The 143,253-nt window shown below is 45.8% G+C and overlaps 2 protein-coding genes across 5 annotated transcripts; one reads left to right on the top strand and one right to left on the bottom strand.

Moving 5' to 3' along the window:
• Positions 1 to 5,005: 5,005 nt before the first annotated feature.
• On the bottom strand, positions 5,006 to 34,297 carry GNA13 (G protein subunit alpha 13). The gene is made up of 4 exons (XM_009563896.2): positions 33,901 to 34,297; positions 31,227 to 31,453; positions 14,268 to 14,318; positions 5,006 to 9,992 (listed from the first exon to the last, which is right to left on the bottom strand). Exons 1-4 carry the CDS (start codon positions 34,181 to 34,183, stop codon positions 9,420 to 9,422), a joined length of 1,134 nt encoding a protein of 377 aa, XP_009562191.2. The 5' UTR covers positions 34,184 to 34,297; the 3' UTR covers positions 5,006 to 9,419.
• Positions 34,298 to 41,482: 7,185 nt separating this feature from the next.
• On the top strand, positions 41,483 to 125,414 carry RGS9 (regulator of G protein signaling 9). 4 transcript variants are annotated; one of them, XM_054083130.1, is made up of 20 exons: positions 41,483 to 41,641; positions 47,546 to 47,642; positions 50,052 to 50,102; positions 50,273 to 50,379; positions 51,119 to 51,170; positions 52,215 to 52,273; positions 52,668 to 52,744; positions 54,514 to 54,595; positions 54,994 to 55,056; positions 60,993 to 61,022; positions 61,698 to 61,759; positions 63,990 to 64,103; positions 65,019 to 65,134; positions 66,036 to 66,123; positions 66,446 to 66,584; positions 67,590 to 67,675; positions 69,038 to 69,155; positions 73,340 to 73,722; positions 75,275 to 75,363; positions 75,465 to 77,263. In XM_054083130.1, exons 1-20 carry the CDS (start codon positions 41,579 to 41,581, stop codon positions 75,476 to 75,478), a joined length of 1,890 nt encoding a protein of 629 aa, XP_053939105.1. In that variant the 5' UTR covers positions 41,483 to 41,578; the 3' UTR covers positions 75,479 to 77,263. The 4 variants fall into 4 exon arrangements, with proteins under 4 accessions (XP_053939105.1, XP_053939107.1, XP_053939104.1 ...); XM_054083132.1 differs by lacking the exons at positions 75,275 to 75,363; positions 75,465 to 77,263 and adding an exon at positions 125,390 to 125,414; XM_054083129.1 differs by having other exon boundaries at positions 75,275 to 77,266.
• Positions 125,415 to 143,253: the final 17,839 nt, after the last annotated feature.

Below are 143,253 nucleotides of genomic sequence, written 5' to 3'. Positions count from 1 at the left end.
GTGTTAGCTCCAAGAAACGTTCCCTAAACGTGGTTAGCGATTCTCATCCAAGAGAGAGCAGCTCCCTGCCTGCCTGGGGAATCGCTGACCTCCACTGCCCAGAACAGCCACAGCAGTAAGAGAAGGTGCCAGACTGTTTTCCTTCTCTGCTCTCCTGACTTTGGCATCGTCACAGACATTTGTCTTGCTGCAAGTAAATGAGACAGGGTATGGAGACATGGAGTGGGAAGCCTGGCTCCAGCGAAACGGCTGGCTGTCTTCCAAATGCTTTCATATTCAATCCCTGCTTCTGTGAAGAGGGAAAACGAAACACTTTACCTTGCTAGCCTCTCCGAGAGAAGCGACTTTTGGCAATTATTTGCATATTAAATATCTAAATACTCTTCATGCATCTATTCTGCTGGTTCGGGCACCCGGGGTTGCCTTTTTGAGGGAAGAAATCTCAATGCAATGTCAATCATGCTTTGGCACAACAAGGAAACAGCCACGGTGACTTGTTTGGACACATAAAAATATTCCCTTATCCCAGTGGCATCCCCAGAGAACAGGTAATAGAGATGATGGTGCACTGCTTTATTACAAGTGCAATGAAAGGTGACGCTTAACTGGAAACAAGAGGAGGATTTAGGATTTGCTACATGCTGGGAAAAAAAGTATTTAGTAATATTTCTCCCTGAGTATTGCAGAGGTGAGAGAAGAAAGAGCAGAAAGGTTTCTTGCACTGCGCAGAGATGTAAAGCCATCAGCAGGGAGAGACATGGGGAGAAGAGGAGGAAGGAGAGCTGCTGTGGCTTTGGCTGCAGAGCTAGCAGAGTCATCGCAGGCTGGTGTCCCCTTCCCAGGCAGCAGCCAGGCTTGCGGAGCACAGCGGATGATAAACTGAAAAACTCTGAGGTTGGTTTCGTTGAGGTTTTATAAAGGGCATCTCAGGTTTAGATCATGCAGGAATTCCCTGAGCGGTTGGTTCCATGGCTCTGCACCACAGCCAGCTCGGGCACCGGATCCATCGCCTGGCACTTTGCTGGGCACGGGCTGCATCACCTCTCCTTTTCTCTGGAGTTTCTTCAGCGGGAATGGGAGAGAGGGGGAAGGAGAGTCCTCTTGGGTCTTCTGCGTGAATAAAAGAGGAAGTTTTCCCCTTAATTCTAGACAATTTTTAGCAAATGCTAGACATGATGTAAGAAGGCTCTTGCTGCTGCTTGCTCAACTTGTTCCCTTGCAGATCCTGATGTTAGTAACTCTTTGAAAATGCTGGTTTCACTGAAGTTTTTTAGTTTGCTTCCTTTTTCTTCAGGGAAAAAGAGAGGCTACAGCAGGAAATGGTCATCAATTCACAGCTGCTCCCACCATTAGACTTTAGATTAATGTGAGAGGATCCTTCCAGTACTTAAAGGGAACTTAAAGGAAAGCTGGGGAGGGGTCTTTATGAGGCAGTGCTGGGACAGGAGGAAGGGGGACGGTTTTAAGCTGAAAGAGGAGAGATTTAAATGAGATACTCGGAAGAAATTTTTTCCTGTAAGGATGGCCAAGGTTGCCCAGAGAAGTTGCAGCTGCCCCATCCCTGGAGGTGTTCAAGGCCAGGTTGGATGGGGCTTTGAGCCCCTGATCCAGCAGCAGGTGTCCCTGCCCATGGCGGGGAGATTGGAACTGGAAGGGCTTTGAGGTCCCTTCCAACTCAAACCATTCTGTGATCTAGCTCATACAGCAAAAGTGCAAAACAGAACAAGTGCCCAGGCAACCACACAGACATCTGTATCATTTATAGACATTGCCTTTTCTTTCTGTAACAGCTGAAAACAAAGAACACCACCCAGGCAAAGCCTGTGGGTATGCAGAGAACTCAAAGCTCAGCCCCACGTCAGGGCTGGTGATCACACTTACTAATTGTGGAAGTGCTCACTGCGGAACAGCCCCGCGCGGTGAGCTGCTGCAGATGATTATTCACGGTTCATGTCATCCCACAAACGGTGTTTGCATGGCAAACGGTCAACATGGAAACAGCCATTCACTGTCAGCACAGAAGGCCCTCTGGGGGAGTCTTAACATTAAAATACATGCCCACCTCCTATTTTTTTTTTTTTTAGTATTTTCCACTACTGCTTCTCCTTTGAATTTGATAAAGGAGTGGTTTTCTGCTACGTAAGAGAAGTTGACTTTGTATTCCAGGCTACAGGCAGAGAGAACACAGGACAGAACCTGCAACGTGGCTGAAGATCATCCAAGGTTTGGCCTGGTGCTGCATAGGGGAAAGAAATGGAATCAGGCAGGGATTTTGGCTGCTGTCAATGGGAAGCAGGCAGGGAACAGGGTCAGCGCCTTCTGTAGGCACTGCGTTCAATATTGGAATAGAGAGTAGGGAAAACTCACTTTGCTGGTTGCATAGGGCCTGCTAAGTCCTAAATTAATAAAAAACAGTCTGCACTGATTAGCGTCATCTTACCAGGTCACCACATTTCAAACCATCCAAGCAGAGAAATGAGATTTATTCACTTACTGCACCTGCTGACAAACATGTTCCTACCTAATTCTCCAGTGCCCGACAGCCCTCGCTGCTGGAGGAACTGCGAACACGCAACTTGTGCTTCCAGCCAGGGGCGGGGAGGACACAGGCTTTAAATATTAACCTTTGTACTAAGTCACAAGCACTAAAGTGCATCTCTGCTCACAACGGCCCATCCCAAATCCAAGTTTGTCAGATCAAGTGCTCAGCAATTAATCAAACTCTTGGCCTCCTCCAGGGAGGGAAGCAGAGGCAGTAGCTTGCCTGCGTGCAGGGGCGGGACTCCATCTCCCGTCTCAGTGTGCATCTCATCGCTGCTGGATGTTTCGATTCCTTATCTTTGAGTCCTCTGCAGCTTGCTCACCATGCCAGGGCGTCAGGACCGACTGCCACGGCGCTCTTCACAGGCCAGAGCAGGACTGGCTCAGTGACCTTCCAGGAGCTCCTCTTAGGAGCGACAGGGAGCAAGAATCCCAGAGCCCATCAGTTGCTGATGATGGAAGTTGCACTCCAGCAGGAACAAATATCTTGCCTCTCATTTTAAAGTGTGCATAAAAGCACTTTATTCTAAAACAAATAAATGCCATACTAATCGAAGTCAAGCACAAATAAAACAGTATTGCAGAACTCTTATCTATCTGGACCCTTCTTATTAATTTAGTCTGGTAATTCACATTTACATCCAGTGAAAACTTTTCAGCTTATGTGGCAAACACAACAGAGCAGCGTATTAGGTGGAATGGCCAGAAGTAACTCAATGCTATCACCTTTTTGCTGTTTCAGAGACAAAACCAGCAGGGTCTGGGCCAGCACAGTCCCCTGTCCCGTTTCCGTGCGTGTTGCCCAAAGAGTCCCCTGCTCACTGGCAGCTGCTCCTCCAGCACTTTGCCCTTCTCTGCAGCTTCAGTCAGGCCAGTTCCCTGCAGGAACAGGACTATAAAGGTCAGCTCTGAACCCCGCTCCCGCTGCCGGGGAAGCTCTTGCAGCAAAGCTCCGCTCCATTTTCACTGCCTTATGTCAGTTATTGTGTAATCACCAAGTTGCTCGAACAGGAAGGAAGAGGCTCAAAGACCCAGCCTACAGCCAGCAGTACATGCAATGAGGCGTTTTCTAAATCAAGGGCTTTGTGAAAGTGAACAAACTTCCACTTTCTCACATAAATCCTGCAACACGCTCCATCCCTGCCCCTTCCCTTCGGCTCTCCCACCGCTGCCAGCCTCCAGGCGCATCAGGGCAGTGAGGTTTCCAGCCCTGCAGGTTACTGCACCACCACAAACCTATTTCTAATGAGAGCCTTACTCAACAAGAGCTTAACAAAAAGTCTCTGCAAACCCTGATGCAATTGCCCTCGTAACGCTGGGCTCAGAAAACCCCACCATGGTCCTTCAAGATGAGTTCTCCATGTCGGTAGTTCTCCTCTGGTGGCTGACTGCACTTCAGGAAATCAGACAAGGAAAAAAAGCTTTCATAAACCCCAAGGAGACCAGTTTTCAAAGTCAGAGCAACATCATAGAATAGTTTGGGTTGGAAGGGACCTCAAAGATCATCCAGTTCCAATCCCTTTGCCATGGGCAGGGACACCTCCCACTGGCTTAGGCTGCCCAAGGCCCATCCAACCTGGCCTGGAACACCTCCAGGGATGGGGCAGCCACAGCTTCCCTGGGCAACCTGGGCCAGTGTCTCACCACTCTCATGGGGAAGAAATTCTTCCTAATGTCCAGTCTAAACATCACAAATGGTTCATTTGATAGAACTGCTCCAGTGCAAAAAAGTGGTCAAGGAATGAGGTGACCTGGCATCAAAACTGCACCGTGGAGCAGAGTTAAGTTTCAGAGCATCGGACAGGCTTTTCACTCTGAATTCCAGTGTGTGGAGGTGGCTTCTTCCCACAGTGCCCTATGTGCACAACGCAGAGGACAGGGGGGAGCGCAGGTTCCTGCTGCCCCACAGCAACACTCACATATGCCAGGAATTCTTACAGTTTCTGTATTCCAATTATCAGGACAAATACTAATGTATTAACTCTATAAACAAACAGGACTTGGTCTGCATATTTTCAGAGATTCAGTATCCGCAGCACGCCAGCCAAACCCAGGGGCTGCTGCGGAAAAAGCAGCATCTCAGGCCTGAAAAAACTAACACGGAGAAATCACTGTTCTGTTGCGATATTGCAGCCGGCTGCAAAGCAGCCAGCGATGCATTTCTAGAGGAGGCAGAGGCTGGTACACTTAGAACAGCTTAAAAATAATAAATCTACCACTGCAGTGCTGAGATACATAATTGATAGAGGCTTACGCTACACCACACGCAAATGCCATCAATATTTTAAATACAGAGCACCAAACTGGTTGTCAAATGCAAGTCAGCAATTTCCTTTGCCCCTCTACTGGACAGAAAGCAATCAGGCTGAACACGAACCTGGATGAACCTCAGCCAGCCAACACACACCTCAGCTGCTGCCTCCCTGCATTATTAATCTGAGAAAAGAATCTCATAATACCACTGTGAGGCTGTATATGTTTATTCATCGTCAGTAATTTTTGTACACAAGGCAAATATTAATAGCTGAAAGGCAACACTTTTGGAGAGTATGTACAGAGCAATGTACAAGCGAGTGTAAGAGGTTTTAAACTATTAATCGATTTAACCGTTTTATAAAAAGGAAGTGATGCTTTTTCTTCCGGGACCTCCCTTAGAAATAATTTATTGCCAATCTTCAACTAAAGCAAGGAGGAAAAAAAAAATTTACAATAAAAAGTAGTCCCTGGAAAGTTTATAAAAAGTTAAACATATAAAATTGTAAGCCACAAACATTTATACAAAGCTAATACAAATCTTGGTTTCGTTAAAGATCTATGAGGTTGTTACAAAATATATTTTTACATAAAGGCTTCACGTAAGGTAAGCTCTCACTGCTACTGAAAGCGCAGGAAAGCGGTTTTAAATAGTCTGCAATTCAACTTATTTTCAAGTACAATGCAAAGAAATTGCAAAATGGCACTGTATTGCAATGCTGTGTAATTAAAAAACACTATGTTAATGGTACCATCAAACAGACAAGACCTGTAAAGTCAGCTTGTGAACAATTCAGTATGACATGAAACCTGATCATTCTGAAACAGGAAATATTGTTGGAAAATAAATCTTCTGCAACTGTCCTTAAAGAGCAATAACCAGAGAAGGCTTCCGATGGCAGTGGACATGTTCAACATGCACAGTGCTCAGCCGCTAAGCAGGGAGTTACTCCCAAACACAGCGATCAAGTGATCTGGGACTGATCATTAATACTATTCTTAGCCAAGTGCCACCAAGCGTGGAACGCCCACCTGATCTGAACAATATGCTACAGTAATTCTGATGGGCAAAATTTAAAGCTACTTCCTAGACAAACAAGTCCCATATACAGCCTGTGGGATCCATGAGCCCACCTGAACTTTTTTTAAGAGCAGGTATTCTAGAGAAAGCTTAAGTTTTACACAAACCCATGGCTTACACTCCCACATACAATATAAAAACAAAGTAAAATTGTTAAAGCCCTGATGAACAGCCACAGTTTTCAGGTATCGGTCAAAGGCCTTTAACACACTGCAGCAGGGAACAGTTGCTAAAACACCGATTTCACCTTCAAGTACAGGAGGGCCGTACAAGACAGTGGTACATCTCCACATGGTCAGGGATCGTGTTAACAGAGCTCACTCCATCAAACAGAACTAAGGAAGTTTGGGGAAATGTGATTTTCTTCCTGCTTTCCCACCTTCACTAGAAATGCATCCTGACAACCTACCACAGACTGGTTTATGTAAAGAAGCCTCACTCTTAGTAGCCAACTGTGACTCATTTGATCGCTCCCAGATAAAAATCAGTCTGTTCAAAACACCAACCCTCCAGCTCTTGTACCAAAATTATATCCTGCTATAATGAAATAATATTTAGAAACAAATCTAAAAAGCAATACAACAGTTCAGGCTGTGCTCCTTTCCAGGGAGCTAACGAAGAGTAAGCGTGAAGATGGAAAAACCCAACGCTGCTTCGATTTGTTTACCCAGCGTATTAACTTAGGAACCATGTAAACAGTTACATCAAGGTGAGTTGCCTCACCCCCTCTCAAGAAGTGGGAGTGGGAAACCGGAGTGATTTGACTCACTCATTTCATTAAAAGAATTCATTTCTGCCTGAGATTCCTATAGTGCTTTTCTACCAGGGCCTGTTGTGTCACAAGTGACCCAGCGCTGCGGGGCCCACCCTGCCATCGCACAGGCTCTGGTGTTCACAGGGAAAGCGATCTGAAAGGATTAAAAACACGTCTTTTGATACAGGAGAGAAGCCTGCTGAATGTTCTTCCCACCTTAGTTAACATCAGAAGTGCCCGGCGCCATGTCCTTAAACTAACATCAGGTTTGAGGATCTTTAGTAAATTTTAACAGGTTCCTTAACACAAAATTCATCAATATTTTACATAAACAAATTTGTTTAGACAAATTCCTGGTGATCCTCGTGTTATCCTCTATCCAGTCTTTACTCTTTTCTGCAATTGTCTAGTCTGACATCCTGCAAAACACATACTACAGTCCCTCTCCAAATGAATTCTTTTAATCAGAGCAGAGATGAGTCTCTTTCAAAGAAGAAACTTGTTCAGACAACTGTCAGCAAAGGAGAAAACCAAAGCTATTCCTCCTCTTGTTGACTACCAAGGGCATGGATTTGCTAAACTTCTGCTTTCCAACAGCGGACTCTGTTCAAGACAGAGCTTTGTTTTCTGCTTGTGTAGCACTTGTAGCTCAACCCAATCAACCTGTCATCCTTCTCCAGAGAGGAAAACTGAAAACTTCTGGGGTCCCATTACAGGCACGTTGTCCAATCCTTTAAATAGCCTCACTAGCCTTTCCTGAGGTCTCTAGTTCATTGAATTGCTCACATATGACCCAAACACAAACCAGAAGTAATCATATCCACGTCCAGTAAGGAAGCAAAATCTACATTTAATATCTCCATCTAAATATTACATTAATCCTTCCAAGATCAGCGTTGCACACAGACTTTATGTTTATGTTTAGATTATGCACTGTGACTCCTCCCAAACTCTTTCCAGAATTCTTTCCTCCTAAAATAGTGCCTTATCGCAGCAATCGCAGACTAATTTATAACTAACTCATTGGATGATATAAAAAAATAGAGGTCTTTCAAAGCACCTAACTAAATAAAAATACACTATTCCCCTTCTACTGACAGGAGAACGAGGTACAGAGATGTTAATACAACTTACAATCACAGTAAGTAAAAGGCTAAGTTCAGAAGATGGGCAGCTTTCCTATGTCCTAGCAGGGACGCTGCTCCAAGCAGCGAGAACATCAGATCACACCGCTTGCCACGTGCACGGTATGTTAATAAAAATTAATTTAAGGAAGTATTGGCCAGCATCACGATCCACAGGAATTGCCCACTTCCACAGGGCAAAGTGGCAAGCTGAACTGCCTGCAGGACACTACAGTCTGGGGGGAACTTGGTAACGGTCCTACTTTTTAAAACACAAACTCACAAGCTCCCTCGTGTTTTGCAGAATGCCGTGTGGCCTACGAGAATCTCTGGGCAAGTAGTATTTTTTTTTCTCCTAATCACATGGCGACTGTAACAACCCCTTTCCCCCGCCCCACCCCGCAAAAAAAAATATATAATAAAGAAACCACAAAAGAAAAGAAATTGCAATGGAACTTTTGGTAACATAATCTTAGTCACAAGTAGCACTCAGGAGTGTGCTGTGCAACATATATGGCTCAAGTACACTTAGGATTGCTAGACCCAATTGGAAAGTCTCAGAAAGAACCTCATCAGCTGAAGCACGTCCTGCTGTGACATGTTGTTCTTTCCCCCCGAAAAAAGACATTCATCTTCATGGTGTCAGCTACACAAGGCCTCTGCTGGGAACACACATGCTCACGTAAGGCCACTGAAAATGCCGTAGGAGGACAGAATACAAGGAGGCACTTAGGTTTGCAAGTACTTCTATCCGTCACCGAACGCTTACTGATTAAGATGAGGCATAGTGTAAGACGTCATGAAGAAAGAAAAAATAAACCAGTGCTATATTAAAGCGCCTCAAGAACAGGCAAGGTACCTACACATAACATCTGGTTAGTGAAGATAAGAAATACCAGTTTAGCTTACTCCCCCCTCCCCACATCGGAATTTCAGGAGGACCGTATCATAGTGCTCTGTGCTTTGCCATGGCTCTAAGACGTACGCACAACGCAATCAAGTGAAACCGTGTCCTGTGCTACTCACTAATTCCTCGTCCCTGGGCTTCTGCCTGCGTCAGTACTTCCTGCCAGGTACGTCTGAAGCCCCCAAACTCAGTATTTTTAAAGCATCTCCTCATTAAACTCCACACAAAGATTTATACTTCAACAGGAGGCACGCTACACCCAGGAATCCCAGCTTCAAACAGGTGATTCCAGCAACATGGGAATTCCTAACCAACAATAGACCTGAGAAAACATAAGTCAGCTATGGTATCACAGTCTTCATAATGAAGTCAGATGTGAGAAGTTTCTTCCCCCCCATCCCTTAAATTACTGCCACAGTCTAACAATTGCAACAATTTCACTGAAGTTTGGACCTAAAATTCTGAAGGTGGAATGAATATTCCAGGATAACATACATGTTTGTAAAAGGTCAGATTTATCACTTTACAGGTAACTTAGACATAGGTCTGCTATAAAATTACAACTTGAGTCAACTTGAAGCTACACTGGAAGAGATTAAGCCTGAATTTCTGCAGAAATTGGCAATAATGTGTTCAGCAGCAGCTTTTAGCCACATATCAAGAAGTCTGACAGGATCTGGATTTCTCTATTCCTGCTGTAAACTTCTAGTTAAAAAAGACAACACACAAGTTACTCAAATAAAAATGTCTTTTTGCACATCACTGTAACATCAGCTGCTTGAGGTTGTCATGAAGGATGGTATCTTTAACGTCGCGGAAAACTAGCCGGATGTTTTCTGTATTAATAGCAGTGGTGAAGTGGTGGTAGAGGGGCTTCTGCTGCTGGTCCCGGCGTTTAGTACGAAAACAATCCACCAGGAATTTTTGGACATCCGTTAAGCAGTGGGGATCCCCTTGAAACTCTGGAAAATAGTCTTTGATGCTCACTTTTTGTACTTTTTCCTCAAGCAAGTCCGTCTTGTTTAAGAAGAGAATGATTGAGACATTACTGAAAACCCGGTTATTGACTATCGTTTCAAAAATGTTCAGGGATTCCGTAAGGCGATTCGTTTGCCGATCCTCCATAAGCACTTGGTCAAATTCACTTGAGGAAACAAGGAAGAGTATCGATGTGACGCTGTCGAAGCATTCAAACCAACGTTTCCGTTCTGACCTTTGGCCACCTACATCAACCATTTTGAAAGGAACATTTTTTATTTCAAAGTCGTACTCGTGAATCCCTTTTGTGGGCCTTCGTGCCAGCAGTATGTCTTGCTGTGAGGGAAGATAGTCCTAAAAAAAGAAAGGAGAGTTTGTCTATTAGGATACAAGTCACAGCTGACTTGCAAGAGAAGAGCTTGCAGACGAACAGCATGATGTTTTGCATAAACATGCACGTATATATATTTATATGCTAATGCTGAGGCATTTTCAAAAGCTCTAGAGTCCAAAGCAGGAAACACACCCAATATTAAACCAGAACATCTACCTCAGAGAACTGAAGCTCTCCATTTCCCACGTGACAAGGACCCATAAACAACCCGCGAGGTGTAACATCAGTCCCTAATACTGGTTTCCCACATTCTGGATCACTTTATGATCCATTCATCCTCTTCCCACGCAGCTGGGAAACACACTGGCGGCCAACACTGCAATGCAGCAAACAGTGTCTAAAAGAGGTTTCTGATTCAGTAACCACAGCAGTATCCTATTCTAACCCTGGGTGCTCAGGTCTTCCCATATTCTTGTGCATTCTATACGACTGCTGTTTGAAGAAAGAGCTGCTCCACCACGTAATTTAAAAATCAATTATTCCGTAAAAGCCAAGCCTGCTGTGTTTGTGCCATGGATCTTCTGCATCCAGCTGTCTCAGTCCAAAAACACCCCTTCTATTGCTGTGTACCACACCTGTGAGCTCACACAGCCCACTTTTGTCCAAAACACGCTGTACAATTAGAAAAGAAGAAACAGGCAGCTGAGGACAGCAGTCCCTTCCAGCAGTGCAGCCTCAGAGGGCACCCAAGAGAGCTGCACCCTCAAGTTCTCCAGCCCACCTTTCCCCCCAGGATTAAAGAGGCAGGATAAGTGGGTTTTCACTGTTCTTTTACTGTTAAATGAACAGTCATCATCAACGGATGCAGATGCTAACAGGAAGAGGATTTCTTATTAGTCAGCTTTCAACAGCATGAAATTCAAGACTCGTAGTGGGGATTTGCTCATTCTCAGAATTACACTTTTGCATATGGTCCAAGTCCTTCTGCTATTTAAGAAGCGCATCTGCAACAGACAGCTGGCTGACGCTGAAGTTTAGAGCTTTGTTGTTCACTTGTTATGGAAACTCTTCCTCACATTTTTCCAGTGTTTCTCACAACATCAGAGAACATTTTAAGTCTCAGAGTTTGAATTTTCGTGTCCTCTTAATGAATGATCTACAATCTGCCTTTGACATGCCAATTACCAGACTTGCAGATTTCATCAAGACGTGTAGGACAACGGCCCAGAAACTCTGATTCAACTGAAAAGCTGGAGCAGGGAGAACAAACACACAACTGCATTGTACTTCAAATACTGATATTCCAACTTAAAGGGAGCTGGGCAAGTTTGATCCACAGTCTTTAAGAGAGGAGTTTTAAAAATCATGAAACAAGTGTAAAGTTCCAAAAGCTCAAGGACCACTCTGCTTTACTGTGCAAGCTCAAAAGTGAAACTAGCTAGACAGAGACTTCTGTCTGAGCTCCTGGGTCCCTTTATTCGAGCTGCCTGTGAATAAGGCACTACTTTAATCGTGGCACAAATTACAAAGCCCCTCTCTGAAGCACAGGCTCCCCACCCTGCATTTTTTACTACAGTACTACTACACAACCAAAACTCAGAGCACTGACACCTGCAGAAAAGTTAACCTGCCAAAGCATCACATTCCCTCCAAACTGAGCAACAGGAGAGTGCTTCCACCCCTTGTCTGATTAAAAGAAGCATCTTTAGAGAGTAATAAGATTTTTCTCTTTATTTTTACATTTATTTTGGGTCTTTTCTACCAAAAATTGTTAGAGAGGGAGAACAGAGGAATGGAGCGATGACTGCACCAAATGTCGAGCATGTGCAGGGATTTTGAATAAAGTTGACTTTAAGCATTTAGGCAGGAGAACATTGCAGGTTCAACACTTATTCTATATTCTAAACAGAAACAGATAACCTTGTGTTATTCAGGAAGTTAGTCTGAAGTTCTTAGAACAAAACCAGAATGCCTTAGGGAAAGCTCAGGAGTGATCAAAATTATTAAAGTAAGTAAATAAATAAAATAATGCAACAGGCAAAGCCATATATAACTTCAATATTGAAGCACAAACACAAAGCAAACTCTTCTGGGAGGTGGCCCGTAATGTTTATTCAAGTAAAGCTTTCAAGAACAAGGAGCTTATCCGTAGAATTCCTTGCAAAGTCCCTCTTGAGTATTATTACTCATTTGAAATTCCTTCCACGCTCACAACCACAAATAAAATCCTTTCAGGTTCTACAGACATGGAAGATCTACCAGGTTTTATACCAGATAACGGCTACTCTGATGCAACAGTCTCCAAATGAGTGCACTCCAAGTCAAGTGCTTGGTATGCAGCCATCATTTGGCTACAGGAAACTAAATACAACTCCCAAGTAAAAACCTGGGTGATTTCTTATCTTTTGGGTTGGGGGTGGTGGTATTGTTTTTTCTGTTTTACTTTCTGTGCGGCTCTTCCCAAAGATATATATCAATATTGACCCAGTACCTGTGCTTTCCTCCTGAATTATCTCCTTCCTAAAATTCACAAGAGCCTGTTTTTACCTACAGGGCTTCTTTTGGTATTCTGGTAGCTCTTTTGGCTATCCCACCACTGTTTGCCTAGTTAAAACTAGAATTTACGTCATGAAAAAGATCCAATCACAACATGGAAAGCAATGTCATTCCAGGAGATATTTTGAATACATACAGTCTGCACTGGCAGTTGAAATAACAAACAGATGCAAGGAATCCAGCTGATCCCACGTGCCTATCCCAGCCAGCTCCTCTTATTTTGCTGATCTGATTAAATCTGAACATTAAGTTCTTTTTCCCCCATACACTGTTATCAGCTGCCTTTTGGCAAGAGGCACATGAATCACAGGTCTATCTGTTTATAAGCAATTAAGTTCCAGGCCAGCCCACTTGTATCAGACAACAGATAAGAACAGTAAAATACTTCTATTAATACATTTTGGGGAAATAATCACTGGGCAAATCTTGCAAACACAGATAAGATCAAACCAAAAGAACCTATCCGTCTTTCAGTCGATAAAAAAGATGTAGCTAGCACTTTGTCCACAAAGACCTAACATTTTCTGTGACAGCAAGTTTGAAGAGTCCCTCTGTATCTCAACACCATTCGTGCAACTTTAAACTAGAAACACTAAATTCAGAGCTCAGTGTTCCCACACCAACATCAGACCCTCAGGATGCGTGTATATAAAATCCCCGTGACTTCAAGCTGCTCCCTTTAGTCAAAGAATGGACCAAGGTTTCTAGTAAAGAACTTTGAAAAGAAGCTGCAAAAATCTTTACCTAAATGTGGAAGAAACTATGTGGAAGAAAAACCCAAACAACCTTTTGAAACTAAAGTGGAAATGGATTCAAAGGCCATGAGAAATCCACGATTAACAGAAAGTTTAGCAGTTCATTAAAGTGAGGGTGGTTCTCCTATTGCCTTATAACTCAAGACCAAATGAAAGTTCAGAGAGCAAGTGCTGAGTTCTCAAGTGAGAGATCTGGGAAGCCTGTGCATTCTGCAAGATCATCAGCAGTGCACCAGTCAGAAAAAAGACAATTGAAAGCAGAAAAACAGTCTGGCTTAAAATTAGATTTATATCTTTTAAAAAGAAAAAGAAAAAATGAAATTAAGCATGAGGTAACAGGATTCAATTGAAGTGGTTTGGATTCCTTCATCAATTGTTAGCCATCAGCTGGAAATGACCATGGAGAAACTGCCTCCCCGTGGAGTCCAAGCCACCACTCCATTTTAAAAGCAAGTTTTTTCCACATGGTATTTCTGCAACACACAACTAATGAACAGACAACTTCATTATTCAAGCAGTAACCAACATTCCTATCAAAAAGTATTCTAGAGAAGCTTTAGCTTTCCCCTAGAGAAAACAAATTTTATTCTGTACCAAGTTTGTTTATTTTAAAGTAGGTACTGCAGAAAGGTACCACTGACCTCTGCACTGATTTAACTCAGTGTTCCTAACTGGATATGCAAGCCTCAAACCAGTCATTTTTGGTTATCAATTAGTGTGGAAGTGGTACTTTGACAATATTCCTACTGGACAAGCATGTGTAACTTGTTTTTTGTTCAATTTCTACAGCTTTATTTCCAGAAAGTCACTTGGCCCTTGCATTGCTCTCTGTTTTGACATGTCAGTGATTAACTGCTGAGATAAAGGGGCAAAGTTAACTTAAGATAAATTTATTTGAGCAGACACTAATTACATTTCATTTGTTTAAAACCCAGAGATCACAAAGACTACTTAAAATTCAAGACTAAAAAAGAAAGAACTTACTTGTTCTCCAAGTTTATCCAAGTTGTCCAAGAAATACTTCACAGATTCCCCCTAAAAACAAAGCAAACAATTATTTAAACACGTGGCACACTTGATCCCAATAGCTTGCATTCTGAAGACCGATTAATTAACTGAAATCTATATTTAAGAAAGCTGTAATCACTACCATTTTTAAGTGGCTCTCTTAAGAACACAAGTGACATTTTAATTTTATTCCAGTTAATATTTAAGCTTAAAAGCACAAGGAGGCACATATATAATTGTTGTAGTTCAACTCTTTCCAGGTTTAGAATTGCTAAATATATCCTATAGTGTTATCCACAGGGATTATCAACGAAGCTAGTACACCTTCCCTATGAAAAGATATATTCAATTATTCGAACCCTTTGAAGCGTTTGCACATACAGGCATTCAGGTACAAGGATTAATCACTGGAGATAGGTTAATTTATAACAGCATTGCCATACGATCCCATTCATACAGGTACTTCCCCTGAGCACCACACGTGACCAGCAAAACAGACGGTGAGAAACACCAACAGATGAAGCATTTTACTAAACTTTCCTATTAGAGGCCAAGTTGGACAAGAACTCCTTACTCTGGGACTAAGGAACAGAGCTCCACACTGCCAGCCTGTCTGACAACACATTTACCATGCTGGCTACATTTCAGATTCAAGCCTTGCAAGTCATACATGCAGTTTTTAATCCCTCCAGTAATGCAGAATGAAAGATTTTTTATTGTAAGCCTGAACTACAGTTAAGCCCCCAGAACTGGGTGCTGGGATTAAGGAAGAACTGTTACAAGGACGGTGCCAAACCCAAGTTCACTCACAATAGGTAAGAAACAGATTGTATTTATCGTGAAGAAAAGCATTCTCCGCATCATGACAGAAGCAGAAACACGCTTCCTTTTGAAAGCTCTTGATTACCAAGCTGTAACCTACTTTATAGTAAATACAGAAAATAAACCATCTGTGCTTTCACTCTGCATATGGAAAAGCAGGGATTCTGAATGAATTTTCTTGATGAGAAATTCATGAGGCATCCAAGACTAGAGTGGCTACATCGAGACCAGACAAGTGAATTAGGATAGCAGTTACACCCTGATAATGATTTCCCCTCACTTGAATTTGAACTCTGCAAACTTATCTACGAAGACTATCAAACCTCAATATTAAAGTGTGTCATCTAAGCACCAGTAAAGTAGGATAGGGTAAATAACAGTCCAAAAAGGGTTCTGGCAGACATATAAGCCAGGTTCCCTGGCAAGTTTTCCAGGTACTAAAAAAAATTATGGAGTACAAGAGGATACCGCACCTTTAAGTGTGCAGTTTGAACATCAACTTTTAATTAGGCAAGACTGGAACTCTGGTTGAAACATGCCTTGTGCTCGACACACCTGCAGGGAAAGAGTCCAACTCTTGGCTTAACATCACCAATGTTCTCTAGGGTGACAAACTGCAGCACTAACATCAACTATTTTAAAGTCTGGTGGCACACAGCAGCAACTGCTTGCAATCATAGCCATATTTTATACCTACATCTTTTTCAGCACTTCAGAAATCCATTCCAGCCTCAATCTTGTAAGGAGAAAAGCATTCCTATTTCACAGAAAATAAAAATACACAACCTTGATGCACAAATCCATCAAGCTTCCCAAGCAGGGACACAGGATGAGAATTGAGACCTTCTAAGTACTAAGACCACTGTCTGTAGCTAACATTAAGACAAAATAAACTTTAAGGTCAGACTGGCAAGTCTCCCTTCTCAACAGGACTGGGTACAAGGCAGTGAAGTTGCAGGGTCATTAAGTGGAGATATTTATTCTGGAATACGTGGGTCTCAGAGGCAGTATGTATGCATGCACAATATTTTAATCTTAGACAGCTCTTTTTTATACTACTTACAGCAATGCCTATTCCCTAAAGAAGCATTAACTCTGCAGTACCGGAATGCATGACTTACTACCTTGCCTTTAAGTCCTGAGGCTTACTGCTACTAAAGTGGATTGAGCAGTTGGAGCAGAGGAGTAAGCCACAGCCCGTAAAGGTCACAAAAAAGCCTCAGAAGCAGCTTCCCAAAAGAGGGGATTTCCCAAAAAGAGAATGCAAAATATATTGGCCTGCAGCAACAGCAATGCTCCAGAGCCACATATCCAACAGCAACGTAACCAGCAGGAAACACACCGAGAAGACTGCCTGGCTCTCTGGGCTGTCATGTATCAAAGTCAACAGCAGACAAGTATCAAGACAGCCATCCTGAAACTCAAAGAGACTGAACTATAAATGGGATCAGTTACAAGCATAATACAGTTCATAAAGCAGTGACATACACGTTTCCCTCCTCCAATCTTCAGCTCAGTCACTGGGTTCTTCCCTTATGAAAATCTACTCAGACAACTAATACAACACACCAAGCAAGCACCGATGTGACTCAACTCTGCATTTAAAGAGAGAATTTGTTCAACCATTTGCTTTTATCAGTTTGCATGGCATAAAGAACTTAACAACAGCTTCAAATTCGTCATCTGTTCTCCTATCACATTCCAGACTCCTCTCCATATCACAGAGCTGCCAGCCAGTGCCTTGATGAGTGGTAATTTTCTATCTGATCTGGACATCTTTGTATCAGCAGGCTAAGCTCTGCTAACTACAAACTACCCATTGTTATCACAATGCACTGCATCTGTAGGACTGCAGAGTTTTGACCCATTTTAAACAAGCTCGAAAAGGCAGCATTACAAAGCAGCCGAGCAGGACCTCCGATCCCTTTCCAGAGGGCTGAACCTACGTATTTCTTGCAATACTGAAACGAAACTCACTGAAAAACCTACCACACAACAAGAGAAGCCTTAATGCCAGCAATTGTTAAAACTGAGTAAGACACAATCCTGTAGGACAACTCCACAGACACCTTCTGTGTCAGGCTACTCTTTTTGATACCAGATACAGAACCAGATCTCACTCTGTAAACTGATGACGAGGGCTATATTTAAATGGCTGTATTCAATACACAGTTGTCACATTCTATCATTTCCCTTCAGACCAACTGTAAACTCTCTGGTTTAGCCGAGATGACTAGAAAAATAGAAACTGGCTTTCCCCATTCTGCCCCACTGACTTCGGTGTGGCTCACCGTGTCTAGCCCTGCCACGTGGCTGCTGCAGGACTCAGCGTGCTGCTGAGGTGCCACAAAGGAGCCACAGCACGGATGAAATCAAGAGGAGACTGAGAAACTGCAAGATCTGCTCCAATTGAAAAACTCTGTAGCTCTCCACTACATACCTTTTGTCTCCCACTCATGTTCTCTGACCACATATGACGGAAATTTAAATTAAAGAACTAGTTAAAAAAAAAAAGTGATGTGAAGGTCTTAAATTAGTCACTAATGAAATTACAGTGTTTTTTTTAAATGCAGGTAAAGCCTTTAAAGTAATTTTTACAGTTGAGCAGTTCTGAGCTGCAAACTTCTGAAGTGTGGTTGAAGCTCACCAACGAGCTGTTATGCTGCAGGAACCATTCCATTGAGCCATACTTGCCCACTGCCCGCTTCCTTCTACTTAACTTAAAAGCACAAGCCCAAAGGTGCCAACAGAAGTGACAAAGTCAAATGCAGGCTTGAGCACCTTTCTCACACGCATGCTGACATACTGCAATAAAGCAAACTTCTCAAACACACTTCAACACAACAGAATGAATGGCCTACAAAGTGGCTTCAAAGATCTTCAGTACGAGGTGACTGTGCTTTTGCTCATTACAGTATCAAAATAAATCCCATGAGAAAATCAGATTTTAAGCAATCATTCTGATTGCCTGTAGACGATGTCCTTTTTTGTTCAGATGGAGCACACTCATCTCAGCTGCAGCCCTTCAGCCTCCTCCTGATGCAGAAATGCATGTAAACCACAGGAAGTTGACTGTTAAATAACTTTATTCATAACTGTCAAGTATTCCATTTTCAGAAAGGTTTGATTTAAACCAGCTTGAGTGCCTCCTGGAGCCTTGAGATCCTTAGTGAAGAAAGCCAAGCCAAGGCATTTCATCATGAACATACAAGGGATTTACAAGAAAGCACAACTAAATCCTATTCCTATCAAGTACTTCATGTTTCCCTTACAATGCTGCATTTATTTTAACTAGTCTTGCCCATGCCTGTAGAATGCATGTAGAATACCTCTATTTTTATGTAACGCACGCTTTCTACAAAGACAGGGTCACAGCACCTATCAGTCATTTACCTGCAAGACAACAGTGTATTATAGCTGTTCCTGTGGTCTTCTTAAGTAAACCAGATTAGTTATCTTTTATAAACAAAACATGGCACAGAGCAAGATCACCAACCGAAGTGTTGCTAGTTAGTGCCTAAAGCAAAGCAACCACAAACATAGTTTTGGGGAGGAAAAAAGAAAAAAGCCGACATGAAACACACAACAGATGAACACATCTCTCAAACCCAGGAAGTGGCACCAATTTATTTAGTTTCCATGAAAACGATGTCAGCAATCTAAATATGATTTGTTGAAACCTTAGCACAGCCAAATAGCTTTTTAGCTGCACGAGGGGAACACAGACACTACATTTTTTCCAACAGCGATCACTTAAAAAGAGAGAGAGAGAAAAAGCATCAAATCAAGATTTAGTCATCACAAGGTTTAATGAAACATGCAATTTATCAAACCATCTAAGTCTGGCTGCAAGTTCAGTGGAACATACTGAACTGACAAGATTTAGTAAATATCTGAAAGAATAACTCAGATATTTAAAGAAAGGAGGAGATATAACTTAGTAACTCTAGATCAAAATTATAGGAACCACTAAGCATTTTCTCTTCCTGACTTGACTTGAATTTCTGGGAAAAGAAAAACAAAGACTTCCCATTTTATTTAATAAAAACCCCACAAAACCACAAACAAATAAAAACAACAACAAAAAAAGCTTTTAAGAAAGCCTAGTTTAGACTAAGAACAGGTATACACAATGTTTTTGGGCTGGCATGTACATGCCTGAATTGACATGCAAACCAAACCAAACTATCCATAAGATGGGAAAAGCAGCTTGAAGGAAGAAACATGATGGTGGAATAACCAGAGCCTTAATATTCTGCATCTTACAACACTCTAGTAGCCCTTGCACCATACACTTCATTACATGTAGTATTTTTCTGTTACTGGCTTAATCTAGATAAATCCACATCAGAGGATTTTGACAGAGAATCCAGAGAAGATAATCTCTAACCTTTATTTTCTTGACACCCTGCCCCAAGCTGATTTGAAAACAGACTGACTGCAAGTCAATACTACCGCTACTGATGTTTCACCAGATGTCTTCTGAAATTTCAGCAATAAGCACAGAGATAATTAATGGAGAATTATTTTAGTCAAATCAATGCAGATTTCCTAGTGGGAAAGGTATTAGAGAGCAGCTCAACCACCTCCCCCTCCACACCAATCAGGGATGTCTGTAACATTGCACAAAAGAAGCAGATGATGCACATGATACGTTTATGCCATGAATGCACCTTGCCCTGATTGTACTACTGAGCTCAAATCCACAATTGTCTTGTTTGTCAGACCAGTGGAAGCTGAACTAAATCTTGTGTCGAGACATTAAATTGGTTTGGTTTCTTTTACTGGTCTCAGACTTGACAGTAAATTAAAATAATCTTGGTTCCTTCACAACTTTCAAGTTTCTACAAATTAACTTCTCTCACCAGTCACTGTTCTCAGTGCTTTCTAATGAGAATTCCAATTTCAAACATGTCCCAGACAACAGAATAGGACACAACTTGTATACATGCATACCTGTAACTTTATCCAAGGAACTGTATTTTAAAACCAGATATATTCCTTATTTTATAACAGGAGTTCAGCAACTTGCTTGAAGTCTCCTAAGGTGAGGGGAAGCAAGTTGTTTCCCAATTGCACTCCTACGTGCTAATGCTTGATACAGTGCTCTCTGTTTAAGCAGCAATTTTATTTGCAGTGTTTTGGGAGTTTACAATAAGCATAGATAATAACTAATTTTTAATGACTGTGCTAAAGGCAACAGTATATTTACTTACCAAACTGCAAGTCTGGGTCAAAATATTTGAGACTGTGCTAACACAAAACACACACATTTCCTGGAGAGAAGTACGTTTCCTTTCTTTGAGTGTTAATTGTGGCCACAGTTATGTTAAAACCAGCATAAACTGGCACTCCCACCAAAGCAAATCAGTCCCCATTTATGCCCACACTGGCATTACTGCAGCCACATGCAGAGCAGCCAAGTGCTCCATGCGAAACCAACTCCAGCCTGCCCGAGGAGGAACAGCAAACTGCTTCAGAACAGCACTGCTGCCAGGGAAAGCATTAACAGACCAGCCTTAAAAGGCCTAAAGTAGCTACCATATATCCAGATCAGACATTTCAGGATCTCCTAGCTTCCCTCCCTCCAGCTCAACCATTTGAGTAGTCATTAACATCTGATACGCCCATTTTCAAAGATAAATTTTATCTTATTGGGATTAATTGCTGCTTCTCTGTAAGACTGGAGCGTTTCAGACATAGGCTACATTTACGCATGCAGGGGTACAAAAAAATCCTGCTTTCCACCAATACACGCACCAAATGCGTCACAGCTCATCCCACCTCTGTGAGCACTCCCCTATTTCCTCTTTTTGGCACTTCCTGCATGCAGTTCAAGTCATATTTGACTTTTGTCGGAGCAATCAGAACTGCATCACACAGTGTAGAAGTGAAACCTGCCTTACGTTCAGGTCACACATGCTGATTATCTGTCCCCAAAAAAAGGAAAGGTTGAAATCCTGACTCACAGAAGTAATGTTCTGCAAAATCTTTTGGTAGCAGAGCAGAATTTGTATTCATAACAATCAGACCATATTGGGCGGAGAAAGCTCAACAGCATGAAGCTAGAAAGGCACTGAGAAAGGAAGGAGTCACACTGAGTTTATTTCATGACTGACATTTTCCATCTTGCATAATGGCATTAACAAAGAAAGGTGAATGGGTTTAAGAAGGGTTTTAACCCAATAATATCTCTTTAATCTATTATCCCCTATTTACCATGTAATCCAATTAATCCACCATTCTCAAAACGTGGATAACAAATGAAGGCAGACAGAGCACGCCAACCTGAGCTCTTGCACCACAACCACCCAGCACCACCTGCCATCTGCTGGGTACCCAGGAGCATCTGCTCCAGCTGCCGTACGCAAGCAGTTGGGAGTGAAAGAGGAGAGGAAAGCCAAGCTGTGTGCAAGACAGTCCAGAACCAAACAGTCCACGTAAGGGCTCAGCATCAGCTGTTTCTTCTTCTTGCACTGAACTCAATTTTGCACTACCCTTCAAAGTGTGTCATTACTTAGATAATTCAATCTCTGATTTTCCCCGATCAGTACAGCCTTTCCACTGTTTCAGATATAAATGCAATCTGAACTAACCAAATGAAGACAGGATCAAGTGCTAGGCAGAACTTAATGTCCATGCTAGTAGACTACAAAGTAAACTGTTTCAGTTTTGAATTACTTTCCTAAGAGGCAAGAAATCCAATTTCATTTTTCTTAGCTGGGTATCCCTTCCCTCTCCTGAAAAAATTGATGCAATTGCCAGGTTCTTAATAAAACTTGCTTAAACAGATGAAAACTCATTACAGCTTTTAGGCACGAAATACCATTCCATTTAAGACTACAAAACTACAATTTCTTCCATTCAAGGCACTCTGTTATTATACTTCCAACTAATTCTGAAAGACTACTTGGAAACCTACTTGCTTATATTCTCTAAGCAGCTGGGCATTTTAAGAAACTGAACAGCTTTGAGTGATAGGAAGTGATGTTTCGTTTGTACAACATAAGAGCAAAACCCAAGAGTCTGTTGAGATTCCTTCCCACAACTGAAAACCTGATAAATACGTCATATTTATCCCCACATCTCTTTTTCCTTAGAATTGCCAATGCTTCCAAATATGAAGCAAACTCAAGTCTACAGCAGCACCTTCTAGGGATCAGAGCCAGTTTAGGAAATGCAATAAATGGCACATGGGACACAACACATGCAGAACCAGAGCATCTGACAAAGATGTTTCTGTGTGCCAGGACCTGAATAGAAATTAGTCCACGCAAGCAAATTGGGATAAGCTGTCCACAAGATCAGGTGCACTTTCTTTCTTCAAACATCTACCGTCTCCCTCAGTAAGGATTTACGATCCAAATTTTTCTCCCAGAAAGTTTACTTTAGGAAAGACAGATACTTTGCAAAAGATTTTCAAATTTCATTGATGAAAAATCTTCCCAGTCATGGTGCACACGCTGACCTAGAAATCATATGAATATATGCACTGACCAAGACGAAACACCCACCTCCCAATTACTATTTACACTCTGGGAAGCATCTGTATAAACTTCAGATGTTTTCCACACAAAACAGACTGGAACCAGACTGTAAACATTTGCTCTTCTTTCAGTGCACTGACCCACTGGCTCCATGACTTCATGTGTTTGCAACTCAAACTGCATTTAATCTAATGCTCAAGCAGTAGCGAGTTTGCAAATCTGCCATCCATCATTTAGAGCTTTACTTGCTTCCAAGTTGTACAAGACTGGCAAAGGCTCCCAAAACCATGACAAATATTTGGCATGTGGAAACGCATCCGTACTAAAACTGGCCGTAAAGAACTTTAAGATACTTGAAAAGACCACTATTGCATACTCTGTAAACTAAATCGCAGCATTTCAGAAGCAAAACTGTACACTAGAAACTGATGCATGCACTGAAGTATCACTAGGATTCAGTTTTAAAGTACATTTGGTTTCTATTTCAGCCTCATGAGAAATCCAGATGACCAAACACTATTTAGTTCCTTCCTCTGCCTCAATTAGCAGAATCCATTTCAATTAAGTTCTTCTGGTATTTCTTTTTGCAAACAGTGACATGCTAATGTACCAGCTCTTTTTACAGGCTGTCTGACAAGATTCAGTGATAACTCACTACACTTTGTGAAAGATCATGGTATTCCATTAAGTGAATGTTAATATTTTTAAAAATGAGTAAAAGCTGTGTCTAAAGCAGAGATAGTAACAGTGAAGTACGCAAGACCCCAAGACAGCAGCAGCATCCAAGAGGCTGCAGACATTCCACTGGCTTGTAAAATTTTATATTAGAAGTTAACTGAAAAATAGAAAATCTGGAAATTAACCACTAGAGCAACAATGCAACTGTTTGCTAGTAAAAACAGCTAACGGTTCCAGTACTACTGGCATGTAAAATTTTAGAAGATCACTCTTCACCAAATTTTACACACTGTTTTGTGTCCATATTTTGAATCACAGATGGTGTCGGTGAACAGTGCTTCCTCGCCTGGAAATTCTGCATCCTCTTTATTTGGTCACCAGCAGGTGATCAAACACCGTCGTGTGCCCAGAGAGAAGCGCTTCCAGGCAGTCTGCCGAGACTCCCGTCCATTTGGTTAAAATGATTTCTCTGGCACCACTAACCAAAGGAAAAAGATACAGAAACTCACGTGTGATTACACATTCCTGTACCTCTCCTCCATAAAAATTATCTGAGGTCTTTTCAGTTCCTTAGTTAAGTCATCAAAGAGGAGCATGATATTCCAGTTATTCTAACTAAGGAGACTATGAAGCACTGGGAAAGACTGTGATGGACAAGAGCGCAGCATGCTACAGTGAATTAAGGGGTCTAGAAGTCAGCTTGCTGCCTATTATCTAGTCCAATAATTTTCTTTTCTGAAATAGCTGTAGTTGTTAGTTATTGTGATGACAAACAATACAGACTGTTTTCTATATTTAAAGTTCCTTGACTTTTCCAGCTGTATTACCTGATATTTATTGTCAATGCAGACACGCAAGTGGAGACAATATTCTCTGGCTGGTGAGAGAGTATTAATAATTTTCTTTAGTCACCATTTAAACTTGCTCTGTGAAACTACTTTGGTTGTAGAATATAAGGGTGAACTCTCAGTCTCCAGGATTATTCAGATATTTTTATTTGGATTAAATACATTTATTGTTCGAAGCTACTAGGTTAACTAATATTGTGTTCTATTTATTCACCTTAAGATATTTTAACCAAAGGCTTCATACTCCAGAGCACTACAGAACACTCGCAATCGGCCAGACTCCATCAGCACTGCCAGTGATGGAGCTTGCTGCTCTGCACAAGGGCAGGCTCTGCACCTTCTGAACTTCTCAAGTGGTCTGTGCTAACTCCAGATACCTGCAAAAAAAGTGTCAGTAGACCCAACTTTGTTATGGACACTGCCTTGCTTTTCTCCATGAAACACGAGTATAGTTATTTTATTGGTCACCTTATCTGCACTCGTGTTCTCACATTTTTAAACAACTTTCTCCGCTACCACAAGCTGAAGCTTCCTAACACTTTGCTGGTTCTGCATAAGAGGTGCAGCATGAACACAGAACTTTTAAATAGCTTTTATCATGCACTGAAGTTTAGGTCAACAAAGACAATAAAACCAGCCACTCAAACACAACCCAAGTATAATATGTACTGAGTGAGAGCAGACTTAGCTAGCCTCTAAGGCTGAAGTCTTGTTTCAGTAAGCCTAAATTAGGGAACAGCAGCACAAATCAACACTGCCCTTGGCATTGCACTATAAACCTAAAGGATCCCATATTTACATATGAAAAAGATCACTCCATATTCTTTGCCTCCGGTGCAAAATTCATTTCACCTACATAGATGGAAGATCACGCCTGCATTCACACCACATGTTTTGCCAGCATGGAGACATGCTGACAGCTATGGAAACTGGGACTTTGTAGTGTAGATTCATCTTATATTTAGTAAGTAATTTCTGAATAGACAGAGAACGGTGTAGCCATTGCGACATTTAAATTCTGTGAAGTAATGTAATGAGACAGTTCTACAGGTAGCAACACGTTGGACCTTGCAGCCAGCAAGGGAATGGGCTCTGGATGAATGTTTGTACCAAGGTCTCATGTTACACCAAAAGCAGCAGAAGCAGCAAAAGCTCATCTAACACGTTTGCACCTATTTAAAAGGATCTGCTGAGAACAGGTTCACATATTCAAGATGTGTGAAAGGCTGAGAAAGTCTGTTCCTCTGAAATCTTTAGAGGTTGTTGGCATGCACAGCATAGTCAGAGGGGCACTTATATTTTATCTTGATTTAACCAAGGCTCAGTTACAGAAAAACAGATTTTTGCAAAAAGCAGGTCACCTTTTAGTCCTCTACAACAGAACATTTTGGAGACAAAGGCACACGATTATCAACATGATATAGCTTGTTCAAGGCAGAGCACATCACCGTGCTCCCACAATGTACTGTGAAAGCCTGCATTTTAAAAGCAGCAACTCCCCATAAACAGATAACCAAATCCACTTCAAATTAGTATTTTCATCCTCAGAAGTTGCACTGAACCTCCACAGAAAAGATAAACTTATGCAAGCTAAGTGTGGTGCACAAGACTGAAAAGCTGCTAACATTCTTGGTTGGAAGACAACTTGTCATGCTTCTATCTGGCACTGGTATGCTGGGCTAACATACCCACAGCAAGACAGCTCCCACTGAAAAGACCCCTCAATCCACAGCCACATCCCTGCTTAAAAATAATTGTAACAAAATGGAAGAATTTAAGAAAGAAAAATAGTAACATTCAGAAAAAATCGTGGCAAAGATTTTCTTCAGCAAAACCAGACCAGCTTGCTCTGCAACACTGATCAGCAATACAAGACCACTCCTCTCCAAATACTCCAGTATTTTACTGCTAACAAGACAAGTCAGCAGGCAGGAAAAGAAGAATAGTGGAAAGGGAAGAAGGCAGTCCCAGAAATAGCTTTTCAAGGCACAGTGACGCACATAGGCTGAAACAGAAATCCTAACCCCAGTCTGGAAAATGATAAAAAAAAAAAAGGCACTTTGTGCAAAATCGGTATCAGATCACCTGAAGATCCTTCATCTCAATTAAAATAGTACAGTCAATTCCCCTTACCAAAGCAGTACTACACATACTGAAGGGTTTCTGGCCACAAACCAACAAGAAGGAAACTCAAGCCTTCTTACTGTTTGACTCTAGTGTTAATCCCTATATGGAGCCTTATTACCACAAACTCAAAGCCAGCATTATCTTGTCACTGGGGAAAAAAAAAAAAGCAAATCCTCAAGAACTCCGAGTCCTTTCTGAGGATTTTTAAGTATAAATTTCTAAAGCACTTTTCTTTCCATAGTTACAGCAACAGTCTTTGATAAATCCTCACACAAAGACGAAAAGATGGTGAGAAGCTCTAACCTTTGCAAGGCTCTAAGGACTCAGGTTCACTGCACACATACCATCCCGTGAATTGGTGTTTGGCAGATCTATTAACTGGGGAAAGAGGGGAAAATATTTCATATTTCAACACATACAAAGCCACAGCTGTTCTGTTTTCCCCACAAAAATCTAAGCACTATTCAGTGTAATTACAACATTGTATTGAAAATCAAGTAACTCTGAATTATACGATTAAGTGCCCAAAGAATCAACGCATATGTTTACAGAAACACTGAATGATTTGATCTCAAATCTGTAATTGAGAAGGTTCTTCTATCAGTCTGAGAAACTTTCTGCCAGCAGTTTAGCAATCAAGCATGTCCCAGAAGAAGCACCACCTACACACTCCAAGCAGAGTGGGACAACTGAACACCCAAACCCATAACCAAGACATCTGGGAAAGGGAGGGATGAAAGTCATCTCCACGTGTCGCCTATGCACCTGAAAGATTTCACTAATACTTTGCAGTGGTCATTCAAGGACTCGTTATTTCCAGTAGAGCTAATTTAATGCTCTTGTGTGTACGACAGCTCCACCTGTATTCCAGACAGAATCCAGAAAAGCCCAAGCAGAATCAGATAAAATACAAACTTCCAGTATCTGAACAACACTCTCCAAAAATACTACTCTGCAACACAAAAATACTAGAGAAGCTGCAGCAAAGCTAGCAGTGGAACTTCAAGCTGAACACGCCTTTTCCTGTCTTCCATAATCTGATCTAGCACTTGCAGACATGTCACAGAAGTAAACAGGAGGTAACTGCAGATCCAATCATCCTTACTGCATCATCTCTGTCTGCGCCTCTATGCAAATGCAGACAGAAGAAAGTGTCATCACTGCCCCTGCGCACTGCAGGCTTGTGCCCATCAACATTCAGTGTAATTTCCAAGAACGGCAAAAGCTCTCTCTCCAAAGATGAGGAATTGCTGATAGCAAACATCCAAATCCACCCAAAAGTTATCTTGAAATAGAACAAACTTTCAAAACATTCAAAACTTATCATGCACCTGAGCTACACGGCTCTCATCCCACTTTTTCACTCTCAGAGAACTGGCAGACTCTTGGACGCTGCTTCAAAATGCTTTCCTGTTAACAACTGTAGCAGCAAACTCAAGACAGGCAAGTTTGCAGCAAATGCACGGAAGCAAGAGGCAGTGTTCAACTGTGCTCTGACACAGGCATGTTTTCCTCGGGTTACCAGCACCAGCACTTGGACGCGCCTCAGCTGCCAGTGCCTCAAAGCAAATCTCCATGAGAACAGCAAACCTCTACCACCACACAATTGAATAGCTCATGAATATAAATAAAAAAGCTAGGAAATGCCTAGTTAAATCGGTTTGTGTGTTGCAGAATTAAGATAATGGGTGTGTTTGCCCAAGTCATTTCAGGAGCTTTTTACCGGAAATCTTGCAATGAGAAAGCTGAAACGTTAATTACATGTCAGAAAGTGTTAGGCTAGCTCTGTAACTAATCCACCTTAGCCTCTGACTAGAGGCCACAGCAGAAATACAGTCTGTAGATGGAGAGAAAGCTTGAGGACGACGAGATTCCCAAGTGTAAATTACAGGAACTAACTAACCAGCAGAGACGAAACAGACCTCCGTTAACCATGTCAGTGGAACAATTACCTGAATGAATGGTTTGTAATAAAATACGAGGGATTATAACATTAACCACCTGAGAAGTACTGAAGTGGTATATACTGTACTAAGCTGTAATTAGCTCTTTCCAGTTTTAACGCACAACACAAGGGTGAATGAATTAATTTTCATAAATGCTGTTAGTGGCCAGAAAGCCCCTATTTTTATACCAATGAAAATAAATCCTATTGTCTATCCCCATGATCAATTCAGTTAACAAAATTAGGAAGGACGCTCCAGTACACTAGGCATGGAAATGCTGATTTCCAATTCCATTAGAATACAACCAACTTCTGTTTTTCCCCCCTCCTCCTACACTGCTATAAAAAGACCACATGGTTTCGTTAGGCCCCTAGCACCATCTCTGGCATTGCAAGTGAAAGATGGAGAACAACGAATAAAGCAACAGCTCTATGGTCTCTCACAAATGTATATATATCTTTAAGTTTTAACCATGTACACATAGAAATTTTAATCTTAAAACCTCTTTCTCTGTACTTTCTACCTGTCCAAGCTACAAATGCCTTCTAGAACTACATACTCTTGCTTCCTTTTCTCCAGGATTTCTATGTAAACATTGACATTTTTCACTGCTTACCCACCACAGCTCTGTTCTTCAGTTTCACATGTACCTTTGTGCCAAAGTGTCCTACTCCCATGACAAACAAGACTTTCCCAGCATTCCTACCCGTGCTCTCTTAATAGGAACCATGTTTTTCAGTGCTGTGTCAAACTCAGTCCAGTGAAAAAACTTACTCAACAGTCAAGAAAGAAGTATATATAGCCAAAAAAGCACTCTTCTACCATGTCCAGTCCCATCATCTTACACTTTTATTGTCACTTTTCTCTCTCTTATGCATCCAATGACTACCAACCTCTCTCCTTTCATTACATGTTTTTTGCCACAAGCAGTTGAACTGGAAGCAGAATAGCATTTTTCTCTTATTCTGCATTCTACAATGCAAACAATTTTCAGTCTTGAACCCTTACTTCGAGAATCAGTACTCAACACAACTGAGCTGTCTGCGTCTCTTCCAACTACCCCGTGCTCTACCTCCAGATCCTGTCACTCCCTCCTTAACCATTTGTGTCATCCTTCCATATCATGGCACATAACAAAACTTTGAACACTCTTCTACAAAGCCTGTCAGCAGGTACAGCAAAATACAAACTGTTTTCAGCCATTCTGCCAGAACTGTCACAACTTAGGCCTGATGCTTACTGGGGTAAAACTGACACTGCATGCTTGGCTGGCACTGATCACACTTTCTGCACTCAATACAATGACATCATTCAGCGTCTTTTTCTTTTTTTTTTTCTCATGTTTATAACTTGGCATAAATATCTCTGCTTGAGATTTTGAAAGGATTTAGGAATTGAAGCAATGCAAGTATAAACAAAGTAGTTTTCTTACTTTCAAAAATTAGTATTAGGACAGTACTCAACTATTTAAGAGCACTTTAAAAGATAAATTCTTGAGTTCTGCCTAAGCACAACATGATCCATACATATTTTTGTAGACAACATTACACAGATTTAGGGATTTAAAAAAAAAAAGCAATAGTTTTTTTCTGTTGGATTGAGAAAAACACATTTTTCAAGTCTTACTCAAAGCGAAGCTCTACACATACTTCAGTTATGGAAAGAACCTCAGAGGCTCAAGCCGACAGAGTAGCAATAGCTCCCTTTCCCTTTGCTACTGAGCCTGAAGTCACTAGACATGCCTAATCAAAAAAAAATTACTTTGTTTAACGAATTTTAAAACCAGATCACTCCAGCAAAGCAGTTACGTCACTAGAAGTCACATCTGCACCAGAAGAGGATCTTGACGACAGCAGAGCAATTACAATTCTATGATCACTTCGAAGGCAAAATGCACGGAGCAACAGTCTCGTGATGAACTGATTTATAAAGCCCAGAACTGGGCTGGATAGGTGACTGGCTCCTCAGGCACCTGCCCATTCTGCAGTCTCTAGAAGGCATTCCACGACCAGGGCAATACACATTTATAGAGTATTTACACAACCTATTTAAGTCAGAGTATGATTACACAACCACTCATAATAGCTCAACAGGAGACATCATCAGCTATTGTTCAGATTCACACTAACACAAAGGTTATTTTTAAGACAGAAAAACACAAAGCCACTTAGGTTTAAGAGACCTACAGGAACAGATTTAATCTATTTTAAGGTTCTAAAACCCCACCCCTACAAAACCCTATGCCCCTGGCATTTACTACACAACCATATGAACACATAAACAGCAAATATAACTCATTCTTCATTTCCTTTTGCGGCATTTGAATGGAAGTGGAGCAAAGGGACTTCTAGCTGTCAGGGACAGTTAAAGTTTTGGCTTTAGAATCAAGATGTTCCTTTTTCCTTTCTAGCCCCACTATTAAACTGTATATGCTCTATCAACCCCACTATTGAATTGTATATTCCATCTTCAGCTGAGAACTTCAATATAACAAAAATTTCATTACACAAGTATTAACACAGACATTCAAAATTAAACAGGAAGTATATAGAGGGAATGTTTGCTAGATGGCTCGAATTGGAATAGAGAAGGGAGTGGTTTTTAAATTCTTCTCATTAACCCATGCATATCTTTTCTTAAAAATCACATTAGTGTTAAGACTTCCTTTACTGTCAACATTTTTCTTAAGTCGACACACTAGTTAATAAAGGGTAAAAATCACCATATGGTAAAAACACTACACAGGTACTACCTTTGTTACAAAACATAAAAGCCCTCTATACTTCAGCTTTCTCACATACGAAATGAGGACATTTATGTCAGAAGCCGTTTATTATTCTTGCTTTTTAAAAAAAGGTGGTAGGGTGGGGTAAGGAGCTAAATGCATCTGTTTAAATAGTAGACTGTGGTATTGCAAAAACGCTTAAGATCCATAAGGTGGCTGCTTGATCAGTATTTTACAGAAAAACAACACACACACAAGAATCATCCACTCAATTAAAAACACCGAAACACAAATTCACTTACCAGCTGGAACTCTCTGCGTCTGTCATAGGCATGCTGGATACCACTATCCGCCCAAAGAGCTCGGATGGCTGGAAGGTACTGTAAAAACACTGCCGTCTCCACCATGCCTTGCACCACCGTGACGGACCGAGTATCAAATGCCATCATCATATCTCCATTACTCTGGTTAGCAGGATCTCCCCAAGGGATATGAAGTTTCTCTCTGGCATCCACGAGGACTCTTACACCTTTACCAACATGAAAGAGCATTGCAATTTGAGTTTCTCAGCATCTACTATTTCACTAGCCTACAAACCTGCACAGATTCAAACAAGGCACTCACTCTGTAAAGGCTCAATACGACTATCGACCCAGCAGAGAAACAGAAAGCTTCTGAAATAGTGCGTCAAAGCACTCCATTTTCAGGTAATGTCAAATCACATATATCAGCTATGAGAAAAGCATGGCCACAATCAACAGTGCGATACCCATAGCACAAGTTTAACTCTTGGAAAAGTGCTACTTTTAATTACCAAATCCCCAATCCCACCAAACGTAGTTCAGAGTATGTCAAATCATCTGACAGCTTATTTTAAGGTTCCCTAGTCTCTGTATTCTTATTAACTTGGTATCTAGTTGTATCTATTTAGAGTCATCACTGTCTTTAATGTTTCCAGGGACACAAATCATAGAATGCCACATTGGAAGAGACCTCAGGGATCATCTGGTCCAACTTTTTAGGTAATATATAGTTTAAATGAAGACAGCATTTACTAAAAATCACAGCACTTTGTAAAAAGTATATTTTTACAGAAGGAACTGCATCACCTGAAGACTTCCCTGCAAATTTGTTGTTTTAGTAAATATTCTGTAGGAGAAAGAGTCTATCATAAACTTGTCTTATTCAGGACTTTTAAAAAACCAACATTTTGCTCATACTGGTAAGGAAATGCAGGGAAATGAATTCCAGTACTAAATTTACTGGTGAAAAAGTAAAATGAAAGAAATAAAATCCAGAAAAAATAAGCAACTGTAAAGTACCGGGGAGAATTATAAGGCATCAAGATGTAGTAACAAATAGCTGTATAATAATAAACTTGTTCAAAGTTCTTTTACAAGCTTCATTCTCTTCCCACAATTTTTTCTATCTGTCAAAAGGAAAGACTTCAGGAAAGCAGTCTTCAAGAGAGCTACAGTTCCTACGTGTATACTTTCACAGAGCAGGAAGTATCTTATTTTATTAATAAACTATAACCTGGTCATAATCCACACTCGTGATTTCTGCCTTGCTATCTATAGCTTCCCAGGCTTGATTTATAAACACTTGTTTCAAACTATTCTTCCTAAGAACACCTGGACCTTGGACCCCTTCAAGAGCAGGACTAAGGCCTGACAATGTTTTGGTGTTTGAGAAACTCAGTTTAGTCTTTGTCCAACAATTACACAGTCCAAACTGAAAAATCTAATGAGAGATTTAGATAAGAGAGAGGAAATCGGTAAGGATGAGCAATTAAGAAAGGATGACAGGAGTGAAACCAAGAGCCCGCTCCAAAGGAAGCCATGCGTGGAGGTTTTGGCAATGTGAGGATGGCTCGGGATGCTGTTAATTATAGAATCACAGAATAGTTTGGGTTGGAACGGATCTTTAGAGATCATCTAGTCCAACACCCCTACAGTGAGCAGGGATGATGGAGCCCAGGGTCCAACACAAGGCCAACAGTTCCCCCACCCTAGCGCAATGTAGGGAGTGTGTCCTCCTCGGGCACCAGACCCTCTTGTCCTCCTGCACCTCCAGATGCATCTGCACCTATCCAGTACCACTCAGCACTGCAATCGCATTCCCAGGAAAGGCTGCAGCTCGGCACCTTTCGCCCTGACACCATGATGGGAGCCACAGCCACCCCTGTCATAGTTCCCGTGGCAGGAGAAAGGGCAAGGCGCCCGAAATGAAAGCACTGATCGTTCAGGGGTACAGCGACCCAGGGCTCCCCTTGCCCCAGGGACCCCCCCCACTGCTGCCCTAGGGACCCCATGCCTCCAGCCACAGAAGCTGCCCCACTGATAGCCCAGGGAACATCTCTCTCCAGTCCCAGCTCCCAGCTGCCCCTCTCACTCCAGCCTAAGGGACTCCTACTGCCGCCCTACAGATCCCACAACTCCAGCTCCAGAGACATCCCCCCACTGTCGCCTCAAGGACCCTCCTACCCTGCTGCCTCAGGGACCCCTTGTTCCAGCTCCAGTGACCCCCCGACTGTCACCCCAGGGACTCCACAGGTCCAACCCCAGGGATCCCCCACTGTTACCCCTACCCCCCAACCTCTGCTGCCCCAGGACCCCATGGCTCCAGCCCCAGGGACTCCATAGCTCCAGCCCTAGGGATCCCTCACTGTCACCCTTGCCCCCCAATCTCTGCTGCCCCATGGACCCCATGGTTCCAGCCCCAGGGACTCCATAGCTCCAGCCCTAGGGATCCCCCACTCTTACCCCCGTCCCCCCAACGCCTACTGACCCAGGGAACCCCTACTGTCGCCCCAGTAGCTCCACAGCTCCAGCCCTAGAGATTCCCCACTGTCACCCTTGCCCCCCAATCCCTGCCGCCCCAGGGACCCCACAGCTCCAGCCCCAGGGTCCCGCTGTTCCCACCCCTAGGAACCCCCCCAGCTCCAGCCCCGAGGCCGCCGCCCCGCTCACCCACCCTTGATCACGTTGCTGTAGATGGTGGCCCGGAACTCCTCGCGGGCCGCGCGGTCCCAGTCCTGCCCGTGGATGATCCTCATCTGCTTGAGGAAGGTGGACTTGCCGCTCTCGCCCGCGCCCAGCAGCAGGATCTTGACGAGGCGCTTCACGTACGTCTTCTCGCGGTTGAGGCACTTGTCGATCTCCTTGGACTTGCGCTGCTGCTCGGCCTCGCCGCTGGTGAGCAGGCAGCCGGGGAAGCAGCCCGACAGCACGGAGCGGGACGGCAGGAAGTCCGCCATCTTAGCGAGCACTGCCAGCGAGGGGAGCGGCCGCCGGGCCCGCCCGCACCAGCGCGCTCTCTGCCCGCGCCTGCGCCGCCGCCGCCCGGCCACGTGACCGCCGGCCCCGCCCCCGTCACGTGACAGCGGGGCGCCACCGCCCAGCTCGACCCGCGCTGCGTCCCGTCACGCCTCCCGTCACGTGACCGACGTTGGCCATATCCCATCACGTGACCGCACTCTCGCGTCGGCCAGGCCACGCCCTGTCATGTGACCGAGGGACCCCGCCTGCACCAGCCCCCTCTGTGGCCGCTCCAAAGCTAGCCACGGCCCTGTCACGTGACCGCGGGCCGCTCTCTGCCCGCTCCAGAGCCACTCACGGCCCCATCACGTGACCGCGGGCCGCCGGGCCGCTCTGTGCCTCCTCCCCTACCACACACGCCCCGCCCCTCTCCGTCACGTGACCGGCGTCACCACGCCCTCGTCACGTGACCGCGGGGCACCACCTCCCCGCACGTGATCAGCGTTGGGAAGAGAAAACTGCGAGGAGGGTTTGGAGCAGCTCCTGCTGCTGAAATGGGCAATGGGAACGCTGGGGAGGGACTTTCTGCGTGGGGTGATAGGACCAGGGGGAATGGCTTTACATTGGAAGGAGGGTGAGTTCAATGAGATAATCAGGAGAAATTCATCACAGTGTGGGTGGGGAGGCCCTGGCCCAGGTTGCCCAGAGACGTGGTGGCTGCCCCATCCCTGAAGGTGTTCAAGGCCAGGCTGGATGGGGCTTCGAGCAGCCTGATCTAGTGGGAGGTGTCCCTGCCAGGGGGGTTGGAATGGGATGAGCTTTAAGGTCCCTTCCAACCCAAACCAGTCTGTGATTCTCTGTATTACCTCAAGAGGTTGGGTCACACGATCCTGGGAAGTCCCTTCCAACCTAGCATGCTATGAAAGGAGGCCCAGGCCCGGCCAGTCCTGGTGGCAGCGGCTCCACTGCAGCTGGGAAGCGAGCAGGCAAGTAGCCAGGAAGGTCAGACATGGGTCAGGGGGTAGGATGGAGCTTGCCAGCTAAGCAGTTTTTATGCTCAGTACGGAGGGAAAGGAGTTTCATTAAAGCGCTTTGAATAGTCTGGCACGTAGTTCCTCTTTGCTTCTCTCTGAAGAGCCTTCCAGAACTGCTGGGATGTGGCACCAGGCTGGACAAACACTCTGGTTCTGGGCCTCATGTGGAGGTTGTCCACAGGTGGTAATAAAAACTGAGTGGAACTTTTTATCCACTAGCAAGTTAGAGGAAACAAAGACTCTGATTTTCAAGTGTTTAACAGTAAAATTTTCCTAAAAGTTGGCAGCTGTTGCCATGATGGGTAGAGCAGACAGCAGGCCGAGTGACAAGCAAGGGCTGAAAACTGTTCTTCCCCTACTTGTCCCTGAGCATGGTTGTTCTGGCCGTCATTTGTGCATCATGAGCTAGAAACTAATTTGCCACCAGTTACACCGGCATAGTGCAAGGCGATAAAACTACACTGCCTGCACCGACATACAGCTGCTGAAGGTGTGGTCTGTAAAATTAAAGGCAAAATGATGGTTACTTTTTGTATTCCTTTAGTTATTGATGTGACTTTTCAAAACTGAGGAAACTGAGATGAGTTTAACACAAGGAGATGTCACTTTGCCTCAGTTAGGCAGACCTCCTTCATCAAAGTCTATGACCAGTATCAGTGTTCATACCTTAGACAGGGGATGGCCCCACGTGGAGATAAATTCCATGTGAATTATTCCATATGGCCTTACAAAAAAAGAGTTCTCATAAGAGAGCAGGATGTGGTATAAAATTCATACAGTCTTGCAAGAAGCACATCCTGGTGGTCTGGGTGCTGATGTGGAAGCGAGTCACTCCTGAGCTTTAGCCCAAGTTTTAAAAGGAAGTGATCTTAGCTGCCTGGATGCGGCTCTCATCATACCCCCAGAAACGCAGAGGACTTCTGAGTTTCTACAGTACCCCTTGGAGTTAATTAGTTTTCAGTGAATGAAAATCCTACCAGTGTTTGTCCTTTTATGCTTCTTGTCTGCAAAGTGAATCTGGTAACAGCACTTGTGTTTTCCTTCAAAAAGAATGAATATCCTTGCTAAGGGAAAACGAACAGCTGCCCATGTCACGTAAGTCTTGGGTAGTCCCTGGCCTCCTCGCAGTGCTGCCTGCCCTCCTCTCCACATTCCCGGTGACTGGTGAGCCCTCCAAAACCTCCTAGGGACACCATCCCCAGTCTCCTGGCATGGGGGCTAGGTTCTCAGCGTGCTGCAAAGTGGGAAGGGCTATTCCTGCGCTGGGGATGACGGTGTTCCCTAGAGAGGGCACTGGAATGGGCTCAGGGTCATCCAGCTCAGCAGAGGAAGCCAAATAGCTCAGTCCTGGGTCAGGTATTAACCCAGCTGCATCCTCTCGCCCCAACAGCCAAGCTTCATCTGTAAGGCGTGGTGTATAAGGTCTTTCTCTCTTTTGCTTTTTTCCTCCCTCTTTGCCACTTGTTTCCTTTGCTTTCGTGTGCCTGGAAAGTCCAGGAGTGATGGGAAGCAAACGCTGCCCATTGGTGCTGACAGCTTTTCCCATGTGGCTGCTAAGGAAGCCTCTCATTTAGAGTGCTCATGCCTTTCCAGGCGGGACAATGAACTCCAGAGATATTGCTGTAACTACTGCCTTGCTGGGAGACCTGAGATGAAGTCACATCTCTCTTTATGCCACAATTTGCACTATTTAATTATATATATTTTTTTTCAGTAAGCTACTTTGAAATCTTCCTGGAAGGAACTGCGTACTGAGATTCAACCTCTACTTGTGATGCTCACAGTACCATTCTCATTGCTTCATTTACATTACCCCTTCCTTCCCCTCAGGGCCGTCCCCAGTTTCCTTAGATAGAAAGGTGGTTTACTCACCACATGCCTTTTGTGTTGCATGATTCAACTTCTGATGTGTGAAGAAGGGGCAACCACGTAGGAAATGTGATCTTTGAAAAAAAGGGGGGATTCCCTCTGCTGTGCTTTCCACCAGAGAAACTGTCGAGAATTGTGAGTGGTTCTGTTGACAATGAGCACAGCTTATGACGGGTTCACAAGGAGAACAGAGGGACAAAATTCAACCCTCATTAGGCTTTTTTTCCTGGCCAGGACACACTCCGTAGCCTCAGGTGCACGCTGAGAGGAGTCTGTGAGCTCTGGAGAGCAGGTGGATTTGCACCATTGCCCTGCGATGCACTGACCACGAGTGGATTTTCACTATAGCATCAGGTACCTCCTGCACAGGGTGTGAAAATCCATGTAAACTTGCAGTTACATCAGTAGCACTGAATTTACTGTAAAGAGCAGGCGCTGGCTCCTCAGGAAACATCTTTTGTCGTTATTTGGGGTGCCATAGGGCAGGACTTGTGGAGCCTCACCATTCAAGTCTCTTGCTTTCTTGACGAATTCACACATGAAACATCCGGCTTCTGCCAAGGACTGTAAAACTGTTTGCTCTCCACAGGTGTGTGTTTCGTGATTGGAGACCCGGGAGACCTCCTGCCTTCACAAGCTTGTGTAATCTGATTTAAACACCTCGTGCTTCACATGGCAGATCTGCCGTAGAGAATTAACTGCGGGGGTAGTTCACCTGGGCATCAGGTGAAACACAGTTCATCGCTGATCTTCTCGTGTTTGGTGATTTCGGTCATTTACAGATGGTATCGTTGCTGACTTTACATTGGACCTTCTTGATAGCAAAGACATGTGGTTGCTATGTAATGGTGAGGGATACTCTTGAGCTTTATTTTAGCTTGTCAGGGAAAAGTAGAAACTGAAAAAAAAATCCGCACCTGAGCTACGAGGGGGTGTCGGCAGCAGATCAGCAGGATTTAAAATTATTATCAGCTTTGGAGCTCAGCAAAGTTGAAGAGCTCGCACTTCAGCTTGAGCTCCTCAGAGCTATTTCTCCTGAATCCCCTGTGAGGAATTTTTCCTTCTTTCTGGATTCATTTGTAGACCCAGTTTTCAAATGTTTCTCATTAAAATGACACTTGTATTTCTCAAGGGAACTTCTAAAGTCAGTATTTTAGGATGAAATGACCATTTTTATTCCTTTAAGAATGTGGGGCACATGCAGTTGGTGATGGATCCTTTACTTAGCCTCATGTTCACACCTCACCTAGAGTACTTCCAAGTCTCTCCACCACCCAGGACAGGCAAGGGAAACAGTGGTTCTGAGGAACCATTTGTAGTTTGTAACTTTTCCTGGTTTGCCTACCAACCCAAGAAATGGAGCTGCATCTTCTTGTGTGCTATTTACTCTGTTATGTCCGAAAGAATTACTTACACGCATAGACATGTCATTCTCCTGCCAGCGTTTGGCTCTCTTAAATAGATGGAATCGCTTTTGTTAGCTATCATCGTTAAAAAAACCTGCTTGCCTTCACCATCCTTTCTCTTGCTTCCTCTCATTCCCTCTCTCCTGCTGTCCTGCAGGAACAGCTGAGCTACTGGTGGTGTTTTCACCTTTGCTGCTGTGATCCGAGCTTGGCTTCAAAGAACCAAACAGCTGCACAACACTTGAATTATGAGATACTGCAGGGGTGTGAAAGACACTCCTCCTGCTCCTTTCGGCCCCCAGTCGATTCCTTGAAGCATGAGGTACAATAATTTTGATGCTTGCATGTGGAATGGCAGAGCTTACTCATAATCATTAAATCACCTAGCGGCACGGAGGAGGGAGGAAAAACCGCCTGGAAAATAAGGAGTGTCTGATCCAGCGGCTGCTGTGACTCACAGGGGGATTTCACATGGGAGTGACTCAGAGCAAACACAAGAGAAAGGCTTTCCAAAGCCCTGGCTTGCACAGATGCTGTGAAGGAGCAGAGATAAAGATAAAACACTTCCACAAGGGCAGCAAAGCGACTGGGAAAGCAGCCCGTGCCTTCAGGGGATTCCTGTGAATGGAAGAAGGCTCTGCTGGAGCTCAGCAAAGCGCTTTCTGTGGGTTGTACCATCAGGGCAGTCACTAACAGTGGGGTTGGGAAGGCACTGCCACGAGAAACAGCTCCGCACACATGGGAAACGTGGGCGACTCGACTGTCTAGCGTGTGATGTGCATGAGGTATGAATGTGCCTGGATGACTCCGTGGGAGTGCGCCGGCAGCGCTGAGTGGGATCTGGTTATGGTGAGCCTGGGGTGAGTGCCTGCTCGGCGTGCGTACGCACGGCTCTCCGTGCACACCACGGCGTGAGCGCACACCCCCGCGAGGGATGGGAGGCTGTGGTGTGCAGGGAGAGACGCACGCAGCGTGTGGAGGTGCTTCAAGTGCAAATGGCTAGCAGGGATTCCTGGGAATGCTCATACGAGCTCTGGCACAAATAGATTCTGCGTGAGTGCAAATCCAGCCCTCTCCTCCTGCCTGCACGCTGAGCCCTGGGTGGCAAGAGGAAATCCTACTGTTTTCCGAAGAAACCAGAAAAACCAGAGCTCTTGGTTTCCAGCGCTGCCAGCCGGGTACAGTTCCCCACCTGCTGACAATGAGACAGCTCTGTAGTGAGGAAGCCCTGTGGAACGCCTTGGTCTTCCTCTGGTCACCGTTAGTCACCATTTCCTCACGTGGTAAAGCCACTGACTCCCCAAAACCACCCAGCTGGCTCCTGCATCCGCAGCTGCACCCACCAAGGCTGGTGGCATTCCAGGAGCAGATGCCTGAAGCACTGCTTACCTCTTGCACACACACAACGTTCTCTCACAACAGCTTGCTCTTGGATGCCCTTGCATTACCCTGGCTCCAGACTAGGAGCGTTCCAGGGAGGATTCTCCTCTTTCACCACCTCCTTAACACCACCAGCTCTGCACAAACTCCTGTAAGGACCATTTCCAAGCTCTGTTGGCACATACAGCGCCAAGCACCCAGGACCCTCCAGAATCACTGTCTACAACTGCCTGAAAGGAGGTTGTGGTGAGGTCGGTTCTGGTCTCTTCTCTCAAGTGATAAGTGGTAGGACAAGAGGGAATGGCCTCAAGTTGTGCTGAGAAGGTTCAGATTGGACATGAGGGAGAATTTCTTCACCAAGAGGGTTCTCAGGCACTGGCAGAGGCTGCCCAGGGAGGTGCTTGAGTCCCCATCCCTGGAAGGATTTAAGAGATGGGTGGATGAAGTGCTTAGGGATATGGTTTAGTAGTGAACAAGTACAGTGGGACTTGATCTCAAAGGTCTTTTCCAACCCAGCGATTCTATGATTCTCATTGCTCTTTACATCTCCATGAAAGGAGGTTGTTGAAAGGTGGGTGTTGGTCTCTTCTCCGAGGTAACAACTGACAGGATGAGAGCAAATGGCCTCAAGTTGTGCCGGGGAGGTTTTGATTGGAAATTAGGAAAAATTTCTTTGCTGAAAGAGTGATGAAGCATTGGAACCGGCTGCCCAGGGAAGTTGTGGAGACTCCATCCCTGTAGCTGTTTAAAAGACGGGTAGATTAAATGCTTAGGGATATGATTTAGTAGTGGACAGGTATGGTTGGGGGACAGGTATGGTTGGGCTTGATGATCTCAAAGATCTTTTCCAACCTAGTGATTCTATGAATCAGGCTATGCCTCCATCAGCCCCTTCCCCTGCCCCCAGTCCAAGCCCTGGCCCCAGCTCTGGTCCAAGCACCCTGTCCTGGTCCCAATCCAAGCTCTGGCTTCTGCACCCAGCTCTGTTCCTAGCATCCAGCCCTGGTCCCTTGCACCCAGCCCTGGTCCCAATCCAATCCCTGGTCCCAATCCGAGCCCTGGTCCCAATCTGAGCCCTGTTCCCTACACCCAGCCCTGGTCCCAACCCAATCCCTGGTCCCTATATCCAGCCCTGGTCCCAATCCAATCCCTGGTCCTTATACCCAGCCCTGGTCCCAATCCAATCCCTGGTCCTAATCCGAGCCCTGGTCCCTACACCCAGCCCTGGTCCCAATCCAATCCCTGGTACCAATCCAATCCGTGGTCCCTACACCCAGCCCTGGTCCCAGTCCAATCCCTGGTCCCTATATCCAGATGTGGTCCCAATCCAATCCCTGGTCCCTATACCCAGCCCTGGTCCCAACCCAGTCCCTGCCTCTTGCACCCAGCCCTGGTCCCAGTACTCAGCCCTCACAGGCCACGCCCCTTCATCACAGACCACGCCCCATCCCACGAGCCACGCCCACTCAAAGTCCACGCCTCCTGGTCGGCAAACCACGCCCCTATACCACGCCCCCTACGGACCACGCCCCCTCCTTGCGGCTCCCCGGGCGGCAGCCGCGCCCCGCCTTTATGCAAATGAGCGCGGGGCGGCTGTCTCTGATTGGCTGCGTCGCGCGTCGCTGGCCCCGCCCCCGTCCGTGGGGCGCGGTGCCCTCCGCCAGGTGCACCCGCTCGGGGCCGCGGCTCCGGCAGCAGCGGCACCATGACCGTCACACGGCTCGACTATGGGCAGCGCTACCGCCCGCGGATGGCCTTCCTGAAAAAGGTGAGGGGGCAGCAGCCGCTCCGCGAGGGGCATCGCTGCCGGCGGGCGCCTCGCGCCTGCATCCCGCAGCGGTGATGCCGTGTGGTACCCAGCGACCGATGCTCCGGGCGGGGGGGACACGTATCCGTAGCATCCTGTCCCCCTGAGCGGGAGGGGGTGACACCCCCCCACCTGTTAGAGCCCAGCTGGCTTCAAGGGGGCTGAGAGGCAGCGTGTGCTGGAGTCACGGAGGAAATAAAGCTGTAATTTTGTTTATTTATTCAGCTTAGACGCAGCTGAATTGTTCTCCTCACACATTTTCTCTCTCTCCCGTCTTTATTCTCCCCAAAATCCTCAAGCCTGTAATTTCCCAGGGGAAAAAACCATCACTGCCCATTCAGCTCTGGGCCACCGTCAGTCCAGTATGTGAATTCCCAGTGCTCCCAGTCTGCTTTCATGTCTGCTCTCTGCCTCTTCCCACTTTTTCAGAAAGGAGCGTATTTGTGGCCAGAAACAGTTGAAAGAGTGGGAAGATACATACCTACGCTTTTGGATGTGATGCGTAATTTTGTAAAGCATTCGGTGTGTTGGGTTTTTTTTTTCCCTGCAGCGTTCATTCAAAATCGGAGCCAGTTTTAGTATAACTGGAATCTGCAGGTTGTAAAAAGCAGAGTGTTAAGCTAGCTTTTCTTCCACCCACCTCTCTTGCCTGTGGCTAATCCTGTTGAGTGGAATTAACTGAATTTCCAGTGACAAGTACAGCCACCCAGTTGCTGGTGGAGTTGTAGTTAGCTCTCCTGCAACACCCACGACCTAGGGAAGATTCCAGGAGGAGAGAAGGGGGGAAATTTGGGGCTCTTTTGTGCTAAGGTGTGAACCTGGTAATACGAGCACTATATGTTTTACGCTAGAGGACGTAAAGAAGGTATTTTCTTTGATCCTGTGTCTTTTAAGGTAGATTTGGCTGCCAAAGGAAATACTCTGGGCCAAATTCTGCGCTGAGTGCTACCCTGCGGAGTTGCGTGCGGGAGTGCGGAGCAGAAGCTGTGTGCTTGGAGCAAACAACCTCCAGCAGTTGCGCTTTAGCTGCTCCGTAGGAGCGTAGCAGTCAAAGTGCTCCAAGTTCCTCAGGTGGGAGGATCTATTAAAGTACAGCGATCCACATTTAGAGAGCATGCGCCGGTCACGCTGTAGGCAGCGAGAGGGTTTCGATAGTTACAGTGCACAAGGAAATGGAAGCTCCTGGATGGGCAGCAGAAAGGCTTTGGCTCTCATCTCTTGCTTCCTTCTTCCTCAGTTTTTTTCCAGACCTCAGAGAGGTGGCGGATGGAACCTCTGGCTGTTACATGGCAGCGTGGTCTGTGTGTGGACAGGGGTGTCTTCAGAGCTCCCCTGAGATACCGAGCACCTTTACTGGTTGCCTGTGGTGGGAGCTGAGGATGCTTGGCATGCATCCAGCAAGCGCCTTGCAGCCCGAGATCTGTGAGGAGCTAAAATCCTAGAGAGAAGCTTTGTTAATTGCATAAATGTGCTCAAGCTTTGCCACCAGCTGGCACATAGGCTGGAACTATGGGTTTGTGCCAGCTGCACGGAGGGATTCCCGCTGTGCTGCTGGGCTGCTAGACCTGTTGCACCTTTGCAGCTGCAACACATTGCCGTGCGCTGGTTTTCCGGAGGCAACTTGTGACAGGGAGAGAGGAAACGGGTTTGCTTTACAGGGGGTTGGTAGTACTGTGTACTTGCTGTGAGGCTGCTCTGCACAGCCTGGGCTGGATGTAGAGCTTGGTCTTCATGGCCAAACAACAGGGGAAGCGGGGAGCCCCCTCCAAAGACCTGCAACACCTGCTAGTACACAAAATACCCATGAGTAATGCTTAGGTTGTTTTATTCTACTTTTTTTTTCACCTCTCCTAAACTGTCTTTGTAGGAAGAATATTGGTACAAAAGTCTGGTGGGACAGAGAGGCAGCTTCTGAAATATAGTTTGGCCAGATGCTGGGACAGCTTGAATCAGCCGAAGCTCTTGGTGCCTGTGCCTGCCCCGGCAGTCAGGATGTGGCCTCTGTTGGGCATCAGCTGGCAAAGCAGCAGGCAGCGCACAGGCAGGGCTGTGCTCCCCACCGGCTGCTGGACTGTGTTTTTCCTTGCTGTGCTACATGAGCTGCCTCGTGACTCATACGTCGTGGGTAGGGCTGATGGATGTTGGTTGCCTTTTACCTCTGCCTCCTCCTTACTCTGGTCCCCAATGGCTCCTCTTGAGGCAGTGCTGCAGCTGGGAAGGGCCTGGCCCAGGGTCCACAGTGTGGCTGGGGTCTTCTCCAGCCTGGCTTCCATTCGCCAGGCTTCAACTTCTCAGCATCTGCTGGTCCTCACCTGCCTGGAGGTTTCTCGACGCATGTGAGCATCTCGATTGTGTTTTTACTGGAAGGATCTAACCATAGGATTCCTGCTCTCTGTTTAAGTGAGACCCTGGGCTTAAGGAGCTGAGCCTTAGCCCGAGCTCAGCCTCATCCCATTCTCCCTTTGGCTATCCCAGACTGGGACATACTGACGCTACACATTTCTACGGGGCATCACATAGAGAGTATGACATACTCCACGCAGCCCTGGTGAGAGGCGATGTGCTCAGCCAGGCAGGACTGTGCTTTGGTTTGGTTTTGTTGCTGTGGGGATTTAAGTAGGAAGCTCAGCTGGAGGGGTGACAGCGGGACAACGAGGGAAGAGGGAGCCTGTGGAAAGAGCCGGCTGCAGGCTTGTCCTCCCTATTCACAGATCGACTTCCTTTTGGTGTAAGATCACTGTGCACTGGGTGGGAACGTGCCTCTGCCTCTCAGAATTAATTAAGAAAAAGCAGGAGGTTTTAAGTGGTTAATGATTTTTTTTTCATTCCTTCTTTTTTTCTGCTCATCCATTAATGTGCAAAGCAGGATTGTGTGTTATAGACCTAGAAAACAATTACTTAGCCTTCTGAGGTCAAAGTTGTGGTGAAATACAATATTGCTACTTCAGGAATCAGAGCAAGGAGGAGTGATCTTTGCAAGCAGTACCAGGCAGTAAGAGGGGGATGAGTGCTCCCTCCCACGGGAGAGCATCCGTGCTTGATCCCTGCTCCTTCTCCAGGACCATGGGCATCTCAGCAATCACTGATCATTTGCAGAAGGGACCCTCACCCTTGCTGGGGCTTCCCACGTACTCCTGAAATGCAGCGATGCTTTCTCTTATCATTTGCAAGCTCAAGTTTTGCTTTCCACTCAGTGAACCTGAGGACTTGTTGCAGTCAGATGGGGGACTGACAGTTTTGTCTCCTTTGTGGCTTTTGGGGTGAGGTCACCTCTGTGCAGAGATTCCGATTGATCTGAAGGGACATCACAGTGCCTTGTGATGGCTTTGTGCTTGAGGTGGGCTCACCCCAAGCCTTGCTCCTTTCGCGGTCCTCCTGCTGATATTTACCTCTGCGTGCATCTCCACCCATCAGCCAATGTCAGGAAGTGCCTTCTGGCTCTACAAAACTCAAACCAGACAGCGCTTCCTTGGCTGGAAGCATGACAAAATGTGCTAAAGCCTTTAGCAATGCAAGCAAATGTTCCTGCTGTATTTTAACCAGCGTTCCTGGCCTCCCGTCGGCAGGCTGGTGCTGATGGCAACTCCTACTCGCCAGCAACCCATAATCAGCAGTGTTCCCTTAGGAGAAGAGTAAGAGATGCGGTGAGTTTTGATGAGTAAAGTGCATGGTTTGAAGCCAGAGCAGCAGGCAACCCCTAGCAGCAGCTCCCTGGCTCATCTCACCTATTTCTTTTGAATATACATTATTTTTCCAATGACAAGAGGGAGCCTGGCGGGGTACGAACGCGACAAGAGTCTGGAACTGTTTGCTCATTGAAGACAGGGAACATGCTGTGCTGGGAGGCTGTGTGGGTTTCTGAGCCAATTCCCTGCTCACAGCTGGTAAAGACCTGTCTCTTGAGTCCAGTGGGGAGCAAACGGCAGCCCCGTGCTCAGCCTGGTGGAACCTGCCTGCTGCTATCAGGCTGTGGCACGGTGGTGATAAGCAGCGCTGTGGTTGCTCACAGGGTCCTTGCATGCTGACAGGGTGTTGTCTGCAGAGCAGACGCGCGGTTACAGGGAGTAGGGGACTTCCCCAAGATCACCCACATTTGCTTTAAGGGAACTGAGTCCAAGTTTCCTAAATTAGTGCCCTGGCTGCTGGACCCTCCTGCCTCACCTCGTCTCACGCAGCTACATGGGCATCTCTCCGTGCCCAGCCTTGAGCTTGCTGAGGCCAATATTGGGGGTGCAGGTAAAAGGTCTAAAAAAGTCTTCATGTGCATGGCTTTGAGTCTGTTTTGCTATTTTAAAATATTTTACAGAAGTATTTATACGAGTATTTGTGTGAAATTTGACCAGCCTTCTCTATTGTAGTATTATTTTGACACTGAGTTTAAAAACAGTTGAAAATCCATTTTTACTGTCAAGCCCAGAGTGCATCCTGTCACTACAGGCTTAAATCCTCACTAAACTTGGCAAGACGTAGGACCAAAGTCACTGTGGTGCCTGTGAAGACAATACCCTTCGTTATGTGTGAGTGTCATCAAGTCACACTCTAATCCTAGTTAAAAAGCTACAGCCTCACCCAAAATGAATGTGCGGAGAGACCAAATTGGTCCTTTTGGACCAGTTTTGATTTAATATCTCTGGAAGCAGAAGACAAAAAGAAAAGCATCTTTCACAAAGCCGACATTCTCAGGGCGTTCAGACAATCTAAAATGAGGAGATGGGGAGTGTCCCCCAACTCGATGCATCTGAGTGGAGGATTCCAAGTGCAAGCAGGAGGCTCTTGTGCTTTTGGGCCGGTGTTAGTAGGAAGGCAAATAGAAGAGGAGGAAAATACATTTAAAAATCTTAATCTTTAAAAAAAAATAAGATTGTTGGGAACCAGAGATAAAAGAAGTCTAACCCTGAGGGTGAGACCTATCATCCCTAACATGATCTGTTAAAAGAAGTCATCAGCATCCCTCACCAGCATCCCGCAGGAGTCTAAGGCGAGAGATGCTGCCAGATAGGAGGGTGAGTCGCTCTGGATGGTGGGTCTGCCCCATCCCCAGAGGGACTGAGCTTTGCTGCCCACAGAAGGGGAGTGAAAATCCCAGGTGGGTGTGCGCAGCTGTCCACAGGAAGGGCCGGAGTCCCTTGGACACCTCCTTCCTACAAACTGGGCTCTATTTCTGTGTTTGCAGACTGCTTTCTCAGACATAAATTCTGGTCCCTGCTGTAATGCATCCTTTGCCAGCTTTTCAAAGCCTTGGCTGGAGTCATGGCTGTGCTTTCTCAAAGGATGGGTCATTTGCATCCCTCTCTGCCCTGGGTCTGAGCTTCTTACTCAGCCCTGGAGCAAAGCGGTGTGCTTTTCCTGTTGCTTTCCTGAAGTCCTGTTTGGTTACTATCTGCAGACCAGAAACAGAACCTTTGCTATTTGGTCTCCAGCCAAAATATTGCTTGTTTTCTTGGTGCGTGATCTACAATTCTCTGCACAGCTGAGATATTTGTGCAATAGAAGCACAGATTTTATTGCTTCCCTTTTTTTTGCTTTCTTACTGCCCCAGCCAGTAGCCCACTGAGCCAGAGAAGAACTTTGATGGGTAGCGGAGATAATTGTTTTGTCATGGAGTGGTAACATCCTGTCCCTCCTCTGCTAACCCTGGCTGTGCGTGTGTGTCTTCTGTAGGAGGGAGTGACACTGTGAGTCAGTGTGAGGGCTGACGTGGTATGAAGGTGGCATCTCTGATGGCAAGGGGAGGTTCAGAGAGGACTCTGGCTGTTGCATGGGTTCCTGTAGCACTCTCTGCTGTCCCTCTGGGATGCTGCCACGGTCCTGGGGCTCCCTCCTGTCCACTCCTGTAATACATCCCATCCCCACCATGCCTTGCAGATTGAACCGCTTATGATGGAGATGCAGGATCCAGACACGGGCGTCAAGACGCAGACGCAGAGGGTGATGATCACCAACATCCCACATGCTGTGACAGGTAAAAGCTTTGGTGGGACAAGGGACCGGGCCAAGGAAGGTCGTTAAAGAAGCACTGTGTGTGGACCCTAAGGTTACCACTGTGGGGAATGCACTGGAGCATGTATTCCCAATAAATATTTACCATGCATCCTTTGATACCTACTTGCCCTCTTTATCTTCTTCTCACTGGTATCTCATTTTACTCCTAACTCATTGAATCAGAGACACAAAGATTGATAACCATGCACTTTTACCTGTCTCATGTGAGTTTAACTGAAGCGATCTTGCTTTCTCTTCACGCACATGTGAATATGGGCGCTTCACCCTCCAGATCTGTCGTGTTCCTGGTGGGGCTGGATCACAAATAAGGGTAAAAATCAACATCCGATTAAAACAGGCAGACTGGAGTCAGACTGAACTTCAGAAATGAACAACAAACAATTAGTGTCCCTTTTAATGTTTTCTGCTAATAGTAATTTTTCTTCAGTGTGCAGGAAAAGAACAAAATATTCACTCCTCTGCTTCTAAATGGCAGCTTTTCCTCTTTCAGCAGTCTGAAGAAGCAGCAAAGAGGGAGCTGTGCCATGCCATGTCACCTATGGCATTACAGGTAGCTGTTATTGCAGTCCCCTTTGTGCCTGCTCAGTCCTTTCACAGGGCTCTATCAGTGCCTCTGCTCCCCTGTTGCCTCCACAAAAGCTCTAGCGAGGGATCCTCCACTACAAATATTCACACATACCATACCAAAGCTTCTTCCTCCTGCTTTGGTCTTTCTGCAGCACTTTGAAATTTGGAACAAGAACTCCCACAGAAACCAAGGAGCTTGCTCCAGGCAGCTCAGGAGGAAGCTTAGCCCGATAGCTAACCTTTTCCCTACAATAATTTTGAAGCCTTGTAGGGCCTGTGCGTTGTTTGCCCCATTTTGGGTTTTTTTTTCTGAATGAGAAAGCAGAGGCGCTGAGATGAAGGCATTTGCCCATGGCTACAGTCAGTGAAAGGGTAAGGAGGACTTGGACAACATCTGCAGCCTGTTCTCAGCAGCATCCTGCATGCATTGCGGTACAAACCGTACCCTGGCTGACATAGCTGTCATGCAGCTGGATTTGGTGGAATCTTTTGCATCCACAAAGGACCTAGCCTTGCCTCCCGTAGCTCTTGGTGAACAGTTAAGGCAGCACCGTCGAGAAGTTTCCCCTGTACTGAAGATGACGTGCCACCTAGATAAAGCGCGGGGGGAACAATTCCTTCTCTTGACGTCTGACCGATGTAAACCACCACTTCCTAAAAGTCCGTGGCTGGATGATGTGGAAGGAAGATGCCCGTTGGCACTCATCATTTTTGCTTTATTTCCTCTGTCTGCTTTATTCTAGTTCCTTAACCAGAATTGCTACCAGTTCCCTCTTGCAAAAATCATAAATTCTACTCAATTTCTGATAGGCAAGTGGATTCCAGTCTCCTTGCGTAGCCGTCATCACCCTCTAAACTGTGATATTTTTAGTGCTGTGCAAGTTGCGTGTATACTGATTGACTTCTGGGTGTTGCAAAAGAGACTGTTTCATGTTAGTGAGGGAATGGCGAAGGCATTAGAGCAATGGACACAACCACCGGAGAGAGCTTTGCTTTTCACGTGCAGGAAGCTAACTAGTTAAATTCAGAGTCAGTAAACTGGCTCACAACAGAAAAGGCAAATAAACCTCTATGTTAAATGTGCACCTTTGGAGGAAAATGCTTACAGAGAGAGCTGTCTAGAAATGAGTGATGAGCTAATCCTTTAATTTCATCTATTTCAGGAAGCAGGCGGTAGGATAAGAGCTCTGAGCCCCTATTAGAAAGTTAAGTCATCACCGCAATGTCAAGAAAGATCTGCAGTTCTTGGCATTGTTTGGAAGAAAAGACAAATAATTGATCAGGGAATGAGTGCATTTGGAAGGAGATTCGTGAAATTTGCCCCCAGAATGTGGAACTAAAACTGCCGGAGGTTTATGTTGACTGTGGGAATGCCTGGCCACACCCCACCAGGAGAACGTGGAGGGATGAGGAGTGCGGAAATCTTGTTCCCCTTTGATATGTCCTGTACCACTGCAGCTTGGATCTGAGAGTTGGACATCACTTCTGCACTGAAAGTCGTGTCTCTTAAAGGACGGGTCATTAAGGAGACCTGTCACTGGTCTCTTACCAAAACTGAGCCAGGATTGTGCTCTGTGAGTCTGGAGATACTTTGCAGTGACTCTTTCAAGGCAAGATGGTGTAACACTAGGGGCACTTCACCTTCCCTGGGTGAGGAAGCTGTTGCAGTGCTTAAGTCCTTTCTAAGCCGATGATAAGGGTTTAAGCGTCGCTCAGGCCATGTGTGCTTCTGTCTCATTTTGGCCCATGGGTTTTGGCACACTCCCAGCTTCAAGCACCTGACATTTTCTTTGTTTTACAGGTAATGATGTAATGCAGTGGATTCTCCAGCGCTTACAGATCACTCAGGAAGGTGGGTAGAAATATAAAAATGGAGATTTTTCCAGCATTGAGTTGTAAAACTTTAAGGTCTCAGGTGACAAAACCTCTTAGATGAATTCTTCTCTCCTGAGTATCAGCTCACTTTTCAATTGCAGTGCAGTTTTTCTGTGCAATCAGAACATCTACCTTGTCCATTTTCAGAGGCGCTCCACCTGGGGGACCTGTTTGTCAAATATGGATACATCTACCCTCTTCAGGAGCCAAAGAATCTCACCCTTAAGACAGACAGCAGCCTGTACAGGTTTCAAGTGAGTCACACCTTGTCTAAAACCATTGAGAGGAAATTCAGCACGAGTTTATAAAACAGGCAGCTGAGGCAAATCTCCAGGAGCTGTAGTCGTGAGACCGTGCTGTGGAGCTGTGCTAGTTGTTCAGCGTGAAGGAGGAAGGGATCCACAGAGAAGCTTCAGGCCGGTTCCCCCGGTTCTGTGTTAGATTACAGTTGACAGGGAAGCTGTGATACTTCGTTCAACTAAATTAGTGTACTTGTTCTACTTCAAAATCACTGTGCTTTCTTCCAAATATATGTTCTCTTCCAGGTCTTGAAGTAGGTGGTTGAAAATAGAATGATCTGGGGAGACTGAATAATGAATAGACAGAAAACACAGTAATAATGGGATGTTATCAGAGTTCATGGTTGGACCGTTTCCAGTACGATAGGAAATTAGAGTACCCTCGTTGGTGCTTTAAATGGGGACTCTGGTTCCCCCATGGTGCCAAACCCAGCTTCAGCATCTCAGTCGGAATGTGCAGCCAGCAGTGAGAGTTGGCCGTATTAACCGATGGCAAAGCAGAAGTGGATTTGACATTGGCAGTCTGCTGGCATCCATGCTCCTGCTGAAGCTCGCCCGCACCGCCGTGCAAGCTGACGCACAGCTAAGGACCTGAGGCTCTGAGTACAGCAGGGGAGAACTTTCCTCTCCCTCCAGCGTTAGTGGTATGGGTTCAAGGCTACTGTGCACTAACGAAAGCCTTGTCTTTCTGCAGACCCCCTACTTCTGGCCCGCGCAGAGCTGGCCTGCTGATGACACAGACTATGGTGAGTGACAGCACTGTGCGTGTTTAGGAGGTGTAGTGCAAGCCCCGGTGTTTGTGCGTGCAGTCCTGCGCTGTGTTTGCTGGTCACCTTTTTGTGCCGTGTGCCCACATGTGACAACCAGCCCTTGCATCTGCTTTCGTGCTGTTCTGTGAAGAGTTCTCAGTGATGTTGATTTGAGGGAGTGCTCTGGATGTGACCACATTGTGGTGGCCTTGATAAGAAAAAGTGCTTAAGCTTCTATTACGTTCCCTTAAGATCCATCAGGCTGGAACACATCTGAAATACTCTGCTGGGTAGGGACGACTTTAAACACAAGGTTAGATTTCCCTTGAGTAGTTAAGTGTATTCCTGGATCTGAGCCCAAGACTGTCTTCCTGTAGATTTGGATCAAGCCCTGCTTTCAGAGATAATTCTATCTTTACATAATGCTCAGTGGCTCGTAATGTCTCCTGATGGCTCTTCCCATATCAATTTTTTCTTGCCTTTATCATGCTTTTTATTACAATGCTGGTCATGAAACTTGGGTGATCAGCTTGGTTTGCTCTTGTGGGCTGTGTAGTACACAGACTAATTTGTTTATAGCAAAAGCCTCTGTGGCTTTTATCTGCCTTATGCTGCAGATCTGGAGCAATAAAAAAGCCCATTTTAGATTGGAGTATTTTTAGTAGAACTTGTAATCAAATGTTGGCCTGTGTTTGGAAAACTTGGAGGTCAAATGCTGAAGAACTTCAGCATCTTAAAGATTTGTCCCAGTGTCCTTTGACCTCTGAAACCTCCCAAAGGAGGTGTGACTGCTGGCAGAAGGCACACGCCACCCGTTCTGTGTGGCTGCTCCCAGCCTGGGCACTGGCTCGTGAAGCATCGGTGACAAAGTGAAAGCTCCAAGTTTGGTTTTTTTTCCATGAGTCTTTGTGAGCTTGGAGCTCGTGCCCAGGAAGATGTTGTAACACACAAAGATTCCTGTGTTTGTCATGTGGGTAAATTTTTAATTATTGGATGTCGGTCTGAGCATAACCGACTGCTTGTTTGCTTCTCCCTCCACAGCAATTTACCTAGCAAAGAAGAACATTAAGAGGAAAGGGATTTTAGAAGAGTATGAAAAGGTAGGGAGATATTGTGCTTTTTCCATTGCAAACCCCTCATTTGCCATAGCTTTAAGCCCTCTGTTGCTAATGAACAGAGCTTGGCGAAAAATCACCTCTTCTATTGCATGAGATTTTACTCCAGCAGTGTCAAAAGCCAGAATTTTGGAAGTGAAAAGTGCCCGTTACAGGGAAATGCTCTGAAGTCCATGATAATTTTAGCAGAGGTAATTGCTCTCCTTGCAGTGATATTTTTGAACTGGTGCAATTCACGTAATTACATTCAGAACAATGCAGATTGCCTGGCCTGGTTGCCAGCCTGGCCCAGTTGAGCTATGGAGAGTCAGGACAACCCTAGCAGGGGAGCACCTTGTCCAGCGTATTCCCACTAACTGCTTTTTTATTTTTATTCCAGGAACATTACAACATGCTCAATCAAAAAATAAACTACAAGTGGGACTTCGTTATCATGCAAGCCAAAGAGCAGTATAAGTGAGTTGACTTGCATTCCCTTGTTCGCTGGGGAGGGCGAGGGGGCAGAGCTTCGTTGTCTTGATATTTAAATTATGGTTTAAAAACATGAACTGCAGCTTCGAAATAACTTGTGAGTGCCCCTCAAGTTGCGAAACAAAGCTGCCTTTCCTATCAGCTGGGGGTTTCTCCGTTTAGCAAGGAAAATTCGTTCACTTCACACTTGGAGTGAAGGATTTCAGGCATTCTTAAGTGACTGGATGCCCACATGCAAAGCCTCGCCCTTGCCCACTGCACCTACGTTTCTCTCCCCACCCAGCATTTATCTGCCAAAGATGTGGAATCGGTGTGGTTTGTGAGAGCGACAGTGCAGGCGGGTTGGGTGCCTTTCCTGCCAACACAAATGCCTGCCTTTTTGCAAGTGGTTTTTGCACATGCGTAAGTGTGCAAGGGGAGGTTTAGATTTTGCACCTGATACGACTCCCCGAAGCAGCTGAGTTCTGATGCTGCAGCGTGGAATCCCTCGTTAGACACAGTTTCTTTTAGCTCAGGGTTTGAGGATCAGGCCACTGGATTTAGGACATGTTATTGGTCTGGTTCAATTATTGCTTGCACATGTCTCGCAGCTGAACCGAATGGCCTGAATCAAGAAGCAGTAAATATTCCCAGGAGGGATTTATGGAGAAAACTCTTAAGTGCCTACTTAGGCATCCAGCCAAAATTACTTGATTTTCAGAGCTGAATCCTTCAAATTCCCAAGAAAGTTAGTGAACGTGAGATGGGATTACTCCTTTGGAGATAGGATCTTTCCTAATTCTGTGGACTCCTTTTACCTTTTTTTAGCTCCTGGCATGGCAGGCACTGCCTCTCTGATCAGCAGTGCTTCTGTCTTCACTGGGATAGTAGCCAAGTCATCGGAATACAGCTCATCTGATAGTTGTCTCATTAAACACGAGACTGTTGTTCTTGTAAATTGAGGTCAGACTTTGGCTAAGAGATGCCAAATGCAGTTTTAAAGTTAGATACTGAGACTGTGTCTGAACTAGTAGATTAAACACGTCTGATGCTGTTTGATGGTGATGCTGGGGCAGACTGGTACATAACAGCCCGCATCCACCCTGTTAACCAAAGCATGGTGGCCAACATGCAAACAATCCTTTGGGAATGCTGCCTTGCCCGTGCTACGTCCCAGATTGTGCCCAGGACTTGTCTGGGAAAGTATTAGTTGGTCCAAGCCCAAACCATGCTGGTGCTTCTTTTATTTAATAAAAGAATTTGATTTGAGTTTTGAGTGCCTGGGAACTCTGTTTGGCCCCATTTCCAAATCATTTCTGTGAGAAATGCCCTCCTTTACTGTCAGACAGGAACAAGATGTGTCTGGGGTGTACCTCTGCGTGGCAGTTCTCAGATACTGCCTGGGGAAATCAGAGATGGATAAACAGGAGGCAGCAGGACTGACCACAAGTAGCGGGTTGTTGGCGTAAAACTCTACCAAAGGACTGTCTGTCTAATGAAAAGAGGATGTGTCTGCTCCCAGCTGAGCTCAGGATGATGATGATTTCTCAAAAGCTACAGTCATGTGTGGCCATGTGAACAGCATGATCTGCACTCCAGAATTAGCCAGGGTAAGATGTGGTCAGGAGACTGCATCAGAGCATCGCGCAGTCAGGCTGGGACCCACAGGGCAGGGGAGACTGGCGATGTGACTCCTTTCTCATCCTACTGATTTTAGGAGAGCAAAAGTAATTTAATCGCCTGATAAGAGTTAAATCCTGTTCTTGGCTTTGCAGGGCAGGAAAGGAACGAAAGAAGGCAGACAGGTACGCCCTGGACTGTCAGGAGAGAGCCTACTGGCTTGTGAACCGAACTCCTGTAAGTAGAGATTGTCGGCGTGTGGCTTTAGTGCCTTCGTGGTGCCCTCCCTGCAGCCACCTGGGACAAGACCCTGCGCGCTAAGGGCACGGCTGTGGGCATGGCCTCTGGGCTGGGCACCCTGGCGCTTCTCCTCAGGGAAGGGGGTGAGCCCAGGCATGCCCTGAGTGCGCACCTTTCTCCTTGGTTGCTCTTGAAGGTGCCAGGGAGGCAGGTCTGGCAGCCGCATGCAGAGGAGAGCCTTGCCAGATGCAGGGGGCAGAGCTTCCCTGGCACACTGCTGGCTGGGAGCTGCTGGCAGGGGAGCCCTTCAGGGCTTGGGAGTCTCCTCATGCATTTATATGAACCACAAGCTTGAAAACAAATGAGTTACAAAGCTATTTTCTTTTCCATAACAGCCTGGCGTGCTAGATGTCCTGGAGTATGGAGTAGACCGCGTAACGGATCCCAATGAAAATAAGGTAAACCAGGTGAGACAGGGTTGTTTTTTCTTTTGCACCTACTGAATTTGTTTGGAAGGAGCCAGACAACGTCCCTGGGATCGTGGTTTTCTGGGCACCGCAGGCTGAGCGAGTTAGCTCAGTTGTGACAGCCGAGTGGGCCAGAAGTTGAAGCTGCTCATTGTCTGGGGGGGTGGGGCTCTCAAAATAGGCTTTGGCAGCATCTTTTGGCTTGAAAATACTTTGTCAGCTTTCTTGCCACGCCAGTTAGTGTGAGTGTTTAGCTACAGGACATGTGTTCTCTGCTGGTGAAGCTGAATTAAGGAATTCTCTACCTCCAGATGCTTGTTGCTGCCTTTTTATTAGTGGTGAATGGAATGGGGGTGTGTGTAAAGGATCAGAGGAAAGATCCGGGTTTAAAATAAAATGACTGAATACCTCCAAAGGGTAATTTGTGGCGAGAAGATGGAGAAGTTGATGTGGTGGATAGGAGACACAGTATGTTGCCTGAGAATGCATATTGTATACCTAGACCATAAAGAAAAGGAATTAATGAACAGAGCTCGTGGAGACTGTAACTGGTTGGGACCGGTTCAAAGTCCGCAATAAGACAAATGCAGTCAATAGATGAGGAACTGGAGCTGCTCTTCTCTTTCTCCATCAGCCTTTTTAAGTGATCTTGCATTTGTGCACTTAATGGTGTTCATTTGGAAGTGAAGTCGAAGTGTTATGTTACTGTGAACACGCTCACTGTATTCCCACAACTTCTCATTTTTGTAACAGCCTTTAAACATCTCAACAGCCAGAGGCAGGATAATTGCTTTGGCCAACTGTGTTCCGTTACTATAGAGATTGAAAATGAGCACAATGTGGGGTTGAGGAGTATTTTATTTTATTCTTGTAAGCAGCAGTTGCTGAAAGCCTCTTTTATCTTAAAATAAGGAAAAGGAGTGGAGGAAAGGGAAAGGGATGGAAAAGAGGAGTAAGCCAACTTCTTGCTCACAGTTTTACAGCTGACACGGAAGGAGATGTTAGGTTTGCAAACCATCTGAAAGCCCGTGGCCACCTGCCAGCTGCTTGGTAGCACAGAAAGTAGTGAGCTGAGGGATCTCCGTTCAGTTCCCACCATGGACATAAGAGCGATGGTCAGTCCCTGCCGTCAGGAGAGAATCTGAGGAGGGCCTGAGCCAAGGGACACAGCTGGCGTGGATTCACTGCCTTTCTCCTTTATTCTGGTTTCTGCACTGTCTCCTCTCTGGAGGCTGAGCGGAGGTGGAAAGTTCTTCTTTCTCCTATTTTGCATTTGAAAGAGTGATTGACAGTAGATGAGATGGCCAAAAGCCCACATAGAGCCCCCTTTGGTCTAGCAGCTTGTTTTTATTTCTGCTTTCACCAACACCTGTGGCTCAGCAGCCGTTGGTAAGTGGAAGGGATGGCCCAAGCTGTGCTGGTAACTGCTGAGCTGGACGGTGCTTTGTTGGCTGTATCTCACCCCTGCTGAAAGCAGTGCAGAGTTTTATTGATATTTTCTGTGCGTTCTGCCTCTGCCAGAGGTGAAACAGCAATGAGTGCATGAATCCAGTGCCCATTTATTTGATTTGTGTCTTTGTTCCTGCTCAGTCTAACTTCACTTTGTTGGCCAATTAGCTGTCTTTTATCTTGACAGCTGAGAAAGAAAATATTCCCGGTGATAATTACTTTCTGACATCAGAATGACTTCTTTGAAGCTGACAGTGGCACCAACGTCTTTTTCACTTGCCTCAGACCCTTTGGGGGGGCTGCTCCCTCCCTAATTGATAGAATCCTCTGGGGATAAACAGGTGCTCAGCCAAACATCGCACTCCTTTGACAGAGACTTCTGTTACTGACCCATGGCATCCTCTCGGTTATAATGAGTTAGGAGTTGTGGTTACTGAAGGAGGTAGCCGGTCATTGAACAGCTAATTAAGGGATGCTTTAGCCTTTTGTTTCCTAGGTCTCAGGCTCCTGATTGAGCCTCACTGCTTAGAGAGTTACCAGGCAACTGCCAGAGCCTGCAGGTACACATTCAGCTTTTGCTTTCTTCAGTAACCAGAAAGTCTTTCTGAAAGTGCTTTAGCTCAGCCAAAAATCACTGTTTCTGGTTCAGGGGCTACTGAATGAAATGCTTTTGCTTCTTGTACACAGCAAATCAGGCACAGATGATCATTGCTGACCTTTACTTTCATAAGTCTGTGTCGGTTTGGCTGTCTGAGAAACAATTTCTGCTGTGCCCGTCACATCTTTTGAAATAACAGGGTCAGAAGCAGATAAAGAAGATAGGGGAAACTGGCAATTTGAACGAAACTGGGCGACTGGACTGTTACAGGTTTAATTTCCAGCTGCTGGGCTGGAAGCATCAGCACAGTGGAGTTGCCTGTTGAGATGGTCTTATGCAAGAGTCAGAGTTTGCCTCTGGCTGCAGGGCTTCCAGCTGGTTGGGTGTAGGGAAAGGCCACATCTGCACCCCACAAGAGCTGTTTGTGCGGAAGCAGGGCTGTGTGCATGTCGCAGCGCTGTTTGCCGCTGCGGTGTCAGGGAGGCTGTGCCCTCAGCTTTTAGCTCTGGCTGCAAGACGGGATGCTTTGAGGGAGGCCAAGCTGTGCAGGCGCTGCCCAGTGCCCAGCGGCTGGAGCTCTGCTCAGGATCCCCATGGTCATCCTCACAGCTGGCCAAGCTGTGCGTGGACAGAGAACCCTGCAGCATTCAGGCCAGAACGTGGGCGTGATTTGCAATGCCCTGGCCCAAAATGAGCTCTGGATAAGTGATCTGTGCTTGTTTTGCACTCCAAGCTCCATCTGGGCATACACACAAAAGCTGTTCTCCAGCTGTTTATGGCCTCTGTAAACACTGGATGGTGGCAAAAAACATACTGGCCATCTCCACAATGTGATTAGGAAGACCCACTCTGAGAGCAGAGGAGGTCCATGCGAATGTCCCAGCTCTTGTAGGAGCTCCTGGCTTCAGCCGTGTGGATCAGCTCTTGCGCAGGTCCTGGCTGGCTCCCAGCTGGGCTTCGCAGCCACTGCCTGCGTGTTTGGCGAATGCTGGGCTGGTGGCAGCAGGGTGTGACGAGGCCGTGTAGGCTGTGCAAGTGCTGCTCTGTGTCTTGGGGAGGAGGATGTTTAACAGCAAGCGACAGACTGAGGTTTCTCGCTAATTGCCATTTTGACTTAAAGCCTGCAGGGCTGGGAGCTTATCCGTGGTAATTGCGATAAGTCACTTGTTAAGGGCATTGCAAGATTAATCTCATTATAAAAAATTACCCTTTTGTTCCAAATATTATTTTCTTGCAAATGAGGGATGGTGGGTGGGTGACAGAGGGCACTTTGGCGTTGCTTCTGTCAGTAGCAGGGGTAGGGATGGGTGGGATGGAGGGACAACTGGCAGTGCTCGGTAGGACACAGAGGATTCAGGGTCCCTTGTAGCAGCAGTGAAGTTGGAAAGTGGTCACAGGAACACCGTAGGAGAAAGGGAAACGAAATGATGTGCAGCTCTGGGGTGAAATAGCTGAGATTCTTCTCAGTTACTGTGGATTTGAGAACTGGAAAGAGCTGAGCACAACCAGCACCTACAGCCCTCAATAGGGTGTTCAGCGCTGGGCTCCTCTCTGATTCTGCTCCAGTTCAGTGTGTGCCACTACTTTGTGATGCTCAGCCCTTCTCATGCCATAGCCCCCTTTTCTGTGCAAGCCTTGGCAAATCCCCTCCCCACCCTGGAAACCCCACCAAAGCCCCAGTCCAGAGTGCCAACCTCCACGCTCAGGCTGTGGTGGGAGGGGATCCTTGGTGTAGGAGGCACTTTCAAAAAGATCTTTCCCTATTTGCAGGCATGGCATTAGCTTTGATTTTTACTTGCCCACATATAATTTTTTCTGTAGTGATGGCAGTTTAATTCATGCCTTTCTTGCTCTGTGTAACATTTGACTTACTGGGTTCTTTTTTCTCTTTCCCACCAGCTGTTTGTCTCTTGTGTGTGTGGTGTGCTGCCTGCCTCTAAGACCCCTGTAGAAGATAATACAACTTTACTGCCATGCGAGCTGCCTTCAAGCCGTTGTGCCAGCATCCACCTCTCCTCACCCCACTGCACCACGGCACCCGCTTGACAAAACAGAGGAAGAAACGAGGGGCCTTTTGAAATCCTCTAGTAATTTTAACGTGTTGATTTTCCTAAAGTAAATACCCTCACCACATTTAAGTTCCATCAAATGGAACAGTTCAGTTGGCACTTGTAAACCTGATGGGGCCTTATTTGTAACTCAGGTTCCCCAAGGACACCGTGAACTCCTATTGTGCAGGATATAACTGGCCTGAAACAGAAGCAAAGCTCTTTAAAGAGGACACTTCTAGGACAGTAAATGCAGTGAGTTTCTCTGCACAAGCAGCTGGTTTTTTTGCCTTCCATTTCTACAGTCTGTCTGAAACAACGATGACACTGTAGAAAAGGGGGGGGGAAGAAACGGTGCCTACATGGAAGCTGGCCTGGCATCAAGGGTACAGCTACAGGGTGAAAAGCTGTAGTCCACGTGTCCTCCATCATTTATGAGATGTCCCAGGCGGCTTTGAATCAGCAAGGGAGGCTGTAAGGCCCTGTGGCCAATGACCCTGTTGTCCAAGAACATTTTACTCTCCCCAATGTGTCCCTTACCCCCGCACACACTGTTCCTTGTGTGCCACTAGCAGAGCATCGCTGCTGGTGCAGCTCCTGTTTGCTTTCCTGTTTGTCCCCGCTGAGATTATGTGCACTGTAGTCATTCAAAGCCGGTTATGGTATTTGCAACAGAAAAAGCTTCCTCCCTTTGCAAGTCCACAGTGAGAATTTCTGTTAGTACTACAGTGGCCAGGCTGGATTTGTGTTAGGATCACATGGGTGGCTTCATGGTAGTGCTGTACAGATTGGCTGATCTGCTGCATATCCGCTTCTTCCTGCTGAAATGGTGAGTGTGCCCTCTCAAAACCAGCCAAGCTTCAGCAAAACGTGCCTGTTTTTCTCCCTGGTGAGCTAGCGATGATGGTTAAAATGCAAAAGCAGATCTGCACCGGTGTCCCCACAATGGTCCCTTCTCAAAGCAGCCCCAGGAGAGCATTTTGCCTTTCCCGAAACAGGGGCAGCTCAGGGTACAGGTTCTCTGGTGAGAAGATGGGAGAAGCAGGTTGCCTGTGGTATTCGATACCAGATGCTTCATCCCTCATCGCTCACAAACGGCACTTTGCCAAGGCGCTCCGCAGAGCGGTGTCTGCCACGGGGTTGGTTTGACAAGAAGAATTCTGGAATGCAGATCTTGTTGGCTAAAATGAGAGATGAAGAACTGAAACATTGCATAAGCCTTTAAAGGCTTGCTGGGAGCATCCCTGACTTAGCCTGTCTCTCCTTCTCCCTCCTCAAGTTTATTTCTCACAAAGTAACTGTGCTTCAAAGGAAACTGGGAATAAACACCCTGCAGTTAATTTCTTGCCTTCAATTGCTTGCTCATTTGTGGATGACATGTAACATAGTCTGAGTTATTCAAATCACAACGTAAGCACCCTTTGCACAGCAGATACTGCTTCTGAGGCTTTTAATTGTGGTGTTTATATTTTGCAATGTGTTGGTTCCTGTCTCCTTTAGCTAATATTGAATGATCTAATCTGTGTCTCGTAAATGAATCTATTTTAGCTCCATTAGAATAACCCCTTAATTGAAGGCACGCAGGCAGCCTGTGTTGGAAGAAGCAGTGCTAAACAGTAAATACAGCTAGTGGAACGATTTACAGGGTATGGATGCTCTTAGCTTTGATGATACCCTGATTAGCTGAGCTGCTGTGTTTGATTTTAATTGTAATGAGAATTAATTGGAGAGTGCTGCACAACAGGAGCCCTACAACGGTGTTTTCATGTCCCAGAAAAGACAAGTGAAAGCACCCATGCCAGTTTAATGATTTTTATTTCTTTATTTTACAGAAAAAAACTATGGATGTTTATAGGAGAGAGGTAAGTGCTCCTTCCCTCGCTTCTAGGTGTTCATCTTGTATGTTTTTCTTACATCAGTGTTGCTTGGAGGCCCAAAGCTGCCTTTGCAAGGGATGAGCTGTTTTAAAAGCTTCTGGGTCTGACTGGCTGAGCCTCTGCCCTGTGGAGCTTTTGGTCAGTGTGTTTTCAGGACGTTTCCTGCCTCTGCACCTCCCCGTGCAGGCAGCCAGCAGCTCTCCCAGTGACGGGAAGGCTCAAGCAAGGACAGACAACAGGGCTAAAATCTAATAGATCAAAATTGGTGGTGGAGAAATCATAGGAGATACATTCTGTGGCGCCAGTGTAACAGACATCCAAGGATCAATGGTAATTACATGCTAAATCATCCAGACCATTTGTAGGTGCCTAGAATGGTAGCTATTAACCAATTTTTGTATAGCATGGGAGTGCTTTTTAATTACTTGCACATTGCAAAATGCTCTTCTGACGCTTGCAATAAGCTCAGTGAAAACAGCTGATTTACTGAGACAGTTTAGGGATGCTGTGATTCTTTGGACACCCAATAAGTAAGGAAGAAGCATTCCCTGTTGTAGTTAGCCTCATTCCCTGGGAGAGAGCATGTTTGAGTTCAGATAGAGATGGCCTTGTCTTCACGTCTCTGTGCTCCTAACCATGGATGTGTCTGATCCCTCTCAGATCATGTACTATCAGCAGTCCATCATGAAGTCCAGAGTGAAATCTTCTGTCTCTCTTGGAGGGTAAGTCCTGATTGCTTTCTGTCCGCACATTAATTAGTTTTCAGCGCTCATCTCCTGGTGAGATGATTAAGCTATCTGCTCTGGCAGCAAGTGACTCAGTCAGAGAATGGATGTGGCGGCCACACAGAGTGTTGTTCGTGCTGTCAGGGCTGTGTATTGCCTGTGCCAAGAGGCAGAAGGCAGACGAGGGGTCAGAGTCCCAGTGATGATGAAGAGTTTCCCTTGGAGCTAAGGAGAACTTTGCAATGAGTGTCTGTAGAGCAGCACCTGCCTCTTGGTTGAGATTCCCTCTGAAATCAAGAGATGTTCAGACTGGTCAGGACTCGACTATGGTTCTTGGGACCCAGCTCCGCAGCCCTGAAAAGCAGCTGTGTGGAGGCTGCCTTGCATGAATGCAGCAGTTTGTCTGTCATGTGGCTGTTCCTGTGTGGAATGAATAAGCAGCAGGGACAGACTGACCCTCCTGTCCCTGAGCCCCCATCCGCTGGGCTAGATTCAGCCCCAGTGAGCGATCTGGCTTGTGTAGTGATGCAGAGCTGGGGAAGTCTCTGGTTATTCTGTATGATGAAGGAACACACATCTCTCCTTGAAAGTCCAACCTATTAACTAGCAATTTGTCTCAGTGGGAGTCTTTCCTGATTGGATTCTAACGTGCCAGCCTGTTGCCTAAAGGTGCAGTCCGTGCCACCTCTCTGTTTTACATAGTCATTGCCACCCAGAGATTCATATTGAATCTGAGATAAACAGGGTGCTCCGGCCTGTTCCCTGCGAGAAACCAGTTGTGGATGAATGAAATGGGAGGATGAGTCTGGGAAGCAGTGCTTTCTTCTGAGAACCGCAACTTGCAAGGCACTAGCAGAGCTGCTTCTTTCATCTTCGCTGACTCCCAAGTCACTTGAAACTCTCCTGCCTCAGTTTTCCAAACGGTGAGCTGGAGACACTTGACTACCTTCCAGAAATTTTGTGGTGCTTAAGTTTGGTAATGCAGCTTTTCACCTGCTAGTCCTTATCTTCTGGTGTATAATGCCTGTCACCTCGATCAAAAAATCCTCAGGAAATTTGGATCTCCGTCTCAGCTGCAGGATTGGGTCCACATCAAATTATTATTGATGAGCGTAAGAGCAGCAACTACATAGCGTGCGTGTATCAGAGCGTTGCATTGATTTAGGAGGAGCTGCAAAGCGCTAATCGTTAAAAGGACAGAGCAACGTTACCTGAGTTGACAGGTTTAGATTTGTAGCTTGATTAAAATATATGGATTGGAGGGAATTATGCAGGTGCTGAATGCTTTGGCATTTCCAATGAGAAGGTAGGATCGAGCACTTCTGTTCCAAGCCTGTGGTATGCTTTGTGCAGTACCGTCGTATAATTGCAGGAGCTGTGCCAAGGGGACTGTTAGCAATGGGCCCTTGGACAGTGCACTCCCAGCTTTGAGCACATGAAAGCAGTTTGGCCTGGAAGGGAGGAGAAAGCTAAAATTCCAGGACATTAGTGAAATCGGTTGTAATTAGAAGTCTGGCCGACTTAGGAGGTAGGAGAAGTGTTTGTCTGGTTCCTGCTAGGATAGAGACATTTTTTTCTTTGTGCCAAGCCCTCAGCCTCGTTTACAGAGGAATGAGCTGTGCGGTAGGTGAGCGGAGGAAAGGAGAAGCCAGGATGTGTCCTCAGAACTCTTTCGTCTCTCCAGGAGCTCCATGTGCTCTCCCAAGCCCCGTGGGACGGCTGCAGAGAACCCACCCTGAGAGGATACAGTGCTTGCTTTCCTCTTCTCTGGCACTTCCCTCTCTGTAATGTGTGGGACAAAATAGGATCAGACAGAGACAGAAGCCATTTGGGGGCTTAGAACCACTTCCTTGAAGTGAAGAGGCAAAAGGAAGTGATGGAAAAGAGTCTTGTATCTCCCAGTGCTTGAGTGGGCAAAATCACGGCTTTGAAAGACAACCTGGAGATGACGGTTTGGGAAATGGAAAAGATTAGCTGAGCCAATGGAACGGTTTCTCCAGTAAGGCAGGGACCGCTTTCCAGATCCCTGTGCTGATAGGGCACCTCTTAGGATCTATAGTCTGTGCATCTGCGTCCCTGCCCATGGCATGGGGTTGGAACTGGATGATCTTTAAGGTCCCTTCCAACCCAAACCATTCTAGGTTTCTGTGATTTATTTGGTTGTAACAGAGCTGGATGCAATTGTACTTGCAAATTAATATTTTGATTTTGTTGGGTTTGCTTGCAGGCTTGTGAAGTACTCCGAACAGTTCCTCTCCAACGATCCTCTGCTGTCTGGATGCCTTCCCAGTAACCCTTGGATAACAGATGACCCTGAGTTCTGGGATCTCAATGCAAAACTGTATGTATTATATCTCTGGCCTGCTTGTGGTTTACGCTGACCTTGATGCTGATAGACATCAAAAATAAAAGGAAACCATTGATTTCATCATGATATCTGGTCTCCGATCATGAGCAGGAAGCATTCCCTTTCTGACATAGCTTGTCCATGCTGAAGAAACTGTCTCTTGGAAATACTGCATGCTGAGATTCCAGTATTATCTTTTTCAAGTGGAGCCTTCCTTAATATTATACAAATTCCAGAGCTGATGATGGGAGTATGCCCTCAGCCCCCACTGAGTGGGTCTAATCCTCCCCTTGGATGAGTGAAGTCCGCTTCTACCAACACAGGAATGCAATATGACCAGTTATTCTCAGGTATAGCCGTTGGTGTAGCGTTAACCTTGCTAACGGTGCTGCCAGTAGTGTAGCAATTCAGGGTTCAGCTACTGGTCCTTGATCTCAGGATGCTTTCTTAGGAGAGAGTTTGGAGGCACGTACTGGTGGTCCATCCTTTCTCTGAGGTCTCCCTTGGTTTTCCATTCAGATAGTATTTGCTAATTATTCAGTGACATCTCTAGGCTTGAAGCGTACAACTTATTACTGGTTCTCATTTGAGACCGGCAATCCCGTTAGAGTGCTAATATCCCGTTAGACAGCCCCAAAAGGTTCACAGAATGCCCTTACGAGAAGCAAAGCTTTGGGCAACAACCAGTCCCTCTTCCAGAATGAGATAAATCCTGATCCCACTGTATACAAAGTTGTTTAATTACAGTTTACTTAGTGGGCTGACTTCAGCTCATTACAGCATTCTGGAAAACACAGAGCGCTGAGAAGTCTCTTGGCATTCCAGCAAAGGGCATTTTGGATTTAATTAATCTGCCAATTAGAATGGCCACATCAAATGGCCGTGCTGTTTTTTTTGCATCCTGTGCAGAGTGGAAATCCCCACCAGAATGCGTGTGGAGAGATGGGCCTTCAATTTCAGTGAGCTGATTCGGGACCCGAAAGGTCGGCAGAACTTCCAACTCTTCCTGAAGAAGGAGTTCAGCGGTGAGTCTGTTGCATCTCTGTCTTTGTCCCTGCCTGGGTCACAGCTGAGGCAGAGCAGTGGTGGAAACCCATGCCTTTGCAGTAGGTGCTGGGAGCTGAGACAGGGACAAAGTCACAAAGTAAAGGCAGTAGAAGTCACTTTGGAGGTGATGGCTGTGCAGCCAGCGCATGCAATACCATCTAGTGGCACAGGACACAAAATACAGCCCAGGACACTCCCTGTGCAGGGGGAACCACTTGTAGGCGAGCTGGAACTGCCTGGGTTCACACGCTCTTAGAGGTGTCATTTGTCCCTGAGCACAGAATAGGGGAAAGCTGTTTTCTTCCTTCAGTCCCAAGAGGATTTTCAAGGTGGCTGTGAGAACTTTTTTCAAGGGGCTGGAGAACAAGTCTTACGAGGAGCGGCTGAGAGAGCTGGGGTTGTTTAGCCTGGAGAAGAGGAGGCTGAGGGGAGACCTTATTGTTCTCTACAACTACCTGAAAGGAGGTTATGGAGAGGAGGGAGCTGGGCTCTCCTCCCAAGTGACTGAGGACAGGACAAGGGGGAATGGATTCAAGCTGCGCCAGGGGAGGGTCAGGCTGGATATCAGGAAAAAATTCTTCACAGAAAGAGTCATGGGGCACTGGAACAACAGGGAGGGGGTTGAGTCGCCTTCCCTGGAGGTGTTTAAGGGACGGGTGGATGAAGTGCTGAGGGACATGGTTTAAGGGAGTGTTAGGAATGGTTGGACTCGATGATCCAGTGGGTCCTTTCCAACCTGGTAATTCTATGATTCTATGAACTGAAGAGACTGAATTGGGGCCGAAGTGTGTTGAGTCAAACAAATTCCATTTAGGGGTTAATAAATGGGATTGCGTTTTCCTCAGTCTCGGTCTGTTGACTGAGTCCTTGTTAATACAGGAGAGAACCTGAGTTTCTGGGAAGCCTGTGAGGATCTCAAGTATGGAGACCAGTCCAAGGTCAAAGAAAAAGCAGAAGAAATTTACAAGTGAGTGTGATAATTTTACATTCTTAAACTCTTTGTACATGAGTCCCATCACCTTCTTCCATGCTGTTGTTCTCCAAATTATTTGTTCCTGAAACTTTTCTTTGTAAGCTATCATCAAATGTCCTATGTCCCCATGCAGGAGAAGAGCTTTTGAAGATGAAAGCGCAAGTATTGAGAGATATTGGAGAGGAGATTGACTGCCCAAGCTCAGGACAGCAAATTGTAGTGGGGAGCCAAGGGACTTCTCCTTTCATGCACAGGCAGAGGAAACTCCACAAATTCTCTGGTTGTTAATGGCACTGTTGATCCCTTTTCCTTGCAGGCTTTTCCTGGCTCCAGGAGCAAGGCGCTGGATTAACATTGATGGCACAACGATGGGCATAACCGTCAGAGGCCTCAAGCACCCTCATCGTTATGTTTTAGATGCTGCTCAGACCCACATTTACATGCTGATGAAAAAGGTTTGTTATTTGTTTCCAAAGCCTTAGGGGGATTCCGGTTCTCTGGGCTTTTCCCTGTCTTTGTGTGCTATCAGCTGTCACTTTCAAGTGTTTGACAATCCCTCTAATTTGCTGACTTAAGCAAGCACTGGGTCTGGCCTTTGTATTTTGCTGCTTCTTCCCTTGAAGGCAGCCTTGTCCCCAAGGTGAAGGAGGTTAAGTGTCTGCTGGAAGTCCTACTTTCAAATACCAGCTCGGTCACCAGCTCATTAACAAATCTTTAACCTCACTCAGTACCACTTCCTGTGCCACATCAGGTATCCCTGTGGTGTGATGCTTGGACTTCAGCAGTGGATGGGAAAGGTAATAGCAATTGTGATATAGCTGCATGAGTTTTGTACCAAAAGCATAACCAGACATGGCCCATTTCAGCTTTTACCGGGTTTTTCCTACGTTTTTCTGTGGTTATGTTGATGGATACCGGTTTTTAGGTCTGACTGTTGCAGCAGACTGTGTGCTGATGTCGGTGTACAGTATGTCCTGGTTTTCATTCATGGTGACCACAAATAACCTGTAACTCCTCCTTATGAATGCTACAAAATGCACTTGGCAGGAAGGAGCATTATGGGCCAGAGCAGCAGCTGATGCGCGTTGATGCTGAAAGCAGCAGAATTACACTGATTTTTGCCAGTTGCTGAAAAGTTTGGCTCCAAAAACATGAGCATTTCACCCTGCAGTGACTGTGAGACACTACGGGTCTGGGCTAAGCTCAGTTCACTCTTTTAGTCTGGATCTTACCTGGGAAGCTTTAGTGTGAGATGGAAAATCGTGGGAATTTTGCACCAAGATGAAAGGGTATTGGTTTAATAGCTGCATTTGCCTGAAAGATGCAAAGTCCCCTGGGCTGCTGAGGGAGATTATCCTGTTCCCAGCCTCCCTGGCTCCTGAGCAGCTGTATTTGGTGGTGATTTTAATAAGGGTGTTTGCAGCCCATAACTACCAGTTTCTCTTCTTTGCTCCTAGTAGGACTCCTATGGTCGCTATTTAAAGTCTCCAATATACAAGGAAATGCTGGCCAAGGCTGTTGTGCCACAAGAGACCGTCAAAAAAAGGCAAGTGAAACTGAATCTAATTGTGGGGTTTGTTTTTCTTGTAGGAAGGGTAGAAAAAGCCTGAGTTGCAGCAAAATTACTATGATTTAGGTGTTTGCTTAATTAAATAAAGTTTTTCACTATGAAGATGCCTTGCTTTGAGACTGGCGATGCTGTTTATTTGGGAGCCGTTTGGAAGCGGCTTGCGTGCAGTCGCAATCGACTTGTCTGTCGGGTCTGTTTAAAAAGGCTGTGCTTGTTGAATTAATCCCAAAAAGAGAGATAACAGGGCACGGGGAAAACTCCTGCCCACAAAACATTGGCTGCCAGAGGTGACACAGAGCCACTGCAGTGTCCTCCAAGGGCTCTGCTCAGGACAGAGACGCTTAACCCTTGGTGAAGGGAAGGTGACAGGCAGCCATGTGAGAACAAACTGCACCTTACTTGTGAGTGACTGCTGCCACAAGGTAGATGGCCTGAGAAGAGGCAGCCTTGAAATGGCTTTTTCCCAACCACGGTAAAGGCTGTACAGCAAATTTAGGCCACTTGAACTGCAGTTGCATCTTAAAGATGAGTGTGCAAGGTCAGAGCTGGGCTGGGTGGTGCACTTCTTTCTCTGTTCCTCTTCCACTCGTCAACCTAGCAAGCAAGAAAGAGGAATCATGGACTTTCACACTGCTGTTTCATCTAAAACCTATTTCAAGTCAGTGGAAAAACCCCTCCTGCTGACTTGCCCAGGGTTTGGTTAGTTTTTCCCTGAGCCACCCATCACAAGGTCGCTGGCAGATGCCAGTTGATCGTGGTGACTACCTTCGTGTTTGCCAGTGCTTTTTCTGGGCACTCAATACTCAGCATTCTGGTTAAACTAAAGAGCTGGTACCTCATCCAGAGATAGTTTAACTCTTCTTTCGACTGCTGCTGGTAATGGCTTTGCTGAAGCAGGTAGTGGGTGGTTTTTTTGGCTTATCACAGCCACCAGAAACACCCAAAATGGTCCTTATCTTGATCTCACTGAGGACACTAGAAAAAATTCCACAGACAGCATTTGTTTGGCTTCACACTGAGCGTTAGATGTGCAAACACAACAAAAGGAGTAATGTACTTGCCATCTCCTGGCCTTGGAGTCCCTTGCAAGGATGAGGAACAGGACTGCCGTTACATTTTTAGCAGTTCTGTAGCCGATGTGTGGCACTGAGTCACCGAGTCCTGCTTTAAACCAGCTCGTCCGCATTGGCACTACTTTGATATTGTGGAGATGACAGTGGCATGTTCGTCTCTGTGTCTGAGCTTGCCCTCCTGGTAGGTTTTCTTACCAGAGGTGAGGTTTTGGTGCCCTTCTAAGTTTCGGTAACACCCTGTTTCTTTCTCCCTCTCTCTGCCCAGCTCTGGTTTCCCATTCGGACGCCGTCACCTCCGCTCCAGCCCCAGCCCTGTCATCCTGAGGCAGCAGGAGGAAGAGGCCAAAGCCAGAGAAGCTGCCACGACCGTGGACATCACGCAGGTCATGAGCAAGCTGGATCGCAGGAGCCAGCTCAAGCAGGAACCTCCCAAGTAGGCTCTGAGCCCCACAGAGCGCAGTGCAGGGAAAGTACAAGCTGAGGCTGGTGTTGAGCTTCGTCTCCCCTTCCTGAAGGTGTCAGTGCTGCTTTAGCTTTCCCAGGTTGGCTCTGCCAGCAGCCTGCTTCCTGCATGTTGCCATGGCTTCTGGAGCAGCAGATGTCACTTCCCAGGCATGTCAGGCATGGGAGCGCTGCTGGAGCCAGGCTGCTGGCTGTGCCACACTCCGTGTGCAGGGCCCCAGCTCCCTCCCTGCACGCCTTGGAGCAGCGATTCCTTCTGGCTGCTCCAAGCCCACCTGAAGGTTGGGCATACCAGCCACCTCTCCCTACCTTCTGCTCCTCCAGGAGATGGGATGGCACAAGGCAGAGTTAAGTTTTGCCACCCTAGATCTTTGGGTTCAAATCAGCCTTCCTTGAAGCAGAGGTGACCAACCCCGCAGGGAGCAGGGTGAGGTGCTCCACCTCAGAGCACGTCCATGCTGGCATCCATCCTCTTGAGGGGATGTGGACCCTCCCAAGGGGTGCAGCTGGGCATCCCATGAGAGGAGAGCATCCCTCACTTCAAGTATCCTGCATCTCCTGAGAGGAGGGCATCCCTCTCTTCAAGTATCCTGCATCTCCTAGCCAGTGCAGCAGAGCCGCAGGCCGAAGAACCTGTTAGACTTCTTGTGAGAACAGTAGGATGAGCGTTTCTGAAGGTTCAGTTGACCCTTTGAATTTTAATGACCCTCCCAAGCTCCCCCTGGCAGGTTGGAGATGATCAGTGGAAAGCTCGGCTCTCCCCTATGCCTCCTCCTCACGATGCGCTAGGTGTGCAGGCACAGAGAACCTGCAGGAGGGCCTGAGAGATGCAGCCACAGCTTTGTGCTTCTTTTATCAAATCCTTCCTACCTTTTGTCTTGTCTTTTTCCTGCCCTTCTATTTTCTGTTGTTATAAAAAGACCTAACAGGAGGTAGTTCCAGTTGTCACTGGCTTGTAGCCCAGAGGCAAGGAAGAACCAGGGTAGAGGTGTTAAGAGCTGACTTCAGCTTTAAGTAGTGTTTGGTTTTTTTTACCCCATGAGCTCTGTCTCTTTTGCTCTTTAGAATAAGGCAACCTGAAATACTAAGTTAGTGCTAAAGAGCTGAGGGAGATTCCAGGCTTTGCTGGGAAACTCCCCATGTCTGGACCAGGGCTATGATTACCAGAAGTGGAATGATTCCTGCAAAGCCCAGTCAAGGGAATCAGGGGTGGGAAGAAAAGCTTCCTCAGTTTGTTAAAATTTAGGGAAAGCAGAGGAACTGTGTGGGAAATACTGAGTTCTGGGAAACTTCATCACTCCAGTTCATGGTGTTCATCCACTTTTACAACTGGGACAATTTTACAGGAAATGGGAGGTGGGGAAAGCTGGATGGGAGTGAGAGCCCCTGGGTACGTGCAGACCAACCCCTTGCAAAATGGGAGATAGTCTATCCATAGCTGTGTCCCGAACAGCTTTGGACAGTGATCCTTGCCCTCCCTACGTGCGTTATCGGAGGCTGAATCAGGGCTACACGGCCTGATCTGGTATCATCGCAGAACCAGTCTCCTTCGCTGTGCAGCTGAGCTAGGCAGATTTTCGTGACCTCTGTTAACCTAAGGGTGAGAAACCTTCTTAGAGGAATTGAAACCAAGTTGCATGAGCCTCTTGCTCTGATGTCAAGGTCTGCTTGCTAAGTCCCTGCTCTTATTCCCAGTGGAAACAACCGCAAATTTTGCAATATCATAAGGGTGAGCAGGCTCAGACCATAAATTTTTGGATTCTGCTTAAAACCACAAGGCTTTTAAGTGGGATACTGAGCACCATCAACCTACCTACCTTGATGTAAGAGCACCGAAGGATACTCAAGAGCTTGCCAGGGTTGGTCCAAAGCTACTTGGGTGTGATGAGCTCTACAGCCTCTTCAGAGTTCATGTAACATGGAGCACTGAGCGTGTTGGGATTGCCACTATGTCATAACATGTGGAAGATCAAGTCGGGGTATAAATAATAAATAACAAATCTGTGTGTTCCAGTCAGTCCCTCTGATTCTACCTCTGTTTTGTTTGCAGCTTTGCTTTTTATGTTGTCTCTATCCATTCCTTTCTCTGATTTTTCATCATCTCAGCTTTTTGTTGCTGTCCCCGTGACATGGGTTAATACTGCAGGCTCTGGAGTCACTGTGCTTGTGAAACACCAGTCCAACAGTTGCTGGCAGAGGCTGGCTCTGTTTTGCTTATAGGCTGAATAAGCTGGCATGACCCAGTGTGCGGTTCCTTGGTCCCTTGCTGTTCAGTCCCTGAAGAGGAAAGTCACCTGGTACAAAGTGCGACCACGGTACAAACCGAACTTCACTTTGTGCCAGCCAAGAAATTGTTTCTGTTGAAAATCAGAGCAATATGTTGTTTCGTTTCTTGGCCATCGCTTCCATGCATTCATCTGTCGAATAAAAATAAATGTAGAAAATGGAAAAAAGAATTGAGTTCATCCTTCTCTGTCTCATCTCAGTGTGTTCATTCTTCACTGTCTCATCTCTCTTCCATGCGTGTGTGTATTTTCTGTGTGTGCCTCTGCCCTCAGCACTTCTCTTTGGACACTTGAGCTGCATTTCATTTCTGTTGGAACCAAGTCTTTGGGAAACTGGGGAGGATCCCGTGTGCAGCATGTCCTCTGCTGATGGATCTGTACTTGGGCTTGTCCTGAGGGCTGAATTAGCTGAGCTGAAGGCTTCACGGCACCAGCCAGGGACACTGTGGGCTGCAGCACAAAATGTGGATTCTTGTGTTATCAGTCAGCACGGTTTGGAGCTCAGCGACATATTTCTCAGCCACTACAGCAGCCAGGATGTTGGTGCTTTGGGTGTGACATGGTTATGCAGTCCATAACCAAGATCACATTCTCGGGACAGCAGACTCCGTGCCTGGAGCTCATCTCTGTAAGGACTGAGATAAGTTGGCATCTCCTGTGGGATCCCCGGGGTCTGGATCCATCAGCACCTGCTGAGGCTGGTAGCCGTGACCCTTTTGCTTTCCATGGGCAAATGGTGACACCTCAGCTTTCCCACTGTTGGAAGGCAGGGACGGAGACACTGTCACAGGGTTGCCTGGGGTGGCTGTGAGCAGCCTCCTAGCTGAGCCTTGTCTCTCCTGGAAGGAGGAGAAGTCTTGCGGATGACACTAAGCTGCGTGGAAGTGTGGATCTGCTGGAGGGTAGGGAGGCTCTGCAAAGGGATCTGAACAGGCTGGACTGCTGGGCTGAGGCCAATGGCATGAGGTTCAAAAAGGCCAAATGCCGGGTCCTGCACTTGGGGCACAACAACCCTATGCAGTGCTACAGACTGGGGGAAGAGTGGCTGGAGAGCTGCATGGAAGAGAGGGACCTGAGGGTAATGGTTGACAGTGACTGAACATGAGCCAGCAGTGTGCCCGGGTGGCCAAGAAGGCCAATGGCATCTTGGCTTGGATCAGACACGGTGTGACCAGCAGGTCCAGGGAGGTTATTCTCCCTCTGTACTCAGCACTGGTGAGACCGCACCTTGAGTACTGTGTTCAGTTCTGGCCCCTCACCACAAGAAGGATGTTGAGGCTCTGGAGCGTGTCCAGAGAAGAGCAACAAAGCTGGTGAGGGGCTGGAGAACAAGTCTTACAAGGAGCGGCTGAGAGAGCTGGGGTTGTTTAGCCTGGAGAAGAGGAGGCTGAGGGGAGACCTTATTACTCTCTACAACCACCTGAAAGGAGGTTGTGGAGAGGAGGGAGCTGGGCTCTTCTCCCAAGTGACAGAGGACAGGACAAGAGGGAATGGCCTGAAGCTCCGCCAGGGGAGGGTCAGGCTGGATATCAGAAAAAAATTCTTCACAGAAAGAGTCATGGGGCACTGGAACAGCTGCCCAGGGAGGGGGTTGAGTCGCCTTCCCTGGAAGTGTTTAAGGAATGGGTGGATGAAGTGCTGAGGGACATGGTTTAGGGGAGTGTTAGGAATGGTTGGACTCAATGATCCAGTGGGTCCTTTCCAACCTGGTGATTCTATGATTCTATGATAAGTCTTCTCCTGAGGAACCCTGGGGAGACTGGCCACCAGCGTGCTACCCCCTAGACCTTACCGAGCGTCTCTCCTTTTCCTCCTTGCAGCCATGCCACCACGCTGCCCAAGCCCCTCACCCTGCTGTCTACACTGGCACCAGCACCCCCCCATCAACACCCGCTGCCCCCGCATGTCCCCCGGCAGCCCTGCCCCCCAGCACCGCCTGCCCCTCGCCCATCACCGTGGCCTTCGGCAGCACCGCGGGCGCTGAGAAGGAGCGAGAGCCCCAGGATCCCAGCCCCTTCCCCTCCAGCAGCGGGAGATCTCGCATGGCTGCCCTCTCCTTCGGCCGATTCCTGAAGAGGGGCTGCTGGACGTCCCCTGTCTTCGCCACGCTCTCGCCCAAGTGCCCGGCCATGCCGCATGGGAAGGTGCAGCCGCTGGGTGAGCGCGAGCAGCAGCTCTGGACAGACACCAAGGCCGTGAGCAGGTAAGCAGCACCTGGACACCCTCCCCAAGGGCTCACCTCCCTGACCAGTTGGGTTTGCAATTAGGCAGAGATTAAAGTAGTATCAGCTGAGCCTATTAAAGTGGGCTTTGTGCTTCGTATTAGTCAGCTGTTGCCATCCCCCCCGTGTCTGTGTGCTGTGGGGCTGTGGGAAACGGTGGCTGTCGGCAGCGAGCACCAGCTCTGCTCCCGCAGGCGAGAAAATGGAGGGGCTGCATCTTCCCCCCCAGGCCCCAGGGAGCAGAGAGGGCCGCGAGCTGCTTGGGGTGTGGTGTGGCACAGCCGCGGATGTCCTCCCCCTGAGGACACCAGGCACCCACGCCGCCCGTCCCCTCCTGCCCCACGCCCTGAGCTTCCACACGTGGAGCAGCCGGGGGAAACGGGTACCCTTTGGTATGAGGCAGCCCTGGCCCGGTGCGAAGACGTTTGTGTTTTCCTCCGTATCCAGCAGCTTCCTAGAATCCTTAGGTTGGAAAAGACCTTAGAGATCATCAACTCCAACCGTACCTGTCTGCTACTAACTCGTGTCCCCAAGCGCCTCGTTCATGGGCCGCAGTGCCTTGCTGCCCTGTGTATAACAGCAGAACGTTTGTTTGCTGATTTTGTCGGCTTTGGAGACAAGCTCGAGGTCTTCGTGCTTGCAAAGACAGTGAGGGATTCGGGTATTCTGGGGTAGGGACCCTGTGTATCCCCAAAGAGGCTGCGTGACGCTGTGAGCCTGACTGAGTGCTGCCTTTCCTACGGTTGCATCCAAACCCCATCGCTGGCATTTGTGCTGCCTGCCCCAAATCACGGCCAGGCCTCTGAAAGCATTTCTTTCCCTTGGCTCCTCGCGCTTGCTTTCTGTACTGGATGTGTTTCCTGATGAGAAAAGGGCAGGAGGTTTTGTCAGCAGTTCCTTTCTGCTGCACTTACACCTCCTGTTTGTGATGTAAAGCTCCCAGGTTTTACTTTTGATCCCCGATTTGGGAAAGCACTTGTATATTTGTGTTCGTTCTCGAGCGCTGGTTCAGGTTTCGTTTAATGATTTGAAAGCCAGAGGAGACCCAGAAGCAACAAGGGAGGAGAAATCCTGAGGGAAAGTTGCGAAATGTTTGTAATTCTGGAGCAGGATGTGTAAAATCAGGATTTTTTTTTGCCTGGAGATGCTGTCACTGTTGAAATCAAATCCTGGCCGTGTTCCTGACTAAGAGTAATGTGTCCTCAATCTCTTTTAATCCACCTCTGCTGCTGACCAAGTGGATGAGTCCACATTATAAATTCTAAAGCACAAATCTGAGGGCTCCTTCTCCACCTGGCTCCACGCTCTGGCTGTGCTGGAGCTGTATCACACAACAGTTTTGCTTCAGAGGGGTGGGAGTGCACGTTTCCTTTGTTTTCCATCTCGGCGAGCTTGCGCCCAGGAGTTTTGCTTTGGGATTTGGGGTTTGAACAGCGGAAAGCTCAAAGCCAGGCTCCATGCTGCACGCTCGCTGTCTCGGAGAGCACATCAAAAAGTGCTGTGTGCGTGATAAGTTTTTATTTCACAACCCAGCTTCTTCCAAATAAAAATGGACGGTCCTTTGGAGAGCCGAATCTGCCCCATAGACTCTGAGAAGGGAGAGGACAACCGCCACCGAGCTTGTAAGGACTCTGGGAAGGAGGTGATCTGCCCTTGGGAGAACCCTGTGGAAGAGGGGAGAGCTGGGTAGCAAGCAGCCCAGATATGGACCCTCTCTTTCCAGGCCTGAGACCATGAGTTGTGCCCCATCTGGTTCAGTATTTGGGCCATGCTGTTGAAGAAATGCATTAGAGCCATCCTTCAGCATCGAGGAAGCTCAGACTTCCACAGCGACGAATCACAGACCCTGGTGTCCCCATCTGTTAGCAATTCAAGAGTTTGATGCATTTCTGGACTGGTTTTCTTTCCTATCTTTGGTATTTTCAGATCTATTCATTACGAACTTCTTGATAAATGAAGCTCGTTTCTTGCCTCACAGCAGATGGAGAATTTCTGCGTGTATATATATCCTGGGAAATGGTGTCTTATCTGAATTACTTGCTTGGCCATGAGGTGTCAGCACACTGTACACAACACAGCTGGAGCAGAGCTTGCAGGCATTTTTCAGAGTAGAACTCAGACTTCATTATGAAGATTTGGGCATGTTTGTGTCCCCAGCTTGGGTCCATCTCTTATTATTAATAACGATTCTTGTAATTTTAAAGGAAGTTCATTAAGAGACAGCTGATTGCTGGGGAAAATAAAGTAAACCCCTCATGAGAAGCTGTGTACTGTACGACATAGCACCATTCCTTAATCCAAATCAAAAGTGATCCCAAAGAGCAAACGATGCAGAAAAGCAAAGGCCCCAGGGCACGGCTGCGTTAGCTCCAGTTTCCCTTTTGTGGCCTCTCACTGCTGGGTTTTGAAACCATGGCTTGAACTTCATCTCAGCAACACCTGGGAAGATCCCAAACAAGTCTGTGTTTTGGGTCTCTCTGAAATGAGGCTGATGCTTTGCCACAGTCTTTGACTGTGTTGTTGTCAAGAGTGTTAGAACGTTGCTTTCCTTATGTCAAAACCATTTGAAGATGGGGTTTTTGGGTCAGGTGTGGAGGTGTTTCCTAGACGTATGTGATGTGGGTCGTTAGTCTGTAATTTGGCCTTGTGGCCCGTGACTTTTGATGTTGCTATTTTGTATTTCTAATTGTAAATGGAGCTTTGCCTGTGTGGCTGATGTGGCTCATCCTGCGGACTTCTACTATGGCATTTAAAATGTCTCCTTACACATACTCAGTGGTCCCCATTTCCCACAGGTCTGGGATGACACTTCTCGTCATAGGGCAGTTCGGGAAAATCAAGAGGCTATTTGTTTTTCCAAAGACTCTTTCTCAGTGGAGCAGAAAGATGCACCACCCCAAAGCAGAAGTTGAGCAGGAGAGTGCTGCCCCACGCCACCCACGATGCTTCTCTCATGCCAATACACATTTGCTCTTGCTGGCTTTGCTTTGTCAGGATGATTGGATTCTGTTCTGGCAGTCACTAATGGTGGGCACAAGAGACAAATGTGGTGTCTTTTGTGATTGTTTTTGTTAATATTGTTACTCAGCTGCTCCTGATGGGACACTGGTGGTGTATAACCCAGGAAATATGGCTGGAAGATGTTGTGATGTGTAAGAGTTAATAATATTATATTTAATATTGTGTCCATGTTATAAGAGCCCTCCTTCTACTAAGACTTCTCTCAATGGTTTGGGGTTCCTCTTGTGCACATCATTGCCTTCTGCTCCAGAGGCCAGCAGCGGCCATGGATCAGCAGTGTGTGTCTGGGACTGGGACATGGGTCACACTCCATGGAGACAGTAAACACTGTCCCGTGAACCCTGTCGTCTGTGGTTTCCTCCTCTTCACCACTCCCAGTGTGCACGGAGCCGGGATGGGCACTTAGCACCAGCTCCTCAGGCTGGCTTCCTCACCACCTCTGCTCCTCGTGTTCTCCACTTGCTGAGGAAGACCCACATCTTGTCGCGGTTTCAGAAGCTGATGAACGCGCACGTTCTCCGTGACAAACCCAAGCACTGCTTTTATTTGCTATGTGCTTAGCAAGGGTGATGTAACGGGTGCTGTAGGATACTCGGCTATGGTGAGAACCACTTTGCAGTGCCGTGCAGTTTGGCAGCCCCAGGGAAGAGGGCACTCACCGAGAAGCCCTTGTCAAAGAGATGGGTCTCACCCACGCTGGCCCCTGTGAGGGGTGACAGTTCCTTCACTGCAAAGACACACAGAGGCAAGTATTTGTAGAAATACCAGTGGGTTTTTTTCCAGCAGCCTGGAGCAATCAGTGTTTCGTCTTCAGACACAGCCTTGTGGTTGCTGAGTGGTGACCAGGTTGTGGCTGTGCTGCTCTCTCATGGTGCACACGTGGGTGATGGAAAGCTCATGCTCTCTGGTGACCTGTTCTGCCCCTTAGGGGATGGACTATGAAGATCTCTCCATCTTTGCTGAGGAATTATATAGTGCCTGGGCCTCGTGCTTATCTTCTAAACCAGAGGAAGGACTTCAGGATCCCAAACTGGCTTCTCTGTCAGTCTGTCAGGGCTTGGACATCCTGATGCAATTACCTCCAGGCAGACAGGTACATACATGTCCCAGTGGCCAGCACTGGGGGATCCCAACATTTATCCATTCAGAGCACCGCTCTTTTTCCCCAATAACTTTCAACTGAAGGACTTTTTTCCCCTGTGGAGTCAGGCCCCCGTGTCATGCATCTCAAGCCCATGCCTTGCTTTCTTTCCTTCCTCCCATCACCTGCAGACTCCCCAGGCGCTTGTGCTCTGGAGGCCCCAGATCCCTCCTGCCACCGTGCTGCGCTCGCACGGTGACATCTGAGGATCTCGCCCCCGCTGGAGGCCTGCCGTGCCGGAGTCGGGAGTGCTTTCAGCTCTTGCAGTTCAAATCCCCTCGCTGTGCAGGAGCCCATTTAATGCTGCCTGGAGTCACCTGGAAGAATTAGCTCACTGCAACAACTTAGACATCCAAGGTATTCTGATAATGTGAGGGATGTGTAAGGTTAATGACTGGAAAAAGTGATCGCTCCCTGTGGGCAGTTTCTCAGAAAACTCCCTGCTGCTTGGCTGACAGAAGAAAGGAGTCTCTTGCAGCAGTGAGGAAGCCCAGTGCCCTCGCGGCAGCAGCTCTGCTCTCCTACCTCCCACAGCTGCGGGGGCTCGCGGCTGTCACAGACTCACAGAGTAGCCCCGCTCTGGTTTGTTGGTGGTGGAAGAGCTCCTTGAGCTCCAGATCTGAGCTGGTTTGCCACAGGAGGGGCTGCAATGCTCAGGCTTTGAGTACTGTTTGAATGATTATGGAAGGAAGATGCTCAATTAGCCATGCAGTTCTACAAGGTTCTCTGGTACCACACCCTACATCAAGGTGGGTTCCTCCAGCATTCTTGGCTCAGGCTCCAGCTGACCCAGGGCTGCTGGATGTGTTTGCATGCTGTCTGCAGCAACAGGCCAACCTGAAAAGCAAGAGCAGCTCCTGGGGTTCCCCTAAACCTCTTGTGAGGGCTCTTCCCAAGCTGCCTCAACCATCAACCTCAAGGGGACACTGTTGGGATAGGATGGGAGAGAGTCCCATGCTCGTGAACCTCAGCCTCTTACGGGAGTGATGGGAGGAGGTGGATCCTGGGGCGTGGGCTGCCAACTTTGGGGTGAGCTCGGCACTCGCTGTGCTGCTGAGCTGTGGCTGAGGCTGCTCTGCGGTTGCGCCGCAGGGTTGGGGTACAAACCATGCTGCACCCGCTCTGTGGGGTGGAAGGAGAGGACTATGTGGAGGCACGGCCAGCTTGGTGAACCCAATTAAAATGTTCAAATTCCAGGCGATCAGCATCTCTCAAATCTCCCTGCAAGTCTGACGTTTCACTCTCTCCTCTCCAGCTGGGACATAGAGCCAAAAGTGCCAAAACCACAGAGGGCCTGTTTTCTTCTGTGAAGTCTGCGCATTGCTCAAGCCTCGTTAATTTAAAAATGGAACAAAGAATGCTCAGCATCCAGCAGGATGAGGCCTCAGGAGCAGGAAGTACCAGCTGGCTCAGGAGAGGGCTTGTTCCCGTGAGATTCCCAATGTGGTTTTGGCAGGCGGCGTGGTTGGGACAGCTCTGCGAGCGAGCTCTTCCTGCCTGAAATGCCAGCTGTGGCAGAACAGCTGACTCAGAGCATGACAGCTCTTCACAGCATCCCCTTGTGAATGGAGCCATCAGAAACATTCCTGACACCCGCCGCCTTTACATTTTGTGAGGGTGGCTTGAAAGCCGAGATGTAAGCCGAGCCCACGTCGTCGTGATGCTCTTGGAAACGGTGCTCTGTGGGTGGAATTCACCTCTGTGCAGGGGTTGCATCGCATTAGATCCTACTCGCATCCCAGAATAGGATGTCAGCCGAACTGGAGTGGTTTGTGGTGCATTCACCCCAACATCTGAATATCTGAATAATGATAAAGGTATTATGAAAGGATCGCCATGACTTGGCTTTTTGGGGTGCAGGAGCCTCAGGGTTGCAGGAAGAAACCCTGTCACTAGGGGAGTTTTATCCTTGCCGCAAGGGATATGTTTTATGCATTTTGCAATACGCTTGGCCCAGAAGCAGTGGTGAGCACCTCGCAGGATGCCTTTTAGGGTAGAGGTTCCCAGGTCTGTTCTGCACCACATTGAAGAGGGAAAGATAAGCTCTTGCAAGTCAGTTTGTTTTTTAAAATTCATGTTGCCATAGCAGCTTAGCACACTGTCTCAAGCCCTCCTTCTTGCAAAACTTTGATCACCATGAAAACAGAATTATGTTGTTCTCCAACATGTTCTACATATAAATATATCGAAGTTCCCGTAGTTCATGCTTCAACATCTCTGCAAAGACCTCTTTTATTTCTCAGTCACAAAACATTTCTCTGGCCAAAGGACGGTATTTTAAATCCTCAAGCTGCGTTGGGCTAACTCTTGGTGTAAGCTGGCTCCTCTGTGGTCCTGCTGCTCGTGTTCCCAGCTGGGCTCTGGTTCCAGTGGTTTCTAACACACTCTGGTACACCACAGCAGTGAGGCTCAGCCACCAAATTCTGTCCCCAAAATTGCAGGAATACCCTCCTCCCTTCCCTTTGCTCTCTGGCCGGCAGCCTTGTCTCTTCCCTGGAGTATTAGAAGAGCACAAATTCCCTTGAAATGCTATCTATTTGTTGCATCTAGCAGCAGCACTGAGCCGTATTATCCTCCCTCACCTCTAGTCCCGTCATGCTGGGTTCCCTCTGTCCCCAGGGAAGGAGTCGGTCACACCTCTTAGGATGGGATGATTCAGCTTTGGAAATGACTTATTCCCTCTGTCGGCTCTAGGGGACTAACTTGAGGCTGGACACAGCTTCCGTATGGGTGGGATACAGCGTCTACATGGGGAGGATTGCCTGATAGTAGTGCCTTTAATGAGAGTTAGTGCATCCAACGCGTAGAGCGTGGGCACCTGCTGCAGCTCCAGGTACAGCAGTCTGGCTCTTTGTGAGCACTGCTTTAAGCCTTAGGAGACCTGAGTTTATTTTCATTGTTACCTGACACTGGGCTGCCTCATTCTTGCTCCTAAACATTCCCTGTTGCATTTACTAGGATCAATGGAAGGAACTTTAATAAACACCAACACTTTATATCCTGCTTACAGCAATCCTTTAGTTTCCATCAGGTGTCCCATTTTTCCAGCTATATTCATGCTAGCAATATTGGAAAAAAACACACACACACACACACAAAAAAAAAAGAAATTAGGCCAAATGTAGACAAATTTGCAATAACAACCTCCACAGTCATTTAGTTAAACAGCTCATTACCCCAAGCTACCTTTTCATTGTTGTTGTTCGCATGAATCCATCTCCTCACCCTAGAGAAGATCCTTCCAGACCAGGGCTGGGGAAGGTCAGTGGGATTTTGACTAATATTCACAGCCAGACTTCTTCCAGTCAGCTTTTTTCCCCCCAATCAACTGAAGGGAAGAAAAAAAAAAAAAAGAAGAAAAAATTGGGGTAAAAGTTGAAGAACACTTTAATTTATAAGAAAAAGAACTAAATAATTGATGTACTCATGGTGCCAAAGGTAATTTCTGCTGCTCCCTCTATCTCACAAAGACATTTAGCATTGATTGAGATCAAAGTATCAAAAACCCCTGCTGCTGAGCTGAAAGGCAAAACTTTCGGCTGCCTTTCTCCGCTCTAATAATATCGTCTTTATGTAGTTAATAAACTGCACACTTCAGTCAAACTATATCATTACAGAAGACTTAGGGAGCTAATAATTTAAAAGCAAAGAATTGCCTCTGTTCTTCGCTTTGAACTAAACAACATTCTGTTGAATGAGGGGGACATCAAAGCTCTGTTACTATTACCAATGTGGCTGGAGCATAGGGCCGCACAGAGTGTGTACTTCAGTCATCAAGAGAAAAAAAAAAGATTAAAGATATTGGCTTATCAACCCACAGGCAGAACCAGGTGTTTTCTTTTCTGCTGTGCAAGCATCAGGTGGTTTGCTTATCAATGAGTTTTCTTGTTAAATAGATGTACATGACTTAGGTTGATCCCTCCAATCCTGTGGCCCTTTTATTTTCTGAGTAACCTTTGAAAAAGTTGGGATGAGGGCTGTTTGTTTGTTCAAGGACAGCTAATTGGGCCTTTTGTGAAGGGCCAGCTCCCATTTTTGCTCCTTTTATGCTCTCCTGTAGTGCTGTGCTCTTCTGCAGCAGGTCTCCTCCCTGCTCCCCACCTTCTATCTACACGTGTGCCGTGGGGCAGCTTCATCCTCTGCTAGAGGTGCCTTCATCCCCCACCTGCCATCTCATACCCACCTCTCCAGCTCCTCCGTGCTCTTGGCAGAGCAGACTCTGCTTTCCCAGGTCAGGAGAGGTGTGTCCCCACAACCAGAGAAGACCTCCAGTGTGCCTGGGAGAGAAGGAGGCACCAGGCTTCTCCACTTCTCTCTGCATGGAGAAGAAGGAGAGGAGCTGCCTTCCTGCTGCTGCCTTCTCCAGCTGCACCACAGCCAAAAACTACGTCTGTCTCCTTTCATCCACCACAAAAAGGTTTGCAAAGATCTGATCAGTGCCGTAAGTCAGTATCCATGAAGGATCTGAAGTATGAAGGTCCTAAACTCATTCAAAGGTGCGTAACTTACTCATGCAATGCTTCCTTGCCAGATGTTTTTGCTCCAAGTATGGCAGTGAGAGAAAGACTTTCTTTCATAAATTCCAGTTAACATGGAGTTTCTAATGAGACACCGGACAGAGACAGGATCAGCAAAACAGCTCAAGGTGACTTCATGAGCTCTTCTCCATCCCTTCCTTGCCATGGCAACATCTGCCTGTGTTGTGTGTCTGGGTCTGACCCCAGGTTAGACCTTCCACACTCTTTGGCTGGAGACATTGGAATACAGGGCTGTGGTGTGAGCCCCAAGGTCTCACCAGAAGAAACAAGGTGAATCACGAGGTCAGCACTTGAGCGGACAAGGCCATTAAGCCCTCCTCGTCTCATCTCCTGGTCTGAATGGACCCCTGAACGTCCCAGGCAGGTCTGGGAGCTGGCAATTTGCTGTGGGCTCTATTATGGGATACTTGCACTTCTTACGCTGCTTTTCATTTGCATGAAAAACTCTCCTTGGTTCTTGGCAGTCCGGATCTCATGGCCTATTAAAGACTGGAATTTAAAAAAGCAGAAAATAATGGCTTATTTCAAAGTAACAATTCGGCCGCTTTTTGAAATGCTGTCCTTATTCAAACCCACTTAAATTTATACATATTTCTAAGTCTTTATTATCCTCAAAGGCTGAACCAATTTGGGTCTTGATTTCTGCTAGTGTTCTCCTTGATTTCTGTGTCAGAAAGTTGAGATGTAATATGAACAGAGTGGATGTTAACCATAGGTAACAAATGGTTTCCTAGGACTTATCGCTTAAGTTATTCCTTAAAATACTTCGTAAACCCTATTACTACAGTGAGAAAATCCACAACAAAAAGACTTTCAGAAAGAGGTGGTGTTCAGCTTTTCATCCTGTTGAGCTGCAGGCTGGAGCGTGTGCCTGAGCACATGTATAGATATGTGTGTGTGTGCTTTTGTAAGCTCCATTCTTTTTTTCAGCCAAGTGGCTTTACCGTGCACCGAGAGTCATATTCCAGCCCTGCTGAGGTGTCCTTTTGCCCTTCATTTTGGCAAGACTAAAATTTCCTTTCTGAAATGGAAGAAGGTCTTCTAGAAGGTGCACACGTGACTGACACACATCTTACGATCAGGATAATGTAAACTGCCTTCTAAAGAGAGAGGAGCTTGTCCATCCCTCCTTCTGCAGATTAAGGGATTACTTGCAGTGACCATGTGCTGGCAGTGTGTGTTGTTTGGGGACAGTAATAATCAAATGAGGAGGTGGGAAAGAGTCTTCTACCTGCTCTGACTCGGACAGTGTGTGAGTCCTGTGCAGACATAGTGCCAAAGTTTAAAGAAACAGTTTCTGAAACATTGGCCTCATCTTCCAGGAAGGTTTTGAGTTCATCTGAGCTCATCAGACAGCCCCTCTCCCAGGAGGATGACCGCATCACAGTTAAGTCAGCCTGATGGGTTTTCTCTCAGAGGCAACCATCAAGGCAAAGGAGACCCTTTTGTATTCTGCTTCCCTTGTCTGGGCTTTCACTGATGGGATCGATTGTACAGAGGACCAAAGATTTGCACCCAGAAATCAGAACGTAGGGAGCAGTATTTAATACAGCCTCTAGAGCAAAGTACCTGATGCAAATGCTAGAGCAGAGCATCTGCCTGCCCGTCGGTCTGCCTGTCTATCTACCTGCCTACTACAGGCAGATTCATTCATGGAATGACTATTTCCGCAGCATTTAGAAATGCTCCCATGTTCAAAACAGCGCGATGCTAAGAGAGCCTTTCTAGCTGGACAGAGATGCAGAGCTAAAGTCTCTCAAACCACCCTTTGCAAGATCTGGTAATACAAAGATAATAAAGTGACTGATGGGAGTGCAAGGCAGAGTGAAGCTGTCTTTAGCCTTTACCAAAACCAGTGTCAGTGCCTTTGCCTTTTCACAGCGCAGCTCTTCGCAGAGCTAATTGGGTTAGTGCCTTGCAGGGGGTTTTCAGTGCCTGCAGGAGATGGGCTGCTGCAAACACCTTTCCCTTCAAGGCACGCAGCATTGCCTTTTTCACACCACAGCTCTCTCCCTGGCTTCTGTTCTCAAAAAGCAAAAGTCCCAGGCTGTTCTTCAGTATCAGCCATTACAGTGTTTCAGTTCTTTCCTCCCAGCCATTTTCAAATGTTCAACTTAAAAGGAAAATGTTTCATTTTAGGCCAAATTCCCCCCTCTCTCCCTTTCCCCTCTCTTCTCCTTCATCCCTTCCTCCCCCCCTTCTCTGGAAGAAGAACAAAGTCATTCAAATCAGGAAGCTGAGGAACTCCATGTATACTTTCCACTGGGACCTCGATCCCTACTGGTTTGGCTTGATTTGATTGAAGTGTAATTTAATCCTTCATCATTTGTCATAATGTCATTTATATATAAAAACAACATTGCATCCAAACTTCAGATCAGCACCGAGAAGCTCTCCAGGAGGCACAAAAACAGAGCTGAGGAGCAGGCTTTGCTGATTGCGAGGAGGGTGAGAAGCTGGCAGGCAGTGCCTACTCGCTGGGAAGGCACTGGGATGAAGCATGTCATAGTTAAGGCAGGTTGCAGTACGTTAAGAGAAGAAGGGTCTGGATTCACAGCGAAATGAAGGGGTGATTGTGAGCACATCTGTGCAAAATAATCCAGGTCATGCAGGTGAAATATGTGAGAAGAGGTGAACAACCTGGATTTCAGCCTAAGTTAGAAGCTGGTGTATGTTTGTGGGTGCACTGGGAAGCGTAGCGATGATAACGTCGCTGCCTTCTGCTGCCGGCTGGAGCAGGGTAGGGCTGGAGCCTCTATGCCTCAAACCACACCTTTATTTGTAGTAGAGGAAGGGAGGGAAAGGGAAGGGCCTCATGGTAGGAAATGTCTTCCTAGCTCTTTTCTGCCACTATGTGCATGTTTCCTTCATCCCCTCTTCTTCAGAGTGACCTCTACATTTTTTTGATGCTTGCTTTCACCTGTTGGGGTTGGGGCTGCATCGCTTTTGGGAAAACTCTGCACTTGCAAGCCCTGGGGCTTTTATTTTCACCTTTGTGCTCTGCTCAGGCAGGGTTTGCTCCCCACGCTGCAATCTAACACGCAATCAGAGGCACCCAGGCAAGGTTGCCTCTCATCTCTTTCAAGCTTGCTGGCTCCCTGCTCCTTGCCTGGACGATTTTTGGCACAGCCTGGCCTCGGAGCAAGGCGTGTCCTGGGATGCACTGTGGCCACCGCAGAACAGGAAGGTTACGGCTAATCTGCAAACGTGGTGTGAGGTGGTTTTTGAGAGAGGTGCTGAACATCTTTACTTTCCCCTTCCCATCCATTCTCTGAACACCCTAAAAGGAAGTATGAACAAGGGGAACAGATAAGCCTTATCCCTCGGAAAGAAAACATTCCTGCAGTCAGAGTATATAAGCCAGACATCGCCTGCCTTTCTTCAGCCTGAGATGTGTGGGGATCAGAGCAGCTGGAGCCTGGCTCCCTGCTGGGGCTGAGGACAAGAGCCAGAGGTCGCAGAGCTGGTGGGTGAAGGCTCCCAGCACTGCCCTCCCTCTCCTCACCGCCCTCCACGAGGAACCAGGCCAGGTCGCCTGCAATCTGCTCTGAGGAGCTGGGAAGACCCGCTGGAAAACCCTGACCAGGAACATAGGCAGAAAGGGCTGTGTGTGAGCCCAGCTCTCCCTCCCCAGGCTCCCTGGCTCCTTGTTGCACTGCAATCAGGGCTCTGCTCCATCCCTTCCCTCTGACAGCAGAGTATCTGCTCACAGCACTTGTCAAAAATTAAAGCAGAACCTTCTTTCAAATGCTCTGTCTGTACTTGACTGCCAGAAAAGTGATTCTTCCTCCAAAAAAAAATTTGCATTTAAAATTCCAAATATGCACTTTTGCTCAGACGAAAGAATGTGTGTTCCCGCTTTCAAGTCGGGTTCTCTGTGACCTCTAGGTTTTAATAATTTCAGCAAAGTGTCATTTGACAATTCAAATACAGTCGATAAGCACAGGAAAGTAAATGTCCTTTAAGATAAGCGCATATTATATTGAGAGCTGATGATGAGAAGATTTCACCTACAGCTAGAAACTTCAGAGTAATACATACGACACTTCAGCATATTAAAAACCCGCTTTGGTGAAACACTGGTATTTCCAGATTTCAGCTTTGGCAGTGTTTCCACTGTTTAATTCATAAGAAAGTAGGATGGTCTCGTATGTAAAAGTTTCACTGTTTCGCTTTCTAATGAAAAATAAATCAGGGTTCAAATAAGCTTGCTGATGATCTGAGAGGGCGAAAGACCACAATCGCGATGGCCAGGGTTTGCTTTGCCAACCCAATCCCTTGCCATCGGCTGGGAGATGCTGCGATGATGCCAGGGGTGTCACTCCTGGTCCAGGGATGCGCAGGAGGCCAGGACTGACCCCGCTAGGTCTCAGCTCTCGGCCCCAGGTGGAGGTGCTCGTTCAGCTTCAGGTTCCCCCCTCCTGCTGCGGTTTCCTCAGATCCTCTCGACTTTATTGTGCTCTCCTGAATCCCTCGCACAGAGAGGGCTGTTATCACATGCACAGCCACCCCTCCACATGCAACTCAAGCCACCAGTCAGGCGGCAGATCAGCTTGTCACAATAATTAATAGACCTCCCTGTGGTTCCTGGTAATCCATCCCAGGGCTGCACAGCACTGGCTCTGTTTTACTTAGGTATATGTAAGCCTTAGAACTGCCCCAAACAGAGCCTTTTTCATGAAACTGCTTCATTCAACACCTTATAAGGGCTGTGGGCGCAGGGAGGGGGCAAGTTTACACAGATGCTAGTGTCTCAGGACTTGCTAGCAGGTGTCTCCTAAGTTTACACAGACCACCCTCACACTAAAGGGACTCTTTTGCTTTGAGTCTGTTTGAGTTACATGACTTTGGTCTTTGAGTTCCTGTTCAGCAGGCGATTTATGGCTTTCCTTATTGATAACGCTCCCGTAAGCAGAGGGATGGATGGTGAGCTGGTGGCGTGGGTTTCACGGCATCTTCGAATAGCTGAAGTTCCCTGTCCATGCAATTCTTCAGGCTTTCTAGGGAAAGGAAAACAACACCAACACCCCCCATATGGGCTCTGGGAGTTCTCATTTGTTTGTTTGTTTATTTAAAGGGGGGGGGGGAGCTAATGATGGGTTTAAGAAGTTTCCCCTGAATTTGGCCATTTTCTCTCACTGAGGTCATATGACAGCTGAGATTACACAATGAGAAATGTTTAAAGGCATTCCTTCAGCCTCAAGAGGGAGGAGGGAAAACATTTAGGGTTTGCTGCCTGTAGCTGAGGGAAGAAGCCTCTCAAGAGCTCTCCTATGTAGGGGTGATGGTGGAGGGCGTTGCCTCTTTCTCAAGGGATGAAGCTAGGAGGCACGGATGAGCTCAAGCTGCTGTTCCTGATGGAGAATTCAAGACCCCTCATGCTTTGGGAAGTTTGGGCTGGGACAGGCTGTTGCAATATTTGGGTCCTTTTTTTGCAGTTCTCTGAAACTTCTCCAATTCTCATTAGGAGTTAATGGGGAGGAAGTGTTATCGGGGTGACTGTAATGCCCAAGAACCCCAGAGCAAAGAGCTGATAGAGCTGATAGCTGCCTCAAACCTCTCTTTTCCACAAGCAGCCTCTTCTTTGTATCTGCTCTTCTTTGTATTCTGTTGTCCATTGTTGGTGCTGCAGCTTCTCGTCACCCCTGCAGCCCTCACACTTGTCCCCTCACACTGGGAGAAAAAAATTAGCAAGTACCTTAAAACACTGTGCAACACGAGATGGGGTGGTAAACAGGATTTATATCTAGACATACTCCATGATGGATCCATCCATCGCCATTATAGCTAAACACTTTGGCCAGACTCTACCCCATCTATTCTTTCCAAGTCACGCCTTTACTCTGTTAAAAATACTGCTAAAATGAGCAAAATATCCTCTTACAGAGGGAAAAAATGGTCACGTTACCTGGGCTTTGTGCAACATTCTGGAAATGATGTAAAAATTGCTGTTCTGTGGCTGGCCAAGATTTCTTCCTACTTTTCTGGGCTACGTCTCTGAACATGAAAATACTCCTACAAAGCAAGGTGGAGAGTGCATTATTGCAGGTTGCAAGCCGATTAGTGCCAGTTAAAGACCAGAATATGATCGGTGATCTCTGAATTGAGCCCATGTCTTACAAACATTTCTGCACTGCGCGGCACATTTCTGCTGAGTTCAATTTGTCAGCACATCGCAAGATCACCCTGATGAACAGTCTAACCCTACTGCGCAAGGGTGGGTTTCACAATGCTTTCACATGAGGTCAATGAAAAAGCCCTGCTGGATTCCCACTCCATAAAGCTTTACCCCCGCTTGAATTTAGCCACTGAATTTCTCATACTTCACAAAGGGAAGTAAATAATAAAATATGCCCCTCTATCTGTCTTCAGTGGTATTTGGGAATTACTCTCTCTGCCACCGTTTTCATCCTGGCGAAGGTTTCTTGATGATCAACAGCTGTTTTCATGGCATGACCATTGAGTGGGCTACATGGCATGACCTCTAAGTCTCAGTCCTTGCAGACAAATATCTCCAGTCAGGCCCTAACATTATGGCTGTGCTTCACCGACTGGTTCAGAAGCAACGAGAGGTGCTCAGTGGTATAAATGATACTTCTAGTTCAAGTCCTTATCTGGTGCAATGAGGAGTAGTCACAAGATTCATCTAATTCTCCCGCTTTGTCAGCTCCCTCTAGAAAGGAAAAGGGGAAGATCTGCTGATCATAGGGAGGTTATTGGCTGAGTTTATTCCTGGCTGCTTCATAACTTTATGCTTCAGCCTCATCCCTCAGATCATTTAACATTTTGCTCCTGACAGAGCTGTAGAAGCACCAGTTGAAGCCCAGACCATGTGTGTCAGGTACTGGATGGTCTCTCGAAAGGCAGCTGGTGCCATTTATGAACAATCCTAGCGAGCAATAAGAATGTCTTCCCATGCTCTTTCCCCCCCTCACCTTACACAGATGCGTTATAAAAGCTGTAAAGGGGTTAGTTTGGATAGACATGATAAAAAATTAATGGCTTTGTTGTGCTTTTGGAACCAAATAATGCTTTAACAGCAGAATCCTTTTTCAAAGTTAGTAGTTATGAGTAAGCAGTACTGTAGGCAATCCAGGCATCTGCTGCAGGGACTTTCCCTTGTAATTAGTTAATGAGCTTGATATACTATTCCCATCTAATTAAGATGCCATCTTTTTAGCCTTGTTAGGAAAGGTAAACTTTTGAGACATATTAGAGACAGGTTCCCTACCTGACCCTTGACTGCACACTCCTGTGAGCCCACAGCACCCTCCTGGATGACCACCCTGGGTGAGTAGCGAAGGTGTCTTTTAGTCTCCGTGTGTGCAGAGATGAAGAACGGAGCGCAACACTCAGTACCCACAGGGAAGCTAAAGAAGTGCAAGCAAGAAAAGTCATGTTTATTTGAAGCCATATCCGAGATCCAAAGAGAAGCAGCAGATCTCACCAAAGCTAGTGGTTTCACCAAACTCAAAAGAAAGAGCCTTTTTGAAAGACCTCTGAGAGGCAGCAAGCTGTAAGCCTGATGGTTGGTCAGAGCTGCGGGCTGAGAGTTTGCTCTGGCAGCAAATGAAAGTAGTATCAGCTACAGTAGCTGGAAGCTGCTTGTATACCGAAGTGCCAAAATATAGGAGAGGACATTGGAAGCATGAAACCAAAAGGAGAAGGGCTGGAGTGCTTGGCAGAGCGATCACTAAGCGAGGAACCTGCCAGCCCTTGTGCTGGGTTTGCGTGAGCACCATCACCAGGGTGGCAGACTGCAGGAGAAAGAGGCGCCGACTGTCAGAGGTAGCTCAGGGGACCATAGTCACCCTCACCCGCTCTGTCTGGTGCAGGAGTCACTTTGGCTGACACGGGAGGGAATAGGCATGGACCTACACAACCTTCTGTCACCATTATGGCTCCAAACCATTGTAAAGCACCGGGGTTTTGGGCACAAGTCTCCCCTGCTAGTGGCAGGTGGAGGAGCAGCTCCTGCTCTTTTGCAGAGCTTCTGGTGCACCAGATCCACATTAGGATGAAGGAGACTTGATAGAACAGAGCAACTTATCGCCTTTCAAAACCAGAAAGTGAACTGGTGGCTGCACTGGGGTTTCTGTCAGCTTCTTTTCCCAGCTGACCCCATTTCTATATGTTCCCCCTTCATAGCTGGGTTCCAAAGCCTGGATATATTTCCTCCTGGCCTGCCATCGTGCTGATGGGATTTAAATATGAAAAGCATTGCTCTCTGTGCAAGTTAAGCCTTTGGTTAAAAGTGCAGGATGTTAAGAGGTGCAGGATTTTTTTAGTCTCTTGTAAGGTCTTTTTCAGCGTCTCCTTATGAGACGGTGCTGAAAGTCTCTGTAATATAATGATCTCACATACTGTATGTGCAATATCTCTCCTCCCTTTATGTGGAGTTTTCCTAGCTAATTTCACAGTATACTCATTTAAACTTCCATCCTTTGCCATGAACTCTGGAGGTTCTTGCTGCCACATGGTGCATGTGGCTGCTGCTTGTGTCTCTGCCTCGAATTAATGCAGGCGGGCTTCATCTCCTGCAGCCTTTTCTTGCAAAGATCAATGGGCTTAATCCTTGGCCTCCAGAATCAGACCCCAAAGCCACACAAATCCCCTCTAGTGATCTTTCTCTGCCTTTTACCCCGTGGTCCAACTTTTTTCTTGGCAGCCTTTAAGCAAAAGTTTGACCTCCTTCTGTTTGGGGAGTGTGAACTCCAAGAAACTGATCTGAATGAACCAGGAGGTGTCCCTCAGCCAGGGTAGAACCCTCTCCCTCAACCACTACCTGCTTGGGTCATCGGAGCTGGCATTGCTCCTGATTAGCAGCAATTAGCAATTGTCCCACACCTTTGCCATTGCTCGTCCATGCCCAAGTCTGGAGGCCTGAGCTCCCTTTCCCCCTAGAAGGGAAGGAAGGAAGGAAGGAAGGAAGGAAGGAAGGAAGGAAGGAAGGAAGGAAGGAAGGAAGGAAGGAAGGAAGGAGGAAAGGACGAGCCATTGTGGATTTAAGACTGCCGGCAGCACTTTTCCAACAAAGATAATTTTTCTTCTCCAGCCCTTCACTAAATATTCTCCCAAATCAATCATCCCAAGGCTTCATTCACAACTCAGTTCTGTCAGTGGTGTTCTTCTCATTGTCTTCAGTGGGCTATAAATCCAAGTCCCTGAAGGTGACCCTCAGCTGCAGCCTACTGTGCCCTCTGGGATGGCATTTCTCGGCATACGAGCCCTGGCTATAAGGCAAAGATGAAGACAAACCGTAGGTCAGACTGCAACTTTTTACATTCACGTGGCTTCCTCTTGCCCAGCCAAAAAACCCAAAAGGATAAAGCAGGGCTGAGAAAATGAAGAAAGAAGAAGATGGGAAGAAAAACAATGGGAGAAGAAGTTTATAGCTAGAAAACACACTTGAGCATAAGCTTCTCCTGCAAACGGCAGATACGCTGCACCAGGGTGTACAAGGAGGCAAATCCACTTCTTTCTCCCCAGACTGTGCAGATGTCGCTCCTTGCAGTGTCACTGTGCCACCTCGGTCCCCGCAGGCGGCCGGCCAGAAGGGAGGCTGCCAGTCATCCGCTGCTGCTTTGATGCAGGCACAAAAGAGCAAGTCATTTGAGACGCTTCCTGACTGGTGGCCTGTATCAGCTTGTGAATCATCTGAACGCTTCTGCTTAATCCGCTTGTGTATCTTTGAAGCCTTTTCTGTCTCGTAAACAAATGATCAACTGCCACTTATTTTTAATCCATTAAAAGGTTCCAGATATTCCCCTGTAAAAACAAAATACTCAGCCTTGGTACCTCGAGGGGGGGAGTGAATTTTGTAAGTATTGATTTGGTCTCCGCTGAGCACAGTCAAATATTAGCATCAATTTGTGAGTTACTTGCTAGGAAGATATGTCAAAGGTTCAGCTTTTACTGTGGTCTAATCCTGGCTATTAAAATAGTGGGATCTCAAGGAAAGTAGCTGGAAGACAGAGTCAAAATGTCTTGGATTGTGATGTTGTGTGTTGCATGCTTGATCCAAGGAGTCTACAAAGTCCTGTCTGGTGCATGGAAAGAAATCCTGGCCAAGCAATAAAGGGACGAGCTCAAAGCAACTCTTCTACTGTTGTCTTTCATTCGGACATACATGGAAGGACACCACTCTCTCGCAAGACTTTTATATACCTACCCTTCTGTTAAGTTTCATGTGAATTAATTACTGCTTTCCATTCCTTCTTCCATGTTTTGCTCCAACTCTCTGTTTGAACAAAAAACTAAAATTACAAAATCCAGCTGAAACTTAATTGAAAACACCAAGTTCCATCTGGCCTCACATAAATTATGGTTGAAGTTGCCATTTTAAAGAGCAGTTGTTGTTGTTGTTGTTGTTTAATGCCAAACTATAAATCCATTCAAATTGCGTCCAAACCAGCTTGAAATTGGGACCAGGTTTGCTCAAAGAGTTTGCAGATTTGAGCAAAAGTCTTTGGGCAAAGCTCTGTTGAACACTGAGCTTTCAATGAGCCAAGTGAGCGTGGGGTTTAGTGCTGAACAAATCCCAGAGAGGTGATTTGAACAAAGAAGATTTTGGAGTTGATTTATGCCCAGTGGAGGGTGGGGAGGACAGTGTGGAGGAGGATATCCTTCCCTTCGCAAAGCAAAGAGGAGAGGGGAAGGGAGCTCAGGTGGGCACGTTACAGGACGAGGGGAGGGCAGGGTGGTGCAGGTGCTCCTTGTTTTGCCCTGATGGGTCTATGAGCATGGCCCCAGCCTTTCCCAGGGACCCTCCTCTTAAAGGTGGCTGCAGCAGCACCTACTTCTTTCCTGGGGATGTGGGTGGCTGGAAGCCTTGCTATCATGGCCTTCCACCTGACTGCTCAGCTGTCGTGATGGTGGTAGTGTGTCGCCTGCTGTCGCTGCTCTGGTGAGCATCCTCTCTGAAGCCAAAGGATGATGGTGTCGGTGGGTGTCTGGTGTCAGGCTGAAGGAAACTCTACAGCTCTGCAGGTAAGCAGTTGGTGCTGAGGTGTGTGAGGGCTTGCTGCAAAGGCTTGTGAGAGAGGGTGAGTGGTTTGCATTTGGGCTGCTGTCTGCCCACAGCCCTGGCGCTGCACGGAAAATACAGCTCCACGTATATGCATTGTGTCCTGTTACCTGTGTGAGAGTTGGCTGAGGACTCTTCCCTCCTCCGAGTCATCTGATGTTTTATTTAATCTTAAAAGATGTTGGTTTGAGGATCTTTTAACTGTGTAGTCTAAAAATCCCTGGCGTAGCACTCACTTTTGATTATGTAGGCAAAGCAAGGCTGTATTTTACACCCTTCCTTGGCTTTCCTGATGCTGAGGAGGTGTAAGCAAGCTTTTGTCTGCAGCCTCCAGCCTGGTTTCTGTGTTGTGGTGCCAGCCTGGCACGGATGTGCTGCCATCCCATAAGCTACAGGCAGTTGTGCTGCTGAAGCATGATCTGAATAGGGAGAATTAGGCCCCTAGACACAAAATGTGTCTCTGCAGCATTGTCCTGCCACTCAGCTATAGACCAGCTCTTGAGAGGCTGTAAATAATGCAGGAGAGATCCTGTGGGATGGTTTGGTAAGAGGAGCTCGAAGTGAGAATAATCTGTGACATTGGGAATAAAAACACCTATTAACTCTTTAGTGAGCAGTAGAGTTAATAATCGCATAAAACATGCATAAATTGTCTGAGTGTAAGATGCCACTGCCCCTGGGAGGCTGACTAGGTTATTTTTTTGATATTTATTTAATAGCTGCACATCTTTAAGATACAAATACTCAGCTGATCGTTCTTCCTTTTTGGCTGGCTGTGTGTCTTCTGGAGTTGAGCATTCTCCTGTGATGTGTAAATGATGAGTGACTTCTGATGATCAAAAACTACTGGCTGGATAGACATATTTCAGCTTTCTATTTGGTACCCATATGGCATTTCATATCAGCCCTCATGTCCAAATGTATCTTTTTCAGAATGTGTATTTACTACTTTAATTCTCTTCAGGCAAGCAGTTAAATGGTAGTAGTTCCTTCTTCTGGCTCTGTTTTTTTGCTAGACCGGCAAGAACCTTTTCTTGTGCAACTGTAGGTACCCCCCAGGTCCCCCGGGATGCAATTCAGATGTGAAAATTCTGTCTGGAGCAGAAGTAGGGGATTAGGATCAAGTTGCTGGGAAAAGCGCTCATCCTGCATTGCAGAACAGAGCAAAACCCCAATCTCCTGTCACTCGGAAAATAGGATGGAGTAAACTCCTGGCAAGTTAACTTTCTCCTTATGTATCAAAAGAAGATTGGAGTCCATACTGTGTGAGGAAATGTTTTGTTCTCTTCCTTTTCTGGTACTTCCTTTCGTCTTTAGTCAGAAACAAAAGGCAAGCCAGCGTTTGCCCTGCCATATGCTGGAGGAAGATGCTGTAAAGAAAGTGCTCTGTGTGTGCAAACCCACATTGCCCAGGGAATCGTAGGTGATTTGTGCTTGAATCCAAAAGGTGCTTTCTGTTGAGAGGGAATCGGTCCGTAGAAGCATCGCTCAGCTTCACTTTGCATTTGTTCCTGTCCACTGGAGTGTAACTGGTGGGTTTGGGAGCTGGTTGAGGTCCAGGGTCTGGATGCTGCCTCTTCCATCACTGCTGGCACTGCTAAGAGCGTGAAGCACTCTAAAATGCGATGGGCAAGAACCAAGCCAGAGGGAAGTGATGGTTACAGCCTGTGTCCTCAATCTAGAGAGGCCTGTGTCCTCAAAATCACAATACGGTGTGTGCTTTGGAAAATTGTTGCTTGCTTTTTTGTCCTCTGGGGACTGAAGGTTTTTCCTCCAATGTTTTGAGAAGCAGCACATAGAGCAGTGAGACCATGGGGCTGCCAGAAGCAGGTCCTGCTTGGTGTAGAAATGTTGTGGTTATAGGGCTGGTTGCTACCATATCACTATTTAACCCTCTAACATGAGGAGAAATACTTCAGGCCTCCAAAAGCAGGAGTAAAAGCCCAGCGTCGGTTCCAAAATGTTACAGAAATCGCAGGGACTTTGATCCCCCATCACCCCACCCCCTTCTGTTTTCTGTTGTTTAAGATTTACCAAACATAAAAATTCACCTTTGTCTTGCTACGGATAATCATTGAATAGTGATAATAACAATAAAACTCCTAGGAAATCTCCCTGTGGCAACAAGTAATTGACCCAAGAATTTTCACTACAAGGAATTTTTTTAATAACCACACAGCACTAGAGATGCTTGTTCATCAGGGGATACACCGCTATTGTTCTCATCAGTCCTGATGCTTTGCCTTCACCCTTTGAGTTTTCTCAAAGGATTGAGATTATTTGGTTTCTTTGAAGAACAAAGGATAAAGAATTTTTTTTAGATGACTGGCTATTTTGATCTGCAAGGTCTGCGCGCAGTGTGAGGGAACAAACATCACTAAATCATTAAGGGAAAAGGGAAGGGTATGCATAATGGAAAGGAGAAACACAAAAGCCACCGAGTCCAGTGGTTAGAGGAAGGCGCTGGCAGCCGGTGCCTGGGTGTTGTTTTCAGCCCTGTCGCTGATGCAACGTGAGGTTAGCTACCTCGCTTCTCTGGACCTCAGATTCTCTTATCGATAATTTTGCAGGATCTTCCAGCCACAAGAATTTCAGGTTAAGTTAGCTATAATTTTTTATTCCTTGAGCCTTTAGAGAAATAATAGACACTCTATAGGATGTCCTATTTAAGCAGTTCTAATGCCTGCCTTCAAATGCAGCTAATGAGTTACTGCAAGGTATGGGACATCATGAATGTATCTATATATGTATCTATAAAAATCCTACCAGGCTGCCTGACCTCTCTGTGATGGACACGGGGCTGAGGGCACCAACCTTGGGTACTGAACGTGAGGCTCAGAGCACCAGGATGAAGGATGGTCATCTGGTCTCTACTGCTGCAGTAATGCAGGGTCCTCAGTGTGATTCTTCCCCTGAAAGCTTTTGTCCCCTTCTTGGCAGTAGGGGATGGGTTTTACAACATGAAGGTCCATTCATCAACTGTTCAGATAATAATCAAAGCATCTAATTTAGGAGCTGTGGTCCCCTGGCTTGCTGGCAGTCTAGTGTCGTGTGGGAAGCCTTGAGGAAGGTGTAAGGTGCAGACCATTGAGACTTGAGCAAGGACTGCCCAAACCAAGGTGCCTCCTGTTCCTCCTGGGCTGTAACACTTTAGAGCTTGCCTTGCTGTATTCCAATGAACAGCTCTGCAGAAAACTGAGACCTTTCTGTGGGTCTCTACGTCATAGGATAACACACAAACGTACTTCCCATTCAAATGTGCCTTTTTCCTTTTGGTAGCTAAGAAAATATGACCTATTCTGAGGAAATAGGGTTAGCCTATAATTAAGCAAAAATCCTCCTATTGAACCTATTTTTTCTTAAAGTGTGGCTATTACCTGCTAATTATGGGGTACACAATACACCTAATGATGTCTAAGTTGTATATGAGTATCTATTCTTATTCCACTTGAAAAAAATTAAATGTTAATACAGTCATTCATCTGGATGCATAAGTAAAAGTCATCTAGACTTCCAGTTAAACAGACAGCATCCTCTAAGCTGAGCCCATCACTGCTCCTACTAGGTGGGATACAGCAGATGATGCTGTAGCTGACTTAAATACAGTGTCTGTGCTCAATTCTTGGTGGTGGTCACCTACAGGGGAGCAAATGCCATGAGGCCACTGTGGACCATCCTTGGATTGAGCAGGATCTGTGTGAGTATTGTGTATCTGGAAGCTACGAGGCACAGAGAACAGGAGTCCTGACGTTCAGGGAGGTTTTGGTCTGGATCCAAGTTCTGCAGTGTGATCCTTGGCCAGGACATGAAGCCACAATGGGCTTGTCCTGGGTTTGTGAAAAACTAAAAGCTTAGTGTAATCTTGACAAAGTTTGGACTTGTACAAGCGAGCTTGGACTCTGTTGTGGTTAAACTTTGCCCTTTCTCGGTGGGTCTTGGGAAATGGTTTGCTTTATGCTATGGAGGGCAAGTGAACTTATTCTCCTCAAATCCCCTATTTCCCATCAGTTTTAGATTTAGTCATGAATGCTGCAAACACTTAAGCACATGTTTTGCTTCACACACTTAAAGGGAGTACTCACTTATATACAGTTAAACATATGTACTGGTTTTCACGGGATCCAAGAACTTGCCACAAGTATTTCAGGTTCAACTTCCATTTCACATCCCTTGAACTGGAGCTCGTCTTGCTTCAGAAACAGCCTGCTGCCCTGATTAGTCACTTTGATGTGCTGATCCCCTACCTGCCTGTTGGACATATCAACATGAGCACATCCCTAATCTTCACCAGGGTCTTTCTGGTGACTTCAGGTTCTATATGTCCCCTTGAGACAAAAGAGTGACAAACAGGTTGATATTAGCTATGGTGGTCATGGAGTTAACCAGAACAACTTCCAAAAACATGTGAAGGGAGAAAACATCATGATTGCTGCAGTGCCACTGCCACGTGTGAGACATTTACCAGCTTTGACCGTCTGTCCTTGAAAAATGAGCAGTGCCAGTGTGCTGCACCTCAATATATTGACCGCTAACCTTGCACGGCTTGGCAACAGGGCAAAGAAGGTAGTGGCTGAAGGAAAACCGTGCTGGATGACACAATACCTGATTTTTCAGGAATATGGAGTATTTCCCAGACTTCAGCAATGCTGTTTACCTCGCACCAGCCTTGCATCTGAGCAGGTTGGCTTCAATTTGCTCTTGCGCATGAGCTTTGGGTGCAGAATGTAGGGTATTGCCCTCTGTTTGGGGGGAGCAGGGGAATTACCCTACTCCCCATTGCAGGAGAGGATTACCCTGCTCCCCATTGTGGCGCTGTGGTGGTGTTGGGCTCCTTCCTGGGCTGCGCTTGATGAGCAGCACTGTCCTTGTGCCTTGGCTTCCTGGTTGTAGAAAGGAAATACTAGAATCTACCTTGCAGAAAAGTGAGGCTTCCTCAATTAATAAATGCGCTCGCAGGCTTGCCAGATGAAAGAAATGCAAACTACCTTGATAGCTTCTTTTATGATCATTAGTAATAGTATAACTTACCTGAAAGGCACAGTGCGTGTCCCCAGTGAGTTTTGATCTCTTGTCACGCCTGGGTATGCGGGATTGGGGAAGGTTCTATCTCTTTGGGGAGTTGTTAGATGAGAAAACAGGCGGCAGATATTTCTCCACCCCCTGCTTCTATCTATTCCCATCACTGCTTCACTCGCAAGGATCAATATCTGAACTGAGAAGTTATATTATTAAGCTGCATATTGTAATCACACATCAAGTAGAGTCCACTTCCCCCTCCTGGCACACATTAGCATGCCCTGGTGGAGTGGGGTTTCTTTTGCAAAGATTGAGCATCAGCCATGCAAAATATGTGGGGTGTAGGAGTGGGACAGTCCTTCTACAGAGCGCGTCTGACTACTTTGTGTGGATTGCTCCTTCTCAATTTGCATTACAGAAAAACAATCTTTTATTTATTTAAGTTGGAAATCCCTTTGCATCTGAACTTCAAGTGCGCAGCAAACACACTTTGATCATTTAATGCAGAAGTCACTGGTTTACAATAAATATTGTGTTTTCTTTTCATATTTCTTTTTGTTCTTTGAGGAGATTAGAGCAAAGGAAGGAAAAATAATTTTGACCTGATTAGAATCGCCAAAAGAAAAGTGCAGAACGAGGAAGATGCTGGGCTCCAAACTGTCCCAAACTAAGAACAAATTACAGCATTGATCATGAATTCCTGTTGTGGTTTATTAGAACTGGTAGGAGCACTGACTCTGTTCCCAGTGCCTTTAAATGTGATTTGGGCAAGTCTTGTTGTTTTCTGTGAAGCATCAGAAGGAAATGATGCATTCTGGATTTGGATGGGGGTTTGAGGTAGCAAAGGAAGAGCCCAGCCCTCTGTGTGGCAGAGGGATAAGGTGCACTTTTCATGCTGGGCAGGCTTGGACAGAGAACAGTTAAACAAAAAGAGCAGTTTACTTTGCCTGGGCTGTGTTCCTGCCTTCCCTTTCTGTCCGCTGCTGCTCTTTTTATTTTCTTAATCAGTGTGGGTTCCTTTTGCTTCATTCAATGTTTCTTCCTCCATTTTTTTTTCATCCTGGAGCAAATCTGTAAAATCATATTTCTTGTCTAAATGTCTAAGGAAGAGGCCGTAAGAAAACTTAGGTTGCTTGATCTTCACTAGAGATTGTAACTGGAACCAGCAGCAGTAGGCACGCGGGTTGAATCGAGTAGATTGGTTACTTCAGGCCATGAAGGATTATTTTGTACTTGGTCAGAAGCTCCCACACGCTTAATCTATTGTGTGCATCAGGTTGGCAGTCCTGAGCACCAGGAACAAAGTGGTGGAGGAAAAGACTGGGTCTACTTTTTACAGGGAAGGCTCTGTGTAAACAAACCCAAGAGGCATCTTTGGGTTCCCCCAAATAAATTTTTCCCCTGGTGCAGCAGACTCCAACCCATCATCTTCCTCTTTCCTCCCTCTCATAATTTATTATTATATAGGATTGTAACCAGAACAGTTTAGCCTCAAAATGATCCACCCTCAATTGCAGTGCTACTGTGTTACTTCGGATACAGAGAGACCAGAAGCACATCCCTTTATCCTGAGCATCTTAGACAAACAAAGCAGAGGGGCTGGTGGCAGTGTAAACACATTTAAATTGCCCTCTTTGCAAACCCCTGATCACTCATTACAGTTAAATCCAGCTGGATGGAGCCAGAGTGACACTTGAAGGTTTTTGTCTACTGGGAAATTGGGTGATGGAAAGCCTGTGAACAAACAAACACAAAGTCACTGTGCGGAGGTTTTTCCTACTGAAGAAGTCCTGGACTGGTCGGCAGTTTTCCTGCTCTGTCCTGGTGCTCACCAGGGTGTTCCGATGTGCCTCAAGATGTAACGATCCCTATTGACACCAAAGATGAAGCTTTGCACAAAAAAGGTATCAACACTGTCTCAGGATGGTTTTGCTGGTGGAGTCAAGCTTGTGAATGGATTAAACTGCAGAGATTATCTGTGACCCCATTTTGTACCCAAAGGCATCCCTTCCTTCAACCTCAGCAGGTGGGATAGACCAAGAAGAGCATCATGGGGACATGGTTCTAGCATTTTCTAGCTGCTTTCTGTCTTGGTGGAGAGATTGGCATTGCAGTGGGTCCAGTCCTGGCCAGGGCACACCTAACACCGTCAGCCCTTGTGACGGTTGTGACACCTGGCGTCACCTCCAGCAAACTCAGGTCAGGCATCCGGAGCACTGGAGGGATGATGTGGAATATCAATCCCACCAGCACTGGTAGAAAACCAATCACCTACAAGTGCCCTTTATCCCCTCCATCCTGAAAGTGCCTCGATATCATTCCTGTGCTGTGAAGCGGTGAGTGCTGCAGGTACCCCTCCTTTTCCACACATTGCTTCATCTGTGAGCATGGAAGATGCTGTGTTTCATATCACCCCAAGCTAGGGATGGAAATCCCAGCATTCTGGGGAGAAGCCCACCTTTGTTAGTACCCAAAAGGGAGGATCCCAAAGCTCAGGTGAAGACTGACACTCTGTGTGGGAAACAAAGCCCCAGGTCCCCTCTTTTACCCCAGCACCGGCTGAGATGTTTAAAAACGAACACTAGTTTTCACTTAAGTCTCATTTCCTGTCAGTTTACTGGGATTTGATCACGCAATTCCCTTCATACTCAATTTGCAGCGAGCAAGTTCTGCTGGGAAAACACTAGATCTTGGTGTTGGAGGAGCTTTGAATTCCTCCTTTCCTGTAAGAGGATTTAGGAGGGCTGTTTCCATGGACAGCATCAGTGTGTCCTGAGAAAACTCTATCAAAGCCCAGACAACATTTTCCAGTTATTGTCCAGCGACTGAGTTTAGGTTTCCCATCAACAATCAAGCAGTGGGTAAAAGGAAGCGATTATCAGTTTACAACTATAACTTTCTTCCTTCTGAGGGAAGCTCTCTGCTTTATTTTGGGGCTTAGAAGATGAACTGTACAGTATATTGTTTGACAGTGCATCCTCTGTTTTGGAAAAAAATCTCCATATATTTTGTTTTCATGTTATCTGCATGGTTGTAATTAGAAAATGATGTGGCTGCTACTCGACCTCCTCATAAAGAACGTATTTAAAGTGAGACAATAATATTCAATTCCCTTTCTAAACCATCAAAAAGAAAATGGTTTTCAAGGCATTTCTTCCCTCTTCCCAGTTCCCTCTCTTCAGCCGCTTGGGTGGTCTCATTTGACAAGTTCTACAACAGAGGATTTTATTTTTTTTCCATGGACAAACATGTAAATGCAGGAGGAAATCTGGAACTGGGAAACAAACACTTCCCTTCCCTTTTCCAAGAAAAACCCAAAAAGACTGTATATCAGCAGGTTATATATCAGGCAAAGGCAGGGTGAGAGGGAGACCACCTTGCAAAATCTACTCAGCGCCCTTTTTTTTTTGCTGCTTACCTGTATTGCTGTTATGAGACTTCATGTCCTCAGGAGGGAGGAGTGTGTGCACGCTCACGCCCAAGGAAAGCTGGGAACGATGGTGGGAATTTCATACAGGCTTCCCGGCTGAGGTCAGGTCACCTACACAAGAGGTAGGAGAAGACAGGCATGCAGCAGGACCTCAGCTTGTCCTTGCTCATCCTCTTATTGCTAAACTGGCTTCTCTGGGTTTCCTCCCATTTTTCTCCTGCAAATACTACTGTCATGGCCCTGTTTGTAGGAATGACTCACTAAATGGATCATTTGGAACAAGGTCTGGAGGAGACTCGCGTCCAGACGCATAAAGCCTGGGACTGAGTAACTTGCTCAGTAGGAATGTGTGTCTGGACCGAAGTGCCCAGTCACGCTTAGCTACGTGACATGAATTGCAAATACGATACACTATTTATGTCAAACCTCTCCTGTTGCGAGTCATACCTTAGTAGACGGGGGAACAGATCAAATACTTTTATAAAAACATGGAAATTAAAAAAGCCAGAGTCTTTTACGGCTTTTTCTACTGTGTGTCTCTCTATCTGGGCTTATAATCTTTGACATCGAAAAGACAGCAGAGATATTGTGGATATTTAAAGCCCAAGCTAGCATCAGCATTTCCATCTAGGTTATAACTCTTTGACTCTGGCAGGCTGGCTTCGCTGGAAAAGAAGTTTGTCCTGGTTGACAAAAGTTTTCTCAGATAAAGGAAAAATAGTCCCAACAGCAGCTTCAAAACTCTTGGAGTTTCATGTAAAGATGGTAAAGCAGCTCTGAACCTATTGGATTGTAGATCTCAAAATACAAATTGGACCAAAATTTTCATGTCGCCAAGTCCTTCGACTGTATCTGCTCACTCAAAGCATCATTTCTTTTTTCTTCGGCTTCTTTTACCTTATTGCTTTTAAAGCAATGGGACAAAATCTACCCACAGAGCATCTCAATTCTGGGGTTGTGGTGGAGCAGGTACCCTGGGCAGGTCTCCATGTGTGACCATGGCATGAGGACTGCTGAAGCCCCTGGGGGACAACACCACTTGCTTTACTTTGGTGCCCAAAAGGGGCAAAGGGAATCCTGCTCGTGAGCCAGGGGTCACAAAATACTCTTGCCTCTCTCCACAAAGGAGCTGGATGAGGGCTGCTCTCTGTGAGGGAGGAATATCTCCAGATTTTCCCCCTTGAGTTTGCATACCCTTGGCCAATTAATTATGAAATGCTGTAAAACATAGAAAGGGGCAAACAATGAAGATTATCTCCTTACCATAGCAGCTCCTGTACCAGTACTGATTGCATGGACTAGTTTAGGTAAGTCTGCCTCAGAGATGCATAACCACCAGAGCAGTTCCATTATATTTATGGCCAGATTTTGCCCCATGTATACCCCTGACATAGCCTGTGTTAAAAGAGCATTTATTTGGTTTTCAATACCTGGGGGCATGAGGATGTGTGAAACAGAGTATGGCATCTGGATACAAAAGGGGTTCCAAGGTGAGGACACTGTGAAGTCACGCTACCTCCCTGTCAGCCCATATGAAACTTTAAATTACAATTTTTTATATTGTATAAGAATATAATGTGCCCTATATATGTGGTTGATCTAAGAATAATTTTCCTCTCAGCCGTTTCCAAGCTTTTTCATGCAAAAAGTGAGCTCTCATCGATCCTCCTGGATAAAAACTACCGCACAGAGGTGCATCGTGGAGAATACACACCCTAACAGCCCTGTTTGCTGAGGATACCGTCGTTCTTTTTGTGGTCTTCTGTAGAATCAGACCTATGGGGTGTTTTTGTTTACATGGAGCACAGAGTTAGAATGACAGATCAAATGACGAGTGTTTGGTATGATTTAGGAAAATTAGTTAATTTGGCTAGCAAAATCAAGGATCCCCAGGGAGTTTGCAGGGTAAAACTTCCTTCAGATAGTTCGTAAACAAAGGGATGTGTTGCTAGGATGGCTAGGTTCAATGGATTTTGCTTTTGCAATCTACTGTTGCAGTTTTACTTTTTCCCTTTCTGTTTGGGAGATATTTGGTTGCCTTTCAGTTTTATGTTTTCTTTCTGACTTTCTCTTTATGTTTTAATTTTTATTGTTTTCAACAATGCAAACAGCAGGATTCAGGTTTGCACTCTGTTTCAAGAGGCGGAACAAAATCAGATGATAAATAGCAAAAATATCAAATGAATATCAGCCAAAGAGACGCTGGGGAGCCCGCTGACTGAAAACCATCTCTGCAGGTAGCTGGACCAGGTCTGTGCTTCCATGTGCAGGTGGCAGGGGAGCGATAAGCAAGTAAAGGGGCATGAAGCTGTGAGACGAATGTACAGGGCAATCCTATGCCACAACATTCTCTTTCATAGTTGCTCTTCGGCACAGTTAAACTTCTATATCAGGATGTCTTGGCCTGTCTCCCGATGCCATGATGTTCCTTAGTGACTCTTTCTATTTGTTCTTCATCTGACATTGCACAACACATCTGGATTCCTTGATCCTGCCTTGTTTGGATTCTTTCATGAATTGCATCCATGTGTCCAAGGCACTGAGCTCTTTCACATAATTGGGCAATATTTGCATTAAGCTCAACAGTTCTTCCACAAATGAGTGCGAGTTGTTGTTCCTTCCAGTCCCAGAAGTGTCAATGTGGAGTCCAAGACTTCAGATCCAGACACTCGCCTGCAAGTCTGGGACATATGGCTACGGAATAGCATTTGTTCCTTGTGTTTTTCCTTGCAAGCAGCTGTTTTTTTCCTTTTGGGCAGAACACTGGCTATGCCTGAAAGCTGTTTAGAACTTGCAGGGAGCGTGGGAAGCGGTAGCCTACCTATTAAATGGGGTTTCTTGCCAAAACGCGTTGCTCCTAAGACCTCTGCACTTGCAGTCAGTGCTCTTGTAAGGTTAAAGACTGGATTTAACACTGAAATCCAAGATGATTTGGATCTGGTCACGTATGGAACAGTTCCCGCTCTTGTGGATAATGCGTCAGGTGCCACCAGGCAACATGCATGGGTTAACAGCCCCTCTTACGCAAAACAGAGGAGGAATGGTAGCTAAAGATCTGTGGAAAAGGCTCTTTACATCACTTTTAACAGGTATTTGTGTGTGACCCACTAAGTACATTTGTCCAACTGCAATTATCAAGGAAGCCCCATCCCAATAAAATTCTGATTTCATGACTATTCCCAGAAGTGGTATCTTGAGGTTAGAAATTGCAACTGGAGTCAGCTGGGACATAATCGTCATTTATGTGTTCGTGTTGCTGTCTGCACACCAGTGCATAAGACAGATCTACAACACGTAATAAGATGGCTAAGTTTTCATATGATTTCCTTAGAGAACGGTGTTTTTATTCCCATCCAGTTTTCATCCTTTCTCCTGCTGTATGTCTGATTTATCAGAATGGCTTAACATGTGTTTCTTCCCCCGTTTCTCCTCCTCACTCTTGCTGATACTCACAAGCAAATCACTACTGTTTCATGGGAAGTGAAAGATAAAAATAAGCGAGGTTCTTGTGCAATGGAGATGATGACTGAAACTGCTATTAATGATTGCTCTCTGCGTGCCCAGGCATGAATTTGATGGGTTTTTTTTTTTTGGTAATTCCAAGTACTAATGCATACTAATAGCATAGTCAGCAGCATCACTGTTTCTAGAATCAGCCTAAAAACATGAGTTATTGTTGCTGAGCTGCTCATGCAATGGCAGGATGAGGCCCTTGGCTAGTTTATAACTTCAGCTATTGATGAGGCTTTCCAAACGTGCTTTTGATTGCTTAGATTTAGGGCCCTGATTTTTGGAGGTTACTCGGAACTTACTGAATATGTTTGTTGGACATCTGACATTTGCATGACCAAAAATTGAGACATTTAATATTAAGTTATGTTTGACAATGATAGACATTAATAAGTGATTAGTTCACCTATGAGAGCTTAGAGGTGTGCAGATGCCAGAATTTTGGGTGCGGAGGGGCTCTGTTGTGCACGGTAGATGTGTCCAAGAGAACCATAGGCTTTGGTTTTATTCAGCAGTCTCCTTGAAATAACTTTTATATTCATAACAACTGGCTCCTATTTTTTTCCCCTCTACCAGGGATGCATTATCAGAGCTAACTAGCACTAATTGTAGAAGGGGAGGAGCAGGGAAAGGGCATAAAACCCACCCAGGAGGAAGAGGCAGCAGCACAGCTCCCAGAGACTAAACTTAATACCATTAAACTTGGATGGAAATAATGCTCTTGCAGACCACAAAACCATGCCTTTTACTGTGGGAGTGCAGGGAGAACAAGAGGAGAGATACGATAAGGCTAGTGAAGCTAATGCAGTTGGTACAACGAACCCTGGGATGTTTCCCTGGATGAGCTGTCTTACAGAAGTTTCCTTCTGTGGGAAAAATCAACGATTGGAATAGATCGGTCTTTTTTGCCACAGCAAACCTATACTTAAGTGTGATTAAAATGCTTTCGGCAAAGGAAATACCCTGTAGTTTCAGCCAAACGTGGGGACATCCTTTCTCCCTCTGATTGATGTTATGGTGGTTTATGTGGCGTACTATGTTCTGAACCAGACCCAAGTCAATTAGGCACCATTTCAAAGTATTTTCTCATGCGGCCCAAGGTTTTGCTTGTGCCAATGAAATCCGAAACGGAGGGAAATGATAGCAGAAACGAATTCTGTGAACGAGCTCAGTCAGGCCACGGGGTTAGCAGGCAGCAAGCACTGTAGGAATCCCTGCTTCAGGGATCAAGCTGCCTTTTTTAAGTTGTGAGATTTAATGGCCTTTTTGCTGAGATCAAGTGTAGTATTGGTTTAATATCTGATACAAGCTCTATCAGGAAAGTGTATCCTGCCTCTGCAGAGAGGGACAAGGCAATCTAACTATGAGGTGATCGGATCCTTACAGTTCTTTCCTACCTCTAGACCAGGTGGGATTTCTGCCCCAGAGACACCATCTAAAACCCATTTATGCCTTTGACTGTTTGAAGATTTCAGACAATCACAGTGTGGGAAAGGACAGTCCTTATAAGTCTTTTGCCCTTTCAGTCCTGAAATATTCCTTGTGATGGAAAAGAGTAATAACATGAGAGCACCATCACAAGCCAGTCAGCAAAGGAAATAACAGGGTGACCTTATAAAATCAGTGCTGAAAAAACCACCCAATTATAGGGTTAAATGCCACTGAAGTAATGATTCTCCTGGTTTATCTCACCCATGATATGCTGCATTTTAAATCCTGTCACTGAGGACATGTGAAATGGTGCTTAAACCATCAGTGGAAAGTTCCTTCGTATAACAGACATATTTCCATGTATTCCAAAACAGCCCCGGAGTCTGGGCAGGCAACGAGTGAGCTTAATGCCTTCCTTTGTAGCAGGAGATCTTTGAAACTCTTATTTGATCGTTTCCCTAGATTAGGATGATTCTGCGCTGCTTTGGAGAAATGTGTTCCCCCTGCCCACCAACCTCCTCTCCCAAAGTGATAAGGCATCTGTAAACACTCTCTGAAACTCTGTACAGAACCTCCTCTGTGCACCTCTTTGAAGCAGAGCTGCATGAAGACCTCTGTACTGGCTGAAAATATCTTGCAAACTGATAAAGAAGTGCAGGTACTGCTAAAATCCACTGTGTAATAAGGATTAGCGAGCCTAAGGAGGTTTGTTTGGATTGAAGACTGACTTGAAATGTATGAGGCTTGGATTCGACCAGAATTAAACTGAACTTGGATTTCATCAGATGCTGCGCGACCCCCTCCTGTCCTGCTTCTCCTCACCCCACTCCACGTTTGGAGTAAATACTCAGAGCTCATCCTTTTAAAAGGAGCGATTTAATTTTCCCACCGGCCCAGGTTCTCGTTAAATACACTGTGCTTCAGTACAATTCTTGACTTTCCCAAGCAGCCCTCGTCTCTCTGCATCTGTCTGCCTGTGTGCTGGTCTGTATTGATCTCAGATATGTGGGCAATTGCTCTGCCGAATACAGCCTGAAAGAACCCCATTTGATCCGATGATGATACTATAGCATATATCCTGGCTAATTGTGTCCATGGAAATCAAGTGCACTTTAACTAATGAAAAAAAAAAAAAAAAGATAGTGTGGTCAAAGCTTATTTGAAGAAATGACATGTTTTAAAACCTGACATGACTTAAAACAGAATCATATAAGTTCCTTTGCTAAAACACTTTCAGGATGTATTAGGTATAACAATAGTTTTCTACATGAAAATGGCTTTGAAATCTTAAAAGAAAAGTATTTTAAAAGAAAAGAATTTTTGCGGTGCATTAAATTGGATGTGAATATGACAGATTTCAAAGACTGTCAAAATAACGAATTTACATCATAAATGCACAGGCTCCCTTTTTAAAGGCCTCTTCAACAACTCAGGAAGGCGTTTAATGGTGAGCAAGTTCAAAGTGTCATGGACTCCCACTGGTATAAAAAGGAGGCAATACCCACTATACTCTCTGTGTTTCAGATAATGTATCTGTCTCTTTTCAAGTTAATAAACTGCACTCCTGTCAAATTGCAGATAAATGAAAGCGACCAAGACATTGTTTTCCCCACATATTGCTAAGAAAGATATCTCCCAATATTTCTAAACGACCAGTATGTTAAAAAGAACTTGAAATGAATCCACCCTGCAGTTATTTTACAGCATCAAAGACAATGAAATTTCCACAGAGGCACTTTCTGAAGTTTTAAATGCTTTATTTCTGATAGCTGCTCATTAAGAAGCTTCGAAAGCTTTTTATTGTTTCAAAGGCAGTCATCTAAATTTTTAATCATTCACTAGTGCTATATGGTCACGATGTTACTCTCTAGCTTTAAAAACCCTTCTTTATTTTCTAAACAGTAATGTCAACATAATGTTTCCTCGAATAATTGTTAGGTACGGCCTTACTCAAAGAGCAACAGTGAGAAGGAGAAAAAGAAAGAAAGAAAGAGGATTTTTTCAGCTCCCTGAGAAATGAGACGCTTCAGGAAATTAAAATCCAGGACGAACAGTTTGCAGAGCTGGCCGCTGACTTAAATCACTGGTCTTCTGAGGTGGTTTCAGCTCAGTATTTTATAGCAGGGGAAGTTTGTGAAGGGTATTTTTTTTTTTTTAGCTAACAATGATGCTTTGCGAGCCGATTCTTGCTTTGTGACACATGAGTGTCCTTAGGGATTAAAGAGGATTTAGGGAAATTTCCTGTCCTTGCCTCCTACCCCACCCACAGTGAGCGTGGGAGCAGTGGGGCCAGGTCCTTCTCGCCAGGGGGTGATGCAGGAGGCAACATCCCCATCCCTGGGCAGCGGCTGCCTCCCGTTCGCAGCCTGCACCAGCCGTGAGCGCACGCTGAGTCCTTGCGAAGGAGCAGCAAAGTGCACAGGAGGTTGGTGCACCATGCCCACCAGCCAGCCCGGCTGGGCTGATCCTGCCCTGGCATCTGGTTTTGCTTTGCTCCTCACTCCAGCGCTCGTTAAAGGCAGGATTTCTTTCTTGCTGCCTGGAACTGTAGATTCTCACACACTAGACGTAGGGATGAGATTGCAGTTTATTTGCTCTACAAGCTTGTATTAAATTTCTTCCTCTAGAAACCACAATCCAGCCTCTCTCTTCAGGGACTGTGAGTTTTCCATTCTCAGGATCTAAGCGTTGGACTGAACCCATGTTCCAGCTCAAGCCTCTTCCATTTCTTGCACCTAGATTGGGTCCAGCTCACTGATAAAAGCGAGCAGCAAGGGAAGATGGGGACAGGTCTCGGCTGCCTCTGCTTAGCGAGAAAGTGGATCACTCTGAACACAGGCATTTGGCATTTCCACTCTCCGGTTTTCAGCTGGGGCAAACAGAAAAGAAAATGAAATACTGAGCAGTAGGAACAGCCCTCTTATGGGGCAGTGTTTGGACATTGCCTGTAAGAGATTTCATGAGGTTAATAAATGCCTCTCGCTAATGTAATGCTTTGCCCTCCTCTAGTGGTACTTGTGATCTGAGACTCTCAAAGGAATTATGAATATCAATACAATAACCTTCTGTCAGTTGTAGCCGTTCCTCCCCCCAAGCTGAGACGACCAAAGCATGGGTTGGGTGAGCTCTCCTTGCCGTCCAACAGGATTGGGCACACGCTTTAACCAGCACCTCTTACTTTGTCTCCTGGGTGATGGAAATGTAATCCAAGTCTTCAAAGGATCACTTTTTTTCGTGCTGAATGTATAACTGTTTCATAGATCTCATTAGTTTTAGAAGTTGTATGTAAGGTGCATCGATGCTTCTCTCTGTCCCTCCTCAGCCTGGATTTTGGTGATTTTGAGCACACTGAATGCAACTTTCTGGCTTTTCCTTGTGATCACGCTTAAGACACCCTTCCCCTCTCTGCCCTGGACGCAGGACGTCTGTCGACTGATCTCAGTGCTAGAAAAAAGCAATTTGCCTGAGTGCAGGAGTTCTGAAATGTGAATAGTTTCAAAGACATGTTGGAGACAAGAAAATCAAGCATGCCCACTGCCCCCAGGCTGGATCTGCGAGAGGAATTTAGCTGGTTACAATTAACTAGTGATATCATGGGAACAATAAAATGAAACAAGTGGTTGCTCTACTTGTACCAAAGGCTTGGGAAAACACCACTTGGCAACCGTTTGTGTTGGGAGCAGAGCAAGAGCTGGCCAGCTGTCAATCCTGTGGGTGTCAGTGCCACTTTTGGGAAGAGGGAGGAGATGCTGCGTGCACTCTGCGGTGCAGCCCATGCTCCAGCGGATGCTCTTCCTGACACGCCAGACTCCCAGACAGTGTGAGCTTTACTTTAGTGTCTGCATTAAGGCTGTGTACGGGGATCTCCCTGTGTTTTCTTTCCCAGCAAGAGCCCAGATTACTTTCCCTCATCTGCTTTGTTTCGTTCTGCCTGGTGTGGTCACTGTTGTAATATCTGCACACCCTGAGCTGTGCATCTACCCAGCCTGGGGCTCTTCCTGATCGACCTGGGCAAGCTGCCACCAAGACTTAGTGCTAGTCCTTTCCCCTTCTCCAACAAGCTTTTTGAGGAGCCCTGCTTCTCTTTAGGAAGCTTTGTGGAGCTTTGTTGAAGTTATACTTTGCTCTGAGGAGTCAAAGTGTTCCTGGTTCCGGTACTGGAAAAATTGAAAGATAACTGGGAAGAGAAGTGATGTCCTTAGCTGGTATTTGACAAGGTTTGCTGTGTTTCCCAACCACTCTGGAAGTCATCAGTATGTCAGGCAGATCCTTGCAGTGATCAGGCTCACAGGATAAGAAGCAATCCTGCCAAAATAGGCCAGCCATGAATACTGAAGCTCCAGTTAATGTTACATGCACTTAGAAGTCCTGATGAAAACCAAAGATAACGTGACAGTTACTGTGAGAAATGCATGTTAGAGAAGTAGACAATATCCTGTGGGGACTGTCTAGCATCCATCTGTCTGCAGCAGTGTTGTGCACTGGTGTGAAGAACCTCCTCTCAGAGTGATGGGCTCTGCAAAGCCTGTCTTAGAGCAGAAATCACTGCAGAGGCAGACTTGGGCAGGTACAGCAGTTTCATCCTTTTGCACGGAGGAGCTGCTGCTTACGTTGGCTCCCACTGTGTTGAATGCTGGTGGTGCTTTGGGAAGAATGTAGTGATTGGATGAAGGGTGACAGCTTTTAACTGAAAGAGGGGATGTTTAAAAGTGATATTAGGAAGAAATTCTTTTACCATCAGGTCGTTGAGGTGTTGGAACAGGCTGCCCAGGGAAGTCATGGCTGCCTCATCCCTGGAGGTGATCAGGGCCAGGCTGGATGGGGCTTTGAGTGACCTCATCCAGTGGGAGGTGTCCCTATCTGTGGATACTGGATGGGCTTTAATGTACCTTCCAACCCAAACCATTCTATGGCTCCAGGACAGCATGAGAGCAGAACCAGCCCCTGCTTGCACTGAAGATGGAAATGCAAGCGCTTGCCCACAGGCTGCTAGCACCCTGTACCATTTAGTCTCCAAATACTCTGTGCTGTATTTCTCTGTTGTAATTACCAGTCAGGTTCCTAACGGCTATAAAGCTGTCCTCAGGAGGGTGTGATGGATGATGTTGTGCTGTTAGAATGGCCTTTTTGGGGGAGCATTGTTAACTTGCTGGCATGTCCCTTGAGGTGATTCTCTGCCGCTCCGTTGCTTCAGTGAACCACAATTCTCCACTGCTTTCACTTCCCAGTTGAACCGGTTATTCTGAGGCCGCAGCTGATGTCAAAAAGAATCTGAAATTTTTCCTTGAACCAGAGTTTACCATAGTGACTCAACAGAGGCAACGTAGCTCCAGAGGGTCAGTTATAGAGAATACCACCTCTATTTATTATTCCAAACTATTTGCACGTCTTTGTACCTTATTTCTTCTTTCTAGTTATTCTGAAAGAGTTAAACTTCATTGTTCCATCAATGTTGGCTAATGACCTCTGTCATATGTTGTCATTTCTTTTCCCTCCTGAACGATTTACGTGATTGACTAACAAAACACTTAAAAATACTTGATCTGAAATTTGCTTTTGGGTAACGCTCAAGGTTTTAAACTTCAACCTCTATTACTGAAGAGTCTGCATGCTGATAAAGTCTGAACATTGTGGCAACACACCAACCCAAAGCACCTTGCATGCTATCACACTGTCCTCCCTGGGAATTCAGAAAAGAGCTTGCAGTGCATTTCCAGTGTGACTTAACTAAACTCTACGACGTAGTTGTGGAGGGTGGGTTCTCTCTCATTTAACTTGCACAGAACCTGACTTTTTAAGCGGATGAAACTAGACATCTTGGCTCCCTCTGTGATGAATAGGCAAAGGCAGTGCCCCAAAGGAAAGTGCTTCAGTCCTTAGGCTGATGTCCAAGGGAGGTTTGAGGACATATGCCCCAAGGTGACGTCCGCTCTCCCCACGTTATAGGAGTTTCCTATGTGACTGGCTAAGACCGTACACCTGAGTTGCATGTGGTAAGATGGATCCTAGCTGCACGCTCACATTTTTAAAGATATTTATGTGCCTAAACAATCAGAAAACACCTTGCAGGATTTACAGAAAGGTTCTTCGGTTCCAGTGAAAAAAAAAGGGATTTAATTTAGATAAGGCAGACATTTGGGAAATCTGATGTCTCACGTATTCATCTAAACACTTCAGAAGAATGTGTGCCTGAATGTTCTCCCAAAGTAAGGTCAGATTTGGCTGACAGACATTTAATATGTTTGATCTTAACATGACCCTCAGGAAATAACAAACTTTTATTTCAAAATAAATGCTTTATTCAGAAGCATTGAAAATGGAGCCTTTCCCACTGCTTTTTTTTTTTTTTCAGTGATTATTCCTTCCCAGCAAGGTCTCAACTACACCATTGTGCCTTGTGGTACCCTCCCTTGATGGTAAGGGGACAGGCAACATGGTCTGAGTCCAGTTTTACCTTGGGATGTGCAGGACTGGAATAACTATCCTGTTCCCTGTAAAGACTCTATATATTTTTTTCTGTTCCTAAAACACTGCCAAAAGGCACTGTCTGCCTTGACTTTCAGCTTTTGTGAAGTCCCTCGACTGCTAAGCCTGGTTTCAGAAAGGAGGCAACTTTGTGCTAACTCATAAAAAGTCCAAAACAACAACAGGAAAGAAAACCCAAACAAAACCCCTTGTGTGCTAAGGTCCAGACTGTCCTTCCTTGAGCTGTAATTTGTGGCTGGCTGAGTATTTCAGAGTTGTAGCACTGATTTCCTCACTCCTCCTGAACTCTTGCCACCTCTCCCCAGGCCTGGAGAGGGGCCACTCCACTTGCTCCACTCCTGGGCTGCTCTTGGAAATGCTGCTCCTTTCTTGTAAGCTACAGGGAGTAATAAATCACCAGCAACGTGACAAACCTGCATGGATTCAGGCACGGTAAAACCAAATGTAGCTCCTCTTTCCTCTGTTCATGCTTTTTGTGTGGGTACTTACGATTGTGAAAGCTGTGCTACACCAGCAGCTGTGTGTGTTTGGATCCAGCTGCTCGCCTTTTGCAAGATGGCAAGGAGTCACATCTGGTTCTCCTTGATTATACTGCTGAGAAATCACCTTGTTCTCATTTTGAAGTAGCAAAAATGGCAGAAGGTCTCTTTATTCATGGTAATCAATTCTAGTTGGAGGGTCCTTTAAACCTGCAGACAAAAAAAAAATAGCAAGATCCAGTAAGAAGGAGCTACCAAAGGTCAAAAGCAGAAATAAGTTGAGAAGCTTTTGTATGGAGCATAATCATCACAACACCCTTTTGGGGATGTGTGGTAGATTTTCTGTCACTTAAAGCATTTAAATAATGACTGAATATTTCTCAAAGTTCGATTCAAGACAATCAACAAGTTATGGGGCAAATTACAGAATCAGAGTAAGAAATTCATAGCAAAGCACAGGGGTTTTTTTGTTGTGCTTCAGCTTTTATTGAACATTGTTTCCTGCCTGAAGGATCTTGCTGTTAATGAGTTAAACTTGGTGTCTCTCTCAGCACCTAAGGCTGATATTTCCCATCCACGAGGAGGCTCATGGCTTGCTGGTACCAGTGCAGGAACGCATAGACCAGGTGTGATGAAACCCAGCTAGGCTTCCAGCCATGCCTGTCAGAGGCTCTTGCTTTACCTCCCAAGGAGAAAAGCCTTTCTCCCCAGCACCCTTTTTCCAGATCCAGCCTTCATCCCAGGGGAGAGCATTGGTTCCTAGCCACACACCACAGCAGAGCAAAGAGCTGCTGGTTCCTGCAGTGGGACGTATCCACCAAACATGGAGCTGATGTTATGGTAATTTATTGGATTTGTGCATCACTTGGGATGAAGAACCTCACAATTCCTCAATTTAGCCAAGCGTAGGGAAAGTTACTTTAAACTTAAGTTCAAAGTTTCAGAGAGCTGTTCCATACCTCATCCTCTGTGTTGGCAGTCTCAAGTCCATCTTAGCTCTTTGAAGGTCACCCAAGACCCTGAGCTATCCTGTATCTGTTAAGCAGACACCTCTGATGGTCTTGATGGTGCTGGTAGGAAATAGTAGACCAACTGGCTTACATAGAGATGAAATCTTTGCATTCTGGCCTTGCTGTTCTCCAAACAGTGGCCCCGAGATTGAGACCAGAGGAAGCAGAGGCAAAGCGGTGATGGGAGTGAGGTGAACATGTTTTTTTTTTTTCTAATTTAGGGCTCAGCCACCAAGTAGACACATAATTTGGGTAGCTGCTGTATTGAGCTCGCTCTGGAGAACCACAAGTTTTGGCTTTTTTTTCTTTTCCTTTCTTGTTGGGGAGAACAACATTTTAAAAAGTGCTGCAACATCCTCACTGGAAAACCAGATGTAGCATCTTAGAGCTCTGGTAAATAAACTTCAAGATGAAATCAAAATATACAACGCTGCTAACTAACCCTGCTCTGCTGCTGAAGTGTTTTGTTGGGTTTTAAAACATCTTTGTGATGATTCTGTTCTTTCCCTGTTCTCCCAGTGCTATGTCGAAATGTTATGTAACTTAAAAGCCCAAAAGCCGTGGAAGGAGGTAAGGAGGGGAGGAAAATATAAAGCAAGTTGTACAGATGGCTATAGGGGGGGTAAGGATTTTGGTCTTTTTTTTTTTTAATAAGCCCCAGTAACCACATGAAAGCTCTTTAAAAAGTAAAAAAAACAATGTTCTCCATAGCAGTTCTAGTAGTGTAGGTAGGAAATGCTGTTATTAATTGCTTGGTTGAGATTATTGCTGCAGGTGGATGCTAGTCAGGAGCTAAAGCGCTTGGGTGGCCAGTAGCACTGGTTTCCATAAAGCTAATGGGACACCTTGTCAACCCCAGCCTCCTCCCTGGAGCCCCATGAGGAGACACGAAACAGGTTTCTGGAAGACATTGCACTGGGAGAACTCCCAAAAAAGCCTGACCTGGCTTTCTGGAGCCACCTGGATCCAAATATGTACAGACATGCCTGTCTGTCTGTAAACCAAACCTGCTGGAAGAAGAAATACGTGACACAACCAACGGCCTTTCAGAAGCCAGCACGGTGGGTGCTCCAATTAACAGTGCCACAACGATCGCTGTTGCTCTTGAGTTCATTACAAAAGACAGACAGACATCTGCAGGGGTCTTAAAATAATGATTCCTTTTATCTGGTGATTGGCAGAGGTGGGGGAACACGGATGGGCTGCTTATCATAAACTGGCTTTTTCCTCTCTTTTTTTGGATATCAAGGAAACATATAATATGGGCACTCGAAAATAGCAGCTCAGTGGAGGTCATCACGGGGCAATCCTTTACTTCACTCACCCCACATTAGTATTGTTTTCCTAAAGCTTTCACCCTTTAGCTTGAGCAGCAAGTAATCCTTCTGATCTCCACCACTCCAGAAAGCTACTGGTGCTTTCCCTGCAGTTTTCCCTGTGGCACCAGCGCATTCTCAGAGGAAAAGGGACCCCCAAGTGCCTCTTTCTGTGCTTTTTTGGGCTCTGTGGTTGGGTCCATCACCATCGCTGCAGCTTTCTGAAGGCCAAGGCATTTACTCAAAACATGAAATAATGGCAGAAGTATATTGAACTGTCCTCTCTTCCCAGGGCTGTACTGCTCTGATGTCACTGGTGGCTTTCCTAAAAGTAAAGCAACTTCCCACTATTTTCAGCCCCTTTAGTATTCCTGACTTGAGAAACAGCCTGAAACTCTTAAAGGAGATAACAGTTTCAGGGTTGCTCCTGTCCGGATCAGTCGCTGGGATGAAAACTTGTGCCAGTTGAAGTTTCTTATGAGTTTTTTGAGATTCCAGAGGCTTTTGACCTATTTATTTTTCTTAAACTAGGCCCAGCAATAGAAAATAAGAACCTATTTTGTAATTATGTTTTGACTTTTTACAGTACTTTTCAGTTAGGGACTTCAAAGATATTTGCAAACTTTCATGAACCAAGTCTCAGCATAAAGAAGTGCCACCTTATTTTTCAGGTCAGAAAAGTAAAGTGTTTTCCCAAAATACATGAGGAGCTGAGCTGGGATTAGACCCCAGTCCCCCAGCTCGCAATCCCTTGCTTTAAGTGCTAGCTCAGCCTTTGCTCATTCTGGCACGGGAAAAGCAATTGGGAATAAGAAGCTATTACTGGGGCAGGCAGTCTGTAGGGGATAGAGTTACAGTTTTTACAATAATGTATTATTTAGGACTGGGTTGTGATTTGAGACAGACTCAAGCTGCAAATTCAGAGGCACTGCTAGGATTGAATACTGAAACCGACTGAGCAGAGAAGCGCTTGAGTTTGAGGTTTGAGATCTATTACTATGGATTTCTAGAGATGTCCTTTGCAGAGGTCTACAGAACATCTTCTGCAGGACTTAACTCTTACTCTCAATACTTCATTTTGCTGTGCAGAAGAGATGGGAAGGGGTTTTGAGCCATGCTGTTATTATTCCTCGCTTCTTATTGACCAACTCAAGCAAAATTATTTACAGAACTAATAAAAGGGTCAAGACTTTCTCATTTTTTTTTCTGCCTCCCGTTGCATCGCTGCGTATTTGGAATGTGTGTCAAAATAGAAAAAAAGGGATGTGTTCTATTTGGGCTTTCATTTGAAGTTTGTGGGCTATTTTCAAACTGAACTTAAGCAGAAGGCCAGAAGAGTTTAAAACTGATTAAAAGGATGCAGGAGAACATGAAATGCTGCTCTCCAGGAACTATTGGTCTCCCTGTTAATCTGTGCTGACACCTTTTGAGCATCAGGGTTAAGAGACAATAAAGAACATGGGGCAAATGGGATCAAGACAAAAAAGTGAATTAGTGAATTAATGAAGAAAGATCTTGAGAAGAAAGTCTTTGATACCTAAAAATAACCAATGGTGTGTATTAGTTTAAAAGCGTATTTTCAATGCAGGGATAAGTGCACCCAGCAGGGAAGAAACTAGAAGAGAGAGGCTGTAGTAGAGAGTGTAGAGGGTGAATTTAACTGACAATAGATCACTAGAGCCTCTGGTATCACGTTTAGAGGGTTAAAAGGCTAAACATCTTTGTATTTAATGGAAGATGCTCCTAGAATTCTCAAAAGCAAAAGACGGAAGGAAAATCTGCTGCCTGGAAACTTGAAAGAGATGCACTTTTGAGCCCAGAGTCTGGAAAGCTGCAAATCTATTCAATGGGGAGACACAACAGGTCCATTTCTTCTCTTCAGCAGTGCAGGGAAATGCCTGGGTCCCAGGGGATTTGCCATCACTGAGACTGTTCCCAAGTGTCTTGTCCCATGTCTGAGTTGCTCCAGGATTAATTCATGTGCAGCTTAGGCTCAGAAGAAGAGTTTTCAGAGTCTTTCAACCTAGGCAAATGCTCTCTTGATGAACAAACGAGGAGGTAACCTCAACCACGGAAGATTTGCTTCGTGTGGGAAGTGTTTGCTGACAGCTTGTCTGTCTTGGCACTGCAGACTGTCTTTGGTTTCATAATCAAATACTTTATATGACTTTGCTGAAAACTGCTCTCTTGTACTCAAACTGGAGGATAATAACTCAGAAAACTACTATAGGTTATTAATTGGGTTTGGTTTTAACAGAATTCTACCATATGCTACTTGAATGAAAAAAATCACTCTTTTTTCCTTAGGGAAGACCTGCTCTGTAGGTAAACTGCCCTCACTAAAAAACAGTATAAGTAATGTTCTTGGAGAACAAAGATCTAAGGACGTTCTATAGAAAGGAATAACATGAGCAAAGCTGTGCTATGCATTAAAATCGGCCAAACTCTCTAAGGCAATCCAATGGCATTTTTTCATTAGTATTGTGTTTTGATGCTAAACAGAGAATGACAACTGCGAATAAGATAAAGGTCTTCATTGTGCATGAAAAATTTAAGTTGTTACTTTAAGGAAAAGAATTTTTTTAAACATCATAAAACATTTATGATAACATTTTACAAAATTAGGAAGTGGGGGATTGGCTTGAAGTCTTATACAGCCATTAAATATGCATGCCGTTGTTCAAAGCAACGGTTAAAAAAGCAAGAAAAGGAAAAGGTCTAGAAGGCATGAATATATATATTTTTAATATATCCTTGATAGCTATAGCTGAGAACGAGAAACCTGGTACTTGAACCAGTTTAGGGCTGAACAGAAGTTTTATTGGTGGACGAGGCTATGGTTGTCAAATTTCTGAACAATTGATGGCTGAGGTGGAGAATGAGCTTTTAATGTTATATAGAGAAGATGATAATTCCAAGTAGATACTAGGTAAAGCCCAGCCTGGAGACAAGGTTGCTGTGTGGAACTCTTGCTGAAAGTTCAGGAAAATTATTTGCGCGTTATCTGGAGCACCTCCCTTACGAGGACAGGCTGAGAGTTGGTGTCGTTCAGCCTGTAGAAGAGAAGGCTCTAAGACGACCTTATAGAGACCTTCCAGTACCTGAAGGGGCTTCAAGAATGCTTGAAAAGGGCTGTTTGCAAAGGCTCGTGGGGATAGGACGAGGGGCAATGGGTATGAACTGGAGAGGGGTAGATTTAGACTGGACATTAGGTAGAATTTCTTCACTATGAGAGTGGTGAGGCCCTGGCCCAGGTTGCCCAGGGAAGCTGTGGCTGCCCCATCCCTGGAGGTGTTCAAGGCCAGGTTGGATGGGGCTTGGAGCAACCTGATCCTGTGGGAGGTGTCCCTTCCCATGGTAGGGGGGTTGTAGCTGAATGATCTTTAAGGTCCCTTCCAGCCCAAACTATTCTATGATTCTGTGATAGAAATGGTGAGTCTCTCAGTTTAGGTGTCTTTAGACACCTTTGCAATAAGTTTTGCCTCTCTGTAAAGCAGCTGGAGCAAGAATTATGCTCCAGAGGAAGGAGAGGGAGATGGTAAAACTGCCGGCTCCAATGCAAGCCCCTGCTGAGACCAGCAGTTCTCTCCTGCTTCTGGAGATGCACCAAGGCAAAGGACCCAAAAACCATTTCCAGGTGGGAGTTGTTATGGGCTTTTGGGGTGCCCGTGCCTACAGGGGTTTGTCCTAGGGCAGGATCAGCGCTGTGAACGTGCAGCTTAGATTGAGTTGGGGAGCAGACCTGGTCAGGCTGTACTGGACGTGGGGTGAGGTGAAACCACAACATAGTTTTACTATAAAATTTGGAAATAACTGCCCATGGGAGGACTGGGAATGGAGCAAGGAGCGGTTGGGGTGCAGGAAAAAAACATGTGTCGCCTGAGCACATGCAATGAATATCACATCTCCCAGTATGCCGAGGGGATGGGTCCCCGTCACCCCTGCTTGCCCAGGAAACGCAGGCGTGCCAGCCCTGACCTCCTCCCTGGCTGCTGGGAGAAGCTTCTCTGAAGGCAATCAACTCCCGCACCGCCCACCCGACAAGAATAGCAATTTGTTCCTTTTTTAAGAAAAATTAATTGTAATGCAGGAGTAAATACAAGGACTTCAAACAAACCAGTGACTCTGACTGGAAAAGCTGGCACTTGGAAAACAAACACGAGCAGCAGCAACATCATTGCGTGTCATGCTGAACTCGGAGAGAGACTTTTGAAATCCTGACTCCGTGCACACTCTGGTCGGCTGAGCGGTGGGAAACCCGCTCGCTGCATTTTGCTGGTTAGTAATTACATTTTTCATATTTTATTTATTTCCTCAAAAGAAACAAGTAATTATTACACAATCCTTTCCCCATACCACTTTGGAAGATTTATCAATTATAATCTAGGAGAACGGCCCTGTGTTAGACTTCAAATGCGTCTCATTAAAGATATTTTTTAGGAAGAGTGGTGAAAAAACAAAGAACTGCTGTGCTGTTGTCTTTTACTTCTCTTTAATGTCGGGTTCAGAAGTAATGACGTTGGGAACAATCATTCTTCAAGCCTCTGTTTCCTTGTGTTTACTCATTAAACACGAGAACCAGGTGCTCTCACGGGGAAATGCTCATTCTAACATTGGCTTTAGAAATCAAAAGTCTCTTCACTTTCTCTAACAAGCATAGCTTCACAGGGAAGGGACCAGGAAAAAAGCAAGCAGGACCTGCTTTAAAAATGAAATATTGGTACCCAGCCTTGCAATATTGGCTCATAGAAGTTGTCCTAATTTTAGAGATATATTGGTGGGAGGCATATGATTAGAATATTCATGCTGCCTAACGTTCAATCTTAGCATTCAGAGCTCCCCACGTTCCTCCTGCTGAGAGAGGGGCTCCTTTAGGAGAGGCTCCAAGCAGTCAAAGTCAGCTCCTGCTCTCGTTCTCCTCCAGAGCTACCTGCCTCTCTTCTGCTGACGGGCTGGGGTAACCAGCTCCTTCACTTATGCACAGTGCAAATCACCGTGGAAGATATTTCCAGCTCTGTGATATCTCGGGAGCAATTCAGTGACCCTAAACATAGGCATCTTGTGGCTATTTGCACTCCGGCCATGCAGGAGATGTGCAGGCTGTGAGTACGACACCAGCCAACAGGAGACTCGTGCCTTCTGAGAGGGCACAGGGAAAATCAGGATAAAGATCTCAAGCTGATTTTTTCCCATTATTTTTTTATATGAGGCATAGCCGGGTTTGACAATCATAGGGAAACAGAGGTTATCTGTTGTATGGATGTCGGCACCAAGACTGGGAGGGAGGAAAATAAAGGGTCTGGAGCAAAAGTCTTAGGAGGAGTTGCTGAGGGAACTGGGATTGTTCAGCCTGGAGAAAAGGAGGCTGAGGGGAGACTTTATCGCCCTCTACAGCAACCTGAAAGGATGTTGTAGTGAAGAGGGTCGGGTCCCCTCTCCCAAGAGCGATAGGACAAGAGGAAATGGTCTCAGGTTGGGCCGAGGGAGGTTGAGACTGCTTATTAGGAAAAAATTCTTTACTGAAAGAGTGATGAAGTGTCAGAAGATGCTGCTCAGCACAGTGGTAGAGTCCCCATCTCTGGAGGTGTTCAGAAAATGTGAAGACATGGTACATTTGGGATGTGGTTTATTGAACGTGGAGGTGTTGGGCTGGTGGTTGGAGTGAATGAGCTTTCAGGTCTTTTCCAACCTTAATGATTCTATTCTATGATTCAAAGAAAATGCTCTTCTTTCGGATGAAGGAAAGAATGCATATGCACAGGAGGCAAAGAGGGCACATAATGACCTTTCTGTGTAGAAAAGTCCTTGGGCATTTCGGTTGGACACTGAAAACTGTCATATTCCCACAAACCGCTTGAAATTTTCAACAAAAAGTAAATTCTTGTTTTGTTGTGGAGTCGAAAATTCCCGTTTGCAAGTTTCCAACCAGTCCTAATTTTAGCACCACTCTAGCAAAGCTCAGGGCTGGGGCTTTATTTGTGCTGATTTAAACCAACGCCTCCCCCCAGCTGTGGGTGACAGAGTGGCAAAGGCAGCATGTGCTCAGGGCACCAGGCAGTCCGTTCAGGTGTCAACTTCTATTAACACTTATTCAGATGAGTCTAAATGAGGTTTGCTGTGGCACCTTGCCGCAGGGCTGCTCCCGCTCCCAGCCCCGGCTGCTGCACAGCTCCGCTCGCCAAGCCCCCGAGCCTTTGAACCATCCCATTGATGCAGAACCTGAAGATCTGTGTCAAAAGCTGTGAATGCTGCTCTCCCGCTTCTAGCCCACCTTCCCAGAGCCAGTCGCTTAAACTTTTTACTTGTCCTGCAGCAAAGCCTGTTAGTGGGAAGATATCAAGGGGAATCTGTATAGATCTGATTAGCAAGCTGTGTTCTTAGTTCTTGGTGCTTTTTTGAGTTGTCGTCTTTTCCCCAGCAGTGCCTTTTAATTCTGGTTTTATAGCTGACCTTGTTACTGTTGTTAGTACAGTTTTTTCCTTTCCCTTTTTTTTCGGCGTAGCACTTCTGTAAATGTTTTTGTTCTTTGTTCTAGTTCACTGTCCCTTTGAGGTTCCCTCTGATGTCTAGTCAGTGGCGTGTTTTTGATAAATTCTTCCCTAGCTGGTGCATCTTCTCTCCAGGTATCAAAAATCAGGGCAATGGTTATTGAAGGGACGCTCATTAGAGTGATATGTGATTTCACCGCTGCTGCCGCCTCTAAGGAGTGGGTGCCTCCAAGTCAACAAATGGGCCAGCATTTAAACAAAGAAGCAGGAGACCTGCCCTTTCAGACCCGCCAGGTAAAACCTCAAACGAGCACTGGATCTTTGTACACAGGGCTTTGATTGCCACGCGTGTGATGGGGAAAGCGGCGCACTCTGCAAACTACCTGTCAGCCACATCCCACCGGCATTCCAGTCCCATACCCACCGCCAAGGGGTGACAGCAGTCTCCTGCACAGTTTCATGAGGCAGAGCTATGTTTGGAGGTTCAAGGTGAATAACTGAGAAGTGGGGAGCAAGGCAAAATGAGCTCTGTTTCGTTCCTCTTTACTGCTTACAAGGTCTTCTTGCAGTGTGTATGAAGGGGACTGCGAGCTTCAACAGGACTAGAAAGCTCCTAAAATCCTGCTCGCCCAACAACCGTGTTCCGGCATTGGCCTGCAGGCTGCTCTGTGGAAAGCTGAGCTGGTTCTTTCTCCCTCAATGGGTAAGCTGACCTGAACTAAGTCCTTGGCTTCAACCTCAGCACAACCAAAAAAATGCGTTCTGCAGCAGAACTCAAGTCATACGTAGTTCAAAGCGGGTTCTTTACATGTTAAGTATGAAGCATGTAAAGCTCTGGCTCCCTGGGAACCTCAGTTTGTATCCACCTGTCCCCAGGCACTGAGATCACCCACTGTACAAGGTGTTTCTGAACTTGACAGGTAATTTGTTGCATCTTCTTGAAGTCGTCTATGGACAGAGTGCAGAGCAGGGAAGACCAGCAGCTCCAGGTTCTCTGTACCAGCCTAAAGGAGAACTGGGGAATCTGGGGATCCTCGTAAAAGGGAAACCAGCAGTCCCACCTCTGCACTTTCCCAGCACAGATCTTTTGTCTTGGATTATTCAGGGACCTTTCTTGTGTTATGCATGGTAAATAGGCTTTCCTTGAGTCTCTCTTATGTTAGAGGTTTAACAGTGCAAAGGGCTTTGTTCTGGTTACAAGCATTGCTAAGAACATCTCTGAGGTTTGTTTATACCAAAGGGCAATGGCATAATAATCCTCTGTGCATCATGCAAGGGCTTGCAACAGGAAAGGTAACATCTAATGACCTTCATTTCTTAAATGCCTTCCAAACTCCTCCTCAGACACTAGAGGGTGAAGCTCTGCAATTCCACTGAAAAGTAGGTAACAGAGGGAAAATGAGCCACTGAAAGGTCAAAGCCAGGGGACTTGGCTGCTTTGATTATGTCAGCACTGCCCTATTTTCTAAGAATCTTTGGGAAATTAAAGATACTGAGCTGGACGAAGCTGAAGTTAAAAACAAGACTGAGTGGCATTTGGCGATGCCTTTTGTATTTCTGAAATACTCCAAGGTGCTCCTCCCTGGCCAGGCAGGCCCTACAGGCAGTGCTGAAGATCCAGCAGAAATTCTGCCAGAGTCCAACCTGACACGAATTCCCTGAACTGTCAGCAAAGCGACTCAAAAAAAGGTAGCCTTAAAATAAATTCAACCTTAAATTATCTTAATGGTTTCACTTTAGGAGTGAAACAGGAGTCAAATGAGCTGCCAAGGGCAAACACTGGAAGTAGATTCCTTAATTTAACATTAACTTTTACTTGTTGCAACTTGATAGACATACTCCAAATGCACCAGGACTTTGTTCTAACTTTAATGCATTCACCCACACCTGCCTAAGCTGCTGGTGACTTTCTCAGTTGGATGCACATGTGCACGTCCTGGTGTTGAGCTGTGTCAGCAAACGCTGCGCCTTGTTGCTCTAAAAAGATTGCACAATGCTTGGTTGGTGCCAATGAGCAAGCTTCATGCAGCCAAAAATGAAATGCAAATAGGAGGTTTGGCCCATTGCTGGTGAGACTCTTCAAAGCAGGACTCCCCTTCCTGTGATGTGAGGACTTTGAGATGGAATCCCCCCGAGCAAGAACAGCTCTCAGAAGGGGTGCCAGCACTTGGTAAAATCAAAGCTTTGAAGATGGGCCTCCCCACTGATAGAAGTCTCTGCATAAGTATCCTCCTATCTTCTCTGATGCCTTTCCAGTGTCAGCAAACTGGAAACTACAAAATCAGGAGAGAGGTGGGATCCCTCTCATGCACCCTCACTGGAACAGCAGGTCTTGGGTTTGCTGGAGGCTACTACCCAACCTCTCGGAAGGATCGGACTGACTGTTTTCTGTCTGACTAAGGGGTCTGGCAGGTGAATTCTAGCAAATCTTGCTAGGGTGGTTGGAGATATTATCATGCCTCCACTTCCACTCCCACCTGTCCTCCCCCCTGCCCGACACTCCCTTGCGGAGCTGCCAGAGTGGAGCTGTGCCGGCACCACAAGCACTCCAGGGAAAACCCTGAGGCTTTGCTGAGATGGGTCAGGAAAGGAGGTTTTCCACCGGGCTGTGCAGGGCTAAGCCTTTGATTCCCTGTGCCACAGGAGAAGAAACCTCCTGTAGGGCAGGGTAGGGAGGGAGTAGGGCAGCGACAGCACTAAAACCTGTTGCAGATCTCGCCTACTGGAGCCCTAACATGTGAAGTTCTCCTTTTTAGATCTCCCTGAGGGAGGTGATGGTGTGGCAAAAGAGGATAAATACTACAACTCATCTTCACCACATCACTGTGACATCTTCCTGTGGAAACATGACACTTTCAACTACCTCCTCCCCTGACTTTCTTGAAAGGAAAATCAGTTTCTTCATCCTCTTCCCAGAAACAGCTTCTCATCCTCTTCCTCAGGCTGTTCTTCACCAAAGCAATGCTTTCCCTGCAACAGGCAGGATGGCTTACAGATGATTTTATTATTATTTGATTGAGTACCCTTGAACTTTAACGCATGACCTGCTGAATGACAAGGAAAAATTATTTTCTGGTCTAAAATCTCTCTTTCTTGTAGTGGAGCCTTAAAGGTCTCATTTTCGCTCATCCCTGAAAGATACCCATTAACAGGGCATCCAAAACAGGAAGGAGTGAAGCTTCATCTCGCTTTCCATCCTTTCCTCTAATCAAGTGACGCTCCTTAGCACCTGCAGTACCTGTCTTTGAGCCTGTTTGGAGGTGAGGAGTGGCCTCTGGCGAGGAAGAAAAGGAGTGGAAATAAAAAGAAAGTGCTCAGGCTCTCCCTAGGAAAAGCAACCAGGAGTGCAGTGGCTGCGGCACGCGGGCCAGGAGAAAGGCATTGGCTGATGAAGTGTCTAATTGATATATGGATAAAGGCCACAAGGAATCCATGCATCACTTTCTGGTTGCGTTCTTTAGGAGACTAACGTGGTCTGAGAGCATAGCTGATAAGAGATGTTTCTCCTCTGCTTGTTTTCTCTGTGTCTTTGGAGATCCAGTGTTCCTAGCTTGGAGATACTTTGGGAGAAAAACAGATGCTTGCATTGAAATGCCCAGAAGAGGGCTCCTGTGGAGAAGGGGGTCCCTCTTGGGGTCTCTCATGTGGAGCATGGCTACTCTTCCGTCTTCACAGAGGGAAGCTCAGCCCCGTGCTTGCTCAGCTGGATTATTTTGATAATGTCAAAACGTTTCACTTCTGAACAAGAAATTCACTGCTTATGGCCACCAGACTCAAAACTGGATCTCTCTGTTACACGTGAAACTGGAAATATGTTAAAAGTGCATATTATGCTTGTAATGAATTATCTGTTTTAAAACTGGAAAACAGTGAAGAATTGCTGGCGTAAGTGTGAAATAAGATTTTTCAAAGGAATTACCTCAGCCAAAGCCCAGGATAAAAGTATTTTCAATAATAGCATTAGACCCAGAAGAAGCACAGCAAGAAATGCCAAATGTAGTCTCTAAATGCTTAAGCAACTCGAAATCTAAAGATGAAAAGGCACTGTACACTAACTATTTACTCTTATTAATGCTGAATTGTACAGAAGTACATTTATATTTTATACCTCTTTGAACTGAGAAATATGTATAATTCTCACAAGAGGATAAAGTACTTTTGCACTGACGGATTAGAAAGGTGCTGTCTAAAAGACAATTTAAGGTACATCTCTGAAAGCGACTTTGACAGCAGGTCTGGCTGCTCTTCTGGTACTTTCATTAGTGCCCCAAATTGGTGGATCACGTCTGCATTTTGTGAGCAAACGCGGTGGAGGTGAATGTTAGTAGTCCTGGTAGATCTTAAACAAATTGCTGGGTTATTTGAAGGTGGAGCTCTGCTTCAAAATCAAGGGGTTGAGAAATGTCTTTGACCGCTTTCCAGCCTTTATGACAGTCTCCACTGCTGTGACCCACCGGACCTCGTCCGTCTGCAGCCACAGCCTTTGTAAGGCACTTCCACTGTGGCGCATCTCCTTGAAACCGGGGAGTGGGAAGTGCTTGCTCTCGCTGAACGTTCCCGTTTGAACCCAACCCATCGTCTCCTTAGATGCGTTTCTCTGTTGGAAGGTTATTAAGAGTGACAAGCCTCTAGTAATGTAATCTATCATTTGAATAAAGGAACTGCTGTGTTCTGCAGGTGACTCCTTTGTGGTCACGCTCGGAGGAACAGCATAAGGAATGATCTCACATCCCTTTAAACTTCATGGCAGTACACAAAGGGTAGAAAAGATAAATAAAAGCCAAACAGCGTTAACTTGCACCATCAAGTTAACAAGTTTTATCACATCAGCTGGAACAGCTGAAAAAGGATAACTGCCCTTTCTGAAATGAGGCAGCGCCCAAGTCATTTTTATTTGCTTGGATCTCTTTCTATATATATAACCTAATAAGGCCAGAAATATTTTCTTGGGATGACACAATCCCATTTATCTGAAGACCATCTGTCCCACGATTTCGCTTGGTCTCTGGCGAGGCAGATGAGATGATGCCGGGTGGGCTCAATCCACGTCCTCTCCTCTCAACCTGCGCTCCTGTGTTTGACGGACTGTAGGGAGTGTTTATTTACCACAGTCCCACCTCTTCAAACGCGCTTTAGCAACAGGTTTGATGCTGGTGTGAGGGAACATGGCTTTCCCCCCTTCAGCCCAGGGTGCTGCCGCTGCCAGGGATGGAGGAGAGCAGTTTCTAACCAGCAAATATCGGTTTGAAGACTCCATTGTACCAATCCACCGTGGGGTGGGGAAGAGCAGCAGATAATGAGCTACTGCATGATCAACCACAAGAAGAAGGTATAAAAGATATAGACCATTAGAAAAGAACAAGGCTTTAAATGCGATCTGAGATTTTAGCTGAAAAGGCCTTTATTAGGTTAAAAAAAAAAATCTACATTTAACAATATAGAGTACCCAGTCCTGTAGATTTCTACCGCAAACTCCTCTGAAGTAAACTACAAAGGATTGCGATGTTTCTTCTTTCAGACTTTTTTTTTTTATATGAACTTTTTTTTTTTTAAGGCACCGTATCCCAGTGAACTATCCTCCATTTCTTTTTCTTGCTGAAGCTGCAGATGTACATTATGCTAGTGTGAAAAAAAGCTAATTAAACTGCATAGGCTCTGCAGGAGGCAGCGAAGGCCTGCAGTGCATGGGGGATGATTGATTTGGACTGTCACACAGCTCTGCTGGGTGTCATAACTTAGTGACAAATAAAGGATTACAGTGTCCCAGAGTAACTCTCTCCCTTTTATTGTTCACCAGACATCAAAGCACAAAAGCATATTAGCATTTTTAATAAGTAGTTAGGTCAGTTGTGGCTTACAGTTTGGAATTACTTTATGTAAAACTAAAAAATGAAAGAAAACCCAAACTTATTGGTAGATTAAAAAATATAATACCCACAAGGCAGGAGCAATTCTCCCATTGCTTTCGATCGAGAGTGTGTTATTTGTCTAAAACATCCAGGGAATGTGGGTTCCCAGCCCATTGTCTGAAAGCTGGATTTCTAGCTATAAAAATAAAATAAGTTGAAAACATTTTATCAAAAAAAGCCATTATTGAACTTCCAGCATTGGAGGCCTGCGTGGCACATTATTTGCACATTTTTTTGTGAGGAGTTTATTGTTTTCTGCTTACAATTAGCTGCATAAAATGTGGTTTTTTTAATCACCTTATCTCTAATGAACATGTATCCCTAGAAATAAAATGGTGAGTATCTTGTGTTTTTAAGAAAGCATAATTTGAGGATGTTTACTTTAAATAATCAGAACTTAGATATGAAAACATGAACTAGGATGGAATAATGAAGCTGGTGTTCTTATCAGGATACAATTAGGTCGGCATAATTGCTAACAATTCCCTTTGAAGTGGACAGAGGCCTTTTTGACGGCGCAGGTCTGCTCTGCAGAAGCAGATGGGATGGCACGACCGGGATAACGTCTGTGCGCAGGACGCTGGTCCTGAGGCATTTGGCTGTGTCCGTGCATTCAGACTCACAGCCTCTGCAGTCAGCGCCTCTGCAAACCGGCAGCTCAAAACTGTCCCCTCCTCTATGGAGATGACCTAAGTGACAGGAGCACAATGACTCCCAACCAGCAGAGGTCTGACACTCTGTTGCTGGTAGAGAGCCGGCTTCCAGGATTGCATGCTTTAAGATGTTTATAAATACCATATGGGGTTTGAGCTAAATCTTTATGTAGAAGGATCTTGGCTGGAAACACCGTTCTTTACGGTGGAGTTGATCAAATCCAGAGATGGAGGGAGAGGTGAGGTTGGATTGCCCCGGAGCTGCTCTTCATTCCCCACCCAGCCCAGCGCCCACAGGCACAGGCAGCTCCTCTCTGGATCTGGCTGCGGCCAACGTGAGATCCCCTGTCTTCCCTACAGAAAGGCTGCAAAAAGGATGCAGACTCCGCTCTCCTCTGCTCCCTTCTCTATGGCATGAAAGTCAACAAAACTTTATCAACATGTGAGATGCAGTGGCTAAAATCAGTTTATTCACCCTAAAGCACCAGCACACCTTTGTGATTGCTAAAGTCACCGTTATCAGATGCTATTGTAGCACTGTCATTAATACAGAGCTATTATCTTTTATGCTGGCGTTTGGGAAATTAACCCTTTATTTATTGTGCTCTTTTACCTGGAGACTCGCTTCCATCCCTTGCTGCTACTGCACGTTTCATCGCAAGCACGGTCCAGCACCAAGAATGTCACGGATGTTTTTGGTGTCTGGAGCCAAGTTTTCTCAATCTCCCCTGCAAGATAGGCATGGAACTCAAAAGTTTCTTCAGCAGTTTATGTGAAAGTGCCATATTTCAATGAAACACTTAACTGCGCTCATCTCTGATGTGCCTATCGTGTCCCCTTAATCAAGATGGCATTGTCACTGGTAGGCGCTGATGGTGCCACCACACTCCAACAAGAGAGCAATTGCATCCTTCCATGTGGACACAAGTCTGTCCTGGAGGGGATCCTCCATTATTCTCAGTTACCTCCTTAAATGTACATTTCTACTTTTCTTGCCCCTTCCTTACCTTTTTGCAGCTGTACAGGCTGCCTTCCTGCCCTGCTAGGACAGACGGACTTCCCTCTGTCAAGGATAGCAGCTGCTGGGATGGAAAAGCTGCATTAGAGAAGAATAATGCGTAGTTTTAAGCCTTCTCTTTATATAGTTTAGGAGCAGAAAACGATTAAGAGAGCCAAGATGTCTGTGGAGCTCTGGCAAATATGCCGTGGACCATCAATGGTGCAAGACCACATTTAGGAAACTGCTGGAACAGGCAATAACAGCTGTAAAGCAGATACAGTTTTCATATTATCCCTGGAGAGATGTTTCCTCCTTTTTTATAGCGATCCTTTTTAATACTTTTTAAAATGAAAACTTCATTTTCTTGGTATGAAATTACCTTTTTTTAAAAAAAAATCAAAGAACTTACCATGAGGAAAAACCTGGCACTTGGATACCCATGTGATAGGCACCTTATAAATATCTGTGATAAATAAGAAAAATGGATGTGAAAATTATCTTAAGAATCTGTCTTTCATTTTCAAAGACAAGAAAATATTTCTTGGTTTAAGATGCAATCATGTTATTAACCCATCACCTTGTGCCTACACAAAAGGCATTTAAGATACAGTGGAGATATCCTAGGAAAATGGAACTGTATTTACCATCCTCTAGGTGCCAAAACGTTGAGAGACAGTGCAGGAATTTTTGATGATGGAATTTCTCTCTTAATTTAATTTCCTTTCTTTGGTTCAAATAAAATCCTTCATTTGATTTTGATGTAGTGCATTTCAGTAAATCTAAATTTACCAGACTTTGGGGCATTTAAACCTACAACCAGAACTGAATTTTGCAATGTAAATCCACCGCCAGTATTTGTGCGAGTTAGTCACAATATGTTTTGATTATCATATGTTCTTGGGGCTACAAGGATGTGATAGAAGAGTTCATCTTTGCATTACAGACGAGCTGGAAATCTCAACAGGACACGGGATCTGAATGTAGGAGACGATCTTGGCAGGAGTCTGCAAGTCCCTTCTGTACTCACACTACAAAAGATGATTTGCATGAAGATTGTTACAAGCTCCAATCCTCAGGATCTTATTTTTTGCAATGACTTCTTCCTTCCCCCTCAGAAAAAAAGACCACGGTGTGAAGAGATTTTATTTACTCTCAGACTCATCAGCATAATTTATGCATACCTGCTCTGCATTTTCCAGTTATTTCTCTAGACATTTCTGGGGTCTGGGAGTCTCTTTCTCTTTGCGAAGCCTGTACGCTCACTTGCTCTTGTAAGTTGGGAGGCTCCTGCGTATTTGAAAATGATGGCTTCATTTGTTTTTCCAAGTTCTTACTGAATCACTTATTGGTGTACAAGTGACATTCCAAGCACTGGATTAATGAAAGCGCCTTTCTTCTTTGTACAAGTTGTATTACGTCAGAAATTTCTCCACACGCACACCAGTTCCAGTTATCTGATTGATATACTTAGACATCACGCATGAAATATGCCTTTATTCATGTATTTGTGTCTGTAAACTGAAAAGGACCCTTTATTCTGGAGGAAGAGTCCTGCAGCTAGGAGCTGAACTGTACGGCTCCATCAACAGTTAAGCTGGCTGCTCGCCAATAAACAGTCTTATCTCCTCCAGCAAAATCAGTGGAAGGAACCACAAAGAGTGAATTTTGAAAGATCCATTTGGAAAAGAACCCACAAACTCATGATGTCACTTCGAAGCCACAGCCAGCAGATGTTGGCTGCTCTACGTTCCCCGTCAGCCCCGCTCTTAGCGATGGGGGATCCTCTTGAGGCCCGCTGGGAAAACAAAGGGCAGAGTTTATCTGACCCTAAAAATCATTACCTGAGGACTTTGCTCTCTGGGCTACATGCTCCATGTGCTGCGCAGCGTGGATCGGAGAGGCTGGCAGAGAGCTGGGAAAGCAGCCAGGTGGAAAAGGACTCCCGTGGGGCCAGCCCACCTTGGACGTGATGCATAACCACATCCCAAAACAGCCGGAGTTTGTGTCCGTTGTTCCCGTTATTGCCTGGTGTGGAGACAAAGATGAATATTTGCGGTGGATCTTTATTGTACGGGAGCCTCAGCCAGATGAGGGCACCATTGGGCTTGGGCGCTTGCTCTTCATAAGCCATTCTGGCCCACAAGGCAAGACCTGACAGGCAGAGGAGAAACTGGAGGAGAAGAGGTAGAGTGCAAATAGCAGCATTCTGGTTATATGCGGGAGCCCGAGAGGAAAATCACAGCCATCACCTGCACATCTACTATGTGAGGTTACATGAGCTGGGAAGTCAGACTCTGGCTCTAACTGCCTGTGAACGAGTTGTCTAAAGGCAGCCTAGGAGAGCCTTGCAGGTTGCCCTTGCTGAGGCAAGTGGAGAGGACAGCACAGGGTTTAGGATGCTGTTTTGAGGTTAGATCTATGGCCTGATGTCTTCAGGCTGCAGATGTCCTCCCTGCTGAGACCAGCTGGAATCAAGAATTCTGAGCCTTCATCCAGGACAACACAGATCTGAGGGTGTGATATGACTTCTGGGGGCTGAGTCATTCACTCTTTTTATGCCAGGCATGGACATTCTGGTGAGTTTGGCTAAGAAGCTGAGGTAGGCTTTCTTTCCGTGCACCAGGAAGCAGGTTGAGCCGGAAAGCTTTTGACCAGGTAAAACACTAAGAACGTAGTTTTAGTTCTACAAGAACCAGTGATATTGTAACTATGACTTGTCCCACCAAAGTCTGGAAATATTCAGTCGAAACAACCCTGGCAGCTGTCATTCCAAACCCCACCCTAGGACTTTGACTTCTTCTTTGAAAAGGACCCCAGACAGTGGTGCTCAGGGATCCCTTTTGCTGAAGGATTCCCTTAATCCACGAGCCCTTAACAACCTCACACAAAGTGGCACCTTAACAGGAAGACTCAGCAGAGAAGCCAAAGCCAATAGGGGCTTAATTTCTTTCTTGCCCTTCCTCAAACTGGGCCACAGCTGATGGCAAAAGAAGTTTATGCTATTACTGTAATGTAATAGTACAATGTCATAGTAAAGTTGTAAGATAGTGTATTTCAGTCCCAAGATTCCTGTATATTTTATTGCTTTTAATGCTCTGCTGATTTAAGCACGTGCTGCTCTGGAAGGAGGCAGCAGCATTTGCCAAAAAAAAAAGCTTTTGGAGAAATATTAGTGCATCCCATGCAAAAGCAAAGCCTATCAATGGTCAAGAAGAGAAGCAAAGCCCCAGAGTAATTTTTAAATAGATGCTCCAAAATATAGAGGGAGGAAAGCAAAGTAATAGCGGATCTGTGCAAATACCTATGCACGGTCACGTAATATATATTACAGGGTGTGCAGAGAATACTCAGACTTATGGCTGTTGTAGGGAGCACTGAACTCTTCTCATCTTTGTGCAAAGCAGAGGACTTTTTTCCCCTTCGTGTTTCAGCTAAGAGACAAATAAGCTAAAATGACAGGGACAGAATGGAAAAAAATAAGCAGACTTGGATCTGGACTAAATATACGAGCAGGATAGAATGTTAATTTTACCCAGATTGGGGTTAACTTGGGAAAAAAGCAACACTTTGTCTCTCGGAACCGTCTGCATAATGTATAAATGTGGTGCTTCCCAATGTCACTGCCAAAATGACAGCCGTGGCCAGGTCGGCTATGTCTGCTCTAGTTATTCCCCCACTGGAGATATTTTATGTCAACACGTGGCTTCTCTAAACACAGGAGAACAAGAGAACAAGGGGTGAAGCTGGGAATCTTAATTCCAAGGTTTCTTGCTCTGGTTGGCTTCTTCAGACCTTAATTAAAATGGGAGTATTTGGGAATTTAATTAAGAATATCGAATCAATTAATAAGACACATAAATGACTACACAAAATTAGCTGTAAACAGTTCGATGCTTCAACTCCTGCTTTAGCTAATTCCTGATTTGATTAAGATTTCCAGCCATTAAAAAGGCTCAAGTAATCAGTGTTCATCAGTGACATAAACTGTTTTTAACCACCCGCCTCCTACTGACTGCACTTCTTTCTCCTTTAGAAATGTAACATTTCAGATATAATTCAAAGAAAAACAAGGAAATCTCCCCCCACCCTCAAAACAATTTAACGAAAATTTATGGTAAAGCTATAAATGACAACATGATTTTTTTTGGTTGTTCTGCCTTTTATTTCATCCAAATTAGAATACACTTTGTGTCAGTGTGATGGTGAGTGCAAAAAAGCCCTGACTCTGGTGCAGGTGTCAGGTGTGTTTTGGGTCAAGAGTGTGAGGAGGTGAAAAAAGCAACAGTGAACCATGGTGGTGATCACCCAACAGGACTGGTGTTGCTCTTCTGGGGTATGATCTGGTAGAGCTTCTCGTTGGGGAAGCTTGCGGTGACCTGATGGCTGCTTTGCACCTTGCAGATGTCCAGGGGCATCCAAAGGCTGCAGGTAAAGTGTTCTGCCTCACACTGGAGTCCTCCCCTGGGCAGAGCAGAGGTGGACTTTGGGGTAAGCACCAAAAGACCGAAATCAAAGGACTCCAGAGCTGCTACAGGGTCTGGCAGGGAAGATTCTATCTTACATTACAGAGCATCTGTGGTTCACAGCAGCAAGGAGATAAGGGAGAGAAGAATAATCCTGTATGTAAAATCCTGTTATCCTTTCCTATGTGGCATCAACTGATCCAGTTGAGCAAGGAGCGTTTTCAGTGAAGGAAGGGTAATTCATGCATTGCATTGCACGCAGAAAAGCCTCCTCACGTGTGATGCAAGGAGGATGTCCAAAGGGGGCTTGACCTCCTCTCATTGCAGCAACGTTGCAATATTCTGTTGCAGGATCACAACGACATCTGAAACTTTCTCCAGCCATTTTCTTTCCCCCTCCTTTTTTCTCATCTCTTTGGGTCGTTTGGCCCATCTGTTGCTGATTTTCTGTCTTTTCAAAGCATCATTTCATTTAAAGTCAGAATACATTCTATTAATCATCATGAATACTAGGGAAAAAGAGATCTCAAAGGTCAGTGGTCCCCTTAATATATAAAATAAATGAGCAAAGGACTGCATTTTTTTTCCTTTAGCTCATTACTTTTCTTAATCTACTTTTTAGGTCTACTGTGTGAGATCACAGGAGGGACTTAAGCAATTGCTCCTAGAAAGGCTTCTTATATATAGTTGCAAGAAAGAAGTCTCTCAAAACCACGTGCCTTTGTAGTTTGATCTGCTGAACCAGACATCAACCAAGCTAATTACTGGTCAGCAAGCTGGCACGCCACTATGGTGACATGCACAAGTACCCAAAGGACTTTCCTCGCCAGGAGCTCTCTTTCAATTGCTGTTCATCACATCTACTCAGGAAAATAATTCCTCCTTCTTTGCCGAGATATTACACCTACAACTCGAAACCTGTGCAAGGGAAAAAACGGAGAGTAAACAGTGGCATTTAGATTTTTGAAGTAATAATTCAGTAGGTCGTAGTCTTACCAAGATGCAACTTAAAGTGTTAAAATCACTCGAAAACAAGAAAAGCATCCAAGACGATCTGCTTCTTTAAATTCTTTTGTGGTAGAGGTGTGGTTTGTTTGTAGAAGGCCATCATGGGATTAAATTTATGGAAGGATTTGTAGCAGGTTGCCATGCAGCCTGCAAAGTGTTAATCATATCAGTAGCCCACTATTTTCTTGTTTCTCTACAATTTGAAGTGACAAAAGCTGATCTCTCCCCAGCTGCGACAGCAACAACAGCGCTTGGGCTTGCTTGCAGCTTGCAGGCTGGAGTGACCCAGGAGACAGAGCCAAACCCAAAGTCAACTTGAGAGCCAAATGAACCTTTCTTTACAAAACCTCAGACCACATGAAAGTGCCTGGATTCGTGTTCTGTTATGAACTTGGAATTTGGGCCAAGTTAGTTAAAATGTTCATCAAGACTCAGATCTTTGCAGCGAATCTGGGCCTGAGGATTGAACTAACCCTAGTTTAGACTTCAAATCAGCCAGGAGGCAAGTGTTGTCTGGAGTGGGATGAAGTGCTGAGTGGATGGTGGCTGGATTTCCCCAGCTCCCGTGCTGCGTTGCTGCTTCATACAGAAGATGGATTTGCTTGAGCCATGGGGACCAAAATGGTTGAGTTCCCTTGAAATTTTGCTGCTGCTCTTTTGCTCGGCCACTTGGCCAGAGCCATGGCCAGAGCAGGTCCAGCTGAGGTTGCAGCTTCTCCCCTGGCTTTTGATGGATGCCACGCATCAAACCTTCTGTGCACCTTCACATAGTAAGCTCCTTTGGGCAGAGACCTGCCGTTTGTTCAGAACACGTGGTGACTCTACTAATAAATAATCTCAGGAAAGTTCCTCTCGGTGCTATAAGATGCCTACTTTCATCTGGCAGTACTTCAGGGCTGGCACTTCATCGGTAGATGAACAAAGCCAAGTAATACAGTACAAATAAAACTATTACAGACTGGGATATTTCCAAAATAAGATCATAACCAGAAAAAAGAAGAAAGAAAGAAAAGATGGAAGGAGCAAGCAGGGAACTTTGAGCTGAAAATTCGGTATAAATAACATTTCTGATTGTGTTGGACCAACACATCTACAGATCTGTAAGTGAAAGTTCCTTGCTTCGCAGAATGCTTCCATCAATCTGAGTTAAGGGAGTTCAGTGGGAACCAGGAATGATGCTACTGAAGGGATCACAGCCTCCAAAGCAGATAGCAGGCAGGCAGCTGTTCTTGGATGCCTTTCAGGTAATGGGTTCTTTTTGAACAACAGGCCTGCAACGTTTCTACATCTGCAAATGAAAACACTGTGGCAATGAAAGGAAGCGCAGGGTCTTTTAGGTCTTGTTTCTGGCTCCACCACTAACTTAATGCATGACCTTGGGCAAGGCAAAAAGCAGCTCTGACCTCAGTTTACCTAGTGAGAAAATGGGAGTGGTAACACTTATCAGCCTCTGCGGCATCCACGAGTTCACTAATACATTTCCTGAGACAAGTGAATCATCATTTTGCCCATCTGTAGGCAGCCTCCTTCCTGCTCTGAAAAGCAACCTCCCTTACAGACCGATGGTAACACATGCTCGTAACTCGGTGTTGGAGAGAGTTATAACCTGCTCCTGACCTCTGAGCATTTCCAGGCAAGTATGCACTGGGCTAATCCATCATGATATCATTCTGCCGATCACCTGATGCTTTCCATGAGGTGCACTTCTTGCTTTCAACCAAGCAACAAAATTGCCCTTAGAAAAACACACACGCTTTAAAGCCTGATTTTTCCATCTCGTGCCATGTTTGGCTTGCACACAATTAATTTAACACCCAGCTGGTAGAAAAATTAGGTGCTTCCTGAGCATTATGTTTTCTAAATTGCTTTCTTAATGCTTTCTGGTCTGTCAGGGCTATCCTGCTGAGGAAAGGACTAATATCTTCTCCCAAATTCAACTTTTCTCTCAGCATTGCTGTACAACAGTGAACAATATCACTGTTGTAAATGTGACGCTTTGTCAGAGGTGCCCAACAGGCTGTCTAGAATTCCCGCAAGTCTTCCACAGCTCAAGGTGGTTTCAGATCTGTGGCTTCTGGGTTTGTTAGACCTCGCATGCTACTCACTTAGTGGGGACACTATCCATTGTGCATCCCAGAGTGGGGAGAGTGACCCCTCAGCCCCTTTTACCAGCGGTGATTTGGACATCCAACTTAGCATGTTGTTGCTGTTCTCTGAAACAAGAGATCGAATTCTGGCTCTGGGAGCTGTGAAACCAAGCTGAATGGCAAGCAGCAAAATCTATAGCAAGTCACAGTAGCCTCTTTAACCCACAAGGGAGGGGAGGGAGGGAAAGAAGAACCCTACACAAGACATCCTGTGTCTGATTATACTCCGTGTATCCACGGCTATTGAAACTCTCTGATTCCCCTGTTTGAGATTTAGCCGCAACATCCCATTTGTTGCAAGCAGATATGTTAACTCTCTGTGGTATTCAGGTTCATTTAAAGATTTACATTTTGTATTTCCTTGCTCTTTTTCTGATGATGTACATTAAATAGAATTGTAAATGTTTAGGAAAATCAAAGCTATTCTTAGATGCTTGCAATTCCACTAAGTTTGTATTCTCTAATTTGCACCATGAAAGGAAAAGGAAGTGTGGGAGAAGAGCTTGTAGTTTGCTTTTTGAGGTTTTCTTTATTGCGTTTCCATTGAAACTTGGGGCTCAGAGTTTTGTTTCCCAAGGCAATTTGGAAGTCTTCTCAGTAACTGTTCCCTCTGAAGGACTCATCTGCAGCTGCCTCTCCTACCACTTCATGGAGCAGTAATGGAGAGTTTTAAAGTTAATTGCAACCGAACCAGCTCCAGCAGATGTCCAGAAGCTCAACCAGACTCCTCTACTCTGACAAAATCTGCCATACAGGAGTAAATCCTGCCTGGCTTTTACATAAACACTATGATTTTCAGGGTAGAGTGCGATGCCCAACACAGTGCTGAGGCACAGCTATGGCTGTAATAAACTTGGCTCTTAATATTGTGAGCCCAAATGCCAATCCATCTCTTCCCTGAGTGCTTGGCCAGCCCCGTTGTGCGCTAACAAATTCCCAGTCCATCCCTGTCTACTCAGAGATTGTAAACTGCTTTGGGGGGAGCGGAAAGAGGTGGTTTCAGATTAGGATCTCTGGAAGACAATCACTCCCTGGGTAAATCCAAGCTAGATGAAATCTGCCTTTCTTTTTTTCCCTTCTTTCCGCACAGTCAACACCTTGAGAAAGTTCAGCCCCACAATACCAACTGGGAAGGGAAATGCTGAACAAAACTCCCAACCAGTAGAACGAGAATTTTCAAAGGAATGAGAATCGCATTCCCTGAAGCCAGCTCCAACTTTGCTCTTGGGTCTCTGCTTCTGAAGCTGAAATTTAAAAAAACCCAATAAAATAAGTAGAGTTGCTACTTCACCCTTTGCCCACGTTTGCAGCTCTGTGGGAAAACTAGGTTTATCCAAAGAAAAGACTTTCAGTGGCTGTGTGGCTTGATGAACAGAGCTCTGGAGTGGAATTCAGGAAAACCAAGCCCTCTTTCCTGCTCTGCCACCAGCCTGCTGGAAAAACTGAACACTTTCCTCTCAACATGTGCGGTAACGGGAATTTCCAGTCCAGAGAAAATTTCTCATATCTAAAATATTCCTCTGAATTAAAAAAAAATAAAAAAATAAAAATCCGATATATGGAATTTTCCACAAATGGAAAATTTCATTTTTGGAGAACGCAAATGAGAATATTCCTCTACATCCAGATTCAGCTGCCAGCGCAGCATCCCTGTGTTCTGCCCAGACCAGCAAGGTCCCACGGCTCTGTCTGGGCACGGGCAGCAAGGCTGGAGCCTGCAGAGGAACCTGTTCTGAAGCTACCGATGAAAAACTTTATATAAAAATTTGACATAACAAATTATTTCGGGTGAATATTTTTTTTCTTAAACCACAAACATGCTACCAACTGGCACGGAGAGCACACATGCTAAGGACAAGCACGTGCCTGCTGTAGGGGATCTACTAGCCATATTCAATAAAGGACAAGCCAAGCTTCTGTAGACAAAAAGATGTTGAACGTCCCCTCCAGTCTGGCTAAGCCTGGCCAAAGGGCAGACGTTCAGCACATCTTGGTGAAGTTAGAGGAATTTGGCATGGTGTTTTACCTTTGCAAGTAAGTTTTACCTTATTAGTTTCAGGCATTGGCCCCTGTGTTATTATGGCCTTGATAACTTTATTAAATTCAGCCCCAGCTTATTCATCTCGCAGAACGGCCCTAACTATTTGTAGATATTTTAAAGTAGCCATCCTTGCACCGTGATCGCTTCCAGACCTCGCTGAGAGACACGCATGTGTTTGAAATGCCTGCTTTCCTTCTCCATTTCACCATAAAGTAGCCAATTTAATTTTGCACAATACCATTTGATAACAACCATGTGTGTGTGTCTTCAACGTTTATATACTTCAGAGAAGGTACTGCTTGGTTAGTGTGAGATAATTTCACAAAGAAAAACGGAACCAGATGTTAACTCCTTTTTACTTGGCTCCTCCGTCCGCCTATCTTGTTTCTAATGTCAATCTCCACTCAGGTTTTCCATTACCTCGGGAAGGAGATATCTTTACACTTTATGTTTTCATTACCAACGTGCCTGACAAAGTGTGCAGAGTAGCTGAGGTAGATGATTATCAGCTTAACACCTCTGAGATCATTATCAAACAATAACGATGCTCAGAAGACAAACAGAGGGAGAGAGTGTATGTTGTGTATGTTTCTGGAGGATCTCTATATGGAAGGGTATTCTTTTGGACCAAGTCTCATGGACAATGTCTGGATGCCTGGGATGCAGACGTGAGAACTTCGAGAAGAGTGAAAGGGATCCTCCGCTGCTACAAATGGGAAGAAAAAACTGCAGGTGAGTGGATGTCCTCCCCAGGCGTTGGAACGGGTGGTTTAGAGATGGTGTTATTTGGTGAGGTCCTGTTGATGTTTATGGGCCTCCTGCTTGGCTGGCAGGGCAGAGGTAAAAGCAGCAGTGCTTAAGTGAGTTACCTGTATGTCGGGAAAGAGAAGGGAGCATCCCATGAAGCTATAGGATTGGAGGGCAGAGGAATTTGCTGACAGAAGGAAGGAAGGAGGACTTTTGCCATGCTGAAATGCAGATGGCAAGGGAACATCCTGCATGGCGTCTGGAGTGAAAGCAGCAGCCTGGGAGGGTAGATACAGAAGTGCTGGAAACCTGAGAAAGCCCACAGTCTCTGAAGCTACAGGTGGAAAGCAGGATCTGGTGTTTTGGAGTCAACATGCCGCCTAATGGCTGGCAGGCCAGGAGGGGACCATCAGTGACTGCAGCAGAAGCTGCATCCTCTTCCTCAACCCACCAAACACAGCGTTCTGGAGAGCACCAGTGTCACCTCCCTGCCCGACCATCATAGCTGAGCGGTCTCCATTCAGGGCTGCCAGCTGGAGTCCATCACGTAGTTTATTTCTATTTGGGCTATGAATGTGGGATGGGTCGCTGCTGCGTCGGATGGGTCCTGTGGACACATCGCTCTGCGGCAGTCTGGATTACAGTGGCTTTGCTGCTGCTGGTTTGGGCTGAAAAGCTGTGTTTGCACACTGGCAGCATTTGCTGTCATGCACGGGGCTCACGGCTTGCGCTTGAGGGGGAGGAGAGAGCGCGTTATCTGCCTGGATATCAGAGTCTGGGCAGCACTGTCCGACAGATGACCCGTCCTTGTGGCAATGACACATTAGCCCCAAAGCCACTGCAGAGAGCAAGACCGAACACGGATGAACCATATGCAGAGACTTGCGAGCTTGAGTTGCCCAGCAGTGTTACTGCAAGTCTATAAAGTTACGTACTGGCTCATTTGCAGGTGCTTTTACCTTGACTCCGGCTGTTATTAACCTCCATTATAAGAACAACACTTTGTGATCCTCCCGTGACTCACTAGTCTTGTGACATCCTGGCAGATGAAAGCACTTGGCCGCCTCTCATGCTGGCGGGCCGAGAGGCTCTTGGAAGGAGCCGTTATTGCAGGGAGTGTCCAGCCTCGCTCATAGCTGCCTTTCCGCAGGGATGGATTCCAGAGCAGTGCCTGGTTCCTCTGGCTTATGCCTATGGAGACCTGCAGATGCCTCAGAGAACAACTGCAGGATTCTGTTAGGACCTCCAAGAGAGACCGAGTCTTCTGGTTTTGAGGAGGTCACATCCTTACTGCTCGTTGCCTTTCTTCACCCCTTTTTATTTTGGTTGGAATATGAGCTCAACATGAGCCTTGCATGTATTGCTTTTAGTTAAACCACCCCAAATTTGCAGAAAACCTTATAAAGGCATGAGCTGATCTTATGAGTCATGCTTATTGCCATGAATACTGTTTGACATATGGTAAAGCACTAGAATGGGACATATTCCCCAAGCAGCTGGCTGGAGTCATGCAAATCCTGTTACCGGGTGGCACACAGGCCAATGAGCAAAGGTCCTGCAGAAAGAAGACTCAATAATCACCATTTCTTAGGGACTAATCCTAAATGGCTTTTCTCCCTGTCACCGCTTGCAGTAATAACAGCAGGTGCCCATGCAGAAATCCTTTTCCCAGCACCTTCTTCCTGTCTCTGCTTTCCAAGAGGGAAGTTGAAAGACTTTCAGATAAGGCTACAGAAAAAAACACTATCAATTTTTTAAAAGTCTTTTTCTCTTGAATTGTCAACTGTTTGTGATATTTTATTTTTTTTTTTTGGCAGACTCTTAAAAAAAAAAAAAAAAAGAAATTTTGTCACTCTATGCACTTTCAATCCAGTAAATTGTAGGAAAATGCAATTCCACTGGAGGCCTAACTGGAAGGAAGGAGAGATATTTGCTTAATACATGCTTAACTGGCAATCACCTCGGCAATGTCTTAGCCTTACTGCAGTCAACGTGGCTTTCATCACTGGAGGTATGATTTGTCTCTGCCTTTCCAACTGCTCCCTTCTCCCTTCCTCTCATCTCCTGCTGCAGTCAACCTGAACTAATAAAAATCCAGCTCCTGCCCCAAGCCAGTGAGGTGCACAGGGATGAAGAAGCCCTGTGCCGGTTAGGATGGTTGCGACTCTAAATGACGTGTGCTCTTCCCTACTGGGCAGGCACTGGTGAAGCAGAGCTGTGCCTCCACATTACAAGGCTGGCTGTGACCTTTATTCCCTTCAGGGCTTGTTGGAGCAGCCACCCACAGTCAATTGTTCCATTGATTTCAGTGGGTATCAGATGAGATCTTCAGTTCCTGAGGGTAGGATTATCAACCCGGGATATCTAAGGTGAGGCCTCAGCTCCACAAAAAGGCATACAGATAAGGGACTGGATTTTTAGAAGGGTGAGTTCAGGTGTTCCGAGTCACTGCAAATTCTGTTTACTAATTTAGGTGCCCAAATCCTCGCTCTCAGGTGTGTTATACGCGGCCTCGGGTGTGTAACTCTGGTCACCCGATCTGAAAAATACAAAACTGAGTTCTCTGCCTACAGAAAACACTTTATGTAAAGGGAGGTATAAATCTTTGCCACACTCCACCAAAGTCCCCACACTGTGTGGAGCCAGCAGTGC

Source organism: Cuculus canorus, chromosome 18, assembly GCF_017976375.1.
Source record: "Cuculus canorus isolate bCucCan1 chromosome 18, bCucCan1.pri, whole genome shotgun sequence".
Lineage (NCBI taxonomy): Eukaryota > Metazoa > Chordata > Aves > Cuculiformes > Cuculidae > Cuculus > Cuculus canorus.
This window is presented reverse-complemented; position numbering and strand designations above follow the sequence as displayed.

Coding starts and splice junctions, on each gene's coding strand:
- GNA13 (XM_009563896.2), bottom strand. CDS start 34,183: ATGGCGGACTTCCTGCCGTCCCGCTCCGTGCTGTCGGGCTGCTTCCCC. Junction 14,319..31,226: donor GACGCAGAGAGTTCCAGCTG/GTAAGTGAATTT, acceptor CTTTGTTTTTAG/GGGGAATCTGTGAAGTATTT. Junction 9,993..14,267: donor TGGATAAACTTGGAGAACAA/GTAAGTTCTTTC, acceptor TTCTTTTTTTAG/GACTATCTTCCCTCACAGCA.
- RGS9 (XM_054083129.1), top strand. CDS start 41,579: ATGACCGTCACACGGCTCGACTATGGGCAGCGCTACCGCCCGCGGATG. Junction 66,124..66,445: donor AAAGCAGAAGAAATTTACAA/GTGAGTGTGATA, acceptor TTTTCCTTGCAG/GCTTTTCCTGGCTCCAGGAG. Junction 67,676..69,037: donor CAAGAGACCGTCAAAAAAAG/GCAAGTGAAACT, acceptor CTCTCTGCCCAG/CTCTGGTTTCCCATTCGGAC.